Below are 144,179 nucleotides of genomic sequence, written 5' to 3'. Positions count from 1 at the left end.
TTTCCTACTCCAGGGATACAATAAAGTCATATAAATTTGAAACAGATATCCTTGGATCTTGATCAGATTGGGCCACATTACATAAATCATTAGTAAAAAATAAAGAATTCAGGTTCCGGCTATATTCAGCATCCTGTTTCTATCCCTCACCTATGCAGTTGTTGCTTTTCTGTATCTGTAAGTAACTGGGCTGTTATCTTCTCATTCTATTAATACCTCATTTGCCCTGCATCTTTAATCAAGAGTCATCATTCAAACATGAACAGAGGAATCAAAAAGTTTTAACCTCTACAATGAATGGAGACTTTAGAAAGGCCCCTGCTTTCAAGTTCTTGCCAGAAAATTTTTGCTTCTTTCCCTATACAGCCAGTGGGATGGACTTGAGTGTTAAAGTCAAAGATTTGGGGTTAAAATTCCAGACCCAGTCTCTGCTATTTCTTATATTTTTATCTTCTTAAGCATGAATTTCCTACCAGTAAGATAGGGTAAGAAGATCTAACAGGAACTGTTTTCTACCCACTAAACCTTGAAGAGTTGCTTCCTTGAATGATTTAACTTAGTCATTATAACATACTTTTGGTAGATATTATTCTATTTATAAACTTCCATTCTTGTTTTTAAATGATGAAGTAGGAAAAATACCAACTTAATACATACCTACTTGTTATGAATGTTTAGTTTGCAGCAACGTGCTTTCCCAATGAGAATTTTTTTTTATGAAGAATGATTGGATTAATCTTAAAGGCTCCATTGAGTTCAGATTTTTAAAGACATAATTTGGGGATTAGTCCTGATTTTCGAGCACCTCTTTAAGCTTTGTCACATTTCTTCTTCTATCTGTAGACGTGGCAGGCATGACTAATAAACTGCCCTCCTCCTTTCCTCAGAATTTTGATGTGGCTTCAGAATCTTTCTAACAATTGATGCCAGGAAAATATTACTACGGGGTCAGCGTTGGCAGTTGAGATAAAAAAAGGTTTCTTATCTCCACCACAACTGGATCCTTTCCCTTCCCCTATATCGAAGCTGTGACACCTTATTTAATAGTTTACATGTGTCACAACTCTTCCTGACAGCCCATACCACATTCAACAAATTTCTAATTTTGTGTTCTCACTGACATGAAGATCATTAGCATGTAAGATAATTTTTCATATACATGCACCAACTTGTCAACTATCATAATAGTAGTACATACTTGTCTGAGACAAATTTTTCTTTCTCATCATTGTAGATGCTACATATTCACGGTGGTGGCTTTCATCTTTTCCTTGGAAATCTTGCAAAACCACAACTTTGTAACTGAGTTTGTACTCTTGGGGCTCTCACAGAGTCCAAATGTGCAGAAACACTATTTGTTGTATTCTTGTTCATTAACATTGCAACTGCCAGGGGCAACTTTCTAATTGTGGTGACCATCAGTAGCAGCCCAGCACTCTAGGGCTCCCCATATACTTCTTCCTGGCTTTTCTGTCCTTCCCGGATGCATGCTTCTCCTCTGTCATTGCCCAAAGATGACTGTGGACTCTCTCCATGAAAGGAAAACCATTTCCTTCGAAGGCTGCATGACCCAGCTCTTTGCTGAACACTTCTTTGCTGGAGTGGAGGTGATTGTCCTCAGTGCCATGGCTTATGACCACTATGTGACCATCAGCAAGCCCTTGCATTATTCTCCTATCATGAACCGCAGATTCTGTGTCCTTCTGATGGCGGTAGCCTGGACAGGGGGCTTCATTCATTCCATGATACAGATTCTCTTCACTTTCCAGCTGCCTTTCTGTGGCCCCAACGTCACTGATCACTTCATGTGTGACTTGTACCCACTGCTGGAGCTTACTTGCACTGACACTCACATCTTTGGGCTTTTCTAATGAAAAATAAAATGTTAAACTTTTAGAAAATTTTAAAGTGTAAAGGTTGTCAAACTTTCTAAGACAAAAACTGTGTCAAACTTTTTTGGCAGGTGGTAAGTCATCCAATGCTTCCCTGGTAGCTCAGCTGGTAAAGAATCCACCTGTAAGCCTAGAGAACCAGGTTGGATTCCTGAGTTAGGATGATCCACTGAAGAAGGGATAGGCTACCCACTCGAGTATTCTTGGGCTTCCCTGGTAGCTCAGCAGTTAAACAATATGCCAGGAATGTGGGAGACAGGTCATCCAATAAAAGACCATTAACATGGAGCCTGGGACATAATGCTTTCTCTCAAATCACTTATGAACTCTAATATGGCAACTCCGTTTCCTTATATGTAAATTTTAAAATGATTGAATTTTATGCATATTGGAATATATTTTCTTTCTTTCTTTCTTTCTTTGAAAAAGAGAGCCATTACTGATCAGTTCACTTGCTACTCATTTGATGGTTTATAAAATTCTTGTGGAGGAAAGAAATAAAATATCTTACAGATTAGAAACAGGAGCTTACTCAAGCTATCCCAGATGAAAAGAAGTTTATATTTACGATGCTGATTTTAGTGACTGATGAAAATCAGGACACAGGAATAGAAGAGACCAGAAAAATCACAAAACTTTCACTGTAGCAGTTCCTGTAGCACAGGTTTATAAATAGCAAATCCCATCCTGGATTTCAAGGATCCCTTCCCTATCTACTCTTTTACTTTTAGAGAACTCATAAATTTCTGATATATCATATAAATTACTTATTATTGCTTTTTATGTAATCAATATTATTGTTATTTTGTCTGCCTTTTATCATAGACTATAAGCTGTGATGCAGGGATTTTTTTTTTCTTTTGTTCATTGATGTGCTATCAGCATCTACGAAGTGAAGTCGCTCAGTTGTGTCCGACTCTTTGCGACCCCATGGACTATAGCCTACCAGGCTCTTCTTGTCCATGGGATTTTCCAGGCAATAGTCCTGGAGTGGATTGCCATTTCCTTCTCCAGGGGATCTTCCCAAGCCAGGGATCAAACCTGGGTCTCCCGCATTGTAAACAGACGCTTTACCGTCTGAGCCACCAGGGAAGTCCCTCATCTAGGAAAGCCTATGTAAAAAGCTCCACTGAATAAAAGAGATTTCTTTCCTTATTCAAATTTAAATCCATCTATAACATTAACACACTAACATGTGAGTTTTGGCAAAGAAGTACGATTAATTATTGCCGATACTAGCCCTTAGGTATTGATGATAGGGCTTCCCTGGTGGCTCAGATGGTAAAGCATCTGCCTGCAATGCAGGACACTCAGGTTCGATCCCTGGGTTGGGAAGCTCTCCTGGAGAAGGAAATGGCAACCCACTCCAGTACTCTTACCTGGGAAATTTCATGGATGGAGGAGCCTGGTAGGCTGCAGTCCATGGGGTCACAAAGAGTCGGACACGACTGAGCGACTTCACTCACTTACTTAGTTGTATTATGTGATGGGGAAGAGCAACTTAAAAATCTAAGGCTTGGATGCTGTCTCTGCAACTGAATATAGTTAAAACGACTATTGATAAGGTTCTTGTGAGGATCCAATAAGGCAATACTAATAAAAAAACATTTACACAGTTAAAAACACAGAAGAAAATCATAGTAAATTATAAGAACAAGTCCTCAGAACCATTGGCAAAAGTAGAAATAACAAGTTTTACTCCTAATTCCTGCTTTATCGTGATCAAGGATGGGAAGTATTTTTACCCATCCTTTTACTTAATCACAAATATAAAATACTTTATTGGTTATAGTGCAGATATGTTTAAATGCTTAAACTTTTTATAAAGAAAGAAGATTCATTCAATTATCCATTCATTCATCCTTCCAATAAATTTACAGAATATTTACTATGTGTTATGCACTATTTCAGATATTGGAGTACACTTTTAAATATTCATAATACTCTCTGAACAAATTATTGTGACTTTCAGACCCACATGTCTCTATTTCTTTTTCAGGTAGAATCATTGTACAAAAAAAAAAAATCAAATAATGTAAAGGGTGAGGGGAAAGAACAAGGCTCTATATTAATATAATGATTAAATAATTCTTAGGCTGTTAATCTCCCTTATCTGGGGAGTTTTAAGATAAATATCATTTTTAAATTAAAGTGCTCACTAAATATAAACAATTCACCACCATCTTTTTTCCAGATGAAAGGAATTTCCACAAATAGAATTAAAACATAGACAATGGAGAGGAGGGCGGTCCTAAGATGGTGGAGGAATAGGATGGGGAGACCAATTTCTCCCTCACAAATTCATCAAAAGAACATTTCAGTGCTAAGTAAATTCCACAAAACAACTTCTGAATGCTGGCAGAGGACATCAGGCACCCAGAAAAGCAGATTATTGTCTTCAAAAACAGGTAAGAAAAAATATAAAAGACAAAAAAGGAGACAAAGGAGGTAGGGAGGGAGCTCCATCCTGGGAAGGAAATCTTGAGAGGTTTCCAAACACCAGGAAAAACACTCTCGCTGCCGAGTCTGTGGAGAGCCTTGGAAGCACAGAGGGCAACATAACAAGAAGGAAAAATAAATAAATAATTAAAACCAACAGATTACAAGCCCAACAGTAACTCCCCCAGTGGAGAAGCAGTGCAGATGCCTGCATCTGCCACTAGCAAGTGGGGGCTGGGCAGAGAGGTGCGGGAGGCACGGGCTGCAGTGCTTTGTAAGATTCGGGCCAGAACACCCCACGTGTAACAAGAGTGAACTAACTTGGGCTAGCAAACCAGACTGTGGGATAGCTACCACGCGAAAAGCTCAAACATAAGACACCACCAGGAACGCGCATAGAACAAGAGATGGAACAGAAATAGCCGGCTGCAGACCATCCCCCTCTGGTGACAGGCAGCCAGAGCCATAAGGGCTGGAAGGGGGCAATCGCAGCCCAAGAGAGGCATTACCTACCAAAATGCAAGCAGGCTTCTTTGCTAACTAAGACTTCTGGGATTCTGGACAGTAATCATTCGCCTGAGAAGGGACGCCAGTGATACACCCAGAAAACTAAGCAGCAGAGACGGGAAGGGCGATAAGTCACAGGCGCCGTGAGCAGGGGTAGGCCCAGCAGGGCTGAGGCACTGCAAGCACACAAGAGTGTTATTTGTTTGCAGCATCCCTCCCTCCCACAGCGCGACTAAACAAGTGAGCCTAAAAAAGAAAGTGTCCATCACCGCCCCTGCTGTGCCAGGGCAGAAACCAGACACTGAAGAGACCAGCAAACAGAAGAAGTTAAACAGAGGGAACTGCCTTGGAAGTGACCCCACATGGCCCACAACACCAGAGAAAGGGCCAGATATATCTTTACAATTTTTACGACCATTCTTTTGTTGTTATTGTTGTTGTTGATGTTGTGTGATTGTTTTTCTTTTCTTTTTCTTCTTTTTTTAACATTTTTAAATTTTTAAGTCCTCTATTTCTCCTTTAATTTTTATTTTTATAACCTACTATTACTTCCAAAAAAAAAAAGACCCTATTTTTAAAGCAAACACCGTATATAGTCTTTTTGTGGTTGTCGTTTTTTAATAATTCCTGTGGCTTTGTGTTTTTTTCTCTTTCTTTCTTCTCCTTCTTCTTCTTCTTTTCTTTACTATTGTATTTTTGAAAATCCAACCTCTACTCTAGATTTTTAATCTTTGCTTTTTTGGTATTAGTTGTCAATTTCGTACATTTAAAAACCCAATCTTCAGTACCTAATTTTACCTGAGAGCAAGATTACTGGCATGACCACTCTCTCCTCCTTTGGACTCTCCTTTTTCTCCACCAGGTGGCCTATGCCTCTTCCCTCCCCCTTCTCTTCTCTACCCAACTCGGTGAATCTGTGTTCCAGACGGTGGAGAACACTTAGAGAACTGGTTACTGGCTGGATCTGTCTCTCTCCTTTACACTTCCCTCTTTTACCCTCCTGGCCACCTCTGTCTACTTCCTCCCTCTCCTCTTCCCTGTATAACTCCGTGAACACCTCTGAGCAGTCCAGACAGTGGAGTGCACATAAGGAAGTGATTACTGGCTTGCTTGCTCTCTCCTCTTTTGATCCCACCTCATCTCATTCCAGTCACCTCTAACTACCCCCTCCCTCTTCTCTTTTCCATGTAACTCAGTGAACCTCTCTGGGTATCCCTCAATGTGGAGAAACTTTTCATCTTTAACCTAGATGTTTTATCATCAGTGCTGTATAGATGGAGAAGTCTTGAGGCTACTGTAAAAATAAAACTGAAAACCAGAAGCAGGAGGCTTAAGTCCAAATCCTGAGAACATCAGAGAACTCCTGAATCCAGGAAACATTAATCAATAGGAGCTCATCAAACGCCTCCATACCTACACTGAAACCAAGCACCACCCAAGGGCCAACAAGTTCCAGAGCAAGACATACCACGCAAATTCTCCAGAAACACAGGAACACACCCCTGAGCTCCAATATACAGGCAGCTCAAAGTTACTCCAAAACCATTGACGTCTCATAACCCATTACTGGTCACTTCATTGCACTCCAGAGAGAAGAAATCCAGCTCCAACACCAGAACTCCAACACAAGCCTCCCTAACCAAGAAACCTTAACAAGCCACTGATACAACCCCACCCACAGTGAGGAAACTCCACAATAAAGAGACCTCCACAAATCCCCAGAATATAGAAAGGCCACCCCAAACGCAGCAATATAACCAAGATGAAGAGACAGAGGAATACCCATGAGGTAAAGGAACAGGAGAAATGCCCTCCAAACCAAACAAAAAAGGAAGAGATAGGGAATCTACCTGAGAATAATGATAATGAACATCATCCAAAATCTTGAAATCAAAATGGAATTACAGATAAATAGCCTAGAGACAAGGATTGAGAAGATGCAAGAAAGGTTTAACAAGGACCTAGAAGAAATTTTTAAAAGTCAATATATAATGAATAATGCAATAAATGAGATCAGAAACACTCTGGATGCAACAAATAGTGGAATAACGGAGGCAGAAGATAGGATTAGTGAAATAGAAGATAGAATGGTAGAAATAAATCAATCAGAGAGGAAAAAAGAAAAACTAATTAAAAGAAATGAGGACAATCTCAGAGACCTCCAGGACAATATGAAACCCTCCAACATTCTAATTATAGGAGTCCCAGAAGAAGAAGACAAAAAGAAAGACCATGAGAAAATCCTTGAGGAGATAATAGTTGAAAACTTCCCTAAAATGGGGAAGGAAATAATCACCCAAGTCCAAGAAACACAGAGAGTTCCAAATAGGATAAACCCAAGGCGAAACACCCCAGGACACATATTAATCAAATTAACAAAGCTCAAACACAAAGAACAAATATTAAAAGCAGCAAGGGAAAAACAACAAATAACACACGAGGGGATTCCCATAAGGATAACTGCAGATCTTTCTATAGAAACGCTTCAGGCCAGGAGGGAATGGCAAGACATAAAGTGATGAAAGAAAATAACCTACAGCCCAGATTACTGTACCCAGCAAGGATCTCATTCAAATATGAAGGAGAAATAAAAAGCTTTACAGACAAGCAAAAGTTGAGAGAATTCAGCACCACCAAACCAGCTCTCCAACAAATGCTAAAAGATATTCTCTAGACAGGAAACACAAAAAGGGCATATAAACCCAAACCCAAAACAGTAAAGTAAATGGCAACGGGATCATACTTATCAATAATTACCTTAAACATAAATGGGTTGAATGCCCCAACCAAAAGGCAAAGACTGGCTGAATGGATACAAAACCAAGATCCCTATATATGCTGCCTACAAGAGACCCACCTCAAAACAACGGACACATACAGAGTGAAAGTGAAGGGCTGGAAAAAGATACTCCACGCAAATAGAGACCAAAAGAAAGCAGGAGTATCAATACTCATCTCCGATAAAATAGACTTTGAAACAAAGGCTGTGAAAAGAGACAAAGAAGGACACTACATAATGATCAAAGGATCAATCCAAGAAGAAGATATAACAATTATAAATATATATGCACCCAACATAGGAGCACCACAATATGTAAGACAAATGCTTACAAGCATGAAAGGGGACATTAACGATAACACAATAATAGTGGGAAACTTTAATACCCCACTCACACCTATGGACAGATCAACTAAACAGAAAATTAACAAAGAAATGCAAACTTTAAATGATACAATAGACCAGTTAGACCTAATTGATATCGATAGGACATTTCACCCCAAAACAATGAATTTCACCTTTTTCTCAAGTGCTCATGGAACCTTTTCCAGGATAGATCACATCCTGGGCCATAAATCTAACCTTGATAAATTCAAAACAATCAAAATCATTCCGAGCGTCTTTTCTGACCATAATGCACTAGGATTGGATCTCAATTACAGGAGAAAAACTATTAAAAATCCCAACATATGGAGGCTGAACAACACTCTTCTGAATAACCAACAAATCACAGAAGAAATCAAGAAAGAAATCAAATTATGCATAGAAACGAATGAAAATGAAAACACAACAACCCAAAACCTGTGGGACACTATAAAAGCAGTGCTTAGAGGAGAGTTCATAGCAATACAGGCATACCTCAAGAAACAAGAAAAAAATCAAATAAATAACCTAACTCTACACCTAAAGCAACTAGAAAAGGAAGAAATGGAGAACCCCAGACTGAGTAGAAGGAAAGAAATCTTAAAAATTAGGGCAGAAATAAATGCAAAAGAAACAAAAGAGACCATAGCAAAAATCAACAAAGCCAAAAGCTGGTTCTTTGAAAGGATAAATAAAATTGACAAACCATTAGCTAGACTCATCAAGAAACAAAGGGAGAAGAATAAAATCAACAAAATTAGAAATGAAAATGGAGAGATCACAACAGACAACACAGAAATACAAAGGATCATAAGAGACTACTATCAGCAATTATATGCCAATAAAATGGACAGCGTGGAAGAAATGGACAAATTCTTAGAAAAGTACAACTTTCCAAAACAGAACCAGGAAGAAATAGAAAACCTTAACAGACCCATCACAAGCATGGAAATTGAAACTGTAATCAGAAATCTTCCAGCAAACAAAAGCCCAGGTCCAGATGGCTTCACAGCTGAATTCTACCAAAAATTTCTAGAAGAGCTAACATCTATCCTACTGAAACTCTTTCAAAAAATTGCAGAGGAAGGTAAACTTCCAAATCCATTCTATGAGGCCACCATCACCCTAATACCAAAACCTGACAAAGATGCCACAAAAAAAGAACACTACAGGCCAATATCACTGATGAACATAGATGCAAAAATCCTTAACAAAATCCTAGCAATCAGAATCCAACAACACATTAAAAAGATCATACACCATGACCAAGTGGGCTTTATCCCAGGGATGCAAGGATTCTTCAATATCTGCAAATCAATCAATGTAATTCACCACATCAACAAACTGAAAAATAAAAGCCATATGATTATCTCAATAGATGCAGAGAAGGCCTTTGACAAAATCCAACATCCATTTATGATAAAAAAAAAAAAACTCTCCAGAAAGCAGGAATAGAAGGAACATACCTCAACATAATAAAAGCTATACATGACAAACCCACAGCAAACATTATCCTCAACAGTGAAAAACTGAAAGCATTTCCCCTAAAGTCAGGAACAAGGCAAGGGTGCCCACTTTCACCGCTACTATTCAACATAGTTCTGGAAGTTTTGGCCACAGCAATCAGAGCAGAAAAAGAAATAAAAGGTATCCAAATTGGAAAAGAAGAAGTAAAACTCTCACTGCTTGCAGATGACATGATCCTCTACATGGAAAATCCTAAAGACTCCACCAGAAAATTACTAGAGCTAATCAATGAATATAGTAAAGTTGCAGGATATAAAATCAACACTCAGAAATCCCTTGCACTCCTATACACTAATAATGAGAAAGTAGAAAAAGAAATTAAGGAAACAATTCCATTCACCATTGCAACGAAAAGAATAAAATACTTAGGAATATATCTACCTAAAGAAACTAAAGACCTATATATAGAAAACTATAAAACACTGATGAAAGAAATCAAAGAGGACACTAATAGATGGAGAAATATACCATGTTCATGGATCGGAAGAATCAGTGTAGTGAAAATGAGTATACTACCCAAAGCAATCTACAGATTCAATGCAATCCCTATCAAGCTACCAAAGGTATTTTTCACAGAACTAGAACAAATAATTTCAAGATTTGTATGGAAATACAAAAAACCTCGAATAGCCAAAGCAATCTTGAGAAAGAAGAATGGAACGGGAGGAATCAACTTGCCTGACTTCAGGCTCTACTACAAAGCCACAGTCATTAAGACAGTATGGTACTGGCACAAAGACAGACATATAGATCAGTGGAACAAAATAGAAAGCCCAGAGATAAATCCACACACCTATGGACACCTTATCTTCGACAAAGGAGGCAAGAATATACAATGGAGTAAAGACAATCTCTTTAACAAGTGGTGCTGGGGAAACTGGTCAACCACTTGTAAAAGAATGAAAATAGAACACTTTCTAACACCACACACAAGAATAAACTCCAAATGGATTAAAGATCTAAACATAAGACCAGAAACTATAAAACTCCTAGAGGAGAACTTAGGCAAAACACTCTCCAACATAAATCACAGCAGGATCCTCTATGATCCACCTCCCAGAATACTGGAAATAAAAGCAAAAATAAACAAATGGGATCTAATTAAAATTAAAAGCTTCTGCACAACAAAGGAAAATATAAGCAAGGTGAAAAGACAGCCTTCTGAATGGGAGAAAACAATAGCAAATGAAACAACTGACAAACAACTAATCTCAAAAATATACAAGCAACTTATGCAGCTCAATTCCAGAAAAATAAACGACCCAATCAAAAAATGGGCCAAAGAACAAAATAGGCATTTCTCCAAAGAAGACATACGGATGGCTAACAAACACATGAAAAGATGCTCAACATCACTCATTATCAGAGAAATGCAAATCAAGACCACAATGATGTACCATTTCACACCAGTCAGAATGGCTGTGATCCAAAAGTCTACAAGCAATAAATGCTGGAGAGGATGTGGAGAAAAGGGAACCCTCTTACACTGTTGATGGGAATGCAAACTAGTACAGCCACTATGGAAAACAGTGTGGAGATTCCTTTAAAAATTGCAAATAGAGCTGCCTTATAACCAGCAATCCCACTGCTGGGCATACAAACCAAGGAAACCAGAATTGAAAGAGACACATGTACCCCAATGTTCATTGCAGCACTGTTTATAATAGCCAGGACATGGAAACAACCTAGATGTCCATCAGCAGACCAATGGATAAGAAAGCTGTGGTACATATACACAATGGAGTATTACTCAGCCATTAAAAAGAATACATTTGAATCAGTTCTAATGAGGTGGATGAAACTGGAGCCAATTATACAGAGTGAAGTAAGCCAGAAAGAAAAACACCAATACAGTATACTGACACATATATACGGAATTTAGAAAGATGGTAATGATGACCCTGTATGTGAGACAGCAAAAGAGACACAGATGTAAAAACGGACTTTTGGACTCTGAGGGAGAGGGAGAGGGTGGGATGATTTAGGAGAATGGCATTGAAACAGGTATACCACCATGTAAGAAACGAAGTGCCAATCTATGTTCGATACAGGATACCGGATGCTTGGGGCTGGTGCATGGGGATGATCCAGAGAGATGATATGGGGTGGGAGGTGGGAGGGGGATTCAGGATTGGGAGCTTGTATACACCCGTGGTGGATTCATGTCAATGTATGGCAATACCAATACAGTATTGTAAAGTAAAATAAAATGAAAATAAAATTAAAAAAAGAAGAAAATCATACTGAAACTCAGGTTCAAAAAACAGCCCGAAGTCAAAAAAAAAGAACTTGCAATAAAAAATACAGTGTTCTTAATTTACTAAAATATTTTTTGTCCTTAACTTTGCTTTTCTTTGTCAAATGGAGCAAGATTTTATGAATCTTAAGTGGAATTATCAAAGTAAAATCATATTTAAAGTAAGAAATATCAAAACTATTCAAATCCTACCCAAGTTACACTTAGTTTTATAAACTCTATCTCATCAAAATTTTTCTTCTCAGATCTTGCAACGTCACTACTGGTTTCCAAGTTCTGGAAACCTTTAGATAGCACTAATACTACACTCAGAAAGAAGAGACACTAAACTGTTCAGGTTATGTAGCCACTTTTGTTTGTTTGTTTAATTTAATTTTTTTTTTTTACTTTATAATATTGTATTGGTTTTGCCATACATCAACATGATTCCGCCACGGGTGTACATGTGTTCCTAATCCTGAACCCCCCTCCCACCACCCTCCCCATACTACCCCTCGTTTTTATCCGAATAACTTATGTTTGCTTTTCTGGTCTTTTCACTGTGTGAGGATTATAATAAGCATGTACATTATCTATCATTAAAATGTACATGGTGCTATTGAAAGCAAGTTTGTAAAATCAAATTGAAGATAGGAAATAAAAGTCTAAAATTGGTGACTCAAAGAGTCTAATTCCGTGTGCCGCAGTCCATGGGGTCACAAAGAGTCAGTCACAACTGAGCGACTGAACTGAATTGAACTGAATTCCTTATTTGAAGTTTCTAAAGATTAAAATGAAAACATACCAAAATCTCTTTCATATTGTCAGATTCAGTTACCATAAAAGTTATTTTTAACAAACAGGATTTGATGTAAATAGGGTACAAAATCTTTTTAATAAAGTTCATTTACTATCTTATTCCTTCAGTTCAGTTCAGTCACTTAGTCATGTCCAACTCTTTGCGACACCATGAATTGCAGCATGCCAGGCCTCCCTGTCTTTCACCAACTCCCGGAGTTCACTCAAACTCATGTCCATCAAGTCAGTGATGCCATCCAGCCATCTCCTCTATCGTCCCCTTCTCCTGCTCCCAATCCCTCCCAGCACCAGGGTTTTTTCCAATGAGTTAACTCTTCGCATGAGATGGCCAAAGTACTGGAGTTTCAGCTTCAGCATCATTTGAACTTCAGCATCCAAAGAACACCTAGGACTGATCTCCTTTAGGATGGACTGGTTGGATCTCCTTGCAGTCCAAGGCACTCTCAAGAGTCTTCTCCAACACCACACTTCAAAAGCATCAATTCTTCGGTGCTCAGCTTTCTTCACAGTCCAACTCTCACATCTATACATGACCACTGGAAAAACCATAGCCTTGACTAGACGGACCTTTGTTGGCAAAGTAATGTTTCTGCTTGTCAATATGCTATCTAGGTTGATATACAATTAATTTTAATGAGATATCCCCAGATTTAATACATGCAAACTTCTTAAATACAAACTTAGCACATAGCAATCACTTAATAAAGGTTAGCATTTAAATTATTATGATAGTGAGGCAGAGGCTGGTAAACTTTGGTATACTGGCCCACACTATATTATAAAGTACTTTTGTAACTTTTTATTTGATAATATAATGATGTGGGTCAGAAAACTAAAAAGGCTATCTGAATCAGGGTTTTGAAATTAAACAACAATAACAAGAGTTTCCTTGCTAAACTTTCTGAAATGAGTGGTTTTTGCCTGATGTTACATGTAAATAAGTACATTTAAAACTAAATTAGACATTGGACAAAAATGAGGCATGCTTACCTGTTTGGATTGAAGTTAAATATAATGCTTACCTTTATTAATTGAGTTGTTGAGTTAAAAGCTGATAGAAACTGTGAAAGGTGTGTTTTGGGTTTGTTTGGTTGGTTTTTTTTGCTTTTTTTTTTTTTTTTTTTGGCAGTAAGGTAATTCGTGATACCAAGAATTTGATACCAGGTTTAACCACTCTCTAAAATATCTTCTATCTTCATAACAAATAGGGCTCTTTAAATAATAATTATTCTTACCCTTTGGATCAGCTTCTTCCCCAGGTCACTTTCTAATTGAGCTAAACCTTTCTGCTTGCCACTCAAGAAGTTTGGTACAACAAGCAAAACCATACCTGTCTATACCACCTGTTCTCTACATTCTCTATATCTCTTGCTGATTTTTGTAATTACTAAGAAATAAAAGCATTGTAAAACATTAATTTGTGATGATATATTATTTTTATAAAATAAAGATGGTCTGAAAAGATGTAAATATATACTGTTTTACAGGGAATTTTGTTTTTCTCTCATTAAGAGTTCTGCAGTAAGAAATCCAGGACTGTCAGGGCAACTGTGTCATCTTCAATGCAGATCTTCCATTTCCATGTCCATTGTAAAACAATAATTTATGATGGTACATCATTTTTATAAAATAAAGATGGTCTAAACAGATGTAAATGTTCACTGTCTTACAGGGAATTTTGTTTTTCTGATATTAAGTGTTCTGAAGCAAGAAATCCAGGACTGTCGGAGCAGCTGTGGCTTCTTCAACACAGATCTTCCACCTCTCCGTCCACATGAGCCGGGTAGTCCTCACTGCCTCCCAGACTACAGGGGGACACAAAGGAATGCTCACTCACTCCTTTTCAGATGTACAAATCGGAAACAGAATACTGAATTTCCAGGTATGACCCCTCATATCAACATTCATTACCATATCACGCTAAACTGGAAGAGAGGACGGAAATATTTCTAGCTGCGCTGTGTGTGTCCGGCCAAGACTTCCATTTCTATCAACTGCCCTCAGCCGTCACAAAAGGCTTCCCTGGTGGCTCAGACGGTAAAGCGTCTGCCTGCAATGCGGGAGACCCCGGTTCGATTCCTGGGTCGGGAAGATCCCCTGGAGAAGGAAATGGCAATCCACTCCAGCACTCTTGCCTGGAAAACCCTACGGATGGAGGAGCCTCATAGGCTACAGTCCATGGCGTTCCAGAGTCAGACACGACTGAGCGACTTCACTTCTTCACTTCAAAGCTCCAAGAAGTTACTGTATCGTCTCCCCAGCCAAGCATGCCCTTAAGTTAATTGTGGCAACTCTTGGTACAGTGATTATAAAATAATAGAACAGTGTTTTCTGTAGCACACCCTACAAAGACACATAGACTTACAAAATGCAATGGAGAAGAATATCAGATTTAACTATACAAAGTAGGAGTAGACTTATACTCTTATGAAGATTAATAAAGAGATAATTTAGAAATTTGATGCCCTGCATTGAAAGCTATTCAAAACGTATATATATATATACACACACCAATTTTGAATTATATCATTTTGTAATTTGTTTTGTTTAACTCTAACAATTGAAATACATGTGTAGCATAATCTCATTTTTGTTTTCATTTGCATTTTGATAATGACTAGTGACAGTGACTATCCCTTATGTGATCATTTGACTTCTGATTATCTCCTTTAGTAAAATATCTATTTAAGAGTTTTGTACATTTAGTGGACATTTAGATTGCTTCCATGTCCTGGCTATTGTAAATAGTGCTGCAGTGAACATTTGGGTCCATGTGTCTTTTTGAATTATGGTTTTCTCAGGGTATCTGCCCAGTAGTGGAATACTTGAGTCAATGGCAGTTCTACTTTTTTAGTTTCTTAAGGAACCTCCATACTGGTCTGCACAGTGGCTGTATCAGTTTAAGTTCCCGCCAACACTGCATGAGGATTCCCTTTTCTCCATACCTTCTCTAGTGTTTTTTGTTTGTAGATTTTTGATGATGGCCAGAGAGCTAGTGGGAGCCTGCTGTAAAGCACAGGGAGCTCAACTCAGTGCTCTGCGGTGACCTAGATGACTTCAGGGGTCGGAGGGAGGGGAGGTATGCAAACATATAGCTAATTCACTTCATTGTACAGTAAAAACTAGCATAATCCTGAATAGCAATGACATTCCAGTGAAGGAAAAAAGAAAAATCTTGTACATTGATGTTAGATTGCTTCTTTTCTTCCTGTTGGTTTTGAGAGTTCTTTGTGTAATCTTTCTATATATTTCTTATTTGAAATGTGTGACTCAAATATTTTCCCTTTTAGCTTGTATTTTCTGTTTGGGCTTCCCTGATAGCTCATTTGGTAAAGAATCTGCCTGCAATGCAGAAGACCTTGGTTTGATTCCTGGGTCGGGAAGATTCTCTGGAGAAGGGATAGTCTACTGACTCCAATATTCTTGGGCTTCCCTTGTGACTCAGCTAGTAAAGAATCTCCCTGAAATGAGGGAGACCTGGGTTCGAACCCTGAATTGGGAAGATCCCCTGGAGAATGGCAAGGCTACCCACTCCAGTATTCCGGCCTGGAGAATTCCATGGACTGTCCATGGGGTCACAAAGAGTAGGACACAACTGAGCAACTTTCACTTTCACTTTATATTTGTGAAGACGATTAAGACAACTTAGTCCTCCTTTAGAGACCTTTCAAAAACATTTTGCTGACTTTAGCTTAATGATAAAATTTTAGATGTAGGAGCTTATTAAGACTGTATGAATATTCAAAACAAAAATAGATTGAAATGAGTACAGATCAGTGCAGATACAGGTATTATTAACAATGTCTCTTGAAATCATTTTTATCTTTGGGCCACTATTTCAAGTAATAATGAAGGGGTCATACTTGTTATGAACCAAGTTATAAGAAAAGTTCAAGGCCTGCAGGTTTAACAATGCTTTTACATGTCAGAATTATACAACAACAAAATTGATTACAAAATGAAATATTATTTAAAATGTAAGAGATTTGTCAAACAACTACTTTCAAATCATCAAATTCCTAGCTGTGGAATATCATAATTATGAAAGCCACACTTACAGAAGCATGCAATGCTTTTCTTTGAAATATCAAGAGGTCATTCCAGGGCCTTTCTTACTATTCTTCCCATTGACATTGTGGATATATTAAATTTTTGCAAAATGCTTATGAAATGTGTCTATATACACAGCTGTCTACATCCACAGAAGTTCAGAAATTGGATGAAGTTGGGTTGAATGCATGAACAGAAAAGAAAAGCACACTTCCCTTGGAACATCCAAAACATCAGTCATAACACACACATTAAAAGTATTAAAACCTGATATTATTCAGCTGCTAAAAAGAATGAAGTGATGTCATTTGCAACAACACGGATGGACCTAGAGATTGTCATACTGAGTGAAGTCAGACATAGAGAAATATCACATCATATCATTCACATGCAGAATTTTTAAAAAAGAAAGGGGTGATGAACACACTGCTATGTTTAAAATGGATGTTGAATGAAGACCTACATACAGCACAGGGAGTGCTGCTCAGAATTATGTAACAATGCAAACGGGGAGAGAGTTTGAAACAGAAAAGGTACCTGTATATGCATAATTGAATCACTTGCTTTACACATGACATTTTGTGAATTTAGGGAACAGCACTATTTCTGTGACGTTGTGATTCCTGCTTTCCTAAATTTCAGAAACAAAACTGCTATTGTCCTCTTTATCATCACTATTATAATCCTCATCCTAGATTACATTATGGACTATATATAAAAGTATATTAATACACTAAACATTTAATTAGAAGGCATATATGCATATAGACACTATGAATAAAATGCATAAATAACTAAACCTAGTACGTCATATTTACTGCCTAGATATTAAAGGAAGCAAATGGACTGAGACGTGAACTATAACTAGCTTCACGACAGGAGCTAACATTGCCTTATACACATGTGTACAGTTATAACTAAAACAACAAAAAATATACTGTCAAAAGAACTGCCAGCGGACATATTCTCTAAATGAGTTGCTGAGTGTGTGTGTGTGTGTGTGTGTGTGTGTGTGTGTGTGTGTGTGTGTACGCTCTCAGTAGCTCGGTTGTATCTGATTCTATGGGACTGCCTGGACTGCAGCCCACAAGGCTACATGTTCATGAAATTTCACAGGCAAGAAGACGGCAGCGAGTTGCCATTTCCTGTTCCAAGGGATCTTCCTGACCCAGGGATGGAACTCGTGTCTCTTGCATCTCCTGCATTGGCAGGCAGATTCTTTACCACCATGCCATCTGAATGGAATTGGGAGGATACCTGTTAATGATTCTATTGACAGATGCTCATTTTCCTTGTGAATATCAGTTCAAAGGTTTAAAAATCATATCACTTAGAGAAGGATGGAGGACTAGGCAATGCACACTAATGTAAATGCAATTGTGGAAACTTTGTGTAATTCTGAAAAGAACTTCTAACATTTTCCTCACATTAAAAATGCATATATTTTATTTTTTAATATTAATTAGCATTGGGATAGTTTGGAAGGCAGTGATGAAATAATTCAAAGCAGATTATTTTGGGGTCAAAATTGCTACATAGAATATAGAAATATGTACAAAGTAAAAGTGTTGAGACAAACAGGGAGATTCTTCTATAGAATGCAGTTGGGAAAAATACTCAGATTTGCTTTTGTTATGATGATTGAAGTAATTCCTCATGAGGGTACAGTGGGCTAAATAAACATATTCTTAGTGTCTATTGATCCTTTGAAGTTTCTGGATTTTGCCAGGACTCTGCAATAGGGCAAGGTAATATGCATTTGTTCATTTGCTTGTTCAATTCCTCCTTCAAATAGTCATTACTTAACTGCTACTGGTCAGTTTCCATGCAACTGAACCAAAAAAATGCCAACAATAGAAGTGGAAAAATAGAAGCTGTGATTTAGGTAAGGAATCTTGCATATTTTAAGGTATATTTAAGCCAAAAGTCTTAAGAGCTTGAATTCTATTTTGTTTTTTCATAAAGTATGTCATGAACATTGTTCTTTATTCACAATACAAGATTATTTAGGTATGAAATATTGAAGACGCTTTGACTAATTATCCCGCCAGGCACCTCTGTCCGTGAGGATTCTCCAGAATCCTAACACTGGAGTGGGTAGCCATTCCCTCCTCCAGAGGATCTTCCCAACCCAGGGATCGAACCCAGGTCTCCCGCATTACAGGCAGATTCTTTACTATCTGAGCCATCAGGGAAGCCTAATAAATATTTAAGCACAGTCAACTGTGGGTTATTTTAAAGTATCTAAAAGTATCTTATAAGCTAGCAATAGTCAAGTTTTTAAGGAGAAAATATAGATATTTAAAATCTTTATCTGGTAACTGTGTGACAAACAGCTAAAACATTTATAAATATTCTCATCACAGTATATTTATATGTTTTCCGTCACTCAGTGGAGTCCAATCTTTTGTGACCCCATGGGCTGCAGCACACCAGGCTTCCCTATTCATCACCAACTCCTGGAGCTTGCTCACACTCATGTCCATTGAGTTGGTAATGCCATCCAACCATCTCGTCCTCTGTCATCCCATCCATCCCATCTCCTCCTGCCTTCAATCTGTATTTTAAGTAACAGTTTTCTCAATGCTGCAATCACATCCTTGTTCCAAAGGCTGTATATCATGGGATTGCACATTGGAGTCACTATGGTGTAGAACAGAGAGGAGTCTGTCAGTTCCTGCAGAATGTCTGGATTTGGGCCTTAAGTAGGTAATGGAAGCAGATTCAAAGAATAAAAGCACAACCAACAGGTGAGAAGAACACGTGGAGAAGGCTTTGGCTCTTACTCTGGCTGTTGGCAACCTCAGAATAGTGGAACTGATTTTGCTGTAAGAGGCAAGGATCAGCATAAAAGGTACAGCAACAAACAGCAGAGCTACTGCATAGACTGGGAGCTCATGTGCAAAAGTGTCTCCGCAGGCCAGCTTCAGAATGGGGGGATGTCACAGAAGTGGTTAATCTTGTTTGAATGGTAGAAACGCAGAGAGATCCAGCACATATGCCCTATCTGCACTGGGATTCCACTGACCCAGGAGCCCACAGCCAGCTGGAGGCACAGCTTTGCGGTCATGACCAGGGGATAGTGCAGAGGGTCGCAGACGGCTACACAGAGGTCATAGGCCATCACCGCCAGGAGGAAGCACTCAGTGGCTCTGAGGATAAGGAAGAAGCACATTTGGGCAGCACAGTCCAGCACAGAAATGCTTCTGTCCTGAGCCAAATGGTTCACCAGAATCCTAGGAAGAGTGACAGACTTGGAACAGATTTCCAAGGTGGAAAAGTTTGCCAAAAAGAAATACATGGGTTTGTGCAGTGCAAGGTCAAGCCTAGTTAGTATTATTATGAGACTGTTTCCAGTTAAGATAATGATGTGAATGATGGAGAACAGCCCAAATAGCCCTTGGAGGTTTGGAAGGTCAGAAAACCCCAGGAGTACAGAGTCCATCACTTTGGACATGTTGTCTTTTGCTTCCATCTCTTCATATTTCATCTGTGGGAATGATCCAGTCAGAGGTACTATTATTTCACTTTCACTAGCTCTTGTTTTCTTATTTACAAAACAGGAGGCTGCAACTTTCTATTTTTCAATTTCCTATAAAAACCAAACCTATAACACCAGGTGCTCTAAATGTGTGATGAGGTGTGTTTTTCATCATTATTAAATCTATCTGTAAATTAAAGAACACTTTAATCTTTCTTTCTCTGCTATATACAATATTTATATAGTTCTGAAGATACGTGATTGTAATTTTGCTATTCATCTGACCACTCAAAAATACAAATTCTGAATTTAAGTCCCTTTGTGAAATAACTTGATATTTTCACTTGACCTCTCCATTCTGTTTTTCATTATCAATCCAAAAAAAATTTTTTTTTGCTTTTTTAAATGTCTTAAGCAATATAAAATAGTTTTAGGGATATATATGGTTAATTCTTTTTAATGAGTTTTTTTTTCAGTTGTATTTCCAACATCTTTTTAACTTTGACATTCTGCATATTTAGCTATTTTTATAAAACAAAATTCATCAGCTAACCACTCAATATTTTTAAATGGTATTTAATTTTTAAAATTGTGTATAGCAAAATCAATACAATATTGTAAAGTAATTAGCCTCTAATTAAAATAAATTTATATTAAAATAAAAATAAAAATTGTGTATTTCAATATAGTGTGTACAAATTCAGCATTCATAACTTTTATTCAGATTGCTACTATACTTTATAAAGATTAATGATTAGAAAGATGAAAAATGTATTTTAGAAACATTATGTCCATACATGGAATAATATCACTGTTCAAGGTTTATATATTTACTCACAAATGTTGTTATATTATTTTGTGGTTTTTTATTTTATTTTAATTCTAGCCATTAAAGTACATGTGTATCACAACTTTAATTTTAATTTGCATTTCAAAATGCAAATGCTAATGCTGAAGACGGTGAGGAAGTTTCATGTTATTATTTTAATTCTGTGTATCCTTTTAGTAAAGTATCTATCAAAGAGTTTTGTACATTTGTTGATTAGGTTGCTTCTGCTCTTGCTACTGATCTTTGGGAGATTTTGTATTATCTATATACATTTCACTTTTTTGAATATGTGATTCACAAATACTTCCACATCTGTTTTACATTAATGTTTTGTTGAGACAAGAAGACAACTTATTTTCTCTTTATGAGTCCCTCTTTACATATTTAGCAGACAATCTTAATAATACAATTTTAGTTATAGGAACTTATTATGACTCGATTGTTCAAAGGAAAGACATTGAAATAACCACGTATCAGTACTGATGTAGCTACTATTAATCACAAGCTCTTGAACTAGTTTTCCCTACTTTGGGATGCTATTTTAAATCGTGAAAGTGTCATACTTGCTGTGAGCCACGTTTTAAGGAATCTGCAAAGCCTACAGATTTTGCAATGATTTTTTTTTAATTTTTATTTTTACTTTATTTTACTTTACAATACTGTATTGGTTTTGCCATACATTGACATGAATCCACCACGGGTGTACATGCGATCCCAAACATGAACCCCCCTCCCACTTCCCTCCCCACAACATCCCTCTGGGTCATCCCCGTGCACCAGCCCCAAGCATGCTGTATCCTGCATCGGACATAAACTGGCGATTCGGTTCTTACATGATAGTATACATGTTTCAATGCCATTCTCCCAAATCATCCCACCCTCTCCCTCTCCCTCTGAGTCCAAAAGTCCGCTATACACATGCAATGATTTTTAATATCAAAGATCATGTAACAGCAGAACAATGTTGATGACAAAGTAAAATATTATTTTAAAAATAAAGTATTTGCCTAAAAAATAAAATGCTTTTAGAACATCAAATGTCTGTAAAAAGTTATATTTACGAAAAACAAAGTAACAGGAACATGCAACACTTTTCTTTAAAGTATCAATAGATCGATAGATCTTTCTAAAGTTAGACTTTTCTTGCTAATCTCCCATTGACACTGGGAGCATATTAAAATATTACAAAATACTAGTGAAACGTGTCTGTATCCTCAGCAGTCCATATCAGATGAAAGCGTGTTGAGTACACGCACACCAAAGAGAAGCATCCTTGAAACACCTGAAGTATTCAGCCACAACACACACATGATCATCATTAAAGTCTACAAACACTTTCATCTGATATATGAACTTCTTGGGATATGGACTTCTTGAGGATACAGACAGGTTTCACTGTTATTTTGTAATATTTTAATATGCTCCCAGTGTCAATGGGAGATTAGCAAGAAAGGTCTAACTTTAGAAAGATGAATAGGATGTGGAGAAAAGGGAACACTGTTGTACAGTTGGTAGGAATGCACATTGATATACTCACTATGGAGTACAGTATGGAGAATTCTTAAAAAAAAAACTAGTAATAAAACTACAATGTAGTTGTTCAGTCACTCAGTCATGTCCAACTCTTTGAGACCCCATGGACTGCTGCACACCAGGCTACCCTGTCCTTCGCTATCTCATAGAGTTTGCTCAAGCTCATGTCCGTTGAGTCAGTGATGCCATCCAGCCATCTCATCCTCTGTCGTCCCCTTCTACTCCTGCCCACAATCCCTCCCAGCAACAGAGTCTATTCCAATGAGTCAACTCTTCGCATGAGGTGGCCAAAGTACTGGAGCTTCAGCTTCAGCATCATTCCCTCCAAAGAAATCCCAGGGCTGACCTCCTTCAGAATTGACTGGTTGGATCTCCTTGCAGTCCAAGGGACTCTCAAGAGTCTTCTCCAACACCACAGTTCAAAAGCATCAATTCTTCAGTGCTCAGCTTTCTTCACAGTCCAACTCTCACAACCATAGCCTTGACTAGACGGACATTTGTTGGCAAAGTAATGTCTCTGCTTTTGAATATGCTATCTAGGTTGGTCATAACTTTTCTTCCAAGGAGTAAGTGTCTTTTAATTTCATGGCTTCAATCACCATCTGCAATGATTTTGCAGCCCAAAAAAATAAAGTCTGACAATGTTTCCACTGTTTCCCCATCTATTTCCCATGAAGTGATGGGACCAGATGCCATGATCTTCGTTTCTGAATGTTGAGCTTTAAGCCAACTTTTTCACTCTCCTTTTTCACTTTCATCAAGAGGCTTTTTAGTTCCTCTTCACTTTCTGCCATAAGGGTGGTGTCATCTGCATATCTGAGTTTATTGATATTTCTCCCAGGAATCTTGATTCCAGCTTGTACTTCTCCCAGCCCAGCATTTCTCATGTTGTACTCTGCAAACAGGTTAAATAAGAAGGGTGACAATATACAGCCTTGATGTACTCCTTTTCCTATTTGGAACCAGTCTGTTGTTCCATGTCCAGTTCTAACTGTTGCTTCCTGACCTGCATATAGGTTTCTCAAGAGGCAGGTCAGGTGGTCTGGTATTCCCATCTCTTTCAGAATTTTCCACAGTTGATTGTGATCCACACAGTCAAAGGCTTTGGCATAGTCAATAAAGCAGAAATAGATGTTTTTCTGGAACTCTCTTGCTTTTTCCATGATCCAGCGGATGTTGGCAATTTGATCTCTGGTTCCTCTGCCTTTTCTAAAACCAGCTTGAACATCTGGAAGTTCACAGTTCACGTATTGCTGAAGCCTGCCTTGGAGAATTTTGAGCATTACTTTACTAGCATGTGATATGAGTGCAATTGCGCGGTAGTTTGAGTATTCTTTGGCATTGCCTTTCTTTGGGATTGGAATGAAAACTGACCTTTTCCAGTCCTGTGGCCACTGCTGAGTTGTCCAAATTTGCTGGCATATTGAGTGCAGCACTTTCATAGCATCATCTTTCAGGATTTGAAATAGCTCCACTGGAATTCCATCACCTCCACTAGCTTTGTTCGTAGTGATGCTTTCCAAGGCCCACTTGACTTCACATTCCAGGATATCTGGTTCTAGGTGAGTGATCACACCATCATGATTATCTGGGTCACGAAGATCTTTTTTCTATAGTTCTTCTGTGTATTCTTGCCACCTCTTCTTAATATCTTCTGCTTCTGTTAGGTCCATACCATTTCTGCCCTTTATCGAGCCCATCTTTACATGAAATGTTCCCTTGGTATCTCTAATTTTCTTGAAGAGATCTCTAGTCTTTCTCATTCTGTTGTTTTCCTCTATTTCTTTGCATTGATCACTGAGGAAGGCTTTCTTATGTTTTCTTGCTATTCATTGGAACTCTGCATTCAGATGCTTATATCTTTCCTTTTCTCCTTTGCTTTTCGCCTCTCTTCTTTTCACAGCTATTTGTAAGGCCTTCCCAGACAGCCATTTTGCTTTTTTGCATTTCTTTTCCATGGGGATGGTCTAGATCCCTGTCTCCTGTACAATGTCACGAACCTCAGTCCATAGTTCATCAGGCACTATATCCATCAGATCTAGTCCCTTAAATCTATTTCTCACTTCCACTGTATAATCATAAGGGATTTGATTCAGGTCATACCTGAATGGTCTAGTGGTTTTCCCTACTTTCTTCAATTTAAGTCTTAATTTGGCAATAAGGAGTTCATGATTTGAGCCACAGTCAGCTCCTGGTCTTGTTTTGTTGACTGTATAGAGCTTCTCCATCTTTGGCTGCAAAGAATATAATCAATCTGATTTCGGTGTTGACCATCTGGTGATGTGCATGTGTAGAGTCTTCTCTTGTGTTGTTGGAAGAGGGTGTTTGCTATGACCAGTGCATTTTCTTGGCAAAACGCTATTAGTCTTTGCCCTGATTCATTCCATATTCCAAGGCCAAATTTGCCTGTTACTCCAGGTGTTTCTTGACTTCCTACTTTTGCATTCCAGTCCCCTATAATGAAAAGGACATCTTTTTAGGGTGTTAGTCATTACCCCTACCATGGGCCAAACTACAGGGAAGGAACACAGCCCCACTCATCAGTATAAAAGTGGATTAAAGATTTACTGAGTATGGCCCCTCCCATCAGAGCAAGATCCAGATTTCCCCACAGCCAGTACCTCCCAGCAAGAAGATTCCACAAGCTTCTTACCCTTATTCATCAGAGGGAAGACAGAATGAAAACCACAACCACAGAAAACTAACCAAACTTATTACATGGACCACAGCCTTTTCTCACTTAATGAAACTATGAGCCTTGTAGGGCCACCTAAAATGGACAGGTAATGGTGGAGAGTTCTGACAAAGTGTGGTCCACTGGAGAAAGGAATGGAAACCACTTCAGCATTCTTGCCTTGAGAACCCCATGAACAGTATGGAAAGGAAAACAGATATGACACTGAAAGATGAATTTCCCAAGTTGGTAGATGCCCAATATGCTACTGAAGAGTGAAAAAATAGCTCCAGAAGGGATGAAGAGGCTGAGCCAAAGTGGAAACAACACTCAGCTGTGGGTGTGTCTGGTGGTAAAAGTAAAGTCCGATGTTGTAAAGAACAACACTGCATAGGAACCTGGAATGTTAGGTCCATGTATCAAGGTATATTAGAAGTGGTCAAATAGGAGATGGCAAGAGTGAACATTGACATTTTAGGAATCAGTGAACTAAAATGGATGGGAATGGGTAAATTTAATTCAGATGATCATTATATCTATTACTGTGGGGAAGAATCCCTTAGAAGAAATGGAGTAACTCTCATAGTCAACAAAAGAGTCTGAAATGTAGTACTTGGGTGCACTCTCAAAAATGACAGATCTCTGTTTCCAAGGCAAACCATTCAATATCACAGTAATCCAAGGCTGTATGGTCCAAACACTAATGCCAAAGAAGCTGAAATTGAATGGTTCCATTATGACCTCCAAGACTTTCTAGAACTAACACACCCAATATATGTCCTTTTCATCATAGGGGACTGGAATGCAAAAGTAGGAAGTCAAGAAACACCTGGAGTAACAATTTTGGCCTTTGAGTACAAAATGAAGCAGGGCAAAGTCTAACAGAGTTTTGCCAAGTGAATGCATTGGTCATAGCAAATACCCTCTTCAACAATACAAGAGATGACTCTACACATGGACATAACCAAATGGTGAATACCAAAATCAGATTGATTATATTCTTTGCAGCCAAAGTTGGAGAAAGTCTATATAGTCAGCAGAAACAAGATTGGGAGCTGATTGTGGCTCAAATCATGAACTCTTTATTGCAAAATTCAGACTTAAATTGAAGAAAGTAGGGGAAACCACAAGGCCATTCAGGTAAATTGAAGAAAGTAGGGGAAACCACAAGGCCATTCAGGTATAACCTAAATCAAATCCTTTATGATTATACAGTGGAAGTGACAAATCAATTCAAGGGATTAGATCTGATAGACAGAGTGCCTGAAGAACTATAAATGGAGGTCTGTAATGTTGTAAAGGAGGCGGTGATCAAAATCATCCCCATGAAAACTTCCATAAGACCCAGCAATCCTACTTCTGGGTATATTCCCTGAGAAAACCATAATTCAAAGAGATATGCAGCACTATTTACAATAGCCAGGACATTGGAGCAACCTAGATGTACACTGACAGATGAATGGATAAAGAAGTAGTGGTACATATATATATATAATAGAATATTACTCCGTCATAGAAAGTAATGCATTTGTGTCAGTTCTAATTAGGTAGATGAATCTAAACCATGCTATATAGAGTGAAGTAAGTCAGAAAGAGAAAAAACAAATATTGTATATTAATGCAAATAAAATGGACTCTAGAGAATTAGTACTGATGAATCTATTTTCAGGGCAGGATTAGAGAGGCAGACATGGTGAACAGACTTGTGAACACAGCAGGGGAAGGAGAGGGTGGGGAAAATTGAGAGAGTAGCCCTGAATCATTTACATTACCGTGTGCAAAACAGATCTAATGGGAAGTTGCTGGGTAACACAGCTCAGCCCAGTACTCTATGACAACCTAGAGAGGCGGGATGGGGTGGAGAATGGGAGGGAGGTTCAAGAGAGAGGGGACAAATGTATCCTTAGGGTTGATCCACCTTGCTGTGTGGCAGAAAAAATACAACATTGTAAAGCAATTATCCTCCAATTAAAAAAATAAAAATAAAAAAGCACCAAAATCTACATTCCTGAGAAATGTTTCCTGCCACAATACAGCTTTTCGCCAGATGAACAGACACAAGAGAGGTACTATCTACTACCACCTACCATTGTGAAACATTAATATGCATGCAGATATAGTCTCCTTTAGAATTTTATTTAAGCCTGTGAGATTACTTCACAGAGCACTTCTGGTGGGGTGGTCTGACTAGTCTTATACTATAAAAATAAAGACATTGGAGTGTCAGGTTCCTTATGCTCTCCTGCTTTCCCATTCTTAGATATGACTTCTGCACCCTTCCAAGGATGAAAGACAGAGAAGGAAATGGCAACCCACTCCAGGATCCTTGCCTGGAAAATCCCATGGACAGAGGGGCCTGGTGGGCTGCAGTCCATGGGGTCTCAAAGAGTTGGGCACAACTGAGTGACTAACACTAAGGATGAAAGTAGTGGAAACAAGACTGAACACTTGTTGACACCTATCTTCATGTTATTAGCCAAAACTGAGTCATTGCTTCATACTCAGCTGGAATGCAGGCTGAGAAATTGGATATTTCAAATCCTCATAGTACAGCTAAATTGGTTATGAGATTGAAGTTTTGAATTTGTATATCCTGAGCAGGTCTACACCATCTCTTATATTATTTTCTGTGAACATCATTATTTTCTGTGTATTAGTTGTCTCTTGCAGTTTTAGTAAATTACCACCATCTGAGTGCCTTAAAATTTATTATCTTAGAGTTCTGTAGATGATAGGTCAAAAGTGTTGGGAGGGCCACATTCCTTTTTTATGCTCTAGTGAGTATTCCATCTTTCTTGTTCAATTAAATTATTGGCAGAATATGCTTCCTTGAGGTTGTTGGACAGAGGACTGATTCTTTGCTGGCAGACCACTAAATGTCATGCTCGCTTTCTGGAGATCAGGATAGTCCTTACTCTTTGTCCCAACAGACTTTGGAGCCAGCAATGACAAAATGAGCCCTCCTTTGCTCTGCTCCATTTGTGATAACCTATTTTTTGAATATTGCTTTTCTTTCTCTTCTTGTTTTCAAGGCTTATGTGATCAGATTGGTTCTACCTGAATAATCTCCCCATCTCAATGATTTATGATATTAATCATATCTATAAAGTCCATTTTGTCAAGTAATGTAATGTACTTGTTTCGAGGGATTCTAGTTCATCTCACCTGAAGAGATATCTATCACAATCTCCCAATGAAATACCATGACTGGCTTATGTGGTCTTCATTTGGTTTAACTATTAACTTCCATAAATTATTCTCTGATACACCTATGATAGTACATCCCAGGATAAAGACAGTTCAGTTCAGTTCAGTTCAGTCGCTCAGTTGTGTCCGACTCTTTGCGACCCCATAAATTGCAGCACGCCAGGCCTCCCTGTCCATCACCAACTCCCGGAGTTCACTCAAACTCATGTCCATCGAGTCGGTGATGCCATCCAGCCATCTCATCCTGTCGTCCCCTTCTCCTCCTGCCCCCAATCCCTCCCAGCATCAGGGTCTTTTCCAATGAGTCAACTCTTCACATGAGATGGCCAAAGTATTGGAGTTTCAGCTTTAGCATCAGTTCTTCCAATGAACACCCAGGACTGATCTCCTTTAGGAAAGACAGTTAAGTTATAATTAAAACTAAAACTAGAGAATGAAATAATTGTCAAAAGAACTGTAGCAGAAGTTCTCAGGGACAGCTACAACAAATCATGTCTTAATGTTGCTGATTTGAGGATGGAATTGGGAAGATGGGCATTAATAATCCTAGTGAGATATGTTCACTTTCCTTCATTATATCAGTCAATGATTTAAAGGGGATAAAGACATGGGAGGTTAGTCCAGACACACTAATGTAATGCAATTGTATAGACTGTGGGTAATTCTGAAAATAACTTCTAAAACTTTTCTTCACTTTTATATCCATATATATTTTCTTTTAAAAATTCAAATTGATATAGATTTAGCTGTCAGAATGCAGTTATGTAACAGATGAAATAATGCAAAGCAAATTATTTTGGATCAAATTTGCTAAGCAGAACATGCAAATATGTGCAAAGTACACCAGTTAAGATGAGTAGGAAGACATTCTTTTATCATGCACTTAGGAAGAGAAAAAAGATTATGAATGCTATTCTTTTGGTTTTATGATTGGAGTAATTTCACTTGAGTTTATAGTGGATACACAAATATGCTCCCAATATTACTGGTTCTCTGAAAAATCTAGATTTTTTGCTAGCAGTCTGATGTTGACACTAGCAATATTCATTTACCCATTCACTCATTCAATCCCTCCTGCAAACATCCAGTTTTTACCTGCTGTTCCTGCTGCTGCTAAGTCACTTCAGTCGTGTCCGACTCTGTGCGACCCCATAGATGGCAGCCCCCCAGGCTCCCCCATCCCCAGGGTTCTCCAGGCAAGAGTACTGGAGTGGGTTGCCATTTTCTTCTCCAATGCATGAAAGTAAAAAATGAAAGCGAAGTCGCTCAGTCGTGTCCAAATCTTCGAGACCCATGGACTGCAGCCTACCAGGCTCCTCCGTCCATGGGATTTTCCAGGCAAGAGTACTGGAGTGGGGTGCCATTGCCTTCTCCTTTCAACTGCTAGTAGTCATTTTCTGTGCTATAGAATCAAAGAATGCCAGCAAATGCAAGTGTGGAGATAGAGATAATTATTTAGATAAATAAACATACATTTTCCAGCATATTTAAGCCAAGAAACCTGACTGATTCAATTATGTTTTAGCTTTTTTAATATGTAAATTACTATGTAATTCATGAGGCAGGATTATTCCTTAGGCATGGAGGATTGATGACACATTTATCTGGTATATATCCAAGCCCAGTAAATTGTGGATTAGGTTACTAAAGTATTCATAAGTGCATCTGAGAACAGAAGTGCCTAACTCCTTAAAGAGGGAAAATAGAAGCTGAAAACATTTCTCTGTTAACTGTTTAGCAAACAGTTAAAACATTTATAATTAAAATCATCACATTATTTTTTAAGTAATAATTTTCTCAGCGCTGTAATCACATCCTTCTTCTGAAGGCTGTATATCATGGGATTGCACATTGGAGTCACTATGGTGTAGAACAGAGAGAAGAGTTTGTCAGTTCCTGCAGAATGACTGGATTTTGGTCTTGAGTAGGTAATGGTAGCAGATCCGAAGAATAACATGACAACCAACAGGTGAGAAGAGCATGTGGAGAAGGCTTTAGCCTGTCCTCTGGCTTTTGGCAACCTCAAAGTAGTGGAAATGATTTGGCTATAGGAGGCAAGGATCAACCAAAAAGGGATAGCAGCAAATAACAGAGTTACTGCATAGACTGAGAGCTCATGTGCAAAAGTGTCTCCACAGGCCAGCTTCAGAATAGGGGGAATGTCACAGAAGAAGTGGTTAACCTCGTTCAAATGACAGAAAGGCAGAGAGATCCAGCACATTTGCCGTATCTGCACTGGGATTCCACTGACCCAGGAGCCCACAGCCAGCTGGAGGCACAGCTCTGCGGTCATGACCAGGGGATAGTGCAGACAGTCACACAGCGGTCATAGGCCATCACCACCACGAGGAAGCACTCAGTGGCTCTGAAGATAAGGAAGAAGCACATTTGGGCAGCACAGTCCAGCACAGAAATGCTTCTGTCCTGAGTCCAAAGGTTCACCAGAATCCTAGGGAGAGTGATGGACACGTAACAGATTTCCAAAAAGGAAAAATTGGCCAGGAAAAAATACATGGGTTTGTGCAGTGCAGGGTCAAGCCTAGTTAGTATTATTATAAGACTATTTCCCATTAAGATAATGATGTACATGATGGAGAACAGCCCAAATAATATTCCTTGGAGGTTTGGAAGGTCAGAAAACCCCAGGAGTACAAATTCCATCACTGTGGACATGCTGTCTTCCACTTCCATCTCTTCATATTTCATCTGTATGAATGATTCAATCAAAGGTACTGTTATTTCACTTTCTTTGGCTTTTGTTTCCTTATATATATATAAAATGGTACACCATTCATTTTTTCCAATTCCATTAGAAAACAAACCTATAATTGCTAGGTGTCTAACAGGTTGTGAATTACATTTTTCATTATTATTAAATCAATTTGTAAGAAAAGTTATCCATTTAATATTTATTTTCTGCCATGAATTATCACTTTTTCTGAAGATATGTGATTATAATTTTGCTCATCCGAATGCTCAAAAATGCAAAATTTTGAGTTAAATTCATTTACATTAGTGATTTTGCTCTTACAGCTTGTGTTTTTCTCTTCACCTCTAAATTCTGTGTTTAATTATTATCAATTGAAAGTTAATTTGATTGCATGGTGAAATATATTGTAAGTGACCTAAGATAGTTTTAGGGATGAATATATTTAATTTTTAAAGTGTTGGTTTCCCTGTGGTATTTCCAAAGCCTTGTTTGGCACTGACATTCTGCATATTTCATTTTTTCCTTATAAATAAAATTGATGAGCTGACTATATAATATTATGGGATGTTACTAGTTTTCAAACATGTGTATTTCAGTGTAAAGTCCATAAATTAGTAGTGATAAGTTTTATTCAGATTTCTCAGTTGAGAGAAAAGGAATTTTAAGCTGTTCTTTTGGCCCACGAACACTCGAGACATAAGAGGCAAGTACATCCAGGTTTATGTTCACGAAAGTAGTTCTAGCTAGAATGTGCACCTCTCACTCATTTACTGCATGAGACACCACCCACAACTCATCTGTGAGACCTTCCTAAATTACCCACATCCTCAACAATTGCCGTTTTACTGATGATCCCATTCAACTTAATCATTCCTTCTTTTTTGCATGTGTTTGTGTTAGTCATGCATGTGAATGCAATAGGTTGAGATTTTCCATCTTTTTTGCATTTTTCTTATTATTTTAACTATATTACTAGGTTCTTTTTGTTTTTCCTGTAGATCTTTTTGGGGAATACTTAGTACATTTCTTCCACTAAATGTGATTCATTAACTTCTGCTGCTGCTGCTGCTGCTGCTAAGTCGCTTCAGTCATGTCTGACTCTGTGCGACCCCATAGATGGCAGCCTACCAGGCTCCTCCATCCCTGGGATTCTCCAGGCAAGAACACTGGAGTGGGTTGCCATTTCCTTCTCCAATGCATGAAAGTGAAAAGTGAAAGTGAAGTCGCTCAGTCATGTCAGACTCTTCACAACCCCATGGACTGCAGCCTACCAGGCTCCTCCGTCCACAGGATTTTCCAGGCAAGAGCACTGGAGTGGGGTGCCATTGCCTTCTCATTAACTTCTAGAATACACTGTGGGCAGATTCTTTACCAGCTGAGCCACAAGGGAAGCCCAAGAATACTGGAGTGGGTGGCCTATACCTTCTCTAGCAGATCTTCTCAACCCAGGAATCAAACAGGGGTCTCCAGCATTGCAGGCAGATTCGCCTGAAATAACCTCCGCCTGAACAGGGATTTGAACCCTGGACCATCAGACTAAAAGCCTGATGCTCTATTGACTGAGCTATCTGGGCTCTTAAGCAATCCTTTGGAATTTTCCCCAAGGTATAAGGAAGCAATCAAATTGATTGAATCAATTTTATTGCTTCTTATCTGGGCTCTTATTCCTTGGAGCAATTCCAAAGAATTGCTTAAGAGTCCAGATATCTCAGTCAGTAGAGCATCAGGCTTTTAGTCTGAGGGTCCAGGGTACAAATCCCTGTTCAGTTCAGTTCAGTTCAGTCGCTCAGTTGTGTCCAACTCTTTGCTGCGACCCCATGAATCACAGCACACCAGGCCTCCCTGTCCATCACCATCTCCCGGAGTTCACTCAGACTCACATCCATCGAGTCAGTGATGCCATCCAGCCATCTCATCCTTGGTCGTCCCCTTCTCCTCCTGCCCCCAATCCCTCCCAGCATCAGAGTCTTTTCAAATGAGTCAGCTCTTCGCATGAGGTGGCCAACATACTGGAGCTTCAGCTTTAGCATCATTCCTTCCAAAGAAATCCCAGGGCTGATCTCCTTCAGAATGGACTGGCTGGATCTCCTTGCAGTCCAAGGCACTCTCAAGAGTCTTCTCCAACACCACAGTTCAAAAGCATCAATTCTTCGGTGCTCAGCTTTCTTCACAGTCCAACTCTCACATCCATACATGACCACAGGAAAAACCATAGCCTTGACTAGACGGACCTTAGTCCGCAAAGTAATGTCTCTGCTTTTGAATATGCTATCTAGGTTGGTCATAACTTTTCTTCCAAGGAATAAGCGTCTTTTAATTTCATGGCTGCAGTCACCATCTGCAGTGATTTTGGAGCCCAGAAAAATAAAGTCTGACACTGTTTGCACTGTTTCCCCATGAAGTGATGGCACTGGATGCCATGATCTTCATTTTCTGAATGTTGAGCTTTAAGCCACCTTTTCCCTCTCCTCTTTCACTTTCATCAAGAGGCTTTTTAGCCTGTTCAGGTGGAGGTTATTTCAGGCTCCCTGGGCTGGGAAGATCTGCTGGAGAAGGTATAGGCTACCCACTCCAGTATTCTTGGGCTTCCCTTGTGGCTCAGCTGGTAAAGAATCTGCCCATAATTCGAGAGACCTGGGTTTGATCCCTAGGTTGGGAAGATCCCCTGGAGAAGGGAAAGGCTACCCACTCCAGTATTCTGGCCTGGAGCCAGACACAACTGAGAGATTGCGACTTCACTTCCAAAGTATAAACATGGATTCCCACTGAAAATGTAAATCTCTCCTTCCTCTCTTTCCTGTTAGAGATCAAACATACTTTTTGTGGGGCATGCATGTGTGTATATTTAGAAATTATACTCTTTACTCATTCTTGCAGAAGTAGTAAATTGCTTCATTGTTTTCAGCATGTTATACATGTATTTTCATATTATATGTTAACTTATTTGAAAGCCAATAGAAAATAAATCACTGAAAACAAGATACACAGCTAACTGCATATTCTAAAGGTATTAAGTGAGGACAAAAGTCGAGATTTCTGCTGCAAAAATGTAGACAAACATGGGGTAGAACCAATAGTCCATGCAAAAGCAAGAATACTGGAGTGGGTTGCCATTCCCTTCTCCAGGGGATTTTCCCCACCCAGGGGTCAAACTCAGGTCTTCTGCAAGGCAGGCAGATTCTTAATTGTCCGAGCCATCAGGGAAGCCATATACTATTTATATATGTACCATCTACAATATCTTAAACTGCACATTACAGTACTAAAGATATTCAAACTTTTTCCATTATTATATAATTCTCTCAATAAAAATGTGAGTTAGAAATGCAAAAATGCTATGAATGAGCCTTTTAAATGGTCAGAAGCTAGTGGCTGACAGATGCGTCATATATGAGTCTATACAATCATGCCTCCTTTTTTCAATACCTTGTCCCAACACCTTTACCAAATTTTATTCACATACTTAAATCAATGTAGAGTGTAGTACTTGGATACTGATTAAAATTGCTTATTAATGAATCATCAGTCTTTTCAGCAAGTAGCATGCACCTACATTTGATGAGCCACCCATTTCCTGCAGAAACTGCCATCTACTTTATTCTTTTTATTGTATCTGCGGTTTATGTATGTAAGGTTTTCTCTCATTTTTTAATCCCCATTGTAAATTATTCCTTGCTGTTCATGTAGAATAGTACATTTGAAAAGCACACTGAAACTATGATGTCAAAGAAAAGCCCGAAAAAGTAAGAAGGCAAAACTTAGTATCAAGAATGGAGTGTTCCACATTTATTAAAATATTTTTGTCTCAACTTTTTATTTGTCAAATGGAAACTTTTTATGAATAGTAAATGGAATTGTCAGTATAAAATCATTTCTAAAGTAAGAAATACTATAATTATTCACATTCTATACAAACTGTACTTATATTCTAAACTCAATCTCAGGTTCAAAGATTTCCTCAAGTCTTGTGACATATTTATTGGTTTCTCTGACTTCTAAAAACTGTCAATGCTTCTCTTTATACAACTCAAAGAGAAAATCACTATATAATTCATCTAAATAGAGCCACTTTTGTTTTTTCTCAAATAATTCATATTTATTGTTCTGGTATTTAAACTAAAATGACAATTTTCTTTGATGTAGGGATTATGATATCATGTAAATCAGCTATATCACAATGCACTTAATACTGTTTAGAGCAAGTTTATGAAATCAATTTGAAATAGAAAATGGAAACCTAAAATTGGTGAATGCAGTTCAGAGCCTGCTTCCTTTAGGATAAAAAGAAAAACAAGCCAATATTACTTTAATATTTTCTCATTCATTTGACATAGAATTTAAATTTTTTTTCTTCAGAGTCTTTTTTTTTTTAGTTTTTTATTTTTTTAATTTTAAAATCTTTAATTCTTACATGCATTCCCAAACATGAACCCCCCTCCCACCTCCCTCCCCATAACATCTCTCTGGGTCATCCCCATGCACCAGCCCCAAGCATGCTGTATCCTGCGTCAGACATAGACTGGCGATTTGATTCTTACATGAATGTTACAATGCCATTCTCCCAAATCATCCCACCCTCTCCCTCTCCCTCTGAGTCCAAAAGTCCGTTATACACAGCTGTGTCTTTTTTGCTGTCTTGCATACAGGGTCGTCATTGCCATCTTTCTAAATTCCATATATATGTGTTAGTATACTGTATTGGTGTTTTTCTTTCTGGCTTACTTCACTCTGTATAATCGGCTCCAGTTTCATCCATCTCATCAGAACTGATTCAAGTGAATTCTTTTTAACGGCTGAGCAATACTCCATTGTGTATATGTACCACAGCTTGCTTATCCATTCATCTGCTGATGGACATCTAGGTTGTTTCCATGCCCTGGCTATTATAAACAGTGCTGCGATGAACATTGGGGTACATGTGTCTCTTTCAATTCTGGTTTCCCTGGTGTGTATGCCCAGCAGTGGGATTGCTGGGTCATAAGGTAGTTCTACTTGCAATTTTTTAAGGAATCTCCACACTGTTCTCCAAAGTGGCTGTACTAGTTTGCATTCCCATCAACAGTGTAGGAGGGTTCCTTTTCTCCACACCCTCTCCAGCATTTATTGCTTGCAGATTTTTGGATCGCAGCCATTCTGACTGGTGTGAAGTGGTACCTCATTGTGGTTTTGATTTGCATTTCTCTAATAATGAGTGATGTTGAGCATCTTTTCATGTGTTTGTTAGCCATCCGTATGTCTTCTTTGGAGAAGTGTCTGTTTAGTTCTTTGGCCCATTTTTTGATTGGGTCGTTTATTTTTCTGGAGCTGAGCTGCATAAGTTGCTTGTATATTTTTGAGATTAGTTGTTTGTCAGTTGCTTCATTTGCTATTATTTTCTCCCATTCAGAAGGCTGTCTTTTCACCTTGCTTATATTTTCCTTTGTTGTGCAGAAGCTTTTAATTTTAATTAGATCCCATTTGTTTATTTTTGCTTTTATTTCCAGAATTCTGGGAGGTGGATCATAGAGGATCCTGCTGTTAGAATTTAATTTTAACAAACAAATGATTCCCTTGGTATTGGATAAGAATACATTTAATAACATCTTTTACTATCGTACAACTTAGTTAAATAATTTTTAAAAAATTTTTGTGATATATCCTGATTTAATGCTACATGCAAACTACTTAAATATATGCTTACTATGTAGTAATCACTTAATAAATCTTAATACTTAAGATGATTGATGATAATGATAATGAGGTTGTAATCTTTGATATATTGGCCAAATATATTACAAGACATTTCCTGGTGGCTCAGTGGTAAAGAATCTGCTTGGAATGTAAGAGATGAGAGACGTGGGTTTGATCCCTGGGGCAGAAAGATCTCCTGGAGAAGGGCATGGCAGCCCACTCCAGTGCTCTTGCCTGGAGAATGCCATGGACAGAGGAGCCTGGTGGACTACAGTCCATAGGTTCCCAAAGAGTCAGACGACTGAAGTGACTGAGCACACATGTGTATTACACAGTACTCTGTGTAATTTCTCACTTAATAATATAATGATGAGAATCAGAAAAGTAAAAAGATTATCTGAATCAGGGTTTTCTAAATTAATTAACAGTAAGGAGAAAGAATCTATTTTTAATTCTTCTGAAATGAATGCCTTTTTTGCTGATGCTAAATATGCATAGATATTTGTAAAGCTAAATTTGCTATTGGAAAAAAATGATTCATGCTTACCTGTTTGAATTGAAGCTAAATGCAATGCTTACCTTTACAGATAGTTAAAAGACAGAAAAAAGTGAGACCTTTTTTGTTTTGGCAATTAGGTAATTTACATTTATTTGGAACAGAGGCTAAACACAGCCTAGAATATATTCCTTGTCATAAAAAATAGTGCTCTTTAAATAGAAAATATTCTTTACCCTTGGGATCAGCTTATTCCCCATGTCACTTCTTAATTAAACTAAACCTTTCTGTCTGCCACTGGAGGAGTTTGGTATGACAAGCAAAATCATATCTGTCCATTGTATTCCTTAAAATTTTCTACCTCTCTTCCTGTATTTTGTGATTATTAAGAAATGGGAGCATTGTAAAATCAGAAATTTATGATTGCATATTACTGATGCTATAAAATAAAGATGTTCTAAAAAAGATGTAAATGAACAATGTCTTGAAGAGAATTGTCTTTGTCATTAAAAATTCAAAAGTAAGAAATCTAGAAGACTTGGGAGAATTAGGTTATGTTCAACATGAATTTTCCATCTCCGCATTCACACTAACCAGGTGGACCTCACCATCTCCTAGACTACAGAAAGGGGAGTGAGGGGAAGGGGAACACACACTTATTCCTTTTCAGGCCCACAAGCTGAAAGCAGGAGCCCGGGTGGGCTACAGTCCAAAGTGTCGCAGAGACGACTAAGCATGCACACATGTAAGCAGGAATGAATAGACTTGTATAAAGAATAATGGAAAGAGAGTTAGAACAATACATTTTAGAGATATTTTGTCCATGCATTGAAAGCTATCACTACTGAATGGGTTATATGTTACGTAACTTTTCAAGTATCTGGAGGTCTTCCTCTTATTGATCTACATTTTTACTTAATATAAATGTCACATATCAGAGTCTATGAGAAGCAGCCAAAGCAGCACTTAAACAAAATATTATAGCACTGAACACTTAGAACATTAACACAACATCTTCAGTCAATAGATTAAATTTTCACCACAATAAATCCTAAAAGTCGTAGTAAAATAAATCCAAATCAAACAGAAGGAAGAAAAAACAGAGTAGAAGTCACCAAAACTAAAAAAAAAAAAAAAACAGAAAGGCAATCAAGTAAAAAGCTGATACTTTGTAAATTTTATAAAGTAGATATGATTTTTAAAAAATAGACAATGAAGAAAGACATATCACATGTATTAAACACAAAGAATGAGAATTGGCACATTGAAATCTATAGATATTATTAAATGGTTAATAAAGATGCTTTTAATAACTCTGTGTCTATAAAATTGCCAATAAGATGAAATGGACTGATTCCTCAAAGCTCACAAACTATCAGGGGATCTTTCCGACCCAGGGATTGAACCTGCATCTTTTAGGTCTCCTGTATTGGCAGATGGATTTTTTACCACTAGCGCCACCTGGGAAGCTGCAGGATATTTATATCTGTATCTGTATCTAGATATCTAATCTATGTCTGTATCTGTTAATATATATTAATTTTAAAATATTCAACTGTTAAATTTAATGAGAAACTACAGCAAACCAACTGGGGCAGCCTGAGGATCACAAATAATCAGACACGACTGAAGAGACTGAGCACACACATGCACACACAGCTCCCAGAATCACACATCCAGTTTCTGGAAACGCATCTCTGTGTGTTTGTGTGTGTATGTGTGCCTGTTTGCAAAAGACTGAGGGCAAGAGGGAAAGGGAGCAACAAAGGATGAGATGAGTGGGTGGCATCACCATTTCTCTCCCTCATTCAATCAATTTTGAATTAATTTTTAAATAGGTTTTATGGTTTATATAGAAGTTCAGGGGGTTGTTGTTGTTGTTGCTGTTGTTTGTTTCCTTGGATTTGCATGTGCAATACTTTAATAACTTTTTTAAGACAATATATTTTTTCTTAAATATTTTGAATGATTTTGAACCTTTGTCAAAAGTCACTTAGTGTTATTTGTGGTGGGAAATTTTTTAAATGTCTCAGATTCCATCGGTCTAGTACCCACTCCTCCATCAACATTAGATGCCCTAATCCCCTAGGATACTTATGTGCTTGTGTACTCAGTAGCTTCAGTCGTGTCCGACTCTTTGTGACCCAATGGACTGCAGCCCACCAGGCTCCTCTGTCCATGGGATTCTCCAGACAAGAATACTGGAGAGGGTTGCCATCTCCTTCTCCAGGGGTCTTCCTCACACAGAGATCAAACTGACATCTGCATTGGCCGGCAGATTCTTTACCACTGAACCACCTGAGAAGCCCATCAGTTTTATATATAGTATCAATAGTATATATGTCAATCCAAATCTCCGAGTTCCTCCCACTCCTGCTTTCCTCCTTGATATCCATGTTTGTTCTCTATGTCTGTGTCTCTATTTCTACTTTGTGACTAAGAACATGTGTTCCATTTTTCTAGACCCCACATGTATGGATTAATATTCAATATCTGTCTTTCTCTTTCTGGTTTACTTCACTCTGTATGATAGTCTCTAACTCCATCCACATCTCTGCAAATGACCCAACTTAGTTCCTTTTTAGAATCTGCCTGCAATGCAGGAGACTGGGGTTTGATTCCTGGGTCAGGAAGATCCCCTGGAGAAGGAAATGGCAACCCATTTTCTTGCCTGGAAAATCCCATGGACAGAGGAGCCTGGCAGGATACAATCCATGGGGTCCCAAGAGTGGGACACGACTTAAACCACCACCAGTATTCCATTACACACGTAAACCACAGCTTCTCCATCCATTCCTCTGTTGTCACCAACTTCACTGATAACACATTCTGTTTCTCTGAGTGCACCTGACACAGTCACCGTCTCAAAGCCTTCTGACACAAGCATTTCCCAGAACTGACTTCCTAGGTTGGCCAGCGTTCAGACAGTGAGAAGAGCAGGCTCACTCAGCCCGTTACCGCTCCTGTCCATGGAGGGCTGTCCACTCTCCTGTTACTGCTGCTTTCCCCAGGGGAAGAACAAGGCCTCGCACTTCATGGTGCCTGCCACAGGGAAGCACTCTCCTTCACACACACACACACACAAGCTCAGTGCATTGGAGACAGGGGGACAGTGGTCCTATCTGGAGAGCTACCCTTGGTGGGATGGCAACTGGATAAGGGAGAGTCACCATCCATAAATTTCTGCTCCACATGGCCCAGAATATCACTTCAAACAGTGAGCCCCTGAGGCCTTCGAAATGAGCTCGTGCATCTTCTAGACACTTGTCACAACCCGGAAATTATTTTTCTCCTTTTTAATTGATTTGGCTGTGCCAGGCCTTAGTTGCAGCATACAAGATCTTTAATGGTGGTGTGTGGAATCACAGTTCCTTGACCAGGTATCAAACCTGGGCCCCCTGCATTGGAAGTGCAGAGACTTAACCGCTGGACTGCCAGGGAAGTCCCTAACCTAGAAACTCTTTATTCCAGCTGTGGGCTCTCCAACAGAGTCCTAGCCTCCTTCACTACTAAAGAGCCTGGAGACACTTCTTATTTCAGATGCTTACGGTCCTTGAGAGTTGAATATGAGACATGAGTTGAATATTTTGTTTCCTATCCCTTAGCTCAAGGCCCACCAAATTGCATATTTGCCATTTTTGCCCTTGCTTTCAGTCACTGAGGTTGAGTCTTAGTCTCAGTTGCATTCTCTCCTTTCTCTTCATGTCACCTACTCTGGGACCCCATCTGGGCAGCCTGCTGGCCCTCAGTGTATAGGTCCATCTCCAGGAAGGGCTCTGGCTTGCCCCTCCCAGCATTCAGGGGCACCTCAATCTGTCTAAAACAAGGTCAACAGTTTTCAGAGGGTGGGGAATTACTGAAGATGAAACACAAAAAAAGCCAGGTGACTCCCCAGTATGCAATAGCACAGAAAGTCTAAACTCTTAGCCACTCAAGTTCCAGGACATCATCTTACTCATCTTTAGATCCTTCAGGACAAGCACAGGTGCACAGTGAGTGATTTAGATTGCTTTTTAAGATGCTAGAAAAGCCAAGAAGTGCAGACAACATTAAAATTTGGGGCAAAATGGTCATGGGAAGGATGGAGCAAATATGCTAGATATGTCCTGAAAGGAGTGTGGTCTTGAGTTGAGCTTCAAAGAAAGTTGGGGTCTGCATTTTCCAGGAAGGATGGGAAGGACATTCTAGGCAATAATAGCTCCGGTTTGCAAGTGCCTATGAGTCTGGGTGGGGGGTTGCGGGCGGGGGGAGTGGCAGGAGCAGCGGTGTGCATACCTATGCTCATCTTTGCTCCCAATGTAGAAATTAATACTTAGTGGTTGGAGAGGAAAACAGTCTATAGTTAATCCGTCACTATGGATGCCTGGCACCACCTCTAGCCATCCATCCATCCGGCTGGTTGCTGTTCTCAGCCTCTGGACAACTTCTGAGTTGAACCTGAATGATCAGGACACTTCCCCCATGCTTGGCAGCTGTTGCCTCTGCTTGCTCCAGGGCCAAGCTTGGGGACCCATGTCCCAGGCGGGTCACCTAGATCCCAGCCTCCATGGTCTCCTGGCCCCAGACTCACATATGTCCCCTCGTCTGTCATATGGCAAATGCTCACATAAACACCCACCTGAGCTCTACAGCTACAGCCAATGGATGCAATTCACCCAACCCTTCCTTGGGCCATTGGTCTCCTGATTCTGCATTGTTAGCCCAGCGACCTTCCTGCATGCTTGGCAGTGAGAAGAGTATGACAAAGACTGAACAGAGTGGCCAACAAGGTGAGGGTTAAGGGGACATGTGCCTAGAGCAGTTACCCTTTGATTTCCACTCTCCTTCTGGTGAAATATTTGCTACATATAAAGCCTCAGATCAAATGGAATCATGAATGTGTATCTCCCAATTTAAACAGAATTTGCTATCACACTAGCACTTCTCCAACAATTATATTGTGGCTCTTCGCGGTATTAGTGTGCTACAATGGGGTCTTGCGGGAGAAGCTGGGGTACAGGAAGGCCCAGAAGTTTTTTCCACCCCTATTCTCCTTTCTCTCTGCATCCAGGAGCTCAGGATCTGGTGGGTGAGGCTGAGGGATGATCAAAGCCATTGTTGCTTTTGGATTTACCTTATCTGGTGCCTCAGCAGTAAAGAATCCACCTGCCAATGCAGGAGATGTAGGTTCAGTCCCTGGATCGGGAAGATCCTCCGGAGGATGGTATGGCAACCCACTCCAGTATTCTTATCTGGAGAATCCCATGGACAGAGAAGCCTGGTGGGCTAGAGTCCATGGGGTCCCAAAGAGTTGGACACAACTGAGGGACTAACATTTTACCCTGAAGTGCAGAACATCTCATCTCAATTCCAGAGTCTGGAAAAGGCTTAGGGGAGGCCCCACCCAGCATCCAAAAAAGAATAACACAGCCTGTTCCACGATGGCAGAAGTTTTTCTCACTAGAATATAATAAGCAAGTTAATAGGGGAAAATAATTATTCATATCAGAACTGTAAAATCCTATCACATAGAATAATTGATATGAAACTGTCCCAAAGTTGGGACATTCAAGGATTCCTGAATTTCTTCAAGAAGGTAGAGATTCTCCTTTCTCCCAGGTAAGGCCTGAAAATTCACTGAGGGAAAGAAAACATGATGTTTTAACTATACTGGGATTCAGTCTGCTGAGTGGCAGTTTATGCAGATTGCAGATGCATGAAGCACAGAATTAATAGCGATTCACTGTTTCCTCTTCTCAGTATTTTCCAAAGTATTTGGAGGAGACTGTCAAGAGCCACTGGCATGTGGGGATCAGGATTCCCTCTCGATTCCCACTCTTAAAAACGGTGGAGAAGCAGAATTCCCTGGTGGTCCAGTGGTTAAGAATCCACCTACCAATGCAGGGGCCATGAGTTCCATCCCTGGTCTGGGGAGGTCCCACATGTCAAGGGGCAGTTAAGTCAGTACCCCACAACTACTGAGCCTTAGAGCCCTAGAGCCTTGGGCTCTGCAACAAGAGAGACTACCACAATGAGAAGCCCACACACTGACTAGAAAGTAGCCCCTGCTCTTCACAAACAGAGAAAGCCTGAGTACAGCAACAAAGACCCAGCACAGCCAAAAAATAAAATAAAGTTATTTTTTTTAATGATAAAAAGGCCATTAACACCCCCACTGCAGTCGAAAGGTCTGAGCACCTGGAATGTCATCAGTCCCACCCTGTCTTCTTCCTACAGCAGCAGCAGAGTGGCACCCCTGGTAGCCACCCACAGCTACCCAGCCTGGCTGGAGGCAGAAATGGACCCACCTCTCCCAGAGGATGGCTGCAACCAACAGTGGAAACAGAATCACCCAGATTACCCAGGAGATGGTCAAGGAGGTGTTCCTGATGGCTCAGAGTCTGAGGAGGAAAGAATGCATCTTAGTACTTGACCTTAAACAGGTGATGGGAGGATGGGACACTCCTGGGGAAACAGGAGTCCCAGCTGCTGCCCCACAGGAGCCAGGCCAGCCAGGCAGCTCCCAGGAGAAGGGGAGCCATGCTTGGGGCTGTGGGGCACATAACATTGTTAGATGCTGTCTACTCTATCTGGAGGTATCATAGAGCTCACCTCATTTCTCTCTTCCTTCCTCCTGTGGGCTCGTTACTAAGACATTGTCTTGGTCCATCAGGGAAGATGATTTGCCGGAAGTTGCAACTTAGTAAAGTCAAGGACTCTTTCATATCCCAGAGGATGAACTGAAGGGACTGTTTATGTCTATAAAAATTCCCCCAACATAGTGGTAACAGGGCTGCAGGATGGCCTGCATCTGAAGGATGGCCATTCAGCCCAGCACATCCTGGAGGTCAGGGGCTGCTTTCCACTGGCCAACTTCAACCACAAGTCAGCTATTGTCATTCTCTTTAGCCCCCTCCCCCTTTTTAAACTTTTTATCTTGTATTGGGGTATAGCTGTTAACAATGTTGTGATAGTTTCAAGTGGACAGCAAAGGGACTCAGTCATACATATACATGTATTCATTTCCCCAAAAAAGGGCTTCTCGGTGGCATCAGTGGTAAAGAACCCACCTGCCGATGCAGAGACACAAAAGATGCAGGTTTGATCTCTGGGTCAGGAAGATCCTCTGGAGGAGGGCATAGCACCCCACTCTCATGGATAGAAGAGCCTGGTGGGCTACAGTGCATGGGATCACAAAGAGGTAGACATGATTGAAGTGGCTTAGCATGCACACACGTTCTCCCCCAAACTCCCCTCCCATCCAGGCTGCCACATAACGTCGAGCAGAGTTCCCTGTGCTGTACAGTAGGTCCTTGTTGTTTATCCATTTTAAATATAGCAGTGTGTAACTGTCTCTCCCAAACTCCCTAACTATCCCTTCTCTCCATCCTTTCCCACCGCCTGCAACCATAAGTCCATTCTGTAAGTCTATGAGTCTTTCTCTTTTGTAAGTCAGTTCATTTGTATCATTTCTTTTTAAATTCCACTGTAAGGGATGTCATGATATTTCTCCTTCTCAGGCTGACTTACTTCAGTGTAACAGTCTCTAGGTTTGTCCATGTTGCTGCAAATGTCTTTAGCCCTTTTCTTGATTCAGTGTAAGCATCATTTACCATCAACCCACTGACACTGAAAGTAAAAGTCCATTTACTGAATGTGAGCACTAGAATGGACGAGATAGGACACCATCAAGAGCCATTTAGAAAATGCCTTCTAGCACAGGTCTGCCAGGTTAACTAATGGTCCCCAAACCCACGGCTGGCCCCAAGGGGTACAGGAGGGGGCACCTCCAGACTAGGTGAGTGCAAAGGGAAACCCAGCAGCTCCCATCCCAGCCTCAGCACCACAGACACTGCCCTCATCTTTCTCCCAACTCCCGTCCACCTCAGCTAGTTTCTCATGGGACAGTTACTCTGAAGGCATTAGGTCAAAAGCGACAGCTGACAGCTCCCAAGCCCCACCCACTCCTCCTTCTCCTTGAGCTCCAAAAGGGCAAGTCAACAAAAAAGCCCAGGCATGGTCTCCTTTGGTGCCAGCTGGAAGTTCAGACCACACGAGCCCTGACTGATGTGTGAAAACTTGCCGGGAGCCAACATGAGGAATCCCGCCCGTGGCAAAGGTCATGAGGAAGGAAGCCAGACATACGCAAAGGCATGATCTGGCTTCAGGGGTTCCCCCTGGGTTTTTCTGAACATCTACCCCCCAAAACCAGAGTCTGCCTGCCTTACTGTACTATGTTTTCCACTCTTCTGCCTCTAAAAGGAATTAACTTAGGGCTCCAGTTAACAGTCTCCTGCATATAAAAAGAATGTCTAGGCTTAAACCCCTCTGATAGCTTTCTAACTTACCTGACCGGTCTTCCCAGACTTTTACAACTTGTGATTGTTTACAGCCTCCCAACCGTGAGAGGCACAAAGCTTAAAGAATCTTAAAGATACAGAGCCTTTTTTAAAGAGCTAAGAATTATATTGGTAGAGGGTTTTCATTGTTGAGTCAATGACTGCTGCCAAGCCTCCATATTCTTTATCTTTTAGACACCTGAAGGATATTAATCAATGTTATTGGGATATAGAAAAAGGAATATAGTAGTTTTGATGTTAGCAACACTAGACTTTTGAGTTAATTACTTCTCTCTGTTATAAATCTCTGTACTTCTTTCATTGTTATAAATTGTTGTGTCCTTGCTATGTACGAATGTAACTTTATTTAGTGCTTTCTGAGACTGGCACCAGACTTTGGGAAGAACAACACTATTAAGGCAAATAAGTCTTCTGGTTGACAAACCCTTATCAGAAAAGGGCCGTAAAATGTTAACTGGCCCTCTGGCCAGAAGATTATGTAAATCACCTAAGACTTGTGTATACAGCTATGTATGCAGAAAGCAAGCCTGGTCTCGATAAGAGTCAGGGCTGCTGACACTGCATAATTTTGTATTATCCATTGATCTCTATGTACAATCAAAAGTATAAAAAGCCTTTCCAGACAATAGAGGATGGGCCAGTCACTGGAAAGACTGGTCTCCCCCATGTCTTTTCTTACTCTATTTTCAGGCTGAATTCCCATCTGGGGCATGAAGGCTCTCCGAGTCTACTTACTTGCCCTGGCTTTTAAGACCCACGAGAGAGGGAGCCTAAGGTGGGGCACCCTCCGCTATTCAAGTGGGCACCAGTGGCCTAACATAGACAGTGCAAGTTCCTTGTCTTGGAACTTTGTTAGTTCTCCACGTAAACCAAGTTATTCAGCCTCTTTTTGCCACTAAATTTTCCTACTATACTATTTTTCCTAATCTCTCTTATATTTCTAATTAAATAATTCTTTCTAAGACGCCATGCCATCTCCCCTTTGAATTACCCTGGATCCACCAGGGCTGGACCCCAGCAGAGACCCTCACTCTGGCCCCATCCCCTGCCTACAACAAAGCCAGGCCAGTCTCCTTTCCTTGTTCTCTCAAGCCTCTTCAGACTGGTTAGGAGCCTGCCCTCCTCACTCTCTCCTGAAACCTTCATCATATGTGTAACAAGGCTTTTTTATACCTTCATGCTTCATGTTTGGCATCATCCAAACCAAATTCTCAGAGGAAGGGTCCATCCTGTCTTGGCAGAGTGGCTAAAACAGCAGGACCTGTGACATTTCCTGGGTTTTCCTTTTCCAAACTACATCTACTTTCCTATGGCTGCTTATCTGCTCATCCCAGACAAGCAGCTGAAGTTTCAGTTCGAGTTTCACATTTGCTGGAGGACCCCATCTTTATCTGTATTAGTTGCCTCAACATTTACCGTTATGTTTAGGATTTTTGTTAAAATCTTTTTTAAAGTATTTATTTACTCATTTTATTTATGTGGGATCTTTTGTTGCCAGTACAGGGACTCTGTAGTTGTGGGCTGTGGGCTCCGGGGCACAAGGACTCAGTCACTGCTGCAGCACATGGGCTTAGCTGCCCTGAGGCATGTGGGATCTTGGTTCGCCCACCAGGGTTCAGACCTACATCCCCTGCATTACAAAGCAGATTCTTAATCCCTGGACCACCAGGGAAGTCCCTAAGATTTTAATTGAATAAAGTGTTCTGTTGTTTTGTTTTGTTTTTTAAGATGAAGAAAGGAAACTGCTGATATTGCCCAAACTTCTCTTTCAAGTGAAGAAAAATAAGGTCCAAAATGATCAAAATTTTGAATCAGGTAAGAGGTGGCTTCTGTCACCAACATATCATTCATCAATTCCCAGCTCTACATGTCACTGCTATCCTTTGCCCCTCTGGTCAAGCCAAGATCTCCTTCGAGCTGCGTTTTCCCCACACCTGGCCTTTCTCAGGGGCCTCGTTTCTGCCCTGGATCTGCTGAGAACTGTCTCTGAGCTCACGCAGGCCACAGCTCCCATGCAGAAAGTCTAGATCAAGACCAAGGGGCTCAGCCAGGCTCCTTTCAGCACCGCCCCCCCGCCCCCACCCAAGGACAAACGGGCCTGAACAGCCTCGTTCTGTGGTTTTCAGGAGAATAAGCTTCTTATTAATCCAGAGTGGCTGGGCTTAAATTCTGTAGCACAAGTTCAGGATCATGGTTTTAGACCAAATGCAATATTGGATTGGCCAAAAAATTTGTTCAGGTTTTCCCATAACATCCCATGGATCTTCATCAATGAACAACCCAGTATGTTCATTCTGGGGCTGAAACCAGTTGTGCCAAGTGTGTTTTGGATGTTTACAATTTATCACCGATTTCTTAGGGAAGACCTGTGAGAGTGTTGTTTACCTGCATGCATGCTAAGTTGCTTCAGTTGTGTCCGACTCTGCAACCCCATGGACTGTAGCCCACCAGCCTCCTCTCTCCATGGGTTTTTTCAGGCAAGAATACTGGAAATGGGTTGTCATTTCCTTCTCCATTTTTGGAGAATATACCTCAATTTTTTAAAAAATGTATGATAAAGATAGGTGGGAGACTGGCAGTCAGAACTCTCTGCCGATACTGTCCTCTTACACACGTTGAAATTCATGTAGGAAGATAGCATTTGGTGGTCTCTTATCTCTGCATGTGTGTGAGTGCTAAGTCACTTCAATCCTGTCTAACTCTGTGTGATTCCATGGACTGTAGCCCACCAGGCTCTCCTGTCTATGGGATTCTCCAGGTAAGAATACTGGAGTGGGTTACCACACCCTCCTCCAGGGGATCTTCCCCACCCAGGGATCGAATCTGCATCTCTACCTACTTCTAATTCTTTCACTTCTTTTGGTTCAGACCAAAGATCAGCTCATTGCCTCTGCTAGAAAAATTGCAACTTTTGGGCAGAACTTCGCCAAACTTATCCATATCATTGCTAAGACCACAGATGTCCCCAGGAGCCCTTGTGTGTAATAGAGCAGATTGAGACAATGAGCAGCCAGCTCCACATCTTCTCCAGGTAGAAAATGGCTCTGAGGGAAAACTGCCCAGGCTGATTAGGGTAAGGGAATAGTGGCCCTGGGGAGTGTAAGAGCTCCATAAAGAAGATGGTTGAGGGTGTGAGCTTGGGATCAATTGGTTGGCATGTGTAAGTGCACTTGTAGCCAAGTGGTTTACTACTTCTGAAAGTGTTAGCTGCTCAGTCATGTCTGACTCTGCAACGCCATGGACTGTAGCCCGCCAGGCTCCTCTGTCCATGGGATTCTCCAGGCAAGAATACTGGAGTGGGTAGCTATTCCCTTCTCCAGGGGATCTTCCTGACACAGGGATTGAACCTGGGTCTCCCACATTGCAGGCAGATTCTTTACTGTCTGAGCCATCTTGGCTAACCCTGGGAATGAGCAGTCTTTCCAACATCAGATGTCCCTAATGTAGAACACCAGAAATACAGAAAATGAAAAGGTATGATTAACACAGGTATATTTATCAAGCTTTCAGTACTCTAAAAGGATCCAGAAGTCCTGAGATTTTTACTAAAGTTAGTCACTTACGTTTCACGGCATCTTCATTTTCTTTTTAATTTTTTTATTGAAATATAGTTGATTTACAATTTTATGTTAGTTTCAGGTGTACAGAAAAGTGACCCAGTTACATCCATTTAGCTATGTTTGTCATATTCTTTTCCACCATTGGTTATCACAAGATATTGAGCACAGTTCCCTGTTTTATAGTAGGTCCTTGTTGTTTATATATTTTATAGATAGCATCTTCATTTTCATTGCTGAAAAATAACTTGTCTCATTAAATTCAGTTACACTCAGTTTAAAACAAATATCACAGAAATGTGTGATTCAACTAAGAAATAACAGTCTGGGACTTCCCTGATGGTCCAACAGTTAAGAGTCCGAGCTCGCAATGCAGGGGGCCCAGGTTCCAGCCCTGGTTGGCAAGTTAGACCCTGCATGCTAAAACTCAGAGCCCGCCACATCAACTAAGATGTGGCACAGCCAAATAAATTTAAAAAAAAAAAAAAGGGCCACCTGTCTTATCTTTGATTACAACTTTTGCTTTAAGTCCTGAATGCAATTCTAACATTTCTTGTTCCCTTTCATTACATATGGATGTTGGCATTTATTCTTCACGTACTCTTCAGCTATTTTCATTAAAAATACTTCTTAGCAGACACACAGATATAGAAAATAAACTAATGGTTACCAATGGGGAGACGGAAGGGGGTAAGGGCAATATAAGCATTGGGGAGTAAGAGGTACAAACTATTATGTATAAAATAAACTACAAGGATATACTGTACAACAGAGGGACTATAGTCAATGTTTTATAATAACTATAAATGGAGTATAACCTTTAAAAATTATAAATCACTCTATTGTACACCTGTAACATAATATTGTGCATCAAATATACTTGAACAAAAACAAAAAAAATACTTCTTGTTAATTTCAAAATGAGTCATACTTTCTTAGTATCAAAATTAAAATGTGATGTTAAATTATACCTTTAGAACTTTCTCTGAATAGTCTCCACAAAGGCATCCCAGTTTCCTGGAAGAGGCTTACATTGTAAATTCTGGTATTTATTTGAGATTATGCCTTTTACCTGGTGTCATGGTAACTGCTTTCCTGCTGCCAACTCCCAAGTGTAAAAGCCTTTCTGACAAGAAGCAAGTCCTCTGAAGAGCTCCTGGTGGAAAATGCACAGAAGCTCCTCCGTGCTGTCTCTGAGACTGTGAGAGCTACAGAAGCTGCAAGTCTTCAGGTAGGTGGACACTGGCATAGAGTACACACTCACAGGGCCATGACTCAGGTCACAGGCTGAGAGGAACATTGCAGCATTCATGAGGAAACTCTACCAGCTTCCTAGCTACTAAATTCAACTTCATTTCTAACCCAAACCTGTGACCTGATTTCCTGTGTGCTTTAGATTGGCTAATTTCTATCAACCTACCTTCAGTTTCACTTTTTCTTCCTCTTGTGTCCAGTCTACTGATGAGTTATGAAAGCATTGTTCCATTTGTTGCCATCTATTTTTTTATTTTAGCATTTAAATTCAATTATTTCTAGTAGTTTTGTGTCTCTGCTAAAATTCTCCATTTGTTTATGCATTTTGTCTACTTTTTCTAAGTCATTAATACATTAACCATAGTTATTTTTAATTTCCTATCTGATAGTTTCAACATGTGGCTTATATCTGAGTCTGATTTTTTAATCGCTTTGTCTTTTTGTACCAATTAAAATTAAAGAGTACATAAAATAGACAGTGAAAAGCATTTGAAAAATGTGTTTGAACTACAAGTTCCAGAATTTCTCGACTATAAAAAAGGCTGACAGAAAAGCTCAGGACTGGTCCTATGAATCCATGTCTGTCCTGCCAGCATGCTGGCACGGCCACAGCCACAGACTCCCACTGATCCAGCAGAATCACCCAGAGCAGGGCCAGACCCCAAGTTCCAGTGCCCAGACCATCTGAGTGCAGGAGAACCTGAGAGTGAGGCTGAATGCTTGCAGTGTACACCTGCATCCTGACTCTGCTTAGGCTGCTGCCCAAAGACCCACGGATTGTTTGCGTAAAGCAAAATGAATAAGACAAGATCCAGAATGAGGCAGAATTTGGGTCATAGAGAGAATGTTTTTTAATTGATTACTGTCCCAGAACATTCTATTATGATAGACAAGATCCTTTGCTCTGTTGTGCTTCTCCCTTAAGAATGAGTGGGCTCCGATTCAGAGGACCTCTCCAGTTGTGATTCCTTGCTCTCCATTAAATTAGGTCTAGAATATCAGAAAACCAGCCCAAACATCACTCGGAAGAATGGCCTAGGCACTCCAATCGGCTGACACCAGGAAAGAGTACACAGCGTCTCCTAGTACTTAACCATCTTTCTCTCCTCCAGGGTTTCAGACAAACTTCCCCAGACCCAGAGGAACCAGAAGTTGCTGCCTTCTGCATGCAGTGGAGAAGAAAACTGCTAAGGCACAGACTTCAAGAAACCTCAAACCTGGTCTGTGATGAGCTGGGCCTGTGAAAAACCAGCACCAAAGGGCCGGCGACACTCACAGTCCTGCATTAAAAAGCACTGTAAAAGCCAAATGATATTCTCCAGCTTGTGTGCACTGGGCCCAGGACTCTGGGAGCCCCTGGGAAGTGCCTCTTAGGCCAAATCAGCCTGTAGGGACATAGGATGAGTGGGGGTTTGCGTAGGTGCAGGGTGGCCAGGGCCAGGCCTTGAGCAAAGCCGTCCAGACAGCATTCTCAGTTAAGGGGACAGCTCTGGGTCCCTGGTGAGACTGCTGTCTGCCTGGGAAGGATATTTAGCTTTCTGGCTTCAAAGGGAACCTCAAATGTAGATTGTGAAGGGATGCAGGAAAAAACATCCAGGCTCCTTTATCTGAAGCCTTTATTAAGATACTTCAATGTGAGAATAACCCCAGTATGTTCTTTAGGGAGCCAGGAACTAAAAGATGTATGGATTAGCTTGGCAGTCAGTCAGAGCACACCTAGCTTGAGTAACTTGGCAGTGTTCAGAAACTCAAGGTGTGGGAAAACTGAAGATGTGTTGGTTTAGGACAGAGGGCAAGAATCTGCGAATCTGAAGGCCATGAGCTGTGATTTGGTGAATCTGGGTTTAGCATTTGGGACAGAGAGGAAGAGCTGGGAGTTAAGGTTTTGGACAGTCAGTGGGTATTTTCCAATTCTCAGTATCTTTCACAAAACCTATTTGGTAAAGGCATGAGGAAAAGGAGAGTGAGGAGACCAGTGACCTTCACCTCGGGGGTTGAACTCCGTGGGCCAAAAGTGGAGAACTGAGTCTGGAGGAGGGGGCCACAGACAGGGACTGTGGACGTGGAAGCAGGGGTGCCCTGGGGGCTGGGGTCCTGCTTTTGGGGGACACCATGCCAGCCTCTTGGATTCTGGTGCCACCCACAGGGAAGAGGGCTGACAATAGATGAGGCTGAATTTCCCATAATTCAGTGGGATCATGGCTCAGATTTACAGTTTATAAATGGATTTCTTTCCATAAAATAAAATACAATATGTTGAGTTTTGCCTTATATACAGCCATTCAACCATCACCACAGTCAGGATAATGAATATATTTGTTGTTTGCTCAGTCACATCTGACTCTTTTGCAACCCCATAGACTAGAGCCCACCAGGCTCCTCTGTCCATGGGATTCTCCAGGCAAGAATACTGGAGTGGGGTGCCATTTCCTTCTCCAGGGGATCTTCCCAACCCAGGGATCGAACGCATGGCTCCTGCATTGGCAGGCAGATTCTTTACAGCTGAACCACCAGGGAAGCTCTAATGAATATATCCATAACCCCAGAAATGTCCTTATTCTCTCCTACCCCTTGGTTTCTCCCCTCAGTGTCCTATAATGACGGATCTGCCTTGTCACTTAAAGATGAGTTTGATTGTGCTGTGCTGTGCTAAATCACTTCAGTTGTGACTGACTCTGCGACTCCATGGACTGTAGCCCACCAGGCTCCGCTGTCCATGAAATTCTCCAGGCAAGAATACTAGAGTGGGTAGCCATTCCCTTCTCTAGGGGACATTCCTGACCCAGGGATTGAACCTGTGTCTCCTGCACTGCAGGCAGACTCTTTACCACCTGAGCCACCAGAGAAGTCCCAGAAAATCCCAAAGACACCACCAAAAAACTATCAGAACTGACACATGAGTTCAGTAATTTGCAGAATACAAAATTAATATAACAGACATTTGTTGCATTTTCATACACTAACAATATATCTGATAAAGGACTAATATCCAAAATCTACAAAGAACTTAAACAACTCAGCATAAAAAAAAAAATTAAAATGGACAGAGGACCTGAACAGACCTGTCTTTTCCAAAGATATATAGATGGCCAACAAGCACACGAAAAGATGCTCAATATCACTAACTGTCAGGCAAATGCAACTCAAAACCACAAGGATATATATCACCTCACACCTGTCAATTGGCTATTATAAAAACAACAACAACAACAACAACAAATAAGTGTTGGTGAGGATGCAGTGAAAAGGGAACATTCATGCACTGTCGGTGGGAATGAAAGCTGGTACAGCCACTATGGAAAACAATATAGAGGTTCTTCAAAACATTAAAAATAGAACTAGCAAATGTCCAACAATTACACTTCTGGGTATTTTTCCAAAGAAAACAAAAACACTAATTTGAAAAGCTATATGCAGCCCTATGTTCACTGCAGTACTACTTACAATAGGCAAGATATGGAAGCAACCTAAGTATTTATTAACAGATGAATGGATAAGTATACACACACAATGGAGTATTACTCAGTCATAAAAAAGAATGAAATCTTACCATTTGCAACAACATGGATGGACCCAGAGGGTATTATGCTAGGGGATATAAGTCAGACAGAGAAAGACAAACACATACGATTTCATTTATATATGGGGTCTAAAAGACAAAACAGACAAATAAACCAAACAAAACGAGAACAGACTCTCATAGTTACGGAGAACAGATGGGTGAGAACAAGAGGGAAGGGGTGAGGAGATGAGTAAACCAGGTGAGGGGATCAAGAGGTACAAATTTCAATTGTAAAATAAATAAACCACAGAGATTTAATGTGCATGGTAAGGGATATAGTCAGTAATATTGTGGTAACTTTGTATGGTGACAGGTGGACACTAGCCTTACTGTGGTAACCATTTTGTAATGTAGAAAGAAATTGAATCACTACACTGTACATCTGAAACTAATACAATATTGTAAATCAATTATACTGGACTTTCCCGGTGGCTCAGATGGTAAAGCATCTGTCTATACTGCGGGAGACCTGGGTTCCATCCCTGGGTCAGGAAGATCCGCTGGAGAAGGAAATGGCAATCCACTCCAGTACTATTGCCTGGAAAATCCCATGGACAGAGGAGCCTGGTAGGCTACAGTCCATGGGGTCGTAAAGAGTCTGACACGACTGAACGACTTCACTTTCACTTTCAATTAGTTAGAGTAGTTTGATTAGTTTACTAATTAGATTAGCTTGCAGTATATAGGGCTTGTGTAAAAATAGATTCATACAGTAGGTGTTCTTTTCCCCCCTTGAGATTCTTTCATTCAGTGTAACTATTTTGAGATATCCATAATACATGTATATTGTGATTCATTCTTTTTCATTGCCTAGTAGTATTTCATTATATGGATATAGGACAATTTTTTATCCACTCACCTGTTGATGGACATTTGTATTGCTTACAGCTCGGAGCTGTAACAAATAAACCTTCTATGCTTTCATTTCTTCAGGAAAATTTCTAATAGTGGAATGGTTGGATAGTAGTGTAAGTGAATGTTTAACTTTTACAGAAACTGAAGAAGTTTATTTAGGTCACTTCTCTCATTCCTGATACTGGTCATTTGTCTTCACTCTTCTTTCCCTGGTAAGTCTATATAGAGATTTATCAATTTTATTTTTTTACATAACCATTTTTGATTTAGCTTTGTCTAAGATTTATTCTCTATTTCATGAATTTCTTCTTTTTGCTATTTCTTTTCTTCTGTTTCAATTTTCTCTTCTTTTTCAAGTTTATGAATGTCAATGGTAAGGTCATTATTTTGTGGCATTCTTTTCTAATATAGGCTTTTACTTCTGCAGATTTCTATTTTTGCTTCTTCCCACCAATTTTTACTTTTTCCTTTATCATTATACAACCTAATTATCTTTTAAAATTATTTGCTGACTCATGGGTTACTTGGAACTGTACTTAGTTTCAAAATATTTGTGTGTGGGGGGTGGAATTTCCAAAGATTTTGTTTTGATTTCTGATTTAATTCCTTTTCAGTCAAGAAGCATACTTTGTAGTTCATAATCCTTTTAAATTTATTGAGCCATGTGTTGTGGTCTGGATTATAGTTTATCATGACAAATGTTCTATGTACATTAGAAAAGGAAGTACATTATGCTATTGTTAGTTGGAGTGTTCTATAAAAATCAGTTAGGTCAAGTTGACTGACACTGTTGCTCAAGTCTTTGATGTCCTTAGATTTTCCTTCTACTTGTTCTATCAATTTTTAAAGTAGGATATTGAAATTTGCAACTGTAATTGTGAATTTTCTGTGTTATAGTTCTATCAGAGTTGCTTCATTTATTTTTAAAGGTGTATAAACATTTATATCACTTTGATGAATTAAATCTTTCATCATTAATAAAGCAATCTCTTCATTCCTGGCAAAATTATTTGCTCTAAAATTTACTTCAGTTTTTAAAATATTTCCTAAGCCTTTACTTATGAACTTGTGGGATACAATTTTAATCCTTTTTTAATATCTTTGTCTCTACAAATTCTTATATCTGTGTCAGTTCTCAATTGCTTTCAGTAGATTCATTTACCTCCTGACTGTGAGCAATATTTCCTGATTCTTTGCATGCCTGGTAACTTTTTACTGTGTGCCAGACACTTGTCTTATTGGGTTCCTGGCAATTTCTGTGTTCCTACAAATATTCTTGAATTGGTTCTGGGAGACAGTTACTTGGAAACAGTTTCCTATTTTCTGTCTCACTTTTAAGATTTGTTAAGTGGGATGAGAGTAGGGCTCAGTCCAAGGTGAAATAGTTCCTTCTGAGGCAAGACTCTTCTGTGTACTCTCTCCAATACTTTGTGAATCATGAGGTTTTCCATTCTGTCTGGTGAGAACGGGTGCTTTTCTTGGCCCTGTACTAGCCCTGGCACAATTATCTCCAATCTTTTCAGCTCCTAGTAGTTTCCTCACAGATATACACTCATCAGTACTCCCTGAAACCGCTGCAGATCCCCCAAAGTTCTGTGCAGCTTTCTCCTCTCTGGTACTCTGTTCTGCAAAATCCTTTGGTTTCTCAGGTCTTTCAGCTTTGTCTCATTTAAGGAAACTGCCAGACTCTTCCTGGGTACTTCCTGTTTCTTTGCATGTCTGATAATTGTGATTGGATGCCAGGCATTGTGACTTTTAACTTGAATGTGTGCTGGGAGGTTTCATATCTCTGTAAGTATTCTTGAACTCTGGGATGCAGTTAATTTATCTATAAACAGTCTGGTCCTAGAAAGTCTTAATTTTAAGCCTTTTTTTTTTTTTGGATAGGATCAATGCTGTGTTTCTTCTAGAATTTATTTTGCCTCACTACTGAAGCAGTGTTTTTCTGAATGTCTTATCCAATATCACTTTGCTTACATGATTTATCCATTCTGGATGATGGCAAGAAACCTCTGTTGTAAGCTCTGGAGAATGTCTCCTCTAATCCTTTTCATGACCCCAGGAAATTTTTCTCATACACTTGTGTTGATGTGTACATAGCTGAAGACGTGTGGCTTTCTGAGCTTTCTCTCTGTGTATCTCTCATCTTCTCATTCTCTGCCCTACAGACTAGAGCTCCCTTGTGTTCCCTGGACTCCCAACTCAGTCTTCTCATGCTGAGACCCCTGGCTTCTCCCTGGATTCCCCCTCAGCTTACCACAGCTTTGAAACTCTCCAGGAATTAAGCTGACTTAGTCAAGGGCTCATCTTTTTTTTTCTGTTAAGAATCATTGCCCTAGAGTGGGACAAATTGAGAGAGTAGCACTGACATATATACACTTCAGTCAGTTCAGTTCAGTGGCTCAGTCGTGTCCAACTCTTTGAGACTCTATGAATCCCAGCACGCCAGGCCTCCCTGTCCATCACCAACTCCCAGAGTCTACTCAAACTCATGTCCATCGAGTCCGTGATGCCACTCAGCCATCTCATCCCCTGTTGTCCCCTTCTCCTCCTGCCCCCAATCCCTCCAAGCATCAGAGTCTTTTCCAATGAGTCAACTCTTCACATGAGGTGGCCAAAGTACTGGAGTTTCAGCTTTAGCATCAGTCCTTCCAATGAACTCCCAGGACTGATCTCCCTTAGAATGGACTGGCTGGATCTCCTTGCAGTCCAAGGGCCTCTCAAGAGTCTTCTCCAACACCAGAGTTCAAAAGCATCAATTCTTCAGCACTCAGCTTTCTTCACAGTCCAACTCTCACATCCATACCTGACCACTGGAAAAACCAAAGCCTTGACTAGATGGACCTTTGTTGTGTAAAATAGCTAGCTAGTGGGAAGCTGCTGTATAACACAGGTAGCTCAGCCTGGTGTTCTGTGACAACCTAAAGGGATGTGATGGGGTTTGGGGTGGGTGAGAGGCTCAAGAGGGAGGGGATATATGTATATTTATGGCTGATTCATGTTGTTGTTCAGCAGAAATGAACACAATATTGTAAAGTGATTGTGCTATGCTTAGTTGCTCACTCATGTCCGACTCTTTGTGACCCCATGGACTATAGCCTGCCAGGCTCCTCTGTCCGTGGGGATTCTCCAGGCAAGAATACTGGAGTAGGTTGCCATTCTCTTCTCCAGGGGATCTTTTTAAAAGCCAAGGATCGAACCCAGGCCTCCTGCATTGCAGGCAGATTCTTTACCATCTGAGCCCATGAAGTTATTATCCTCCAATTAAAAAAAAGAACCACTGTCTTATGCTGCCTAATGTCTAATATCTAAAGACCAATGTTTTGTATATTTTGTTCAGTCTTGGCCAGCAGAAGTACTTACTCTCTCTTTTTGGACTACCTTCCCTTTGGTTTATGTTCAATTCTCTTTTCTTGGGTAACATTCACTGGACTTTCTCCTTCCAGTTACAACTACGTTTCTATAAGTAAATTTAATCTATCTTTGCAGTTTTATTACCATCCATAAAGTCTTCAAAAATCCGGCCTAGTTTTTCATCTTTTTCTAACTTGTCAGATGAAATCTGACAATCTCAGAATTCAGTCTCTTAAGAGTTCTTGACCCAGGCAAGAACTTCTTGACACTCTGTTCTCCATTGGCCTCCTTTCTGCAGTTTTCATCTTTTGCTGTTTATGACTTTTGACTCCCTTTTGCTTCATTCCACCTGCACTGCTTATCTCTTCCATACTGTTGCCATTTTAACCACTCTGATTGGCAACTTTATTCATGCCTCCTTTTGGCTTCAAATCCTTCAGTGACCTTAACTGCATATGAGATACAGTCCAAAATCCTTTGCAGGACTTACCAGACTTGCCATGAAATATCTATGTTATCTACTCTCCATGCCTCCCAGACAGACAGACACACCATTCCACTTAATTTCCATCTGTGCTCTAGCCTTATGAGACCAGTAAGAAGAAGTCACTTGTAGACATCTGAATAGATATTTCTATTTCATACTTCCATGTTTTTGCTCTCACCCTTTCCTCTTCATAAATCCCTGCTCCAATCTATCTAATAAACATATTTATTTTACAGAAATCAGATTAACTGTATCCTTTTCTATTAGGCTTTTTTTTTTTTTTTTTGAAGATACACAACATTTTAATGGGCTTCCCTGGTGGCTCAGCTGGTAAAGAATCCACACACAATGCAGGAGACCTGGGTTTGATCCCTGGATTGGAAGATCCCCTAGAGAAGGGAAAGGCTACCCACTCCAGTATTCTGGCCTGGAGAATTCCATGGACTGTATAGTCCCTGGGGTCGCAAAGAGTCAGACATGACTGAACGACTTCCACTTCACTTCAACATTTTAATACAGTAGTGCTAAGAATCAAAACGAATGCAAAAATGCATGATGAAATAGACATCAACATTTTTAATAAAGACAGGATCAGACTCCATGGTTGCACAGCCCTGACTGCTTGCATCACTCCAATCCTGGCCCTTGTCCCAAAAAAACTTTATTTACAAGACTAGGTGGCCACTGTAGTTACCAGTTTTGATGATGGCTGCCTTTGCCAAGTGCCAACTGGGCACCCACTAAATGTAGGAGGCATTTCTCTAACCCAGACACTCATTAACAACTCTACTCGAATCAACAAGCCCCTCCTGTATGCTTCCTTGTCCTTCACCAATTCCTCCAAATTCTCAACAAAATCTGTCAGAAGACATGTTTGATCTCATTCTGGCCTCCTTCTCCACCTTCAGCCTTTCACACTCCGACCGGTAAGGAACAAGAGACTTTATTGACCTCTCTGCCCTTCCTTCTCTCTTTCCTCTCCTTAACCCTTCCTATCCTTCCCTGTTTTTCTAGTTCCCCGGTCCTGGACGCAGGAAACTGGTCGAAGGGCCCTCAGCCTGAGCTGAGGATTGGAGACTGATCACCTCCTCTTGGCAGAGAACGCGAATTCTGGTTCTGGTCTGGTCTGATTTCTGGTAGGGACGAGTTCCAGTCCTCCCTTCTCTGGAGGCCCAGGGAAAAGTCCCATAATGCCTGGGTATCTGTAGGTGGCAGGAGATGTCTGTAAGGCCACCCCTTTCGCCCCCATCTCCCGCCTCCTCCCCCTTCTTCTTTCAACTGCTTCCTTTCCTCCCTTGAAATCTTTGATGTTAGTACTTGGATCTGAAGTTCTGTGTCTCTATAGGAGGTTCTCTGAGAGACTGTATTCTTGTATTTAAGAGCTTCCCTGGTGGTGCAGAGGTTAAAGCGTCTGCCTGAAATGTGGGAGACCTGGGTTCGATTCCTGGGTTGGGAAGATCCCCTGGAGAAGGAAATGGCAACCCACTCCAGTATTCTTGCCTGGAGAATCCCATGGACGGAGGAGCTTGGTGGCCTACAGCCCACAGGTCGCAAAGAGTTGGACATGACTGAGCGACTTCACTTTCACTTTCTCTCTTATTCTGATCCAACCACACTAGCCTCACTTCACTTCCTCAGATACAGAAGTCCTGCCTCAGGGTCTTTGCACAAGCTGTTACCATTCCTTAGAATGTATCTCTTTCCGGCCCACTCAGACATCAGATTTCAGTTTTAAAATAACCCTAAATATGTATATATAATTTATTTATTTGGCTGTCTTAGTGTCAGTTGTGGCATGCAGTATCTTCTGTTGATCCTGATGGGCTTTTCTCTAGTTGTACTGCATGACCTCCAGAGTGTATGGGCTCAGCAGTTGTAGTGCATGGGCTTAGCTGCCCCACAGCATGTGGGATCTTAATTACCCAACCAGGGATCAAACCCACGTTCCCTGCATTGGAGGATGGATTCTTAACCAATGGACCACCAGTTCAGTTCAGTTTAGTCACTCAGTCGTGTCTGACTCTTTGGGACCCCATGGACTGCAGCACCCCAGGCTTCCCTGTCCATCACTAATTACTGGAGTTTGCTCAAATTCATATCCATCAAGTCGGTGAAGCCATTCAACCATCTCATCCTCTGTTATCCCCTTCTCCTGCCTTCAGTCTTGCCAGCATCAGGATCTTTTCCAATGAGTCAGTTCTTTGCATCAGGTGGCCAAAGTATTGGAGTTTCAGCTTCAGCATCAGTCCTTCCAATGAATATTCAGGACTACTTTCCTTTAGGATTGACTGGTTTGATCTCCTTGCTGTCCAAGGGACTCTCAAGAGTCTTCTCAACACCACAGTTCAAAAGCATCAGTTCTTTGGCACACAGCTTTCTTTATGGTCCAGCTCTCACATTCACACGACTACTGGAAAAACCAGAACTTTGACTAGACAGACCTTTGTCAGTAATGTCTCTGCTTTTCAATATACTGTCTAGGTTTGTCATAGCTTTCCAAAGAGCAAGCATCTTTTAATTTCATGGCTACAGTCACCATCTGCAGTAATTTTAGAGCCCAAGAAAATAAAGTCTGTCACTATTTCCATTGTTTCCCCATCTATTTGTCATGAAGTGATGGGACCAGATGCCATGATCTTCGTTTTTTGAATGTTGAATTTTAAGCCACATTTTTCACTCTCCTCTTTCATCAAGAGGCTCTTTAGTTCCTCCTCACTTTCAGCAATAAGGATAGTATCATCTGTGTATCTGAAATTATTGATCTTTCTCCTGGGAATCTTGATTCCAGTTTGTCCTTCATCCAGGCCAGCATTTCACATGCTGTACTTGGCATAGAAGTTAAATAAGCATGGTGGCAATATACAGCCTTGATGTACTCCTTTCCCAATTTGGAATGAATCTGTTGTTCCATGTCCAGTTCTAACTGTTGCTTCTTGACCTGCACACAGATTTCTCAGGAGGCAGATCAGGTGGTCTGGTATTCCCATCTCTTGAATTTTCCACAGTTTTTTGTGATCCACACAGTCAAAGGCTTTGGCATAGTCAATAAGGCAGAAGTAGATGTTTTTCTGGAACTCTCTTGCTTTTTCGATGATCCAGTGGATGTTGGCAACTTGATCACTGGTTCCTCTGCCTTTTCTAAAACCAGCTTGAACATCTGGAAATACACAGTTCACGTATTGCTGAAGCCTGGCTTGGACAATTTTGAGCATTACTTTACTAACACGTGAGATGAGTGCAATTGTGCAGTAGTTTGAGCATTCTTTGGCATTGCCTTTCTTTGGGATTGGAATGAAAACTGACCTTTTCCAGTCCTGTGGCCACTGCTGAATTTTCCAAATTTGCTGGCATATTGAGTGCAGCACTTTCACAGCATCATCTTTTAGGATTTGAAATAGCTCAACTGGAATTCCATCACCTCCACTAGCTTTGTTTATAGTGATGCTTCCTAAGGCCCACTAGACTTCTCATTCCAGGATGTCTAGCTCTAGGTGAGTGATCACACCATCGTGATTATCTGGGTCGTAAAGATCTTTTTTGTATAGTTCTGTGTATTCTCGCCACCTCTTCTTAATACCTTCTACTTCTATTGCGTCTATGCCATTTCTGTCCTTTATTGTGCCTATCTTTGCATGAAATGTTCCCTTGGTATCTCTAATTTTATTGAAGAGATCTCTAATCTTTTCCATTCTATTGCTTTCCTCTATTTCTTTGTGTTGATCACTGAGGAAGGCTTTCTTATCTCTCCGTGCTATTCTCTGGAACTCTGTATTCAAATGGGTATATCTTTCCTTTTCTCCTTCGCTTTTTGCTTCTCTTCTTTTCACAGCTATTTTGACCCTAAAGAGTTCTTTTTCTACTCTGTGCATTACACTTGCTAGCAATCTCTCAGCTTCAGATCTTTTTAACAGAAAATTAATATGCTAATGTAAGAGACACTTCCTTACATAGAAGAGGGCCTTAAATGCTGTTTATCTGTGTGATTAAGTAAAGTACAATCTCTGTGCACTAAGAATAAATTGAAGGATGGCTTACTGCTATGTTCTTTCAGGAAGGCCTGGAAGCTTTCCATTTACAAACTCTCATGAGGACATGGATCCCTGACAGTCTACCTTTAACTACCGAATATTTATTAATATTAAAGCAAAGCAATGCACTGTGAGACAGATATTATTAGAAATATTTTTATTTAAAGTCAGACAATAGAAAGATGTCACAGAAGAAAACTACAGAAACTTGAAACAACAGAATGCAACTTGGAAAAGTTACTAGTAAATGAGAAGGGGGGAAAAAATATATTCCTGATGTTACCAAGGAATTTGTTAGTCCTGGTGTAGAATAATTTATCAGTTCAGCAAAGTATACCCTTTGCTGGTATCTTTTGAACAGACAATAGATTAATGATTTAGTTAATTTACTAAATTAATAGCTACTGAAATCCTCCAAAGTGAAACAGTCAAGAAAGCATTTCCCCAACATTTGAGATATGTGGGGAATTGAAATAATAACTGTAGGAAGTTGTTTTTTATTTAAAAAAAAAACACTACTTCATACTGAATAGGTTTAATCTAAATTTCAGCTTACAGATGGTGCTTATAAATCTCATAGAAAAAGGGTGACCAGAAGTCTGGACATGGCACCACCCCTTACCAAACACACACTACATCCTAGGACACAAGTGCCATCAATGCCCTTACCATGGGCAAGCACAGCAGCCTAGAAATGACAAAAAATGAAATGACCTGGGCACTGGAACCCTGGATCGATACTGAGCCCTCTCTGAATCCTTGGTGGGGAGCAGTGGGTTTAAGATAAGAAACATAAAAATTTTTTTTAAACTTTGGCAAGTATAGCAATGACTATTTCTCGATTGTCACTTTTAAAGGAAATATTCTGCTTCAGGAAAAGATATTTTCCTATCTTATTTTACTTCTCTCTCAAATATTTGGAGGGCAAATTCCTATAAAATAGAGGTGGACTAAAACCTCTTATCTGTAATAATTAATTATTTGCCACCTTCTCTATTTAAAAAGCATAAAAAATGTAGAGTCTATCATTAATGACAAATCCCCAAGACCTTGCTTGTAATGGAAGTTTGGAAATGTGATTTATTTTTTAAAAATTGGGCCTCTATGTATTTAATTCCTTTATAATAATCTATATATCAGATTCCTGACAAAATAATATTACCTAATGCAAATTTCATCACTCCTCTCAACCTTAACACCTTCACAGAGGTATTAAAATTAGTAGAGTACTGATCCAAGGAGCAAGGAGCTTGATAATTTACAAGGTTGATTTTTTTTCTAAAATGCTATAACTAGCTCTATAATAACCTTTTTCTCATAAATTCTAAGTTTAAAAAACAAGAGATTCAATGATAAATCAAGCTATAATATATTATTCCAAGAACTCACAGTCATTGGGACAAACAGATTTTCATTATGCCCTCAATGATTTTCCCAACTGTAACACATGACTGTTGTATTCCAAAGGATAATGAAGCATGTTTAAGGACAAAACACAAGACTCAAATTTATTCATAGTGTTAGAATAAAATGCTATTGGAAATTCACTAGGTTAGGCATATCTTCATAATTCTGGCTGAATTTTGAGGAGAATCAGAAGGGGAAAATTAGAGAAACATTTTAAAATGAAAACATGACACTTTAATATGCAGTTCTTTCAAAGTACAGAAAGAATCCTTCATAGATCTACAGGGATCTATGTTTGATCTAGTCAAACTTCTACAATGAAGTAGTAAAATCATCTTGTAAAGCTTGGAGGATTCTTAGAATCATGAATTATTGTAGAAACATGTTAACTCTTAAATAAAAGCTGCCATAACCCTACGTTCATATTGTTTGGGTGGGTGATGGGGAGAAGAGACAAGAAAAGAGAAGGCTGGTGCCCTATGTCTAATGAAAGAGGCATAATTAATGACCATACTCTTTCTAATACAATCCTGAAGTGGCTCTGCCACATCTATTTTGACAGATGGAGGCACCTGCAAAATCTAAACTTGGATGGACGTTGGGAAGCAATCAAGAAGCAGTTAACAAAACACCTACTGCGTGCACAGAACTAGGCTTGTTGCTGTGTGGAAACAGAAGAACAAGCAGACGCGTACAGGTTCAGCCTCCAAAAACACAAATTTTAAGACATACTTTTCATTTCTTATTTTAAAATCATAAATTCTAAATGTTATGTTGGCATTAACTTAAAGTCTTAGGTCTGTATCCTTTCCAAGAAAGCCAGGTTAAATTAGGGGTTTTGTTACAACTGGTAGATCCTGCTGATAAATAACATACTAAGAAACATAACCCCAGCAGTACAGCAATTGGTAACTACTGAAGCTGGTTCTGCAAACCACATGAAGTTACTTGGGGGAGAAGGCATTACCTAAACACAAAGTCATAACACATAAGTGAGGAAAACAACTTCAAACACTCAGACACTCTTCGGTTACATTTTGTCAAGGCTTACACTTCCTAAACTAAGCCTTATTTAAACTAAGCAAATTTACTAATGATTACTAAACTTTGAACATAATATTATCAAGTGCTCCCAAACCATTTCTGAAGAGATGATTATGACTCTTCATCCTAGAAATTCCCAGAAGGCCTGATACTGAAGGAGGCAGGGGCACTATCGGTGGACTGCTTGACTGCAGATCAGCCCTCCAAGACATGCCCTTTGACGCAGACAGCCTCTGTGAGGCGCAGTTCTCAGCCCAGGAGAGTGAACTCAGGGAGAGCGTGTCTATCACGAGACTCTGTGCTGTGCAAATGGAAATATACTGACAAGCCCTAATATCCCAGGTCACTGGGAATTTTCAAACTTCAAGATGCCATTAACCAAAGAAAAATGCACCTTTTTCCAACAAGTGATCACTAAGAAAGATCTCAATGTCGCATGCTTGCAGAAATACATATTAAGAGATGGGAGTAAATATCCTTATTGTTTCTAAAAGCCAACAGCCTCCCATTGACTGAGTTGGCCACTTCACCCATACCACACATGCTATGATTTAAGCAAACACGGTCAGTCACAAAACACGAAGTCATAACACATAGGTGAGGAAAACACAACACAGACCATCACAGGATTTTCACCTTCTGTCAATATCCAACCTGTCTAAAGTGAGCATATATGTCAGACCCTGAATAGACACGACAAGCCCATAGAGCTCTAAAGTAGAAAAAGCCCTGTAACTTAATGATACACAAAATGTTCAAGGAAATTGCTAACCTGATGGGTTAATACTCTCTGAAACAACTTCTACTGTGTCTTACTATTATCTGAAACTTCACAGAATTGATGAACCACACAAACCATATTATATTATTTTGGAATCTGTACAACTTAATGCAAACCCAGTGGGAATGTAATGATTATGTGTGTGAAATAAAATATAAATCAATTTTATATTTACAAATACTTTAAAGTAATAATTCATTCACTCCTTACATCAAATCTGTGAACAGTCAAAATCATACCCATTTCACAGATAACAAACTAGACACTGAGATAAAACACCTATAAATCAGTTCAGAACAAGAATATGAATTCCCTGTCATAAACCTCTAACCCTCATAAGTTCTCTCCTCCCTCTCTCTCTTCTAATTAATTCAGCAAGTAGCTTATATGAACATTCATAAAGGATTTTTTTACTAATCAATTATCCTTCAACTTGCTTCCAAAGGACAGCAAGTCAGAAAATACTTTCTATAATAGCTGTAAATTTCATTTTTTAACCATAAAATGTTATTCAGAATCATTTTAGGCAACAATGTAACCAAAGTAAAAATAGTAGGAACTCACATTCCCTTGAACTTAGAACACAATGAACTTCTGAGGTAGACAGGCAGAGTTCTTGTTCACTTAACTGCAACCTCATTTCAGCATGGAATCAGAGCAAAAAAAGCAAAAGGTGAAGACGGGAATAGGAAAGATATACATTAGTATTAAGCCATGTGCTGAGTTTTAGGTTCCCACACAAATATTTTGCTGTATATTTTAAAAATCACTTCTCAAGTGCTGATTTCCTCTACTTCCATTACCTTTCACAATGAAATGCTCCTTTTAAATTACTTGCTGGAGTTGTTACTAGCAAACACTGTCAGATACCTCTAGTCAAAGATATTAATATATACACTTAGCCTGAGACTTAAGTGTAATACTTAGTTTTAGTTATAAATAATATATGTATAAAGTAAGTAGGGTTGCCATTATTTATATACTGCAATAAATATATAAGAATGAATACAAATTATTTTTCATAAAAGTACAATTTCTAATCCATTGAGGAGGTTTCCAAACTATGAGGACATAATAAAACACCAAGCAGTCTCCTCTGTTATAGAATGCCAGTCAGGTGAGATCTGAAAGAGAGTCTTTATTGATAGCCATATACAGTTGACTACACCATCTCTGTGTTTTCTCGCTATTTAAGAAAAAATATAGAACCTGCACACTTAAAACATTATCAATGCAATAGATCACTACAGACTCACCGGATCATTTAAAATTTTGTTAAAAACTGCCAAAGTCATGATGAATACAATTATTGCAGCTACACAATTTGAAAAAGTAATATAAATTATGCTGCTAAAGACAAAAGACATCAAAATGCATAAACATCATAACGTAACAGCAATAACTCATAACTATTATTATGAAAAATTAAATTTAAAAAGTTATGTTGAGAATTTGGAAATTTTTTACTTTAGCAAAACATTCTATTTATATATCTCCAACTTCTATGATACAGTATACCATAAAATACATTTAAAAGATATGACATTCAAATGCTTCATTTACACAAATAATATTGCCAGTAATAATAAAAGTGATGCCCTTAAACATGAACTGCTCTGCTAATATTAGATTTAAAAAATGTTTTCTTTACTTCACTTTACATTTTAGCTAGCAGTTAGCATTACATATTAGTCAGTTCTGTGTTGACAAATTGAGAGGATCCTAGTCAAAATACTGTTTCTGAAAAGTAATGTACATTATATTGCTTGAAACTAACAACCATATAAAAGTGGTGATCATTTATCTAAACACTGATTATGAAAGACAAGTGGCATATATTCAGGCAAAGTGTTGAGTTCATGATGGTTTATTTACAATAAAAGTACTTTTACTGAAACTAACATGATATATAGGTTTCTATGTCAATGACTACAGTCTCTTAAAATTATAAAAATACTATATAAAATACCACAGGCTTTGGAGGATATAACTTCGTGTGGTTCTGGTACTAGCAGCTGAAAAGTGTTTATAATTTAAAAATAAATAAACTATAGAGGTAAAACAGTTACAAAACAGCAGGGGACTGCCAACAGTCAGGAGAGAGAAAATAACTGCTTGGTTACACAACAGCTAACAAAATGGTGAAGCTGTTGGGTCAAAAGTTTTAAAAACCTCCTTCAGAGATTTGTCATCTGTTTCTTTGCTGGGATCATCACCGGGGGTGGGGCTCACCTGTCCCAGATGTTTTGACTGCCTGGGATCGCTGTACTGGGGTCTGATTAGGCCTGTTAATGCCTGAATTGGAAGGCTGTGCACTGCTGGGACTTGAACGGTACCAGAACTCTGGCGAACATCCGTCTGTGGGTCAGCTGGGCGGTCAACAGGGACGTCCACATTTGGAGCCATTTTCTGTGGTAGGATTGCTTCTCCAGGAAGAGGCTCATTTTTGTCACTACATTTTAAACTCCCGCTTTTTTTCTGGTTCTCTGCATTTTCTGCTGCTAGCTCTGATGTAGAGGGTGAACCTTGCTCCCTGGGGTCATACAAACTAATACCGCTAAGGACTGAACCCGGAGTTCCCAGGGGAAGGCCAGTTGAAGATGAGAGTTTGGGGGCATATGGAGGTAAAGCCCCAGGACCAGAACTGCTAGGTACCGCCCCTGAGGGCTGTGATGACCCCAGGTTTGGCCTGGTCCCTAAAGGAGGGGCAGTCTTAGACATATGGGGGTCCTTCATAACTGCTTGATGAGGCTCTGTGTTGTGCAGTCTGTGAAGTCTAGGATCAAAATTTTTTTGCAGCCTAGGATCTCCTAATTTACTTCCGGAACTATGTGAGTCTCCAAATTGATCTAGGTAGCCTTCTCTGTTTGCTGTGTTAATTTTGGCTTTGGCTGCTAGTTTCGTATCAGTGGACACTGTGTTTTGACGAAGATCACTTTTTGTATTCCATAACCTACTGAGCCTCTGGTCAGCTATAAGAGGGGGCAGAGGTAAATTGATTGAAGAGACTGGATCAGGTTTAGGTAAAGGAACTGGTAGTAAGTCTTCTGGAGCCCACACGATGTGTTTGGCAAAGTTGGGTTTGGTTAGGGTAATATCCATTTTAATGTGACTAAACTGTCTCAGCTGTGACCTTGGGTCCTGCAGCATCACACCAGGGGAAGAATCCAGAGGTATTAAGAAAGCCTTTTCTCTCAGCTCTCTTTCTGTATCTTCATCATCATCTCCTCTTTTGTGTCTGATGCTAGGGCCGGTGTTGCCATGATGTGAATCAAACTTGGCTCCAGCAGCAGCAGAACTGCCATGGCCGCTTCCACTCCCTCTTAATTTCCTGGGATCCCATGCAAGTCTGAGATCCAGCGGGGCAGACTCAGAAGATTTTTTAATGTCTTGCCTTGAGATAGTCCTGAGTCTAGGGTCGACAACTTGGTTTCCTTTATTCTTCTCTCTAGCAAGTCTCGGGTCAGTAGGAAGGCCAGGTTCTGTGGAAGGCTGCTGCTGACTCCTCAAAGTCTCTGTTTGTTTCTGCAACGTTCTCAGTATTGACTTGACACTGCTCCCTTCTTCCTCTTCACTACTGGAGTACCAGTTAACAGTTTCATCTAAATGCAGACAAAAACTATTGTAAAGAGTGAAGCATTCATATTTGGCTTTAATTAAAACACATAGGCTATTTCTGAAATAAGGGTAGTCTAACTTCAAGATAATACATCATAGAAATGACAGAGTTTCAACACTGGAACAAGATAAGAGGTGATATAACAACTAACAATTCAGTCACTGTACTCTATAAAGAAAGAAGTATGGCATCAGACCATGTAAAATGTCCTTCCAGTCAGAGAAGAGTCTGGACCTTTCATTCCAGCTGGCCAAAGGGAACTCAGAAATGTGTCAGAAGACAGGGCTGAGGGAGAAGGGAAAACACTCTAAAAAAGAAATTCCAAAATGTTTTGGCTGTCTTTAATTCAAAGTGAAGGTGAAGTTGCTCAGTCGTGTCCGACTCTTTATGACCCCATGGACTGTAGCCTACCAGGCCCTACATCCATGAGATTTTCCAGGTAAGAATACTGGAGTCGGTTGCCATTTCCTTCTCCAGGGGACTGGAACTGGAATGGGTGAATTTAATGCAGATGACCATTATATCTACTACTGCAGGCAGGAGTCCCTCAGAAGAAATGGAGCAGCCATCATGGTCAACAAGAGTCTGAAATGCAGTACGTGGATGCAATCTCAAAAACGACAGAATGATATCTGTTCATTTCCAAGGCAAACCATTCAAAATCACGGTAATCCAAGTCTATGCCCAAACCAGTAACGCTGAAGACGCTGAACGGTTCTATGAAGACCTACAAGACCTTTTAGAACTAACACCAAAAAAAGATGTCCTTTTCATTATGGGGGACTGGAATGCAAAAGTAGGAAGTCAAGAAACACCAGGAGTAACAGGCAAATTTGGCCTTGAAATATGGAATGAAGCAGGACGAGTTTTGCCAAGAAAATGCACTGGTCATAGCAAACACCCTCTTCCAACAACACAAGAGAAGACTCTACACATGGACATCACCAGATGGTCAGCACCAAAATCAGATGATTATATTCTTTTCAGCCAAAGATAGAGAAGCTCTATACAGTCAACAAAAACAAGACCAGGAGCTGATTGTGGCTCAGATCATGAACTCCTTATTGCCATATTCAGACTTAAAGTGAAGAAAGTAGGGAAAACAACTAGACCATTCAGGTATGACCTAAATCAAATCCCTTATGATTACACAGTGGAAGTGAGAAATAGAGTTAAGGGACTAGATCTGATAGACAGAGTGCCTGATGAACTATGGACGGAGGTTCGTGACATTGTACAGGAGACAGGGATCAAGACCATCCCCGTGGAAAAGAAATGCAAAAAAGCAAAATGGCTGTCTGAAGAGGGCTTACAAATAGCTGTGAAAAGATGAGAAGTGTAAAGCAAACGAGAAAAGGAAAAATACAAACATCTGAAGGCAGAGTTTCAAAGAATAGCAAGAATAGATAAGAAAGCCTTCCTCAGAGATCAATGCAAAGAAATAGAGGAAAACAACAGAATGGGAAAGCCTAGAGATCTCTTCAAGAAAATTAGAGACAAGGGAACATTTCATGCAAAGATGGGCTCAATAAAGGACAGAAATGGTCTGGACCTAACAGAAGCAGAAGATATTAAGAAGAGGTGGCAAGAATACACAAAAGAACTATACAAAAAAGATCTTCATGACCCAAATAATCATGATGGTGTGATCACTCACCTAGAGCCAGACATCCTGGAATGTGAAGTCAAGTGGGCCTTAGAAAGCATCACTACAAACAAAGCTAGTGGAGGTGATGGAATTCCAGTGGAGCTATTTCAAATCCTGAAAGATGATGCTGTGAAAGTGCTGCACTCAATATGCCAGCCAATGTGGAAAATTCAGCAGTGGCCACAGGACTGGAAAAGGTCAGTTTTCATTCCAATTCCAAAGAAAGGCAATGCCAAAGAATGCTCTAACTACCACACAATTACACTCATCTCACGCGCTAGTAAAGTAATGCTCAAAATTCTCCAAGCCAGGCTTCAGCAATATGTGAACTGTGAACTCCCTGATGTTCAAGCTGGTTTTAGAAAAGGCAGAGAAACCAGAGATCAAATTGCCAACATCCGCTGGATCATGGAAAAAGCAAGAGAGTTCCAGAAAAACATCTATTTCTGCTTTACTGACTATGCCAAAGCCTTTGATTATGTGGATCACAACAAACTGTAGGAAATTCTCAAAGAGATGGAAACACCAGACCATCTGACCTGCTTCTTGAGAAACCTATATGCAGGTCAGGAAGCAACAGTTAGAACTGGACATGGAACAACAGACTGGTTCCAAATAGGAAAAGGAGTACGTCAAGGCTGTATATTGTCACCCTGCTTATTTAACATATATGCAGAGTACATCATGAGAAACGCTGGGCTGGAAGAAGCATAAGCTGGAATCAAGACTGCCAGGAGAAATATCAATAACCTCAGATATGCAGATGACACCACCCTTATGGCAGAAAGTGAAGAGGAACTAAAAAGCCTCTTGATGAAAGTGAAAAAGGAAAGTGAAAAAGTTGGCTTAAAGCTCAACATTCAGAAAACGAAGATCATGGCATCTGGTCCCATCACTTCATGGGAAATAGATGGGGAAACAGTGGAAACAGTGTCAGACTTTATTTTGGGGGGCTCCAAAATCACTGCAGATGGTGACTGCAGCCATGAAATTAAAAGATGCTTACTCCTTGGAAGAAAAGTTATGACCAACCTAGATAGCATATTGAAAAGCAGAGACATTACTTTGCCAACAAAGGTCCGTCCAGTCAAGGCTATGGTTTTTCCAGTGGTCATGTATGGATGTGAGAGTTGAACTGTGAAGAAAGCTGAGCGCCAGACAATTGATACTTTTGAACTGTGGTGTTGGAGAAGACTCTTGAGAGTCCCTTGACTGCAAGGAGATCCAACCAGTCCATTCTGAAGGAGATCAGCCCTGGGATTTCTTTGGAGGGAATGATGCTGAAGCTGAAACTCCAGTATTTTGGCCACCTCATGAGAAGAGTTGACTCATTGGAAAAGACTCTGATGCTGGGAGGGATTGGGGGCAGGAGGAGAAGGGGGTGACAGAGGATAAGATGGCTGGATAGCATCACTGACTCGATGGACGTGAGTCTGAGTGAACTCTGGGAGTTGATGATTGACAGGGAGGCCCAGTGTGCTGCAATTCACGGGGTCGCAAAGAGTCGGACAGGACTGAGCGACTGTGAACTGAACTCTCCAGGGGATCTTCCCGACCCAGGGATCAAACCCAGGTGTCCCACATTGCAGGCAGACGCTTTACCATCTGAGCCACCAGGTAAGCCTTCTTTAATTGAAGCAATCCCTTAAATTTCATACCTCTGGATTTATCAGATAACAAGGAAGAGCTATTAAAAAAAAAAAACTGGAACGAAAACAAAACACTAACATTGAATGTTAGGAAAGCAAAAGGAACTGAGCATATATGGGCCCCAGGCTTTTCTCTCATAAATTTTTAAATGTTTGACCTTGTGAATATATTACTCAAACTCTAAATTAAAAGCAACAAATGAAACTAACACCCTAAAATTTACATACTATAACTTTATAAGAACTTTGGGCCTTACTCTTAAAGCCTATGTAACTTTAGCATGAGCCATAATGTTAAGAAGCTTAACAGTCAGAGATCTTCTCTCTAGTAGAGAAGGAAATAAAAACTGACACCTCAGGAGGGTGGGTTTCCTTCTTCTCCATTAAAACATATATAGATCATCTCTGAATTAGCCATGTACATGTATATATGTACACACACACACTTATGTATATCACCGAATATCTTTAGTCAATAGAATAGCACATATATTCTCACTTTTATCTCACTGCTCACCATGCATTTCTGTCACATGGAAATTTAGCATTACACAGTTAGTTTGAACAGAAGAATGCTACAGAACAAGCACTCATATTTAGGGGAGGATGTGGCTTTAAAATAGTATACACTATATCACAATGGCAAAAACTTTAATTCATACCTCAGTGTCTGAAAAAAACTACTTGTAGACACTGGATCTCTCTTTTTTTCTCTGACCTCCAGGAAGTCTAGAGCTAGACCTGTGGTTCACTTTCAACTGTTGTAGTTATTTTAAACATTTCTGTGTAGGAGTTTCACTCCTCATAGAATTTGGTACTTAATCCAAATCCGATCCAAATAGGTAAGATGCTATTTAATTTTCAGTTTCATATAAACATATTTTATAAGCAGTCTTAAAATCTTTTTGGAACAAGAATGAATATGGAGCAGAAAGAAAGTAGAACAGCAGAGAGGTCAGTGGAAAGCAGGTATTAGAAAATGAATAAAAGGTTTCTATCAGCTTTCTATCAAAGGACAAATAAATTCACAAAGGCAATAAAATTTTAAGAATGAACACAAACACACAAAAATCTGTTTAAGATGTTTTCTGATTCCAAGAAAACAAGCCTTATAAAACATTACCAATTTTATAGTATTATATATAAAATTTTATATCTCTTAGAAAAGTTTTATTTTTTTCTTTATGAAAATATAAGACTTTGTTACACTTTAAAGAAAGAACACTATTAAAATGATTATTTCTTAAAATTAGCACCTAAAGAAGTAAATATAAATTATATAGGAAATTAACTTATTAGAAATTCCTCACTTCCCTGTCATGTTAAATAAATGAAGGTTTAATACTATCTTTGCCAATGTAACAATGTTTATATAACTTGTGGCTACTAGCATTATCCAGTTTTACATAGTTATTCATAAATTTCATGTTTCGCTCATTTTTGGCCATGCCTCAGAGCATGTGAACTTCCCTGACTCCTACAGTGGAAGGATGGATTCTTAACCACTGGAATGAGGGAAGCCCTTAATTTCATGTTTAAGGTTGGCCAAACATATCAATTTTTTAACTCATAATAACAACTGGTTGATTTCCAGTTTTCTTCCCTTAACTGAATTAACTAATTGCTGTAGACTTATCAGTATCAAAAATACTAAGGGAAACTTAAAAATCTTTTATATTAAAAATAATATCCTTTAATAGTATAGCAGAACCTGAAGGAAACAGCCTCTGCCCATAAAAATCTAATAACCAAATAATTTTGAACTTGAGTTACAAGTTAAAATTCTTAAACTCAAGGCTATCTTGTTTCTGTTCTATTTCTCTTCAAAAACAAAGCTTAATAACAAGTGTGCTTCCAAGGCCTCACACTCCAGTCTGATTTATTGCTTCAAATCAAACCCATTGCAATTAATTACTAATGCATCAATGGCTCTGGAAATGACAATCAACCCCAAGAAGACAGTAGCTGTAAGTAGCTGGAAATAGAATAGGTAGATCCAAACAGATACGACGCTATCATGACACCTGACACACCTTCTTCCTTGCTTGGTGTCCTCTGAGGCTGGGTGCTGCTTGGTTCTTCATCTTCTTGGTATTTCTGAGTAAGTCTGACAAAAAGAGCTCTCTGGACAGCAGGGAGGAGACCCAGTGCAGGCAGGGGGCCCTGGCCTGCCACATTACTGCTGCTGTCGGACCCACTCCCACGGTTAGGTGAGTCTGGAACAACTGGAGCCTGGTGCTGGGCAAAGTCACCGTGCCACACCCCATCTACATACACAACACAAAAAGGCACAAGACACTGATTGAGCACAAAACTCCAGGAGACAAGGACCGCTGTGCCTTGTAAGAAACTGAGTTACAATAATATCACATTTGATTATCAGATTATTATGTAACAGTAAGCACTGTTTAAAGTTATCGCAAAGTCCATTGTTAGAAATATTTGGTCAAATTGAAAACACACTTTAATATTTCAATTTCATCATATTTTCCTTTATTTAAAACACACATGCCTTTCATGTTACTAAAGAAACATAGGACTCCAGATATTTTAAGTTAGAAATGAGTTATTTAGAAAGGTAAACTTACCACCAGAGTGACTGGGTGGCTGAAAATTATGGACAGCATGCTGTGAATAGTAATGATCATAAAACTCAGCGGGATTTTGTAAGGAATCATAGCTGGTACTGAGCTGCCTTTCACCAGGTGGGTGCGATGAGCCTGGAGAGCAGTGATTCTCTCTAGGTACTTTCATTACATGTTCTGGAAAGCCCGAGCAGTGGTAAGAACCACTCATATTTGGTGGTGTCAAAGGCGTATCTGGTTGACCAAGTACTCCAGCTTGACCGTGAGGGCCCACAATTCCTGGGGGGCCAGGCAGCAAAGGTGGGCTCTGTGGCACTGGTAGGCCAGGACAGTGTCCAGGGGAGCCTGGGTGGATCACAGGACTGTTGTGTCCCTGAGACATGTTAGGGCCAGGACCTGGACTTGACCCCGAACTATAGACATGTTGAGGATGTGGGCTGCTTTCCTGAAATTGTGGTCCTGGTGGTGAGGCACTGTTATAAAATGCTGGTGGCCTGTGGACAAAAGAATAATATTTCTTAGTTCAAAGAAAAGAGACAAATAAGAACATTACATCTCTAAATAGATATTGGACCTTTGCTGACAAAGATCTGTCTAGTCAAGGCTATGGTTTTTCCAGTGGTCATGTATGGATATGAGAGTTGGACCATAAAGCAAGCTGAGTGTTGAAGAACTGATGCTTTTGAACTGTGGTGTTGGAGAAGACTCTTGAGAGTCCCTTGAACAGCAAGGAGATCAAACCAATCAATCCTAACGGCGATCAACCCTGAATATTCACTGGAAGGAATGAAAAATTTAACTTACTTCTTTCCAATTTTATGTGCTAAATCCACAGTAGGTTTTACAACTATTTCAAAAAGAGATGGAATCTTCTTGAAATCATCAGAGAGATCTGTCTGAAAACCATCTTCAGGATCAGAAAAGGGAAAATGCTCCAGTGGGGTTGGCAGAAGTCCAACTCCTGGAGGTGGTTTGGGAAGAGGAGTTATGCCATGCTTTCTAAGTTCTTCTAATTCTCTTTCATCTTCATTTGCAGCTTCTTCAGTATTCAACACCTAAAGATAATTGGCCAAGATTTACTATTTCAAAACAAGCTTTCTTCCTCACATTTAAAACTGTGAAGACTTGAATAAACTAGTTTTGTTAACAGAAAAAATATAATATTAAAGTTGAAATAGATCAGAGATAGTGAACTAATTTTTTATAAAGAATATGAGGTTCAAAGAGGTAAAGGATATTTCTCAAGTAAATTAGCTTTTTTTGAGATCACATTTTGTGGTTACCAAAGGCAGAGGGTAGTAAAAGTAGGAACTGGATGAAGGTACTAAAAGGATACAAACTTCAAGTTATAAGGTAAGTAAGCACTAGTGATGTGAGGCACAACATGGTGAATAATTAACAGCACTGTACCTTTATATATGAAATCTATTAAGGGTGTTCATGGAAAAAAATCTTTTCTGTTTCTTTAATTTCGTATTTATCTGAGATAATGGATGTTTGCTAAGCTTGCAATAATTTCATGATGTATGTAAGTTGAATCATTATGTTGTACACCTTAAATTTATACAGTGTTGTATACCAATTATACCTAAATAAAATTGGAAAGTAAATGACATTTGAACAAGAGCTCAACCAAGAAAAATAAAATTTATGATGGACTGGTTGAAAAAATTTGTGATGGACTGTTTTCTAATGGCAGAACAATGATAAGAACAAAAGATTCTGGTGGTTTTTTTTTTTTAAGGTTAAGGCAATTATATTATTTGCTATCATTAATAAGTAAAGAACTATAATAGGTGCCACTAACTGCTGCTGCTGCTGCTGCCAAGTCGCTTCAGTCGTGTCCGACTCTGTGCGACCCCACAGACGGCAGCCTACCAGGCTCCCCCGTCCCTGGGATTCTCCAGGCAAGAACACTGGAGTGGGCTGCCATTTCCTTCTCCAATGTATGAAAGTGAAAAGTGAAAGTGAAGTCTCTCAGTCGTGTCTGATTCTTAACCACCCCATGGACTGCAGCGCACCAGGCTCCTCCATCCATGGGATTTTTCAGGCAAGAGTACTGGAGTGGGGTGCCATTGCCTTCTCCAGCCACTAACTGAGCTTTTACTATTTACTAGGACTGGTACAAAGTGTTTCATGTACATCACAATTGAATCTTATAAGAACAAAATATTCTTAATTCTTAGTCCAATATTCCTGCTTTTCTAACACACTACATTAACAGAATAAAACATAAAATAAGTCCTTGCTTTCTCAGCAAGAAAGTGAAGTTGCTCAGTCATGTCTGACTCTTTGCGACCCCATGGATTGTACAGACTCCTCTGTCCATGGTATTCTCCAGGCATAAAATATGACTTATAAAACATGATTAAAGTCTAATGAATCTGTAATCAAGGTGCAAAAATATTACTTACTTTGTCCAAAAGTTTCTTTGTTTCTTTAGTCAGATCATCATGTGAAAATTTACAGTTGTCTCCTTGGTAACATTTTGCTCCACTATGATAGAACTTACATGGAAATTCATGTAAATAAAAACATTAAGGAACAGACCAAGTAAAATCAAACTCTCATATTTTTAAAACAAAAAATACAACTGTGAAATCAATATAACTTTATTACCATATACTATACTAAATTTTCAACAGTCACAGATTATTTAATTTTTAATTTTAAGATTAAATATTTTAAATATGCTGTTGCAGAACATTCAAAAATTTTAAGTCTCTTCTACTCTATTAGAACTAGAAAACAGTTTTTTAAGAGCTTAATTTTTTTGTTTTAAAAAACTTGACTGTACAAACTATTATTTTTTCTGTCAGTGAAATTTATGTCTTCTATAATAGTAGAGTTAGTAATGTGGGTAATTAACATAGACTTCCATAATAAGAGCTCTCAATCAAGGTTTACAAATCATCTCCCAAATTACCATTGTAAATAAATTATGTCTAAAATCTAGTGCAAACTCTAGCTGTTTTCACCACTGATCAAGAGAGTCATGTTAAGGTTTCAATAGTTTGTTGAAAGTACCATGCTAGGAAAATGTTACATATAAATAGAGCTTGGATAATTAGCTAATTCCACTAGTACTTCTAAAATTTCACTTATTTACTTTCACTCATGTTTGGCTGCACTGGGCCTTTACTGTCGTGTGCAGGCTCTCTCTAGCTGTGACTGGGGGCTGCTCTCTAGCTGTGGGCACAGTCTTCCCACTGCACTGGCTTCTCCTGTTGCTGAGCACAGGCTCTAGGGTGTGCAGGCTTAAGCGGTAGCAAAGCATGGGGCGCAGTAGTTGTGGCATACTGGCTTAGTTGCCCCACAGCATGTGGAGTCTTCCTGGAACAGAGATTGAAACTGTGTCCCCTGCCTTGGCTGGTGGATTCTTTTTTGTTAGTTACATCGATTTTATTTTTTTAATTGGAGGATAACTGGTTTACAGAGTTGGGTTAGTTTCTGCCATACATGAACATGAATCAGCCACAGGTATACATTACGTCCGCTCCCTCTTCAACCTCTCTCCCACCTCCCTCCCCATCCCACCCTTCTTGATTGTCACAGAGCACCAGGTTTGATCTCCCTGTGTCACACAGAAAATTCCCACTGGCTATCTATTTTACATATCATAGTGCATATATTTCTGTGTTACTCTTTCAATTTGTCCCTCCCTCTCCTTCCCCTGCTGTGTTTACAAGTCTGTTCTCTATGTCTGTGTCTCCATTGCCTTGTAAACAGGTTCATCAGTACCATCTTTCTAGATTCCATATGTATTTGTTTCTCTCTTTCTGAATTACTTTACTCTGTATTCATCCACCTCATTAGAACTGACTCAAATGAGTTCCTTTTTATGGCTGAGTAATATTCCACTGTGTATATGTACAACTTCTTTATCCATTCATCTGTCAATGGACATCTAGGTTGCCTTCATGCCCTAGCTATTGTAAGTAGTGCTGCAGTGGACACTGAGGTTTCTTCAATAACCATTTTTTAAAAATTGAAGTATAGTTAATTTACAATGTCATGTAAGTTTCAGGTATACAGCAAAGTGATTCAGATATATATATATATATATATATATATATATACACACTCTCTTTCAAGAAAACAACTTTTTAAAGTACAAATGGCTATAGCTATTTATAATGGCTATGGTATAATTTAATTATGTAAACTGTTACTTTACACAATAAAACAAAATACAGAGCAAATAAATTTTGAGCAAATGTTTATATCTATGAAGAAAACTAAAGGAGTCTGATATTGTCATGTTAAAGTTAAATATCCCAACAACCAAAACCACAAACTAATCTTAAAATTTTGGAGACAAAGATCTAAAGAAAATATTAAATCTAGAAGTATAGTGAAAAATATACCATTTCAGCTGGTGTATGTTCTGAGAATTTCTGAGGAGTTTTTGGAAATTTATTACTGAAATCATCACACTGATAAGGTCAAGAAAGAAAAATAATGTGATTATCTTAGCAGATACAAAAGACAACTGATAAAATTCAAGTTTTTTTATATTAAAACCTCTTAGTAAAATAAGGATATATATTAGATGTTGTTGTTTAGTCTCTGAGTCATGCTCGACTCTGCAACCCCATGGACTGTAGCCTGCTAGGCTCCTCTGTCCATGGAATTTCCCAGGCAAGAATACTGGAGTGGGTTGCCATTTCCTTCCCCAGGAGATCTTCCTGACCCAGGGATTGAACACGAATCTCCAGGCATATTCTTTACTACTGAGACACCTAGGAAGCTGAAGAATTTATATACTTAACTTGATTTTTTTTAATCAATCTTAAAAATTGTAGCCACAAGCCAAAGCAAAAGGGCATTACCCTTGAAACATGTTTTATGCTTCACAATCCCTATTATTTAACATTTTTCTGGAAGTGCAGCCAATACTATTAAAATTGTCATGCCACAGATGGCATGACTATGGAGAAAACATAAGAATAGATGAGAAGATTTCAGAAACTGTTCAATAAGGTGTCTGGTTTCTAAAGAAATACATCAAATCTTAAAAAAAAATTTGTTTGAATAAGACAAATTTATTATAACATTTTGATACAAAAGGAGTATTTGCCCTTAGTAAGTATCAAACATACTACTACAGAGCAGAATGGTCAGATAGCACAAGGTATAATGATATATTACAGAAACAAAACTATGCTGCTGAAAACTTAGAATATGGGCAGGTGACCTCTTAAATCTGTGAAGAGGAGACAATGAACTAACCATTTGGAAAACAATAAGGTCTTTACCAAAGGAAATGTTATATATATATATATATATATTTATATATATATATTTAAATTATTTTTAACTGAAGGATAATTGCTTTACAAATTGGTTTTCACACATCAACACAAATCATATATATATATGTACCATATACAGTGAAATGCCACATGGGTAGAGGCAGGAATACGATTTAAATGTATCAGAAGTAGGGAAGAATATACAGGGTAGTGCTTCTCATTTGGTGGTAAGATTTGACAGTACTTGAACTTTATAATTCCCAACAATGATAATTTATTATTTATGAACCCAAGTAAATAGTAATTAAGTCACAGAATAAATATGTTGCCAACTCCTTCAGAAAACACAGCCTCTTGAAATACTTATAAATATTATTTAAAATACGTTTATTTCAGATTTTTTTTCCAAAAGGAAGCTATTTCATTTCCCTAAAGAAAAAAACTCAGTTGATCTTCTGAAGTGCAAAGGCTGAAGAGATCTGGTTTACATAATGTGTTATTTTAAACTTAAAACCAAACTAGGCTTTCCAGATTGTACTTAAGATTTTTAAAGCCTCAATGCCACTTGAAAACTGCAATATTTTGGTTAACATTTTTAATAAAGGATATTATGCATATAAATGCAGTTCTCTCCTTTGGTACAATATCCTTGTAAATAAAATTTGCAGATCTCTTTCCTCTTCTCCAACTCTGCATCATGATCAAATTTACATTGATCTCCCTGTTCACAAAAAAAGAGAAAAAAAAGTAACCACTGAGTTGAATTTTCTCTGCGGTGTTTCATGGTAGAACCATGGTCATATCTCCCATCTTTAAATAATGAACTCACAGTAACTGAAACAATCCCTTAGAATTCTTGCCCAGGATAGTGGAGGTGGCTTTGGGCAGAGAGGCAGAACAGTGAACATGACCTCAGAGGACACTGCTTGGCTCCAGCACTCACCATTTCTGGCTGAGCTACTCTGGGGACTCATTTTTTGGTTTGACCATGATTAAAATGAGAATAATAACAGTAACTGAACTTTACTGCATCATTGTAAACATGAAAACATTTAATATTAGTAAGACAATTTGAAGAGCACGTGCCACATAGCATCATGTGTCAGTAAAATAAAAACTGATTTCAACAAGCTATATTATTGTCCCAGAATATAATTATATGAGTTCTGATATACAGTATTCAATGCGAGATCCATTTTGAAGAACTAGTTTTATTCCAACTATATGAGAAAACACTCACCACCCCCTAAAATGACCTTAAATTTTAAAGATTATTTCAGAAGTTAAAATGATTTATGATACCCCTATAAATTTACCTTAATACATCTCCCTTCCAGAAAGTATTTACAGATTTGTTTTCCTTTATGTTCCACTGTATGTTGATTAATAAATTCCTGAGTCATAATCTTCCATTTTTTCCCTGGTTTACTATACTGCAAGAAAAAAATTTACTTAAATAAAACATATGAAGTATTAAAAAAGACATTAAAATTCATACTAAAATGGATCTAGAAAGCAGTACATATTGATTATTAAAAGTGAACATTATTAAGATTATTAAGACTGAACATTATGATGCTATTTATTTATCTAGAGAGAGGCGATGCACGCAAGCATGCTTTTAGAAAACTGCTTACGATACTGGTAGTTGCAAAGAACCCTATCTCTAATTCAATGAGGACATCTAACTACATTTTTCAAAATAAAATTGTGAAAATTTTAAACTTAATAATAACACTCAGTTTTGGCAAAGACACAATAAAAATATGCACTTTCACGTATAGTTGGTAGAAAACTTAAAATATTGATATTGTTTGACACAAAATTTGTACTTTTCAGCACAAAATTCTGAAGGAATTACCAGGAAGGCACATGAAGATTTATCCACAAAAATGACCATTGCAGAATTATTTATAAGTAAAACGAACAAAACCAGGAAATACTCTATGTATCTAAAACTAGAACACAAAAAACACATTATGGTACATTTAGAATATTATAAAGTCATTTAAAAAATCATCAGATGGAAAGACAATCTGGGGACACAGAATGTTCACAATACCTTACCAAGTGAAAAAGTGATCTGAGTTTATAATAATAAAGACAAAGAAAAAAACAACTAAAAGAATATACCCCTACCTTTAAGAGTGTGTATCTCTAGATGAATTTCTAAAATGTTATAGCTTGTTTGTATGTGTGGTTATTTTGTATTTTCTTTAGGGAAAAAAACTGAGGATATATTACCTTTAACTTTTAAACTTAAAAATTAAGAAAACCTAGTATATGATAGGAAATCTCACAGCCCTACTTGCTTTCCTTAGTTTTTCTCAGGCCCCTATTCAACTTTTGCTGCAAGTATAAGAAGGCTGAGTAACAACAAAGTATGAGCTCTATGAAAGAGCACTGCTTTTCAAGCTCCTAGCAGGCACAGTGCCTTGCACACTGTAGGAGGTTCATAACTATTTACATTTCTGAATTGTTATCAGTTTTCTCTTTCCCCTCAATTTGCTAGACAATGGAGAACAAAGCACAATCTACTGAAATCTCTCATAGCAAACACCTGAGGCAATAGAGAGGTAAAGTTAAATCTGATCCTCAGTGCTCACAACTGATGAATGATAGAATTCACCTGATTTCTGGAGAAAAAAAAAAAGTATCAGAATACCAGGAAAACATAATCTTTGAGTTTCTTTTAAAAAAGTATTTACAGATACACACATATATACATACACACACACACACACACGTGTGTGTATCCCATGAAAACTCAAAGAAACTCATTATACTCTACTCTGATAGGATCATTTTAAATGTCTTCAGTTCAGTCATTCAGTCGTGTCAAACTCTTTGTGACCCCGTGAACTGCAGCATGCCAGGCCTCCCTGTCCATCACCAACACCTGGAGTCCACCCAAACCCATGTCTATCGAGTCGGCAATGGCATCCAACCATCTCATCCTCTGTCGTCCCCTTCTCCTCCTGCCTTCAGTCTTTCCCAGCATCAGGGTCTTTTCCAATGAGTCAGCTCTCAGTATCAGGTGGCCAATGAACACCCAGGGCTGATCTCCTTCAGAATGGACTGGTTGGACCTCCTTGCAGTCCAAGGACTCTCAAGAGTCTTCTCCAGCACCACAGTTCTAAAGCACTGATTCTTCAGCACTCAGCTTCTTTATAGTCCAACTCTCACATCCACACATGACTACTGGAAAAACCATAGCCTTGCCTAGACTGACCTTTGTTGACAAGTAATGTCTCTGCTTTTTAATATGCTGTCTAGGTTGGTCATAACTTTCTTTCCAAGGAGTAAATATCTTAATTTTATGGCTACAATCACCATCTGCAGTGATTTTGGAGCCCAAAACATAAAGTCAGCCACTGTTTCAACTGTTTCCCCATCTATTTGCCATGAAGTGAAGGGACCAGATGCCATGATCTTAGGTTTCTGAATGTTGAGCTTTAGGCCAACTTTTTCATTCTCCTCTTTCACTTATATTAAGAGGCTCTTTACTTCTTCTTTGCTTTCTGCCATAATGGTGGTGTCATCTGCATATCTGAGGTTAGTGATATTTCTCCCAGCAATCTTGACTCCAGCTTGTGCTTCTTCTAGCCCAGCATTTCTCAGGATGTACTCTGCATATACATTAAATAGGCAGGGTGACAATATACAGCCTTGACGTACTCTTTCTCCTATTTGGAACCAGTCCATTACTCCATATCCAGTTCTAACTCTTGCTTCCTGACCCGCATATAGGTTTCTCAAGAGGCAGTTCAGGTAGTCTGGTATTCCCATCTCTTTCAGAATTTTCCAGTTTATTGTGATCCACCCACTCAAAGGCTTTGGCATAGTCAATAAAGCAGAAATAAATGTCTTAAACCTACATAAATTTTATTTACAAACATTTTCTATTTCTATGGGAAGCTTCCATAAGCCTCTTATCCTTATCCATCAGGGGGCAGACAGAATGAAAATCACTATCACAGAAAACTAATCAAACTGATCACATGGACCACAGCCTTGTCTAACTCAATGAAACTATAAGCCATGCCGTGTAGGGCCTCCCAAGATGGATGGGTCATGGTGGATAGTTCTGTCAAAACGTGGTCTACTGGAAGAGGGAATAGAAAACTATTTCAGAATTCTTGCTTGAGAATCCCATGAACAGTATGAAAAGACAAAAAGATATGACACTGAAAGATGAACTCACCAGGTCGGTAGGTGCCCAATATGCTCCTGGAGAAGAGTTGAGAAATAACTTCAGAAAAAATGAGGCAACAGAGCCAAAGCAAAACAATGGTCATCTGTGGATGTGACTGGTGATGGAAATAAAGTCTGATTCTGTAAAGAACAATATTGCATAGGAACCTGGAATGTTAGGTCCATGAATCAAGGCAAATTGCAAGTGGTTAAACAGGAGATGGCAAGAGTGAATATTGACATTTTCGGAATCAGTGAAATAAAATGAACTGGAATGGGTGAATTTAATTGAGATGACCATTATAACTACAACTGTGGCCAAAGATGCCTTAGAAGAAATGGAGTAGCCCTTGTAGTCAACGAAAGAGTCTGAAATGCACTACTTGGATGAAATCTCAAAAACGACAGAATGATCTCTGTTCGTTTCCAAGGCAAACGATTCAATATCACAGTAATCCAAGTCTATGCCCCAACCACTAATGCTGAAGAAGCTGAAGTTGAATGGTTCTATGAAGACCTACAAGACCTTTTAGAACTTACACACACACACACACACACACACAAAAAAAAGCCGTCCTTTTCATCATAGGGGACTGGAATGCAAAAGCAGGAAGTCAAGATACACCTGGAGTAAACAGGCAAGTTTGGCCTTAGAGTACAAAATGAAACAGGGCAAAGGCAAACAGAGTTCTGCCAAGACAACGCACTGGTCACAGCAAACACCCTCTTCCAACAAACAAGAGAAGACTCTACACATGGACATCACCAGATGGTCAATACTGAAATCAGACTGATTATACTCTTTGCAGCCAAAGATGGAGAAGCTCTACACAGTCAGCAAAAACAAGACCGGGAGCTGACTGTGGCTCAGATCATAAACTCCTTACTGTCAAATTCAGACTTTAACTGAAGAAAGTAAGGAAAACCACTATACCATTCAGATATGACCTAAATCAAATCCCTTATGATTATACAGTGGAAGTGAAAAATAGATTCAAGGAATTAGATCTGATAGAGTGCCTGCAGAACTATGGATGGAGGTTCGTGACACTGTACAGGAGGCAGGGATCAAGACCATCCCCAAGAAAAAGAAATGCAAAACGGCAAAATGGTTGTCTGAGGAGGTCTTACAAATACCTGAGAAAAGAAGAGAAGCTAAAGGCAAAGGAGAAAAGGAGAGATACACCCATCTGAATGCAGAGTTCCCAAGAATAGCAAGGAGAGGTAAGGAGGCCTTCCTCGGTGATCAATGCAAAGAAATAGAGGAAAATAATGGAATGGGAAAGACTAGAGATCGCTTCAAGAAAATTAGAGATACCAAGGGAACATTTCATGCAAAGATGGGCTCGATAAAAGTGAGAAACGGTATGGACCTAACAGAAGCATAAGACATGAAGAGGTGGCAAGAATACACAGAAGAACTACACAAAAAAGATCTTCATGACCCAGATAACCATGATGGTGTGATCACTCACCTAGAGCCAGACATCCTGGAGTGCGAAATTAAGTGGGCCTTAGGAAGCATCACTATGAACAAAGCTAGTGGAGGTGATGGAATCCCAGTTGAACTATTTCAAATCCTGAAAGATGATGCTGTGGAAGTGCTGCACTCAATATGCCAGCAAATTTGGAAAACTCAGCAGTGGCCACAGGACTGGAAAGGTCAGTTTTCATTCCAATCCCAAAGAAGGGCAATGCCAAAAATGTTCAAACTACCGCACAATTACATTCATCTCATACGCTAGCAAAGTAAAGCTCAAAATTCTACAAGCCATGCTTCAACAGTATGTGAACCATGAATTTCCACATGTTTAACCTGCATTTAGAAAAGACAAAGGAACCAGAGATCAAATTGTCAACATATGTTGTATCATCAAAAAAGCTAGAGAGTTCCAGGAAAACATCTACCTCTGTTTTACTAACTATGCCAAAACCTTTGACTGTGTGGATCACAACAAACTGTGGAAAATTCTTAAAGAGATGGGAATAGCAGACCAACTTACCTGCCTCCTAAGAAATCTGTATACAGATCAAGAAGCAACAGTTAGAACCAGACATGGAACAACAGACTGGTTCCAAATTGGGAAAGGAGTATGTCAAGGCTATATATTGCCACCCTGCTTATTTAACTTCTATGCAGAGTACATCATGAGAAACACTGGGCTGGATGAAGCACAAGCTGGAATCAAGGTTGTCAGGAGGAATATCAATAACCTCAGATATGCAGATGACACCACCCTTATGGCAGAAAGAGAAAAGGAACTAAAGAGTCTCTTGATGAAAGTGAAAGAGGAGAGTGAAAAAGCTGGCTTAAAACTCAACATTCAAAAAACGAAGATCACGGCATCCGGTCACATCACTTCATGGCAAACAGATGGGGAAACAATGGAAATAGTGACAGACTTTATTTTTGGGGGGTGCCCAAAAATCACTGCAGATGGTGACTGCAGCCATGAAATTAAAGGACGCTTGCTCCTTGAGGAAAGCTATGACCAACCTGCTGCTGCTGCTGCTGCTGCTAAGTCACTTCAGTCATGTCCGACTCTGTGTGACCCCATAGACGGCAGCCCACCAGGCTCCCCCGTCCCTGCCATTCTCCAAGCAAGAACACTGGAGTGTGTTGCCATTACCTTCTCCAATGCATGAAAGTGAAAAGTGAAAGTCAAGTCGCTCAGTTGTGTCTGACTCTTAGCAACCCCATGGACTGCAGCCTACAAGGCTCTTCCATCCATGGGATTTGCCAGGCCCAAGAGTACTGGAGTGAGGTGCCACTGCCTTCTCCGATGACCAACCTAGATAGCATATTAAAAAGCAGAGACCTTGCTTTGCCGACAAAGGTCTGTCTAGCCAAAGCTATGGTTTTTCCAGTAGTCATGTATGGATGTGAGATCTGGACCATAAAGAAAGCTGAGTGCCAAAGAATCGATGCTTTTGAACTGTGGTGTTAGAGAAGACTCTTGAGAGTCCCATGAACAGCAAGGAGATCCAACCTGTCAATCCTCAAGGAAAGTAGTCCTGAATAATCATTGGAAGGACTGATGCTGAAGCTTAAACTCCCAATATTTTGGCCACCTGATGTGAAGAACTGACTCATTTGAAAAGACCCTGATGCTGGGAAAGATTGAAGGTAGGAGGAAAAGGGGATGACGGAGGAGGAGATGGTTGGATGGCATCACCAACTGATGGACATGAGTTTGAGTAAACTCCGGGAGTTGATGATGGACAGGGAATCCTGGCGTGCTGCAGTGGGGTTGCAAAGAGTCAGACATGAGTGAACAACTGAACTGAAAATTTTTTTAATAAACGTTTTCTATTTCTAGGCTCACTTAGAACAAGTAGTTATAAATGACCAGTTCACATATGCCTTCTCCACAAGGATTGTGGCTGTAATAAAATAGGCAGCCAAAGAGTGCACCATGAGAAGTCAAAGAGCCAACTTGAGGAATATAACTCTGAAATCAAAAAGTAAAAATATTAGGTAATGACCCCCCCCCAATAAAACCCACTGAAGAATGCACCAAGTTGTACTATGTAGTAGCCCATCAGGCTCCTCTGTCCATGGGGTTCTCCAGGCAAGTATACTGGAGAGGGTTGCTACTTCCTCCTTCAGGGGATCTTCCCAACCCAGGGGTCAAACCCATGCCTCTTACATCTTCCTGCACTGGCAGGTGGGTTCTTTACCAGTAGCAGCAACTGGGAACCCCTTTAGTCGCTCAGTTGTGTTTGACTCTTTGTGACCCATGGACTATAGTCAGCTAGGCTCCCCTGTCCATGGGATATCCCAGGCAAGAATACTGGAATGGGTTGCCATTTCCTTCTCCAGGGATCTTCCCGACCCAGGGACAGTATCCATGTCTCCTGCTTGACAGGCAGATTCTTCAGGAAAGGGAAAATGTCCTAAATCTGATAAATGCACAAGAAAGAATTTATTCTTATTTTCTATCACAAGATTAAGAAATTTTTTAGTTGCAAGCTAGATCTGGAAACATCTAAAATGTTAGTGCTTGAAGGGGCCATTTGAGTTAATTTAATACTGTACTCTAATATTACATGTTAAGCAAACTGAAGCTCAGAGATAGGCAGTAACTCCCTCAAAACTGTATTTTCCTGGAAGCTAATATTTTTTCATGTATAGGGTATAAGTACTGAATCTAGGAGGAGGTTTACTCAGAAAGTATTCACATTAATTTGGTCTAGTGAAAGCAGCACATCCTAGACAACCACACCTGCCTAGAAAGATGGAGAGGCAGGTTATAGTTTCCCAGAAATTTTAAGCTTATTTGCAAAGCTGTTATTCCACAGAACAGTGAGTTAAGAATGAATGTTTGTAGGTGTATGGGGAAAAAAAAGAGTTCATGGTGAAGTAAATTTTAGAAATGATGGGTTGAACAAAGTCAGACTTCTTTCTGCCTAACCTGCTCAGAGCCTTTAAACATTCATGTTGACTGAGAATCACCAGGAATAGAGTAGTATGTGCTGGGTTTCACAAATTTATTTGGTCCTAAACTTTTTTTTAAGGTCATACTTGCTAGCAACTCCCTAAACAGTATACTAAGGAGTATATTAAAAAAATATTTGCCCATTATCTTTAAACCCAGAGATTAGAAAACTGAGCATTTTCCAATTACAATATTAGTATCCCTTTTCTATCAGTCAGGGTTACAGCTATTGATAACCCCTTGCTCTGCATAATTCAATCAAATCTTACTGGAACAATGGCAGAATACAGAAATTGGATTACTCTAATCTAGAAAGTCACTACAAGGTTGAAATGTATTTGTTCAGAGTTCAGTTCAATTCAACATACATTTATTCAGTCTCTACTATACACATGGTTCATAAATTGACCCTTCCAAACATTAATACCTCCTTTCTTCTCTTTCAAGGATTTCAATTCTAATAAGTAAGTAAATTTACCACTGTCTCCCTTCTTGGTCCTGCCACGTATTGAGCTACCAAGCATTTTACTGCCATTTGCATCAAGGGAAGATGACCCCTAGGAAGGAAAAGTACAACAGAGAACCTACAGAACAAAAATTTTTGCTTTCAGACATATCAATTTTATTTTGAAGTGCTTTCGAACTTAGCAATTTCATTTCAATGTCACCTAAATGTGCATCTGTATACTAGTATCATAACTAAGTAAAACAAAACTTGTTTTTGGAATTCATCTATATTCATTTGACCTGAACTGGAAATTTTTCATTTACTAGGAAAATAGTATTAAAATCACAATGCTTCACTTGCAGCCAAGTAAGTTAAAAGGTAGAATCCTCAATATATATAAATTCTCATTACCTCATGATAGTCATCAGTTCCTGAAAACACATTTGGCCCTTTGTTGACCCTTCCGCCACGGTCTTTGCGTTTGATTTTTTTCAGCAAACCTCGTCCACGAGCAACATTAAAACTTTTAACCCTCTGCTCAGTACCTACAAAAGTTAAAATGTACTCTAGATGTTATAAATAAAACAGCACACCAACCTACTAGTTTACAGAGAATAGCATATTTTAAATAGTCTACAATGTACAGTGCATTCTTTTCCCCCTCTAGATTCAATGAAAAAACTAATTCCATCTTTACATTTTACTTTAAGGTACTGCTTCTTATTGTTTTGTTTCTCAAGTGATGTTAGCAACATAAGGAAGGCAAAGAACAAGGATACATGTGGCTGGAGAAGTCAAATCTAGTTTTATCCTTCTCAATTCTCCTTAGAATATACAATTAAGGAGGTTTTCTGTTTTTTAAGAGAATTAAACATTGCATTCCTCTCTAAGGAAGACAATGAAGTATTATTAGTGATTAATTTGTAGCAAATTGTTTCTATTGATAATTCTGGATATCACATATATTGCCAAACAAAATTTATACCTGTCTTTTACTTTTGAAAAACTTGATGTTTAAAAGTATCTAAACAGATACTTAAATTATAAAAATTATATATTAGGGTAGTAAGTTACAATACAAAGTGATTTCTCATTTTACCGAAGTCATATTGAACTACCAAGTTTTACAATGATCTTAAATCTACAAAACAGCCAATAAATGCATGACAAAAATGTTTCACTTCATTAAAAGAAATGAAAAATTAACACACCAATTTTCACCTCAAAGAAATAACGGTGGTAGGGATTTGGAGAAACTGGCATTTTCACACACTGGCAGAAGTGTTATAAACTGCTATTTTAACACCTTTTTGGATATCAGCTTGGTATATGGGTCAAAAATTTTCAAATGTGCCTATGCCTTTTGACTTAATTCTACATTTCAGCATTTATTATCAGGAAAAAATGTTTACCAAGATGAGATATGTATAAATATGCAGGGTTAATCACAGAATTTTCAAAAAATGGGTGCAACTTAAATCTCAAATAATTACTAGCAAACAAATTTAGCAATTTAATAGATAAATTATGGTGCATCTATTAGAATGTAGGCATTAGAATCTACTCATTAACATAAGAATTACAGAAATACAATTCACAGTTAAAGGGGAAAAAAAGGAGTTTTAACAGTGTATAGTTTTTTGTTAAAAATAATTCTCAAAAATTCTAGAGAATGTTTGCCAAAAATATTAATAGTAATTGTCCCTGGGTGTAGAGATTCAAATTGTTTTTATCTTTGATCTTTGCTGCGTTATCATTTTTTACACATAGAAAAAGTTTTCTGCATTTAACTATATATTACTTTCATAATTCTGGGGAAAAAAATGAAATTCAGAATAAAATGCAATACTCAATTCATTAACAGAACAAAAAGAAGGAGTCTGAAAGGAAAAACCCCAGGTAGGAAGGGATGAACAAGAACTTCACAGTCCCTTTATTCCCCAAGTGAAATGATCCCTGACACCACTATGTCTGACTCCAGGAACAAACGTGCCAATTACAACAGCACATGTATAGACAAATTCCTCCTCTTTAGTTCAACAAAGCCTCGGTTCACATTTTTCAAAGGAATTTTGCTAGGAAATCAAGAAAAAATAAAGCCATAAAAATAACCAAATTTACTCATAATGGACTCTTTTTTTCAGTGCTAATTAAAAGATGTGAAACGAATTGCCAGTCCAGGTTTGATGCATGATACAGGATGCTCGGGGCTGGTGCACTAGGATGACCCAGAGGGATGGGATGGGGAGGGAGGTGGGAGGGGGGTTCAGGATGGCGAACACATGTGCACCCATGACGGATTCATGCTGATGTATGGCAAATCCAATACAATACTGTAAAATAATTAGCCTCCAATTAAAATAAATAAATTTATATTTAAAAAATAAAATACAATAAATAAAAATAAATAAATAAATTTTTAAATTTACATTTTAAAATTAAAAAAAGGAAAGATAGTTACGTAGGGTTTGGGTTTCATCGCTTCACCTCAGCCTCATCTTGCTCCAGTTTTCTTGAAGCATACATGCTAACTAGACAGTTTTTAAGGCTAATTTGACCCTTATGTGATCCATAATTTCTATGGAGACTTGTCCTGGTTTTCCCAAGGATGATGTACCTCAATATAACAGATGAATAGGTTACCATTCCAGAAATTTCTTTAGGTTTTGTTGTTATTTCTGATTCAGAAAAATGTGTATAGTCCTTGGTTGGGTGGATGAAAACATGTGCATGTATGCACTTCCGTTTGCCACATCACTCTGCTTGACTCCCCCTCCCAAACTGTAGTTATTTTATATTGTTATGTTAATCCATTATGTACCCACTGTTTCCATTATGGCTTGCGATTGTAATTCTTTTATTTTTTGTGCAGCTATTGATTGTGAAAACTGATAACATCTTTTACTCTTGTGATTATGTAAGTATTACTCACTTAATACCACTGTATCATGATTGGTCAACAGAAAAATAATAGAACTCCATATCACCCAAACTAGGATCTAACAAAAAAGCCTGTAATCACTTTTTAAACTCCAGAGGCACATCAGAGTTATCTCGAAACTTTCTGAAAAATAAAAATGATCAGTTATTGCTTTTTTTCTCCAGAGCTCCAGATAAGTTTCTAATGAGCAGTCATGTTTAAAAATGATGCTTTTGAACTGTGGTATTGGAGAAGACTCTTGAGAGTCCCTTGGACTGCAAGGGGATCCAACCAGTCAATCCTGAAGGAAGTCAGTCCTGAATACTCATTGGAAGGACTGATGGTGAAGCTGAAACTCCAATATTTTGGCCACCTGATGCGAAGAACCAACTCATTGGAAAAGACCCTGATGCTCGGAAAGATTGAAGGAGGGAGGAAAAGGGGACGACAGAAGATCAGCATCACCCATGCAATAGACATGAGTTTGAGTAGGCTCTGGGAGTTGGGTGATGGACAGGGAGGCCTGGCATGCTGCAGTCCTCCTCTTTGGGGTCACAAAGAGTCGGACACAACTGAGTGACTGAACTGACCAAACTGGACTATATGATGATCTTTCATTTTTATCTAGTTTGTTTCACTTTGTCTATTTCATATTCAGTGCCTCATTTCATTTAGTTTATGTTTTCCAATTTCTTGATCTCTCTTTTATTTTTATTGTTTGATGTTCTTTCTCAAGCCTTTATCAAGTATAGTAGAAAAGCTTTTGTATACATATGTATAAACATGTATAATACATATATTTTAGAAAAATTACGAACTTTTACATAACAAAAAAAAATATGACATTTTGATTTCACTTGTTTGGCTTAGTATGAATAGAATGCTAGATTTCTAGCATTTATTTAGGTTTACTGTATAGCATAGGGAACTATAATCAGTATCTTGTAATAACCTATGATGAAAAATAATTTCAAAAATAGTATTTGTGTAACTGTATAACTGAATTATCTTGCTGTGTACCTGCAACATTTTAAATCAACTATACTTCAGTAAAATACATATATTTTTTCAAAAGTATATAGTCTTGAGTATATTTAAACAGCAAAGATGATCACTACATTTTAAACTCTAATAAAAGAATAGCTTTCCAGGATTCTGTCTTTATACGGTCTAAAATATAAAGTAACACAAGGTAACAGTTGAAAAGGATAGGTAATTTTTTTTTTTCAGTATACTGATACCATATAGAAGAGAGGGGAAAACTTGGAAAGTGTTTCTACATTTTATATACTTTAAAAATATTAGGAAATCTATTAAATGCAAATTTTAAGATATCATGCAGATTGAAATATCTATAGATTTTTGTCCTCAAGGTCTACAAAATAAAGAAAAACAAATTTAGGAACAACAGGAATAAACTGATGATAACAAAGGGCTAAGAAATTTAAGTTTTTACTTCATAGCTACCTGTTTATCTTAATAAAGTTTTCATAGTCAAAACCAGACAATTTCAAACTTACCTTGCTGAATTCCTTTCAATCTTTGTTTTTTCCCTGGTTCTTTAGAAAAAGATGATCCTAAAGAAGTAGTCAAGGTTTCTTTAGCTTGCCTGTATTGTTTCAGCTGACTGGCAAAATCTTCCTCTGTTTCCTGACTGTAGCTACCAAAGTTGTCATCACTGTAGGTACTGTACTCATCATATTCTTTACTTTTAAATTTTCTGTTATGTTGACTCTTCTTTGATGCCATGTAGCTTCCTGATATATGTCCATGCTAAGTGAAAATGAATAATCATTGTCAGGATTTTTCAGTTACATATAGAGGAGTTGATAGTAACATAGGACATCTTCCCCCACCCCTCCACCCCTAGAAAGCTGGGAGAAGAAGGGGAAAAGAGTTGTTCTGTCTTGTGGTTAGAATTTATCTATGGAACTATTTAAAACTAAGTTTAAAAAGCTAAATGCTACTCTGATGTTATTAAACACTGTAATGTTCATAAAACCTTGCTGGTGAGTGTGTCTTGTTCACTTTGTTTCCCATGCCCATGTCTTACATTTCTCATGCTCCATACCTCAATATTTGTATCCACAAGAATACTTTAAAATCCGTATCAACATACATGAATTCCTTCTCCAAAAACCCAAAGAGGTCTTTGTGAAAATAGAAAAAAAATAGTAAAATAGCTTGGAGAAAGGGTAGAAAATATACAGTCTCCTTAAGATTGAAAAATTCCCAAATGACATGTTTAAGCATATTATATTTAATAAAAAATATGTAAGGTCAAATTTGTAAAAAGAAAATGTTGCATATGAGATTTAATAGGAAAAAATAGAGATGTCCCTAATAATGAAAAATATCTAATGAATAAATTGCTCATTAGAAACTATTTATTGCATTTACCCATTATGAATTTTATTGCTTTTTACTAAAGCATGTAAAAATAAAAAATACATTGTAGTCCTAGAAGTTTATTTAGTGATAGTATTCAAGTACTTCTCTATTCACTGAAATATTTTCATTACTTCTATCATATCTTGTCAATTTTTTATTAGAAAGCAAGAAAAAGAATTGCACATAATTACAACTTGAGGATCTAGAAAAAGTCAGACCATGACTCATTTTCAGTTTAGTACATTTTAAATGTGATATAAAATACTACCCTGGCAGAATACCAACATGAGACTGTGTTTTTAATAAAATACAGAGAAATATTAAGTCCTTTCTAGAAGAGTCGGGCACGACTGAGCGACTTCACTTTCACTTTTCACTTTCATGCACTGGAGAAGGAAATGGCAACCCACTCCAGTATTCTTGCCTGGAGAATCCCAGGGATGGGGGAGCCTGGTGGGCTGCCGTCTATGGGGTCGCACAGAGTCGGACACGACTGAAGCGACTTAGCAGCAGCAGCAGCAGCAGCAGTAATTATAAAATAGAGAAAAAGTATATAACTGAAGCAGTCAAGAAAATCAATTAACATCGATTTTGAATTTTGAAGACACTGTATTAGACTTCCAACACTCTTCTTTCTATAAATATAAATTTATTTTTTTAATTTATTTATTTTAATTGGAGGCTAATTACTTTACAATATTGTATTGGTTTTGCCATACATCAACATGAATCTGCCACAGGTATACACGTGTTCCCCATCCTGAACCCCCCTCCCACCCTCCCTCCCCATACCATCCCTCTGGGTCATCCCAGTGCACCAGCCCCAAGCATCCTGTATCATGCATCGAACCTGGACTGGCGATTCATTTCATATATGACATTACACATGTTTCAATGCCATTCTCCAAAATCATCCCACCCTCACCCTCTCCCACAGAGTCCATAAGACTGTTCTATACATCTGTGTCTCTTTTGCTGTCTCACATACAGGGTTATCGTTACCATCTTTCTAAATTCCATATATATGCCTTAGTATACTGTATTGGTGTTTTTCTTTCTGGCTTACTTCACTCTGTATAATTGGCTGCAGTTTCATCCACCTCATTAGAATGAATTCAAATGTATTCTTTTTAACGGCTGAGTAATACTCCATTGTGCATATGTACCACAGCTTTTTTATCCATTCCTCTGTTGATGGACATCTAGGTTGCTTCCATGTCCTTGGCTATTATAAACAGTGCTACAATGAACATTGGGCTATGCGTGTCTCTTTCGATTCTGGTTTCCTCGGTGTGTATGCCCACCAGTGGGATTCCTGGGTCATATGGCAGTTCTATTTGCAATTTTTTAAGAAATCTCCACACTGTTCTCCATAGAGGCTGAACTAGTTTGCATTCCCACCAACAGTGTAAGAAGGTTCCCTTTTCTCCACACCCTCTCCAGCATTTATTGCTTGTAGACTTTTGGATAGCAGACATTCTGACTGGTGTGAAGTGGTACCTCATTGTAGTTTTGATTTGCATTTCTCTGATAATGAGTGATGTTGAGCATCTTTTCATGTGTTTGTTAGCCATCTGTATGTCTTCTTTGGAGAAGTATCTGTTTAGTTCTTTGGCCCATTTTTTGATTGGGTTGTTTATTTTTCTGGAATTGAGCTGCAGGAGTTGCTTGTATATTTTTGAGATTGTCAGTTGCTTCATTTGAAATAATTTTCTCCCATTCTGAAGGCTGTCTTTTCACCTTGCTTATAGTTTCCTTTGTTGTGCAGAAGCTTTTAATTTTAATTAGGTCCCATTTGTTTATTTTTGCTTTTATTTCCAATATTCTGGGAGGTGGGTCATAGAAGTTCCTGCTGTGATTTATGTCGGAGAGTGTTTTGCCTATGTTCTACTCTAGGAGTTTTATAGCTTCTGTCTTACATTTAGATCTTTAATCCATTTTGTGTTTATTTTTGTGTATGGTGTTAGAAAGTGTTCTAGTCTCATTCTTTTACAAGTGGTTGACCAGTTTTCCCAGCACCACTTGTTAAAGAGATTGTCCTTTCTCCATTGGGCTTCCCTGGTGGCTCAAAGGGTAAAGCAGCTGCCTGCAGTGCGGGAGACCTGGGTTCAATCCCTGGGTCAGGAAGATCCTTTGGATAAGGAAATGGCAACCCACTCCGGTACTCTTGCCTGGAAAATCCTATGGACAGAGAAGCCTGATAGGGCTTCCATGGGGTCCATGGGGTCACAAAGAGTCAGACACGACTGAGCGACTTCACTTCACTTTCTCCATTGTATATTCTTGCCTCCTTGCAATCTATAGATTGCTTTGGGTAGTATAACTCATTTTCACTATATTGATTCTTCCGATCCATGAACACAGTATATTTCTCCATCTATTAGCATCCTCTTTGATTTCTTTCACCAGTGTTTTATACTTTTGTATATATAGGTCTTTTGTTTCTTTAGGTAGATATATTCCTAAGTATTTTATTCTTTTCATTGCAATGGTGAACGGAATTGTTTCCTTAATTTCTCTGACGTGAAGGAAATGCAGCCCCTCGGTCTCAACAGTGGGCCGCGCGGACAGCTGATCCCCCTCCCACTCCATGGCAATGAAGCCCCAGCCGCCCCGCGCCGCACACTCCCACCAAGTCAGCGCTGAAAGGGCCTTCACCTTCCTGCAGGCCCCTAGCACACATGGTGCCAGGGGCCGGCTTCCCGGCCTCCCATGACTTCCCACATTCTTAAAGCAACGTTTTTAAAGTTTATCAACTGTTCTCAGTCTAGCACTTCAGAAATTCAGAAGTGGATTTAGGATTATAGCCAAAAGGCAGTTCCTTACATTTTTCAAAAAGCCACTATTAAAACAAAAAATAATTGTTTTGATTAAGCTGACGATTAATTCACTGAATGGTACTTACTTTTCCTTTTATTAAAAATGTGATTGTATTAATTTTTCAATGATATATTTCAATGCTTAATTACTAAAGATTACTGTTAATGGGCAACTATGAATTTTCCTCTAGAAATTAGATGCTTTCCACAAAAACTTTTAAGCATTAATATTAATCCAGTTCTCTTGATTTTTCACAGCCTTTACAAAAATAATGTTCATAATTCCTACTTTTTCAAGCAGAATTACCCCTAAACTTTCAATTCATCCCTCCCTTGATTTCCCAACTGCAAATAATCCTATCCCTCTAATGATGCAAATCTCCCATCTCAGGGCTCCTTCTGCAGTGACAGACTCTAATGTGCCTGCTGCAGTGCTTAGTGTTTACATCAGGGCACCACCCAAGCTCTCTTGGAAGTGCTAAATGGACTGAGGGGGTACAGAGAAGCCCCAGTTCTCTAGAAGAAGAGCTCCTCATGCTTCACAAGCTCATCATCTGGAATGAACAAAATGTACTCACCAGCAAGGATCTAGCAAGTATTTTTAAAAGCCCTCCTAAAGATAAAAGAAACAAAAAAGACTATAAATTCTACCAAAAGATTTTCTCCAATCACTTTGCTTATTGATTATTAGGCTATATACCTGCTAGAATGTCTGTGGGGGCAGATTTGGTTTCCGTAATACAGGCTATCATTATGAACATGAAATAATAGTACAGGAGACCCTGAACAAGGATGAGGAAAAAGGAAAACATATTAAGTACTTCAATTTCATAGTTAGATGCTAATACTATATTCTATTATTGCCTTTTAGAGTAAAAGTTTCAAGTAGTACCTACTTATAATCTCATTAAATGAGATTTTTAGGATATACTTTCTAATCTCAGTGAGTCAACCCTAAAGCTTATGTGAAGGAAATGACCCTGAACTTTCTTTTCTAATGCCAGATTAGGTAATTTAATTCAGATCAGCCCTTCTCCTAAAAAAATGCAGAAAAGGTAGACAAAATATTTTTTTTCAAACTGCTATAGACATCAGAGAGCTAATAAATTAGTGAAGGATTTCTGGACCATTATTCATGGAGTAGCTGAAAATCCCCAGAAATGAGCAGTACTTGGAGCTGTTTTTGCTCTGAAAGCATTAGCCCATCATGAAAAAAACATCTGACAGGTTCAACAATACTTTTGACTGTCCTTTTAACCTTTGGGAACAAAAGGAGAAGTCCAGAGTCTGGAAAGAGTGGAAACGTTAGTAATCCCCAGCTGCCAAAACTCAGAAAGTCTGGGGTTTTTAAGGTATACACACACTGACCTGAATACTCCTCAGTACTCCTGAGAGCACCAGGATTTTTCCAGCACAAAGTAATTATTTATATTGAAGTCTTGCTCATACAATCCAATATACTTAAGGAAGATATAAAGTATATCATGTTTTACTTTTTTTTCTGTTTAAAATACACCAAATAACGTTTGCACTTGAAAAGGTAGATGGCACAAAAGTCATATATTGAAGCCCTAACCCTCAATACCTCAACATGTGAGAGTGTTTGGAGAAAGGGACTTTAAAGTGGTGATTAAGCCACAATGAAGATGTTAGGGTGAGTCCTGATCCAATTTGACTGCTCTCTGTCTAAGAGGAAATTTGAACACACAGAGGAACCAAGGGTTCACATGCACAGAGGGATGATCATACAAGGACAAAGCAGCAAGTAGGTCTACAAGCCTACAAGTCTACAAGCCAAGGAGAAAAGCCAAACAGATCCTTCCTTTGCAGCCCTCAGAGAAAACCAATCCTGCCAGCACCTCAATCCTGGACTCAGATCTAGCCTCTGGACTGTGAGAAAAGTAAATTTCTGCTGTTTAAGCCACCAGTCTGTGGTATGTTGTTATGGCAGCCGTAGCAAACAAATACATGATGTATTCTTTATGTTCAAAGATTTGAAATTTGTAGCATGTTTTATAGAATATTTTTTTAAATATCAGAAAGCAAAGAATGAAATTGAAAGCTTAATTCTTCTCTTTAAAAGGCAGTAATTCAAAAGATATCATTTCACACCCATTAGGAAGGCTCTTGGGCTTTCCAGGCAGCTTGGTGGTAAAGAATCCACCTACAATGAAGGAGATGTGGATTCAGTCTCTGGGTCGAGAAGGTCCCCTGGAGGAGAAATGGCAACCTGCTCCAGTATTCCAGCCAGAAAAATCCCATAGACAGAGGAGCCTGGTGGGCTATAGTTCATGGGGTTGTAAAGAGTCAGACACAACTTAGCAACTGCACACATACACATAAGAAGGCTCTTATCCAAAACAAAACAAACAAAAAACAGAAAATAGCAAGTTTGACAAGGATGTGGAGCAGTTAGAAAAGTTGCAAGCACTGTTGGCAGAAATGTAAACCGGTGCAGCCTTTGTGGGCAACAGTTAGTAATTCCTCAGAAAGTTAAATGCAGAAATAACATATAATCAAGCAATTTCACCCCTAGGTCTACACCCCCAAAGAAATGACAGCAGAGTCTTGAAGAGATGTCTATACACTCACATTCATAGAAGCATTAACAATAGGCAAAAGGTGGAAGCAATCCAAATAACTATTAATAAAGGAATAAATAAACAAAATCTAGTATATACCTATAATAGAATATTATCCAGCTTTAAAACGGAAGGAAATTCTGATACATACTATATAACATAGATGGAAAAAATTTTTCAATAAAGATGAAAAAATTATGCTAAGTAAAAAAAGTCAGACACAAAAGGACAGTGTGTGAAGTGCCCAGAGCAGACAAATTCACAGAGATGGAAAGAATAGTAGTTACCAGGAGTGGGGAAGGGAGAAATGAGGTATTACTGTTTGGCAGATACTGCTTCTCTTTAGGATAATGAAAATGTTCTGGAAATGGATAGAAGTGATCATTGCAAAACACGGTAAATACACTTAATGTCACTGAGAAATTGTTATTTTAAAATGGTGAAAATAGTGAGCTTTTCCAAAGAAGATATATGAGTGGTCAACAGGCACATGAAAAGATGCTCAATATCACTATCACTAATCATCAGGGAAATGAAAATCAAAACCACAAGGATGTATTACCTCACACCTGGCAGAATGGCCATCATCAAAAAGATAAGAAATAACACGTATTGGTGAAAATGTGGAGGAACAGGAACACTTGTACACTGTTGGTGGGAATGTAAATTGGTGCAGCCACTACAGAAAACAGTACAAAGGTTTCTCAAAATATTAAAAAATAGAACTATCATATGATCCAGCATTCCACTTCTGGATATTTTCCCAGGGAAAATAAAAACATTAATTTGAAAAGATATATGCACCCCTATGTTCCCTGCTGCATTATTTACAGTGGCCAAGATATGAAAACGACCTAAGTGTTCATTAATGGATGACTGGATAAAGACATGTAGCACATATGCAATGGAATATTACTCGACCATAAAGAAGAATGAAACCTTGCCATGTGCAACAACATGGATGGACCTACAGGGCATCATGCTAAGTGAAATGACTCAAAGAAAGATAAATGCCATGTTATTTCTCTTACATGTGGAATATAAAAACCAAACAAATGAGCAAACAGCAAAACAGAAACAGATTCACAGAGAATCAACAGGTGGTTGCCAGAGGGGAATGTGGATAAAAGAAATAGGTCAGGGAGATTAAGGGGTAGAGCCTTCCAGTTGTAAAATAAGTGAATCACAAGGATGAAATGTACAACATAGGGAAAACACAGTAATGTAGTATCTCTGTAGGTGACAGCAGAGATGAATGGATAAAGATATGTAGCACATATACAATGGAATATTACTTGGCCATAAAAAAGAATGAAACCTTGCCATGTGCGACAACATGAATGGACCTAGAGGGCACCATGTTTTAAGTGAAATAAGTGAAAGTCTGGTAACCAGACTTGTGATGGTATCATTTTGTAATGTACAGAAATAATGAATGCTATTATTATAATACACTGTGTACCTGGAACTAACATAGTGTTGTAGGTCAATTCCACTTCAATTTTTAGAGAAAGAAAAATAGTTAAAACTGTAAATTTTTGCTATGTATATTTTATGACAATAAAAATAAAGAAATACCTGAGAAAATGGAATGTCATAATCTCTGTAGAAACCAGATCTTTTTCTGTGGGAAGTTTCTGTATGTTCGACCTCTGAATCAAGGCTATAGTCTGAGCTATCATCACTGGATGGAGAATTATGCTAAAAGAAGGAAAAACCGAAACTGTTACGTTTACAAAAGGAAGAAAATTTAACTAGTAACTGAATAAGCTTGTTTCAACCAGAGGGGCCAACCAATAGATTATATCATCCTAGTAGGTTCTGAAGTATTAACTGAAAAATTCTTGCTCCAAAGACCACCTCCACCCCAGCTTCTCTAAAATTTTCTGAAGGAAAGTACATATTCCTCTTTTCTCAGAGATTTTATGGCAGCATTTTCTCCATCATCCCTTTGGCCCAAAGATTTCAAACAGAAAATATGCTTTCAAGGTATTTAAATTTAAGTTAATCTTAAAGAAAATAAAATTGGTTCCTCATCACCAAAAAGGTCCTAGAACATGAATTGAGTATGAATTATTATTTGTTTTTACCTAAAATAGCTTTAGAGTTCTTAATCTATTGTATAAGTACCCTAAATCTAAAAGATACCAAAACATTCCAAATTATAAATATAAAACAAATACAATCCATAAAATTGAACAAAGATGAAATGCAAACCATAAGTAATTGATACTGATTGACAAATATCATGAATAAGTTTTTTCAAGTATGAAAGCAATTTCACTCATTCAGATCACCAAATCTCCTCCATCTGGTCAAAATAATTACCTTCCCAGTTTGAGCATCCTTTTTAAAAATATTTTTTAAAGTTCTTATCAACAAAGACACTGGCTCTGTATTTTATCATCCTTACATTTCCAGCATGAAGGTCTAGAACAAACTCAGTAAAAATGTGCCAAACTAAACTGAGCTCTTGATACTTTGACAGAAGGATCTGTTTTCCTCTATTCCATTCTTACATGCTCACTTAAGATGACTGTTTTCCTCTACATTGTTCTTAAATGTTATGGGGTTTAGTTTTGTGGTGCTGCTCTGTTTCTGTTGATTTGATAGGTGATATGAAGATCTTTTTATAATTCTGCTATGAAACACTTCAAGCTTAAGTATCTAATCTTTTTGGTTAGGATTTGAAATAAATATTATCAATTTAAAAGCAAAATTTGCTGTGTTATTAGCAGAAGCCAGCTCTGGTTCTGAGAGAACACTTCTCATTTGAAGAACACTAAGAAGACTTGCCTAAGAAGAAGTTCAAAGAAGGGCCTTGCTTCAGGAAGAGCCATCAGAGAAGAGAAGATTCTGCTAAAAGAAGAAGAGTCTTCAGGCTATCCCCCCAAAATGAGTCTAGAATACAGATTTAAGAAGCCATTAGGTAGGCTATTATTTAAAAAAATATACTATGTGGTTCATATATAGTAATAACTAAGAGTAATTATTAACCTGAAATTAACAACTGGACTACATTAAAAATAGCTAGAAATAGAAGAGAGTAATTAAAATTATTACATTTTTAAGTGAAAAGGATAGTACACTTTTTATTTCAGAATTTTTGTGTTTCTTTTTTGGGGTATTGTTTAGTATCTGTTTAGCGTTTGAAAGTGTTCCTTTAATTTTGTTATTTTACTTATAATACACTGGTAGATTATTTCTTTCAACCCACTTGGTTGCTAAGTACTAAAGTTCAAGTCTAAATGATTGTTTTCTGTGGGACTCTTTAACAGCATGACACCACATCGTGGTGAGTAAAGAGGGCAAAAGACGGATAGTCAAGAGCTAATTAACAGGATGGCCACTTAGTGCACCCTTCAAATATTCAGTGCCAGAAAGAAATTAGAGACTTCAGTGACTTCCGTGAACATGGCAGCCTTTTCATGCCTTTTTGCTTTTGTATTCTTTGTGTCTCTTCGGTCAACCGACTAATTCCTACCTGTCCTTCAAAAATCTACCACAAATAAAGAAAATAGTTTTCTGTTTCACTGTCTATTTTTCCATGTACCAGTATCACACTGCTTTAATGACAGAAGCATTAATGTGCTTTAATATGTTAGGGTCACCTCCTTTGGGGGTTTTCCTATCTATTCTTGGATGGTAGTTTTAAAGGTAAAGTCCACAAATTATTACTCCTGTCCTCAAGAGGTAAAGATTAATTCTTCTCCCCTGAGTGAGGCCTAAACTTAGAAGCTTGTTTCTAGTAAATACATCTTGTCCAAAGTGCTTAGGTTAAGAAGACTGTAGCTGTCATCGTGGGTGCTCTCGCTTGCTCTCTCACTGTTGGCTCGCTTGCTTCGGAGGAAGTGAGCCAAACCATGAGGACGCTGCTGTGACATGTAAAGAGGCTCACATGGTGAGGAGCTGAGGCTGCCAAGAGCCTCATGACTGAACTTGGAAGAGGAAATGACTGCAACCTCACAAGAAGTGCTGAGCCAGAATCACAGTTAAGCCATACCCACATTTCTGACCCACAGAAACAGAGAGGCAAACTTTCGTTGTTTTAAGCTTCTAAGTTTGGAGTAGCAGTCTGTGCAGCAACAGTTAGCTAATACAGATTCTGGAAATGTGGTGCTGCCAGTACAAACACTAAAAGGCAGGACTGGTTTTGGAATCAGGGAAGGAATAGATACTGGAATGACCTTAAAGGAGCATAGTGAAAGCCTAGATCATCCTTAATGATCATTAGTAAAATTTTGAACTTTGGGGTAACTTAAAGGAAAGAGAGAGAGAGATCTTATTAAAAGTGAAGGGGTTTCCCTGATGGCACAGTGGTTTGACCCCTGGTCTGGGAAGATTCCGTATGCTATAGGGTAATGAAACCGGAGTGCTACAAGTACTAAGCCTGTGCTCTAGAGCCCGGGGGCCACGCCTACTGAGACCATGCACTCTGGAGTCTGTGCTCTGCAAGAGAAGGCACTGCAATGAGAAGCCCGTGCACTGCAGCCCCAGCCGCCACTTGCGGGAACTACAGAGAGCCCATGCAGCCACAAACCCAGCACAGTCAAAAGTAAATAAAGGAGTGGCGACAGGGAGATCTCCGTTCTATAGTGCAGAAACCTGGCAACACTGTTACATTCAGTAAAACGGAAAGTAGGAAATAAGCCTAATGAACTAGTTAAGATTTTCAAGCAAAATGTTGAAAGTACCTCTCTATGAGGGAAGATAGATAACTTAAAGGAAGAACTGTTAAAAAGGAACCAGGGCATGATGGTTTTAAAAGTTCTTGGCCTCAAAATATCTAACTTTGTTTTTGTATCTCCTTTTTCTTGACTAGTTTGGCCAATAACTTATATATCTTGCTGATTTTTTATAAAACTGACTTTATATTTTAATTTGTTAAATTCTGCTTATAACTTTAAGTTCTTCCTTTTTGTTTCTCTCTTTTCTGTTTTCTAGATTTTAATACCATAATACTTTTTCTTCTGATAATTTTTTAGTTATCCTCCATATGTCAAAGTTTTATCACTGTATTCCTGAAATTCTGCAGTTTTAATCTGTGTTCAAAGACATTTCTGGTTTCTTTGTTATTAATGTCTTATTTTACTGCACTGTGGTTTGAGATTGCTCTTTATATTATTTCTACTCCACTGAATTAACTGGAGTTTGTTGCCTATGACATGGTCTGTTTTTGTGAGTATTCCAACTATACTTGAGAGGAAGATATATTCTCAGGATTCAGAGCTTACTATATATTTATAATATTTCTTTAATATCCTTATCAACTCTTTATCCGTTTGATTGAGGTCTTTGGGATAAAAGAGGTTGCCAGCGTATCTCCTTTTATTACTATTCCTATTTCTTCTCATAGTTCCTATAGTTCCTACTTTATTAAAATTGATATTTAAGGGAATATAAAATATTAACAACATAGCTTCATTGTGAATTATAATCCTTAACATTATAAAATGCCCTTCTTTGCTTCTTTCAATGCCTTTTCAAAAAAATTTGTTTTTAGTTGGAGAATAACTGCTTTACAATATTGTGTTCTCTTCTGCCATACAATGTGAATCAACCGTAAGTATACATATGTCTCCTCCCTCTTGAATCCTCTCCTCTACCCACCTCAACATGGCACCTTGTTCAATAGCTGTTTGACCTAAATTTGACTCTTCTGCCATACCCCTATGGCAGGCAGGATCTTAGTTTTCAGACCAGGGATGGAACCCATGCTCCCTGTATTGGAAGCATGGAGTCTTAACCACTGGACTGCCAGGGAAGGTCCTTGACTTTTTCATATATCAACATTATGACTTCTGCCTTCTCTTTCTTTGCATTTGCCTTGTATTTCTTTATCCATTTTTTAAAATCTTTCTCTTTTACATAGCTTAGAATTAGATTTTGCATTGTTGGGGAATGTATCTTTTGGTATTAGGAAGGTATTTGGTATTAGGTATTGGTATTTCTGTTTCAATTACTTCTTTCAGACTGCCTTTTTCCAATAACCTGAATCCCTGCCCCTTCTTTGCATATTATTTGTTTCCTAGAAGAACTAATGTTGAAATTAGGTAGTAACCTCTTCTTTTCTTTTCTCTCTTTCATTCTCAGGATAATAATTTGAGGTATATTTTAAAATTCTCAGTTAATAACTATAAAGCTCCCAGTAAAGTTATCTTGCTTACCATATATTCTTCTGCTTTTCCTGATACCTTCTATAGCCATAATGTTTCAATACATAATATTCTGCCCTGCTTATGTTCATTGTTTATCTTTAGTTTTATAGACAAATATGCAGTGTATATAGATCACTCTTGCTTTATCACTCAGTCATTTTGGATATCTGAACTTGTTCTCTAGTAGATTTTATGAGAAGGCTTATGACACTGTTTCCTATACAGTTTTTCTGAGGACATTATATTTGAAATTTGGTATGTACCTGGATATAAAATGCTTGGCTCACATTTTATTCAAATATGTTACGCCATGATCTTCTGGCACAAAATAGTGACATCAAAAATTTTTTTTTTAATCTGATTTCCCTTTCTTAATAAGTGACTTGGTCTTTTTGCCTAAATGATCAAAGGATCCCCCTGCAAAATTCTACTGATGCTGTCTGATCATAGTTTGCATTATTTTCGTAATTTTTAAAAATCATTTTGAAATATTAGGTTAAGTTTTTCGTGCTTTGTGGGCACTCTTTCTTTTCTGGAAGAATGTTATTCTCTCCATTTTCCTTTTTTTTTAATAACAGTAACTTATATGGAAATGTGATCATGGTCCAAACTTGTTGCTCATTATCACAGGAAGAATGGACCAGGAAAACTGCCCCAGCTTCACTCTCATGTTGTTAACACGAAGCATGAAAAAATATGGCTGCATATGTTCTGAGATAAGCCACCCCTGCTCTCTAACCCATTTTTCTTTCCTTAGCCCTATTACTCTTGTCTTCTCCATCTAGATTCTACTCCCAGCAGCTGTCTCTTCAGGGTGGGACTCTGTTCTAGAAGAAATTTAGTTGACCAGCATTACGAGTTCATCAGACCCAGATCATTCCAGCACCATCCAGTTTTAGCTGGTCACCTTATACTCACACAGGAATTGGAAACTAGTACAGTCCCCTCTCGGTCTCCACTGAGGTTCTCAGTTTGGCCAACAGGCTCTCCACATTCACTGGGGACTCTCATTTGAGATGAATACCTGTTGGTATCTATTTTCTGGAAATTTCTTTACCTTTTCTCTGCTTCATTTCACACAGATGCTGATCCTACTTTAGTCCTGAGTCTGTGGTTTAGCCTTATCCTTTTGTATTTTTGAGGTTTGTGGAGGTAACTTGTTACTTCACTTTTCGGTAGATGTTGCCAATGCATTTTTGGTTTTGCCATCCTAACTGCTCTGTTTTTATGGGGGAAATTCGGGGAGTTAAAAAAAATTACCCCACTACTACTGCCAGCTTTAGTTCTCTGTCAATATAAGTTCTCTCTGCACAACCCTAATCCACATCATTCTGTATCTAGCACTCAACTATTCTCTTGATAGCATTTGGCTTTCAGTTGTTTCATGCCTCTCTCCTTCTCGTTTCAGTGTAATCTCTGTAGGAGCAGAGACTGTTTCATTCACTACTGTAACCCCCAGCATATAGCACAGAGATTTCCACAGCAAGCATGTAGTAATACTTATGGATGAATAAATAAATAAATGAGCAAACAAGGCCAGTGCTGACAATCTACGTCTGTGGAGAATGAAATTTTCTTTCCTTAAGCTTTCAGTATGCTTGCACACAATCTTCTATCAATTTAAAAGGTTTATTCTAATTTGTATTAAAATTTACCTTGATCATTTTTAAATCTTTAAGATATCTCCTATAATCTTTAAAGTCTATTAAGCATATAAATCAAAAGATCTAACCCATATATTTTATAAGAAAATAGGCAATGATTTATACTCTCTAATTTTCAGTGTAATGTTTACATTTCATAAAAATTTACCAAAGAAACAAAAAATACATTCTAACTAACCTTATGCTTCTCACGTTTTCTCCTTTTGGACTTCTTCTTCTCTTTTTCTTTCTTGTGTTTTTTCCTTGATTTTCGGTAGGCTTTCTGATTCTTCTGCTTTTCATCCTCTTTTGCTTCTTGTTCCTGTGTTTCTTCAAATCCTGCATCATCTATTTCACCATCTTCTAATTCACCATCTTCTCTGTAAAAGGCAATGAAAATGTCAGTTTTCAAATGTCAACTCTAAAGGGAATATTATAGAAACATTTCCAAAAGAAAAGAAAAATGAGTCAAGATTTTAAGTTATACTCAGTGAGATTAGGGATTGGCCAATTTTCTGTAAAGGGTTGCTACTGCTAAGTCACTTCAGTCGTGTCCGACTCTGTGCGACCCCATAGACAGCAGCCCACCAGGCTCCCCCATCCCTGGGATTCTCCAGGCAAGAACACTGGAGTGGGTTGCCATTTCCTTTTCCAATGCATGAAAGTGAAAAGTGAAAGTGAAGTCACTTAGTCATGTCCGACTCTTAGCGACCCCATGGACTGCAGCCCACCAGGCTCCTCCATTTATGGTATTTTCCTGGCAAGAGTACTGGAGTGGGCTATGAAGGGTTAGACAGTAAATATTTTAAATTTGCAGGCCACATATAGTTTCCATTGCAAATCCTCCTTTTTTAAAAACACCCTTCAAGAATGTAAGCAACAATTTCAGCAGCTATAGTTGGCCAAACTTTGATGTAGACTAAAAGCATTGACTCTCACCAAACAAACGAATGAATGCATCATGCAACACTGTCCAAAAGTGACACTGCAATAATCATCAGGTTGCTGCAAACGCAGCTGTGGTTTTGCATTGTTGCAATTTGCCATTTGATATTGGAATACATTCTTAAGTAAATGTGGCTATGTTATACATAATTTTAATGTGCATTTCTCACTTTATGTTTCTTTGGTAATGACTTATTGCTGCTTATTTTATATTTATTTCAGACTATGGAAATGATGTTGGACAAAAAGCAAATGTGAGTGATTTTCTTATCTTAGTTCAAAATGGGTCATAAAGCAGTAGAGAAAACTCACAACATCAACAATGCACTTGGACCATGAACTACTAATGAACGTACATGAAGTGGTGGTTCAAAAAGTTTTGCAAAGACGAGACCCTCAAAGATGAACAGCATGGCCATTGGAAGTTGACAATGAACAACTGAGAGCAATCATCAAAACTGATTCTCTTACAACTAATCAAGAAGTTGCCGAAGAACTCAACTAGACCATTGTATGGTCATTTGGCATTTGAAGTAAGTTGGAAAAGTGAAAAAGCTTGATAAGTGGGTGACTCAACTAAAAAAAAGTTATCGTTTTGAAGTATCATCTTCTCTTATTGTATGCAACAACAAACCATTTAAGTGTATTTTATATTACAATCGGCAACCAGTTTCATGGCTGGATTGAGAAGAAACTCCAAAGCATTTCCCAAAGCCAAACTTGCATCCAAAAAAAATGTGATGGTCACTGTTTGGTGGTCCACTATGAATCAGGGCGAAACCATTATATCTGAGAAGCATGCTCAGCAAATCAATGAGATGCACTGAAAACTGCCACACCTGCAGACAGCCTTGGTCAACAGAATGGGCCCAGTTCTTCTCAGTGACAGCGCCCAACCTGACTCATGCCACACAACCAGCACTTCTGAAGTTAAATGAACTGGACTATGAAGTTCTGCCTCATCTGCCATATTCAACTCACCTCTCACCAACTGACTACCACTTCTTGAAGCACCTAAACAACTTTTTGCAGGGAAAACACCCCCAAACAGCAGGATGCAGAAAATGCTTCCTCAGAGTTCATCAAATGCTAAAGCATGGATTTCTAAAGGAATAAACAAACTCATTTCTCACTGGCAAAAAAGTGTTGACTGTAATGGTTCCCTTTTTAATAACGATGTATTGAGTCTACTTATAATGATTTAAAATTCACGATCCAAAACTGCAATTACATTTGCACCAACCAAATACCATCTACTAAGCTACCATAAAAAAGAAAAGAAGGAAGGACAGAAGGGAGAAATTAAAATACTTTAGGAAGCAAACATTCTAACTACTGGAAGGAATTTTTTATTTTTTTGGCCCACAGACAGCTATGTATATTAGTTCTCATCGTAAGAGTAAACTTTAATAAGAAAATAAATTTTAATAGTAGATAAGTAATAAAACCTGAACCACAAAAGCAGAATACCTCAACTTGAATCTGTAAAAAATATTCACAGCAAAAACAAAAATCTACAAATTTTTATATTATGACATTTTTATAGTTATAGAAGCCCAAATGTTCAATAACATTTTAAAACACAAATTAATCAACTGATCTACATGGAAGATGCGTGTGTGTAACTCGCTCAGTCATGTCTGACTCTTTGCAACCCCAGGGACCGTAGCCTGCCAGGCTCCTCTGTCCACAGAATTCTCCAGGCAAGAATCCTGGAGATTGCCATTTCCTCCTCCAGGGGATCTTCCTAACCTAGGAATCGAATTCACCTCTCTGTGGCTCCTGCTTGCACGCAGATTCTTTACCGCTGAGACACCGGGAAGTCTTCCATCTTAAGTACTCCCCTAACAATTCTCAGTTGTTTATAGCTGCACTCTGTAGATATTATATATGAATGACTCGCTTATTGTTTGGTGAAAGCAGAGTATGTGACTGTGTCTTTCATAGCTGTATCTCTAGGCTCTGCCACAGTGCCTTGCTGTTTACTGAATGACTAAATGGAAAATATCCATAACCCTTGCCATTTTAGAACAGGCACACAATATCACCCTAAGATGATTGTGAAGTCAGTGTTATTCTTCCCCAATTTCTATCATAAAATCAGAGGTATATGTCTAATTTAGGTTGATGTGAAAATTTCATGTGAGACAGGTTCAGCATACTGGCTATTTTAATTTTAAAAGTTTTCAGCTTTTATAATACTATAATATCTTACAGCCTAAGAAAAATGAGTGCATATATTCACCAAAGGACAACTATAAGAAAGGTTTTAACAGCTTTAGTCATAATGGTAGAAAATTGTAAACCCAAATCTCCATCAACAAGTGAATGGATAAATAGTGCTTTATTTATATAATGGAATCCACAAAGCAAAGAAAAAATTAAATATTGTACCACTAAACACAATATGATGAATCTGCAGACATAAGCAAAAGAAGCAGACATAAGAGACTACTGTGTGATTTCATCTATATGCACTTCAAGAACAGGCAAAACTAATCAATGGTGACCTAAGTTAGAATAGCAATTACCTCTTGGAGTTTATAACTAACAAAAAAAGACTACTAAGGAGCTGTATAGCACATTAAAATATTCCCTATAGATGGCTACAATGATTACTACATACACACGTGTAAAAATTCATCAAGTCTGAAAAATTCAATTAAGAACTGTGTGTTTTACTGTCTGTATGTAAAATTCTAAATGCAAATAATAAAACCTAGAGGTGTGCATCCTTTCTTTTACCACCAGTCTCAACTGGCTTAAGCTCCTTAGTGTAAGACCTTTCATATCTTCATATTCAGAATTCATATTAAGAATTCTGACTAGAGATACTGAAAATATTGAAGAACGCAGGGAAGTAAGTAGGGGAAACCACTAGACCATTCAGGTATGACCTAAATCAAATCCCTTATGATTATACAGTGGAAGTGAAAAATAGTTTCAAGGAATTAGATCTGATAGACAGAGTGCCTGAAGAACTATGGATGGAGATTCGTGACATTGTACAGGAGGCAGTGATCAAGACCATCCCCAAGAAAAAGAAATGCAAAAAAGCAAAATGGCTGTCTGAGGAGATCTTACAAATACCTGAGAAAAGAAGAGAAGCTAAAGGCAAAGGAGAAAAGGAGAGATACACCCATCTGAATGCAGAGTTCCAAAGAATAGCAAGGAGAGGTAGGGAGGCCTTCCTCAGTGACCAATGCCAAGAAATAGAGGAAAATAATAGAATGGGAAAGACTAGAGATCTCTTCAAGAAAATTAGAGATACCAAGGGAACATTTCATGCAAAGATGAGCACAATAAAGGTGAGAAACGGTATGGACCTAACGGAAACATAAGATATGAAGAAGAGGTGACAAGAATACACAGAAGAACTACACAAAAAAGATCTTCGTGACCCAGATAACCATGATGGTGTGATCACTCACCTAGAGCCAGACATCCTGGAGTGCGAAATTAAGTGGGCCTTAGGAAGCATCACTATGAACAAAGCTAGTGGAAGTGATGGAATTCCAGTTGAGCTATTTCAAATCCTAAAAGATGCTGCTGTGAAAGTGCTGCACTCAATATGCCAGCAAATTTGGAAAACTCAGCAGTGGCCACAGGACTGGAAAGGTCAGTTTTCATTTCAATCCCAAAGAAGGGCAATGCCAAAAATGTTCAGACTACCGCACAATTACACTCATCTTATACGTTAGCAAAGAAATGCTCAAAATTCTCCAAGCCAGACTTCAACAGTACATGAACCATGAACTTCCAGATGTTCAAGCTGGATATAGAAAAGGCAAAGGAACCAGAGATCAAATTGCCAACATCCGTTGAATCATTGAAAAAGCTAGAGTTCCAGAAAAACATCTACTTCTGCTTTATTGACTACGCCAAAGCCTTTGACTGTGTGGATCACAATAAACTGTGGAAAATTCTTAAAGAGATGGGAATGCCAGACCACCTGACCCGCCTCCTGAGAAACCTGTATGCAGGTCAGGAAGCAACAGTTAGAACTGGACATGGAACAGACTGGTTCCAAATTGGGAAAGGAGTATGTCAAGGCTATATATTGTCACCTTGTCATATTTAACTTATATGCAGAGTATATCAAGAGAAATGCTGGACTGGATGAAGCACAAGCTGGAATCAAGATTGCTGGGAGAAATATCAGTAACCTTAGATATGCAGATGACACCACCCTTATGGCAGAAAGTGAAGAGGAACTAAAAAGCCTCTTGATGAAAGTGAAAGAGGAGAGTGAAAAAGTTGGCTTAAAGCTCAACATTCAGAAAATGAAGATCATGGCATCTGGTCCCATCACTTCATGGGAAATAGATGGGGAAACAGTGTCAGACTTTATTTTGGGGGGCTCCAAAATCACTGCAGATGGTGATTGCAGCCATGAGATTAAAAGACGCTTACTCCTTGGAAGGAAAGTTATGACCAACCTAGATAGCATATTCAAAAGCAGAGACATTATTTTGCCAACAAAGGTCCGTCTAGTTAAGGCTACCGTTTTTCCAGTGGTCACGTATGGATGTGAGGGTTGGACTGTGAAGAAAGCTGAGCGCTGAAGAATTGATGCTTTTGAACTGTGGTGTTGGAGAAGACTCTTGAGAGTCCCTTGGACTGCAAGGAGATCCAGCCAGTCCATTCTGAAGGAGATCAGCCCTGGGATTTCTTTGGAAGGAATGATGCTAAAGCTGAAACTCCAATATTTTGGCCACCCATGCAAAGAGTTGACTCATTGGAAAAGACCCTGATGCTGGGAGGGATTGGGGACAGGAGGAGAAGGGGACAACAGAGGATGAGATGGCTGGATGGCATCACTGACTCAATGGACATGAGTTTGAATAAGCTCTGGGAGCTGGTGATGGACACGGAGGCCTGGTGTGCTATAGTCCATGAGGTCGCGAAGAGTCAGACACGCCTGAGCAACTGAACTGAACTGAACTGAACTGAAAGGCTCCTGCCACTAAGCAGACAGACACAAAGGATCCTGCTACAAGCTACAGATTAGAAACTGAGTCTTCTGGAAGAAACACAAAAGCCTCAATAAAAGAGTATACAAGTACTCTGGAGGGATGATATTACAAAGATATTACTCATGAACACAGTTTCTTGAGATAAACTGTTCACAACAAAAAAGACATTTTTCAGAGTAGACAACCTGACAGAAGTAGACTGCTTATCCTAGAACCAAGAGAACACAAATTCTAGATGCTTCAAAACTATCGCCTGTAGCACTTTTCCTGCTTTGTTCTAATTCATTCTGTCACTTCCTCCCTCAGCATGGATGATAATGCTGGGAAACTGCTCTGCACCAGCAGCCCCCTGGCCACCATACATGTCTCCACACAGGCCACACAGGCAAGGCTTAATCACAGGCTGATGTAAGCCTGAGCAGGCGCCCTGTGATCCTCCCAATTATGAAAAGGAAAGTGCTGCTGCGAGGCTATTTCTCACCTGCTTCCTTATTTGGAGGGAGGCTGCTGTAAGGCAATTTCTCATCCACCTTCCCTGGTTTCAGTGAGGGCTTAGATTTTCCACCTTGCCCACCTCCTACCATATAGCTGTAGACTAAGAAATTGCAAAGGTGCACTACAGAAACTGCTCCTCAGTGACACAGTGCCGTCACCCACCGTGCCCACGCGTCTCTGTCCCCTTTGGTCTCAGTGTTACCCTGTCAGACAAGGGAGGTGAGGAGCTGACGCCGTGCTGATCAGGCATGTGTCGTCTGCGTATAAATAAGCTGCCTGAATCTTACTTGCTGAAGCTGTAGCAAGGTTCACAAAAAGCTTGCTTGAGTCTGGGATTTGCCTGTGCCTACTCTGTTTCCTTCAACCTGTATAGCTTACGTATGATCCTCTAATGATTAACCTTTAGCCTAAATCCCTACCTTAACCTCCAAAACTAGGTATTTTCCCTTAGAGAAAATACTGGTTGGCTATACTGGTGTCATGGAAGAGCTCCCTGACCTGAGTTTTGGTGATTTGTTTGTTTGTTTATAAACAGTTAAGGTCCCAAGCTGGACCTTGAACATTTAAAAAATGTTTTAAACATTTAAAAAACTAGGTGGTTTATCTTATGTGTTCCAGAAAAAGGTTTCTCCTTATAAATTACCAGTGGTAAAATCTGGATATCTACAAGCCTTCAAATCACTTCTATGTTTATCCTTTACCCAATACATTCCTACACGCTCTAGAATGTATTTGGCTTACAGAAACTAGCTTATTCCTTTAAAAGACTATCTACAGCCATGACAATTTTCACTTGGTTTGTTTTTTTCTCCAAGTCAGTCTTAGCACTTAGTCAGTCTCACCAAAATACAAATTCCTTCAGGAATGGGACTTCATAAAAACATGGGCAAAATTACATATTTTAATTAGCCTAATATCATTCATAGTCATATGATAACCTTTGCAAATTTTAATTCTATATATGTTATCTGTACTCCAGAGATAACTGAGAATTCCTTTCCTACTTTTGTTATAAGTAACTGCTCTTTTGTTTTTAAAACTATATGTGGTCCTTCTAATCTTTATTTCCTGTATCAACAACACACTTTATCACATTTACTTCATCAAAACCTCACTTGCAGGACTTCCCTGGTGGTCCGGTGGTTAGACTGCACTTCCTGCATGGAGCACCAGATAGATCCCTGGTTGGGGAACTAAGATCTTGCATGCCAGAGGGGCCAAAAAAAAAAAAAAAAAAAAACCTAACTGGCATATATAGGTAAATATAGAGAGAGAGAGAGAGCAAGGAAATAATTTGATATTTTCTTCCCATCTCCTTCAGGAGACCATTCTTCTCTGAGACGAATGGGCATTGATCTGAAGGGGTACTAACCACCCTAGAGGAAAAAAAAAAGTTACTCCCTTAAACTTAGAATCACTAGGGCTCTGTCTTCAACTAAGGGGGTCATATAATTAGAAAAATTAATAAAAAGTGTGTTATTAACATTGACTGAGAAGATAATATTGTAAAGTCCTAAAAGAACAACAAACTACAGTCACTGATTCAAGTGGTTGTAGATAACTGCATGGCCCTGGGTTTCTTCCTGGCAAGCCAAGAAAAATATATAATATATAGCTAGCACTTCCTGCTTCTCATGGAATAATTCTATAGGGGAAGTTGATCAATCTATACCCAAACTAAAAGACAACTTGGCTGTCAAAAGTGGACTCAGAGGGGAGTTTTATCATCTGACCCACTGGTCAGGAAAGGCGTCTCTGGCTGTCATTCCAAAGTGCCTTCCAGTTTCTCCTTATGGCACTCATGGCTACTCTTACTTTTCCTTCAGCGCCTTGTCTCCAGAGACAGATGTGCCACTGCACAGCTGTTATTTCATCAGATGGTACAAAAATCAATTTTTATAACAGAAGGAAAACAAAGGAATTCAGTTAAACCAAGGCAGAGTTCCCACAAAGACCATAACCTACACAGCAGTAAACATGTAACTTGCTCTTTATCTGAGTAGGAGTAAGGGGAGATTTTTGTTAAAACTCTGCCAAGCTCCCAGCATGTATATACAGAAGAGCTAAACTGTATGTCCCTGAGCCTAACAGATACTTTCATAACCCTGCTAAGACATCTTCATAAAGTAATGCCTGTGCTTTTGTGGCATAAGCAGAAAAAAAATCAAAAGAACTTCCATTTCCTAAATTAACCAATTAGAACTTAATACCCAGAATTCCTCCCGACATGTAATAAACATTTTATATCCCTCTTTATCCCTTCCACTTTCAGCATGGAGAGACATACTGAACTTGTTTCCTACCCAGCAAGCAGATTAACAGATGAATTTCTCTTTTTCAATAAAGTTCTAATTAAAACATAAATTTAAAAAAAATAAAGAATTTTAAACACTTGGGGAAAAAGAGAAATTCTCCTCTGAGCCCTTATAAAGACAATATCATTGGATACAATAGGCAGTACTTGATGTAATAAACAGTATCCTCAATAGTGTCCATACAACCAATACAACAGTTTATCATTTACAGTATACCCCAATTTGAACCAAGGTCATACTGCCAAAGTTCAACTGAGGAAAAGCAATTATATGAGGAAATAAAGTAATAGTGTCCAAGTGTTCAAGCACACAAGCATCTGACGTTCTGATTTAAGCCAGGGATGACAACCACAACATCTAGAGCAACAATTCTCAAAAACTATATAAGAATCTTTTGTCCTCCTAGCAAAAAAAAAAAAAAAGCACCATTCATTCATTCAACATATTTATTCACTGCTAATTGGGGATACAATGGTAAACAAAAAAGATACGGTTTTCTTCTCTCATGAAGTTTTCAATCCAGTGATGGAGGAGTCCAGACATCAATCAAAGACTCATACAAATAAATATAATAATCATATATTAACATTAACATGAAGGAGACAAAGGTGCTACCAGTAGACACAATAGGAGGAAATCATCTCTCAGGGAAGTCTGGAAGGCTTTCCCTGAGGGAGCCATGAATGAATTGAGAGGAAGAGTCAGCCTAGGAGGTAAGGGGTAGGGAAGGGTCTCTGGCAGACAAAGAAAACAGGATAAACAACATTTCCCTGTAGAACTGAGATAGGAAAGGAGACAAGGCCAGTGTCCCTGGGTCAGAGGAAGGGCAGAAGCTGGCTCATCACACTGGAGTGATAGGGTAGCACGAGGTCATGCAGCACTCCGACCATGTTTGGAGTTTATCCTAGAGAAATGAAAACTCACTTGCAAGTATTTCTAGGAAAGGAGGTGATGTAACTAGATTTCTGGAGAAGGAAATGGCAACCCACTCCAGTACACTTGCCGGGAAAAATCCCATGGACAGAGAAGCCTACAGCCTATGGGGTCGCAAAGAGTCGGACACGACTGAGCAACTTCACAACTAGATTTCTATTCTGAAATATACATTTCAGAGTGAAAAACAGGACTAGAGGAGAGACAAAACAGGGGCAGGAAAAGCAGGATGCCACTGTGACAATCCAGCATGAGTCCAAAAGAAGAATGGAACGTATATGAGAATTCTGACACTAGACGCACTCCACTCGAGTATACTGTTACTAATGGGAATGTTTTTCCTCCAACAGTCTTGAGGCAAAAAAAAAAAAAAAAAAATTGCTGAAAACTACTCATATAGAGAAATGAACAGATTATCCTTCGGGCAATGCTCTGTGAATATTACAAACATTCCCATGAATTATACCTTTAAAATGTCACCTCATTATTGCTGAGCCCATTCCTTTGAACAGGATCAAGATTTCCCTTAAATATAAATAAATAATATGCTAATCTTCTCTATCACAGCAGCACATAATCCCAATCAGTTAAGCCTTAAAGTATTCAAAGAAGACATAATTATCCAATGCAGTAATTAATATATCAGTAACATAATAAAGAAACATCTAAATTCAAGCAATGTAACTTACCAGTGAACTTCCCAGTATAAATTTATACTGTGCATACTGCCATTTTACAGAGCATACTACCAAGTCATTAAATTCAAAAACCTGAACAAAGAAAAGGAGTCCTTAGAGGGAGACTTCGGAGAAGACAATGGCAACCCACTCCAGCATTCTTGCCTGGAGGATCCCAGGGGCGGCGGAGCCTGGTGGGCTGCTGTCTATGGAGTCGCACAGAGTCAGACACGACTGAAGCGACTTAGCAGCAACACCAGGAGCAGAGGGAGACTTATGCTTTTATTTAAATACATTTTTGGGAAATAATAAAGATTAAAAACAAATGGATGACCCGGAGGGATGGATGACCCAGAGGTGGGAGCGGGGTTCAGGATTGGGAACACGTGTACACCCATGGCGGATTCATGTTGATGTGTGGCAAAACCAATACAACATTGTAAAGTAAAATAATAATAATAAATTAAAAATATATATATATATATAAAAACAAATGGACTCTACATTTAACTAAAGAACTAAAAAGGGGGAAAACTGAAAATAAGAAGAGTGAAAATAGTAAATATGAGGACAGAAATCAAAAAAGAACAAAAACAACAGAAAACACAAATAAAGCCTTCTTTAAAAGGCTACCTTTTAAAGAAGCATTACTACAGTACCAGTTTGTCTTAGTCCTGCAATCATTCAAATCTAGATATGAACAAACAGAAAATGTAAACGATTCCATTTTAGCTGTAATAAGTTAACTTTGTTTCCCCCTAAAGGCCAAAATATTGCTTGGAACGAGAACCTTTAAAAAGCTTGGGGCTATCAGAGTATTATGGATACATGACTTTAACAAATAAAAATATCTCTCAGCAATTTTTAGTCTACACTTTCTAGCATCTAATTATTTCACTATTTGCCTATCTTCAATTACAGCTGTGTTCATAACAAACTAGTATTAGTTCTGAAGTAAAGTAACATCTCAATCCAAATTTGTAGGAAAAAATAAAAATTTTATATCATCATATATAATATGATAGTTAACAATTACTGAGCATTTACTAGGCTGCCAGGCATGCTGGATCAGTTCACTCCACCTTCATGTTAACTCTATGAAATAAAGTTGACCCTTAACAATGTGTGATGTGACCCTCTGCACATAATTTAGAGTTGGCCCTGTATACCAGAGGTTCCTTGAAACCTCAAGGTTCATAACTGCAGATTCAACCAACCTAGGTTTGCATAGTATGTAGTCTTTATTATTGAAAAAAAAAAAGTAAAAATGTACCCACACAGTTCAAACCAGGTTTGTCCAAGGTTCAAATATAACTATTATTATCCCCATATAACTGGTGAAGAAGGGAGACAAAGAACTTAACTAACTCTGTTAGTATTAAGTTGGCCAAAAGTTTTGCTTGGTTTTTTTGGTATGACGGCTCTAGTAATGCTGAGTTGTCATTAACTTCATTAGAAACAATTCCCTTAGACTGCATTGGGACAGGTGACATATCAGCAGGCATAAAAAAAAAATATCAACACCGGTGAATTTTTGTGTAGCCATTTTAATATGGAAGAAAAAAAGCAGCATTTTTGGCATACTATGCTTTATTATTTTAAGAAAAGTAAAAATGCAAGTGAAACACACAAAAAAAGATTCGTGCAGTGGATGGAGAAGGTGCTATGATTGAGCGAACATGTCCAAAAGTGGTTTACTAAGTTTCGTGCTAGAGATTTCTTGCTGGACAATGTTTCATGGTCAAGTAGACCAGTTGAAGCTGATGGTGATCAAATCAAGATATTAACTGAGAACAATCAACGTTATACCACGCAGAAGATAAATTTACATACTGAAAATATCCAAATCAAGTGTTGAAAATCATTTGTATGTGCTAAGTTATGCTAATCACTTTGATATTTGAGTTTCACATAAGCAAAAAACACCTTTTTGACTGTACTTCTATTTGTGATTCTCTACTTAAACATAATGAAAACATTCCATTTTTAAAACAAATTGTGATGGGCAATGACAAGCGGATACTGTACAACAATATGGAACAGAAGAGATCATGGGGCAAGCAAAATAAACTACTACCCATCACATCAAAGGCCAGCCTTCATTTAAAGATGATGATGGTGTATATATGGTAGGACTGGGAGCCCTCTATTATGAGCTCCTTCCAGAAAACGAAATGTTTCATTCCAAAAAGTACTGCTTCCAATTTGACTAACTGAAAGCAGCATTCGGCATGTATCCAGAATTAGTCAACAGAAAATGCATAATCTTCCATCAGGATACCGCAAGACCACGTTTCCTTGATGACCAGGCAAAAACTGTTACAGCTTGGCTGGGAAGTTCTGATTCATAAGCCACATTTACCAGATATTGCACCTTCGAATTTCCATTTATTTTTGTCTTTACAAAATTCTCTTAATGGAAAAAATTTCAATACCCTGACTATAAAAGGCACTTGGAACAGTTCTTTGCTCAAGAAATTAAAAACTTTGGGGAAGATGGAATTATGAAGTCGCCAGGAAAATGACAAGGACTCCCAAGTGGCACAGTGGTAAAGAATATGCCTGCCAACCCACTAGATGCAAGAGACGTAGGTCTGATCCCTGGGTTGGGAAGATTCTCTGGAGGTGCAAGTGACAACCCACTTCAGTATTACCTGGAAAATTCCATGGACAGAAGAACCTGGTGGGCTATGGTCCACAGGGTTGCAAAGAGTTGGACATGACTGAGTGACTAAGAACTGCACAGCACAGTGGAACAAAACGGTGAATACACTGTACAATAAAGTTATTGGTGAAAATGAAAAATGTGTCTTTTATCTTACTTAAAAACCAAAGGAGTTTTTTGGCCAGCCCAACAGATGACACAGCTAAAATCCAGTCTAAGCCATCTGATTCCCAGATAATATCTCAGTTAATATCTTTCTTAACTTTGTTGCTCTAATAGCTACAAATGGTGCATAGCATATGAAGGTGTTTACTGTAAAATTCTTTCAACATATTTGTATGTTTGAAATTTTTCGTACTAAATTTTAGGAAAAAGAAACTTCTTGATTTAGGTGGTGTTTTAAGATATGATACAGAGAAACTATTGAGAAGTTGCATTTCTGAGATGTAAAAGTAAATGTGCTATATTCCAATAAAAATTAACTTAAAAAACAGTAAACATGAGTTACTTCAATTCCATAGGCGTTATTTGAACGGTTGTCAGGAAACAGAGCCACCATGCTATACCAGTTGGAGTGACAGAACAGAGCTTGGAGTTATGAGATGCTATAGGGTTTTCTTTTCATTGAATACTATGTTTTTAAGTGCTCTAAAGGTAACAGTAAAAGAGCAAATTTATTGAAAAGCCTTTTTTAAAGAGGTAAAAAGACTTGATCAAATCATGAGCACTGAAAAATGGTCTCCCTATTTCATTTCAGGGTCCTCAGCAAGTTGTTAAAAGTGGTGCAGTTCAGGTAACAGCCTACTAAGTGAAATCCTCTACATCAAACTCAGAAGAGGGGAAGAAAAGAGAGGAATGCTGGAAAAAAATGAAAATTGCTATGTTATTACCAAGGTTTCACATTCAGTTAAAAGAAGGGGCCCAGCACCAACATCCAGAAATGAACATGAAATACTTAAGATAGTTGGCTTTGATCCAAAACAAAATCAAAAAAAAAAAAACCTTTCTTATTTAACGAGGACCCAGTACTCTGGCAAAGTGAGATCACCTGAACCTGGAAATTAAATTAGGAGTGTTAAATAAGAAAAATAACCAACAACAGACTTCTTAAAAGGACAATTTAATGCTTTAAATTTGTGGCATTTTACAACCAAATACTTAAACAAACAAACAAACAAATCATAGTAGTGTAGAAGAAAAGCGCTAGAGCCAGAAGGATGTGGGTTCCAGTTCTGCTTCTCAGTTATACACTAGGCATACGAATTTGAACAAATTATCTCAACCCCTAATGTTCGTTTCCTCATCATTGACTCAAAGGACCCTGAAATGAAATAGGGAGACCATTTTTCAGTGCTCATGATTTGATCAAGTCTTTTTACCTCTTTAAAAAAGGCTTTTCAATAAATTTGCTCTTTTACTGTTACCTGAGTTTGAGCAAACTTCGAGAGATAGTGAAGGACAAGGAAGCCCAGCATGCTGCAATCCACGGGGTCACAAAGAATCAGACACCACTGAGTGACTGAACATCATCTATGAAAAGAGATTAATCAATTTACCACCAGAGTTAAGGATTAAGTGACAAAAAGTTAGCTAGTGGAGGTGATGGAATTCCAGCTGAGCTATTTCAAATCCTGAAAGATGATGCTGTGGAAGTGCTGCACTCAATATGCCAGCAAATTTGGAAAACTCAGCAGTGGCCACAGGACTGGAAAAGGCCAGTTTTCATTCCAATCCCAAAGAAAGGCAATCTCAAACAATGCTCAAACTACTGCATAATTGCACTCATCTCACATGCTAGTAAAGTAATGCTCAAAATTCTCCAAACCAGACTTCAGCAGTACGTGAACCGTGAATTTCCTGATGTTCAAGCTGGTTTTAGAAAAGGCAGAAGAACCAGAGATCAAATTGCCAACATCCGTTGGATCATCAAAAAAGCAAGAGAGTTCCAGAAAAACATTTATTTCTGCTTTACTGACTATGCCAAAGCCTTTGACTGTGTGGATCACAATAAACTGTGGAAAATTCTGAAAGAGACTGGAATACCAGACCACCTGACCTGCCTGCAGGTCAGGAAGCAACAGTTACAACTGGACATGGAACAACAGACTGGTTCCAAATGGGAAAAGGAGTACGTCAAGCCTGCATATTGTCACCCTGCTTATTTAACTTATATGCAGAGTACATCATGAGAAACATTGGGCTGGAAGAAGCACAAGCTGGAATGAAGATTGCTGGGAGAAATATCAATAAACTCAGATACGCAGATGACACAACCCTTATGGCAAAAGAGTGAAGAAGAACTAAAAAGCCTCTTGATGAAAGTGAAAGAGGAGAGTGAAAAAGTTGACTTAAAGCTCAACGTTCAGAAAACGAAGATCATGGGATCTGGTCCCATCACTTCATGGGAAATAGATAGGGAAACAATGGAAACAGTGTCAGACTTTATTTTGGGGGGCTCCAAAATCACTGCAGATGGTGATTGCAGCTATGAAATTAAAAGACGCTTACTCCTTGGAAGGAAAGTTATGACCAACCTAGATAGCATATTCAAAAGCAGAGACATTACTTTGCCAACAAAGGTCTGTCTAGTCAAGGCTATGGTTCTTCCAGTGGCTATGTATGGATGTGAGAGCTGGACTGTGAAGAAAGCTGAGGGCCAAAGAATTGATGCTTTTAAACTATGGTTTTGGAGAAGACTCTTGAGAGTCCCTTGGACTGCCAGGAGGTCCAACCAGTCCATCCTAAAGGAGATCAGTCCTGGGTGTTCATTGGAAGGACTGATGCTGAAGCTGAAACTCCAATACTTGGGCCACCTCATGCGAAGAGCTGACTCATTGGAAAAGACCCTGATGTTGGGAGCCATTGGGGGCAGGAGGAGAAGAGGATGACAGAGGATGAGATGGCTGGATGGCATCACCAACTCAATGGACATGAGTTTGAGTAGACTCCGGGAGTTGGTGATGGACAGGGAGGCCTGGCGTGCTGCAATTCATGGGGTTGCAAACAGTCAGACACGACTGAGCAACTGAACTGAACTGAATGACTTAGCATTGTACCTACTAGAGAGCCCTCAAAAAAGTTCCATTTCTTCTGTGATCTACTTGAAATACAGGCATGTGAATAAAACGGGTATGCTAGACTGAAGGAGGAAACAGAATAAGTTCTATGTTGAAAGCAGGACTCCATCTTGGGCCGATCTGCGGACTTTGCACTATATGCCCAGTATCTATGGAAACGACAAATCAACTGGAAAACTAGGCCCCTGCAAGGAAGAGCCCCAAGGCTCTCCATTACCTAAAAGAATACCCTAATTATCTGTGTGACCAAGTAGAATCATACATTCTATTATGTTTATTGGGGAAGGACCACAAACCTATTGATAATTGTCCACTGTTAACTACCCAGGTTTAAGGCATATGAATCACGGGTTGACTTTGATTGTATCTTTCTCCTCCTTTGTTCAGACTAATTTCAGGGAATTTGGGGAGGTGGGTTTGGGTATGTACACTTAGGGTATATAAGGTTTTCACAAAAACTGGTCGGGGTCCTTGGCTAAGAGGAGACTCTGCCTTGGGCGCGCTGGCCTAACAGACTGCACTTCACATCTGCATTGTCCTTCTGAGTGAGTTTGTCTCCCGGAACGCGTGGCTACAACAAGACTACAGGTACTTCCACACAAATTGGGAAGGGTTATAAATCCCTGGAGCATGGATTCTAAAGGGAAATTTCTTTCATTTTCCTTCAGAGAATAACAATGAAACACTATCCAAAACAAGTAAAAGGGAAAAGGAATCTAAGATAGACCAAGTTTGAAGTCTGTTCCTGAGGGTATTTCTATAATACTTATCCTATCATTAAGCAACAGGTAGCAACAACAGTCTGTGTGAAAGCTTCCGTATTTCCAAAGTCTCCTGAATTCAACAAGATACAAGATGGAGTAGAATACCTAGTATTCAAAGAGATAATGAACAATACGTGTTCATGCTAAGCAGTCAAAAAAAGGTTAAATCAGTAACAGTCTATTGAGTAAGATAGAAAGGCATGTCATGTATTTTTTAAGGGTTTCATAAAAAAAAAAAAAGTTTCCGTCAAAAAAATTCACAAATTTGGTTTCTATAAAATCTTTGTTAATCCTTAATTCCCTGCTCACATCCAATGGCTGCTAGAAGAGGTACTGCAGTGTATTAACTTATGAAATTAAAATTTTTAACCCATTCTTAAACTTGTACATCTAACATCCTGAGAGAAAAACACACCATTCCTCAAACATCCTTTATGCCATGAGCAGAGACTATTACATCATTAAAACTGAATTAGCTTGCCATATTTCTTTTTGACACTGCACTTTTTAAATTCCCCTTTTTTTTGTTTAGCCCTGTCTCACAACTTCCAGTAACTCAGTTCCCCTAGTGACCTAGAAAGTCGAGAATCCTAACCACTAGGCCTCTCCCTAAAATTTCTTTTTATATTTCATTTCCTATCTTGGCTACTTCACTAAGCTAAAATTCACTTATTTTCATTCCCTTTCAGTTTATCCTTTTTCTGGTGTAGATCAGAGAAGCTAGAGATTCAACAGAAACAAATCTCAGCAAATAAAATACCCTTAGAATCTGAAAGCCAGAAAACAATTTTCTTAGCATCATGTCAAAACAAAAAAAATGAAGAAATCTTTTTGGATGAATCTGTAAGACAAGCTAGGTAAAATTGCCTATGACCCAACAATATCCAAAAAAGGTAACTTGTATGTAATTGTCCAATATCCCAAATTGATTGATAACCAGATTTACTACAGTATGAGGTACCAAGGCTCTGGGATTTGGTGAGTGTGGTGGGATCAGACTTTACTTAGATCTAAAATTAGGCTTTGCCTGAAGTATTGTTTCTTATCTCTCCTTGCTATTCTTTGGGACTCTGCATTCAGATGGGTATATCTTTCTTTTTCTCCTTTGCTTTTAGCTTCTCTTCTTTTCATAGCTGTTTGTAAGGCCTCCTCAGACAACCATTTTGCCTTTTTGCATTTCTTTTTCTTGGGTATGGTCTTGATCACTGCCTCCTGTACAGTGTCACGAACCTCAATCCATAGTTCTTCAGGCACTCTGTCTATGAGATCTAATCCCTTGAATCTATTTGTCACTTCTACTGCATAGTCATAAGGGATTTGATTTAGGTCATACCTGAATGGTGTAGTGGTTTTCCCTACTTTCTTCAATTTAAGTCTGAATTTGGCAATAAGGAGTTCATAATCTGAGGCACAGTCCACTCCCAGTCTTGTTTTTGCTGACTGTATAGACCTTTTCCAGTGCTCAATGAGGAAAGCCTTCCTCAGTGATCAATGCAAAGAAATAGAAGAAAACACTAGAATGGGAAAGACTAGAGATCTCTCCAAGAAAATCAAATACCAAGGAAAATTTTCATGGAAAGATGGGCACAACAAAGGACACAAATTGTACAGACCTAACAGAAGAAGATATTAAGAAGAGGTGGCAAGAATACACACAAGAATTATAAAAAAAAAAAGATCTTCATGACCCAGATAATCACGATGCTGTGATCACTCACCTAGAGCCAGACATCCTGGAGTGTGAAGTCAAGTGGGCCTTAGGAAGCATCACAACGAACAAAGCGAGTGGAGGTGATGGAATTCCAGCTGAGCTTTTTCAAATCCAAAAGATAATGCTGTGAAAGTGCTGCACTCAATATGCCAGCAAATTTGGAAAACTCAGCAGTGGCCACCGGACTGAAAAAGGTCAGTTTTCATTCCAATCCCAAAGAAAGGCAATGCCAAAGAAGGCTCAAACTACCGCACAATTGCTCTCATCTCATACGCTAGCAAAGTAATGCTCAAAATTCTCCAAGCCAGGCTTCAACAGTACGTGAACCGTGAACTTCCAAATGTTCAAGCTGGATTTAGAAAAGGCAAAGAAACCAGAGATCAAACTGCCAACGTCCGTTAGATCATCAAAAAAGCTAGAGTTCCAGAAAAACATCTAGTTCTGCTTTATTGACTACACCAAAGCCTTTGACTGTGTGGATCACAACAAACTGTGGAAAATACTTAAAGAGATGGGAATACCAGACCACGTGACCCGCCTTCTGAGAAATCTGCATGCAGGTCAAGAAGCAACAGTTAGAACTGGACATGGAACAGACTGGTTCCAAATTGGGAAAGGAGTACGTCAAGGCTGTATATTGTCACCCTGCTTATTTAACTTATATGCAGAGTACATCATGAGAAACATTGGGCTGGATGAAGCACAAGCTGGAATCAAGATGGCTGGGAGAAATATCAATAACCTCAAATATGCAGATGACACCACCCTGATGGCAGAAAGCAAAGAAGAACTACAAGAGCCTCTTGATGAAAGTGAAAGAGGAGAGTAAAAAAAAAAAAAAAAAGCTGGCTTAAAACTCAATATTCAGAAAACTAAGATCATGGCATCTGGTCCCATCACTTTGTGGCAAACAGATGGGAAAACAATGGTAACAGTGACAGACTTTACCTTTTGGGGCTCCAAAATCACTGCAGATGCTGACTGCAGCCATGAAATTAAAAGACGCTTGCTCCTTGGAAGAAAAGTTATGACCAACCTAGACAGCTTATTAAAAAGCAAAGGCATTACTTTGCCAACAAAGGTCCATCTAGTCAAAGCTATGGTTTTTCCAGTAGTCATGTATGGATGCGAGAGTTGGAAAAAGAAAGCTGAATGCCAAAGAATTGATGTTTTTAAACTGTGATGTTGGAGAAGACTCAAGAGTCCCTTGGACTGCAAGGAGATCCAAGCAGTCCATTCTAAAGGAAATCAGTCCTGAATATTCTTTGGAAGGACTGATGCTGAATCTGAAACTCCAATATTTTGGCCACCTGATGTGAAGAAGTGACTCATTTGAAAAGACCCTGATGCTGGGAAAAATTGAAGGCGGGAGGAGAAGGGGATGACAGAGGATGAGATGGCTGGATGGCATCACCGACTCGATGGACATGAATTTGAGTGAACTCCGGGAGCTGGTGATGGACACGGAGGCCCGGCATGCTATGATTTGCGGGGTCACAGAGAGTCGGACATGACTGAGCAACTGAACTGAACTGAATTTCATGAGGAGAAAAAACTCGTTATATTCAGCATAATCAATCATGTTTGCCTCAGATGGTTAAATATATATGAAAATGTTAGAGAAAAAAAAAGTTCCCTCAACTCTATTGTATTCCACTAATCTCAGTTGAAAATGATCCTCTATTCACTATCGTGTGCATTACAATACCAGTCACAGGAGCAACCTAACAATAGGCAGTGCTGAAAATGATTGTTATTGTACTCTCATGTCCTATTTTAAGAGAGATCATCAAAATTTCTAATAACAAATTATAATAATTTGAGGGACAATATTTCAGATTTATCCACATATTCCAAAAGTTTAATCTACGGCTTCAGCCCTAGCTTTAGTCAAATACTGGTTTTCACACTTGGACATTTAGCAACAGAAAAAGAAAAATGTGTGTATGTGCATTTATACTGTCAAATAAGTAGGTGTTTCTAATTTACATGCATTATTTTACTTCTTTTTCATTTGCTTGCACAAAACAATTTTAAAACAGACTCCCAAGTACTCCCAGAGTACAGAAATCAACACACAACCTCCTTTATAGGCCACAGAGGTTATAAAGAACTTAACCCCAGACACAAGCACCAGCAATCTAACATTTTACTGTCAGCTGCCAGTATCCATGCAAAGAGGTATTGGTTCTTCTGACCTCTTACAAATCTTCAATTAATTCCTGAATCTTCAATGAATTCCCGTAACAGTTTGAAACTTATGTTTTCTATAGTTAAAAATGTGTAGATTTAAGTTAGTTCATTTAACTCATTTCATAATCTCTTTCAAAATAATGTGAAAAAACAGTATTCTTTATTTCATTTTTAAAACATAGAAAAACCCTTAGTTATGTAAGGTGAATTTATAATGAACCCAGATGAAAATTATCCATGATCAAGTAATACTTCAAAACAAAAACCCTTTTAGTTGTCCCAAACCCAACCCAGCATCTGATATCAGATTTCCTATCTTTACAAGAAAATGGAGGCAACACAAAGAGTCGTGAACTGAAAGCTATGAGACACAGGTTGTGCTTCTCATGCAGCTGCTCAGTCACCATGGCCAAGTTCTGTATCCTTTAAATCTGTTTCCTAAATCATAAAATGAAGACATTAGTATCTGTTCTGTCTATATGGTCCAAATGAATGTTCATTATGAACAGCAATATATGTATAATATTGAGTATCATCAGTCCTAAATCTCGCTTTTTATTTTTGTAACAATTTCATAAACAGATTGTTATTTTTAAGTAGTTTTATAATTTTAATAATTAACTTGGGACTCCTTTTATCTAATAGCTAACTGGTGTTCTTTTATATATATTCATATTTTCTTGTGATGAAGATGTCTACTCAACCACAAAAAGTGCAGGCTCTGGAATCAGATTATTTGAGCTCCCAGTGATTTACTCTGCTTATTTTGGATATTTACCAATCTCTTGTTATCTGTTTCCTCATTTGTAAAAAGAGGAAACACTACTCCCCAAGGTTGTTGTGAAGATTAAATTCATGAAAAGCACACAGAACAGAATCTGTCACACAGTAAGCACCAAATAAATGCTAGCCACTGTTAATACTTTTGAGCATGAATTAACATCCCCATGTCTAATCTGCTCTGAGACTGATCAATTTCTGAATCTGAAAACCTAAAGCTGGGCCACAGTGTTATACACCTCCAGGGCCACCTGTGCACAAAAGAATACTCTGGCAGCCCCAGACTGAAGGACTGACCTGGCAAATTCAAAGGCACCCACCTCTTAAGTTTTGTGGTAGTTAGATTGCCAGTCTTTTCTGGTGAACATTTCACTGCATAACAAGAGGTTGCAAACTCAAACCTCTTAAGTGGCCAGGCAGCTTCCCAAATGAGGAAAGCACACCTTGTGTGCCGAATATGAGTGATAGGACTATGCAGGGTGGAGAACAAGAGTCAAGCCTAATGGAATTTATTTCCAGTTCTGTCAATTCTAAGAAATAATCTCATGAATGTTGCCTTTTGTCTGCTTTCTCACTGCCAATTATTTTGATCAGATCTTCATTGCCCAATTTCTGAATTTCCACATTTTCACAGTAGCTTTGCCTTCTATCTTCTTTCCTGCTACACATCCATCCATCAGCATATCCTGTTGGTTCTACCTCCAACCCATACCAAAATCGAACCATTTTCACCTCCCTGGCGTCACTGCAGCACCTTTTTTTTTTTTTCAACCACTTTTTTACCACACTATTACCCTGCTCCTCTCTGCTCAAATCCTCTGCTGCTGCTGCTGCTGCTGCTAAGTCGCTTCAGTCGTGTCCGACTCTGTGTGACCCCATAGACGGCAGCCCACCAGGCTCCCCTGTCCCTGGGATTCTCCAGGCAAGAACACTGGAGTAGGTTGCCATTTCCTTCTCCAACGTATGAAAGTGAAAAGTGAAAGTGAAGTCTCTCAGTCATGTCCGACTCTTCGCAACCCCATGGACTGCAGCCTACCAGGCTCCTCAAATCCTCTAGTGGTCCCCAAACTATTTAGAGGGATGTCTAAGTTTCTTACAATGGCTTACAAGGCCCCACACAACTGCCCTTTTGGCGCATCTGGCTTTCTCTCTTATTGCCCATGCTCAAGGGCTTCCCTGGTGGCTCAGTGGTAAAGAATCTGCCTGTAAGGCAGGGGACCCAGGTTCGATCCTTGGGTCAGGAAGATCCCCTGGAGGAGGGCATGGCAACTCACTCCAATATTCTTGCCTAGAGAATCCCATGGACAGAGGAGCCTGGTGGGCTACAGTCCAAGGGGTTGCAAAGAGCTGGACACGACCAATTCAGCACGCATGCACAACCCTTGTTCAAAATTTCTCTAGCCACACTGCTCCCTTGATTTTTCCCTAATTACATGAAGCTCATTTCTGGCTCCAATCTCTGTCCTCTTTATCTGGGTGTTCTTCCCCCAGATGTACTACACTTGGATTGCTTTCATTTGAGGGCTTTGCTCAAACGCTTCTTTTTCATTAAGTGCTTCCCTAAATACTCTATTTAAAATAGAAATATCCTTCCTAAATGCAAAGGATGCACCACCTCCCTTTCTGCTTATCTAACACATTTGTTTTTAATGTTGTGTCTTTCTCTGTCCCCAAAGAAAATGTAAGCTCCACTAGGTAAAGAATTTTTTCTTTACTGCTGCTGTCCAGCATAATACATATTAAATACAGGGTACCTAGTATTTAATGAGTGAAAGCTACCTAACTTCTACTGCTCTCCCCTTCCATACTTTCTTCTATCTCCCAGGTATCGTTTAGCATCTGATCATTTTCCTGCTTACAAAGCTTTGATGACATCTTTACATCCTTGATCTGACTCCTAATTAGCTGCATCCTTTTCCTCATTCCCCAAAGTATATTGTACACATTTCACATACTAACCCTTTTATCACACCCGACCCTATCTTGCCATTTCATTTCTTCAAGCTTCTCTTATATTTCTGCCTCCACTTAGCCAAACTTTTACTCATCCTCCAGACCCAGCTATTTCATACCTCCCTGAAGCCCCATTTATGCCACCACCGCACGCAGTCTCTACCTCCATTCTGGTGTTAAAAATAACTACATATTTATCAATCTGTTTCTCCTACTAGATCATAAGATCCTAGAGAGCAGGATCAGTGATATTATATTCAGATTTTCTTCCCACCAATGCTTAACACTGTATTTGGCATAGAAGTCTTTTCAATGAAAATTTAATGAACAAAATTTAAAAGTGAATTAAACAATTCATGAGGGGCTAGAAGAAAAACGTCTTCATAAAAGTCAAAGTGCTTTCTAACATCAAACCTGAACATGATGTATACCTTGAGTGCTTTACCTTTGCTAAAGAAAAACTCACTTTGACAGTTTTGATAGTAAATTAGTAGATTCAGGAATCCAAAATAATAATAGTGTTTCAGTTTTGCAAGATGAAGAGTTCTGGAGATTGGCTGCACCACAATGTGAATACACTTAACACTACTGAACAGTACACTTAAAAATGGTTAAGACGGTAAGTTTTACGTTGTATTTTTACCACAATTAAAAATACACAGAAGAGGGAGGAGGAATTGGATGAAGGCAGGTATAAGATAAATAAGTACTAAGGCTGTTATGTAGGAAATGGCAACTCACTACAGTATTTCTGCCTGGGAAACCCCAGAGGGGCCTGACAGGCCACAGTCCACGGGGTCATAGAGTCAGATAGGACTGGATGACTGAGCATCCACGAACATGCACAGGGATGTAATGTACAATAAGACAAATGTAATTAACACTGCTGTATGTTATATATGAAAGTTAAGAGTAAACTCCAACAGTTCTCATCAGAAGGAAAAGAATATTGTTTTCTATTTCTTTAATTTTGTACTTATATGATAGATAGTCACTGAACTTACCGCCATAATAATTTCATCATGTATATACAATCAAATCATTATGCTGTACTGCTTAACCTTACAGTGTTGTATGTCAATCACACTCAATAAAACTGGAGGAATATATAAATTAATTAATTGCCTAGTGAGGGGAGACACTTACTCCAGTAAACACATTTGCAAACCAGATGATGTGTAGGGCATCAAAGTGAATTCCAATGTAAGAAAAGGCATCTGCAATTTTTTTTAATTAAAATTACTGACTTCTTAAAGTAGAAGAGAGTTTGGAAGTAATTCAGTTCAACCACCTTATTTCACAAACAAGAAAAAATAATCATGGAAAAAGAAAAGAGCATCAACCAAGCTAGAGGAAAAACTAGGATCAGAACCAAGGTTTTATTCAGAATACAGGGTTGTCTTAAATATACCACATTACAATCCCAAACAATTCAAGAACTAGAGGCTAGAATTTATTGGATTAATTCCCCATGCTTAACTTAATAAAGAGTTTAACACTGTTGGTAGGAGTCTGTAGTCCTGAATTCTCACCAGGGCTCTATCTGTGGTACCTCAGACAAATCACTGAGCATTGCAGTACTGTATTACCTCATGGGAGTAATGTGAGAATCAAAGGAAAACCCAGTTACAAAAGAAAAGTGTAACCATCTCCATCCTCATCCCTTCACACTCTCTGGTGTCAGGTTTCAATCACTATGTGAGGGAGGGATAGGAACAGGTAATATAAACTAGTACAGTTCTGACCAGCTGGAGTTTTGCTATTCTGGGTTTACATGAGGAAGGAAGGAAAGCAGGGAGAGAATGGGAAGGTGGGAAGGTGGTTCCTAATGGGCAAAGAATACCCTCCTTCCAAAGAAAGGTACTGGGAATCCCTGGTGGCTCAGCAGAGAAGAAATCTGCCTGCAATGCAGGAGACGCAAGTTGGATCCCTGAGTCAGGAAGATCCCCTGGAGTAGGAAATGGCAACCCACTCCAGTCTTCTTGCCTGGAGAACCCATGGACAGAGGAGCCTGGCAGCCTACAGTTCATGGGGTTGCAGAGACAGACACAACCCAGCAGGAGCACAAAGGGAAGTATTACTCGTACCTCCTATCAACTAAAGACTCTGAGACTCACAAGTTTTCATACAATTCATGTTAAAATTATCTTTTTTTCCTCAGTGTAGGGCCTGTAAAACTTTTTACCTTTAGCATATTTCCAAAAATTCTGTACCAGTTCCTTGGGTGTATATTTTATCCTTCCTTCTCTGCTACAGGTGTGCCCAGCAGGGACTCACAGTATCAAGCCTTTCAGAGCTATTTCTGAGTTGTTTTTATTAGGTCAACATTCAGCTGAAATATAAAGATAGGCACCTGGAGTTGTGCTTAAAAGAACTGGATGAAAGGGAAGACCTGAATGCAAAGAGAGACAAGAACTTTATCTCCCTTTGTCTTGCCCAACTCCTTCCCCACCTCTATGATTTAATTCTAAGCGGAAGTCCTCTACTAACAGTCTACAGAGCCACAAGTTTATTTATAGGTATTTTTATATTCATAACACTTTATAAAAATACAATGTTTTCACTCCAAGAATGAAACTATTTAAAGGAAAGTACAAATGGGTATTCTTTAATAAGTTAACTCACTGGGCAAACAAATTTTATGCAAAATGTTCACCATATAAAACAATTTTTTAAAAGAAAATAATTGTGCATTCTGTGAATTTCCACTTACATGTAGAATCTCATGTAAACTATCATAGTAATATTTTAATTTGCATAATTATAGCAACTGAAAATAAAAATCACAGATTTCACTTTTTTCCTGCACTCACACAATATACCTTAATTTTCAAAATATCAGAAAAAGAACATCCGTGAGACAAATGCCAAGCTCCAAATTCCAGAAGTCATATATCTTTTCCACCTAATTCACGGAAATTTTTACTACAGTATAAAGTAACTATAACATGGAAACAGAGAATATTTGGGAATTCCATAGATTGGTCCATTTTTTCCCACAAATTTCTTAAGTACTAGCAAGGGAGCTTATAAAAACTACAGATTACCACAATCCTTCCCTAGAGAATCTGATTCAGTTGCTCCGGGCAGGACAAAAATCTTTATTCCTCAATGTGATTCTGATGGGTAGCGAAGCTTAATATTGATCTCCTAGACTGGTTTTCAACTTGGTACATACTAGACCTACTGAGCGACTTCACTTTCACTTTTCACTTTCTTGCACTGGAGAAGGAAATGGCAAACCACTCCAGTGTTCTAGCCTGGAGAATCCCAGGGATGGGGGAGTCTGGTGGGCTGCCGTCTATGGGGTCGCACAGAATCAGACACGACTGAAGCAACTTCGCAGCAGCAGCAGACCTACCTAAGGGCTTCCCCGGTGGCTCAGATGGTAAAGAGTCTGGCTGCAACGTGGGAGACCAGGGTTCCATCCCTGGGTCGGGAAGATCCTCTGGAGAAGGAAATGGTAACCCACTCCAGCACTCTTGCCTGGAAAATTCCATGGACGGAGGAGCCTGGTAGGCTACATCCATGGGGTCGCAAAGACCTGGACACGACTGAGCGACTTCACTTTTCCCTTTCAGACCTACGTGAGGAGCTTTAAGAAATCTTCAAGCTCAGACCAATGGAAATGACTTCAATACTTTTTAAAAAGCTCCCCAGAGAAGGCTGAGAACCTCTAACCCCTCTGCATATTAAGAAACTAAGCTTGCTCAAGTTTATAAAGCTAAAGATAGCAAAGTTGGGAGTTAAAACCATTTCTCCCAATTCCTAGTTCACTTTGTTTTTAGATAGTTATTTTTCACACAGGTTGACCAAAACAGGTGAGAAAAAGAAAAATCTATATTCTTGCCTCAGAAAAATAGTCATTTAACAAATGGATAAATTAAAACTGAGCTCATCTTACTGCTTCAGAAATCACCAGAAAATAATTTTCTTAATCCTAATATAAAACAATTAAAAAAAAAAGACATTACTGCTTAATCTTTAGTTCCTACTACTAATCTGGTTATATATATCTTACAAAGAACTGTTTAAAATTTGATTTTTAACTTCTGATTCAGTCATTTTTTTAAATTCGTATTTTAAAATTGGTCCTTTCTAGCAAATTCAATCAAGATCTGTAAATTTGGCGACATGGCTTCTTCCTTATGTACAACACATAATTCTACATACTGAAGTTGCTCTGTGAACTAGAGTTCCTTCTTCCACACAAAAGAATGAATTTTAGGCTGCATTAGCAAAACTCCCATCATTGGTTTGTCCACAGATCCTCAGAGTGCGAAACTTCTCAAAGTATTAATTAACCCCTTTCAAGAATTTTCTCATTTTAGTAACAGGATAATGGAAAATAATTACGAAAATTGTGTCAAGTGCAAGCTTACCTGCCCATAATTTTTCTAAGAGTATTCTGACTTTATAAAAATTACATGTTTACTTGCTCTCTGGTGACCTACATTGGTTATTACAGTAACAAAACTGTTAAAATAACATTTTTATTTCTCTCAAGGTTGTCAGATGTTTTGATATTTCAAATTTCAGGAATGTTTGTGATTTCTGCTTTTAGATTTAAAAGTGTTTGGTATACTTTACCAAAAGCAGGTCACATTACTCCACAGATAAAATTTCAGCCATCTATATACAGCCTAGAGTACAATGTATGCTTTTAATTCATTCACAAAGGAGTAATTTGCCAGGTTCTGGATCTTTTAAATATTCTAAACAAGAATCAGATGCAATGGATTTTGTTCCAGCAGTTTTAATGAATGAAAGCACACCCTTTCTTTTTTATTAAGTTGGATAGCAACAGAAATTAAAAACCTAACCAAAAGTTAAGTGCACTATTTAAAATATGTAAACACCCCGAAACCGTTCCTTGGAACCAAGAATGGGCCTCTTAAGTCATAGTAAAAACTAAAAAAAAAAAAAAAAAAAAAAAAAAACCAGATAAATGTTTAAATGAAACATAGTATTTAGAAAATCGGGCTAGACTGGACGATCCATGGAGTTCGCACAGTAGGAGAAAATTGTGCTACATTGAGCAGGTTTGCAAAATCTTAACTATTTTGTATTCAACATCTGAAACTTGCCATTTCCAATTGGGAGAGGTAAGCCTGTAACAGATGCACGGCTTTTGGGATTGCTTAAAATTTTTCCTAAAAAGAGACCCCCCCCCAAAAAAACACACGTTTATTTTCAGAAGCTAGGGTCGAAGTCAAAAGAAATCATCAGTTACTGACAATTCTTGGCGGGTCCCCGTTGCGCAGGGAGGCCGGACCCCGCACCGGGTGCCGCCTCCTCCGAGCGCGGGCTGGACCGCAGCCCCGAGCCGCGCGCAGCAGCCGCCCGGCGCCGCCGCCGAGCCCGCCCGAGGGCGGGGGGCTCGCACGTGCGACCGGGGGGCGGGGCCGGCCGGGAAGGCCCCCGCGCGGGAAGGCGGGCGCGGCCGGGCCGGCCTCCCCGCGGCCGCGGGCCCGGGCTTTCCGTCCGGGCGCACGTCACGGGAACGGATGGAGCCACACAGAGACGTCTAAGTCATGCAGGAGGCGCGCGGCCCCGGCCCGCTCCCGCCTCCCCAGACCCCTCCTCTCCGCCGACAGAAAGACAGACAAGAAGGGTTCCCGACCTGTCATGCCCTGCATGTTCAGAGTCTGTCATGTTTGGTCAAGAACGGGGCGGGGCTGGAGGGCAGGTCTGCGAGGCCGGCGGCGGCGGGGCGCGGGGAGAATCCCTGCGCCGCCTGCGGGTACCTGTTCCCGGCCGCCGCCGGGAGGTGACGAAGTGGTAAAAACTCACGGTTACTAGTGAGCGACACAGACACAGACTTTCCAGTCTATTAACAACCACGCCAGAGAGGTGGGGCTCTAACTGCAAACACTGGGCCACGGCCCCGCGCTGCCGGCGCTGCCGCTTTAGTCTCTATTCGCCGCCGGTGGCTGAGGCTTGGGAGCGGGCGGGCGGCGCGCAGCGACGCGGGGATTTGGACAGTGGCCGTAACGGTGATTTCTCCTCACCAACATGGCGGCACCAGAGACAGGCGGCTCGATAAAATGGCGCCTGCCGCAACACCTAGCCCGGGACTAAAGGGCAGGAGAGATTCCTCCGCGTGCCGCGGCCCTTGCCCAGCCCGCCGGGGCCGAGCGCGCCGGCCATTGGAGGACGCCGTCCGTCAATCACCTTCGAGAGCGAACTCTCCCGCTTCCCCTGCGAAGTGGCGGAGGAGGCAGTCTCTCATGGCGGGGCCGGGCGGCGCCTGGAGTAGTCAGCATAGGGGAGGCGTCCCGCGGGATCCGCTGTCCTTCCGCGCCTCCCGGGCCGGTCCGCGGCGATTCGCGGTTTTCTCTGCGAGACTTCGCCGCCTGGAGATGGGGAGTTATAGACGTGCCCTACCGAACGGGCCCCATAAAGCCATTATCCGCACGCGGCTGCCGAGTCGTCATTAGAAAAAGAAAAACGAAAACCTTCGTTGCTTAAGTAATGGGAAAATGTACTTTCTCCTTCAAGGTTGTAATGAATATCTCTTCATGTACAGCAACAACGATTCCTGGGTCGGGAAGATCCCCTAGAGAAGGGCATGGCAGCCACTCCAGTGTTCTTGCCTAGAGAACCCCATGGGCAGAGGAGGCTGGCGGGAAAAGAGTCTGACATGACTGCGCGACTGACCGCAACTCAAACACGGCGACGTTTAATATGCAGACTCAAAAGGAAAGACGGAATTTAAAAAAACATAAAATAATCATTTTTTGAGAAAAATAGTTTGGCATGTAGCTTTTTCTGATACTTAATCCTAAATTTACCTCTCCGGTTATTAGTTAATAATGACAGAACACGTGCTAAAAGAATCAAAACCATTACTATTTTATATGCAAAACACAAATAGTTTATAAATAAAACAGCTATTCTGAACGGACAGTTCATGAAATTCTCTAGACCAGAATACTGGAGTGCGCAGCCTTTCCCTTCTCCAGGGAATCTTCGCGACCCATAAATCCAACTGGGGTCTTCTAATTGTAGGCAGATTCTTTACCAACTAAGCTATCAGGGGAGACCCCGTCTTTAGAAAAGGAATTTTTAAATGACCACATTTTGGCCTAGTTAGTGTGCTACTTGGTTTTGAAAGGGTAGCCTTGTTTTTTTACTAACATGATGGATTGATTGGTCCTCTCAGATATCTGACTTCCTTTGGGTTAAATGTGCTTTGTAGTGCTGTTGGAGGAAACAGACAGAACAGGCTCCATCTTGAGCCGGACTGTGGACTTTGACCTATATGCCCAATATGTATGGAAATGACATACATACCTAGACTCTCCATTGCCTAAAAGAATACCCTAATTATCTGTGTAACCAAATAGAATCATAAATTCTATTATGCTTATTGGGGTATGACCACAGGCCTATTGATAATTATCCACTGTTAACTACCTAGGCTTAAGGCATATGAATCACAGGTTAACTTTGATTGTATCTTTCTCTTACTTTGTTCAGACTAGTTTCAGGGAATTTGGGGAGGTGGGTATGGACACATACACTTGGGTATATAACGTTTTCACAAAAAATGGTTGAGGGGTCCTTGGCTAAGAGGAGACTCTGCCTTTTGGGCCCGCTGATGTAATAAACTGCACTCCACTATCTGCATTGTCCTTCTGAGTGAGTTTGTTTCCTGGAACACGTGGCTACAACAGTGCATTTAGAAGCAATTGCAATTAGATTTTAAAATTTGAAATGTGTATGTACATATTGAAAAATAAATCACATTTCTTTTTTTCTAAGTTAAATGAAGCCATGGACAGGAGTTGTACACTGGTGGATTTTTCTGCCCACCTTTGGATGTGATACATTTCTAGGAATCTTTCAAAAGCAGATACATTTTGTCTGGAGTAACGATAATTAGCATTTTGGAGTTACATTAGAATTTGAGTGTTCAGTCCCTCAGTCGTGTCTGACTCTTTTGTGACCCCATGGACTGTAGCCTACCAGGCTCCTCTGTCCGTGGAATCCTCCAGGCAAGAATACTGGAGTGGGTTGCCATGCTTTCTCCAGAGGATCTTCATCTTTTCCAGGGATTAACCCCTTGTCTCTTGGATCTCCTGCGTTGGCAGGCAAATTCTTTACCACTGGCCAGGCTGGGAATCCCTCAGAATCTCTGCTTTGCCTCTATTGTAGCGTTGTTAGTGAGATCTTGTGCTGTGCAGCGCTCTGCTTAGTCGCTCAGTTGTGTCCCATTCTGTGTGGCCCCAGGAGCTGCAGCCCGCCAGGCTGCGCTGTCCGTGGGGTCCTCCAGGAAGAAGACTGGAGGGGGCTCTTCATGACCCAGGGATAGGACCCGGGTCTCCTGCACTGCAGGCAGCTTCTTTACCACCTTAGATCTTACTGTAGCTAAAGGGAGTGACCATGTGGGTGTTAGGGCAGGAGGCATGCTCCTTTAAGCTATGTGTTTGGAATCTAGACGTGCTCAGAGATGTCAGATAAAATATTTAAGGTGAAGGCTAAACCAAACCCAGCTTTCTTTCTTTTCTTTCTTTCTTTTTTTTTTTTTTAATTATTTATGGCTGTGCTGGTTCTTCGTTGCTGCACAGGCTTTTCTCTAGTTGCAGTGAGTGGGAGCTTCTTTCTGACCCCTGTTCTTTAGTTCTACCACAGTACAAGAGTGTCTTTCTCAGGGACCTAAAGCCATTCATTTGAAATGTATTATCAGGAAAATAAGCTTCTGCTGCCAAGTCTCTGTAGGAAGAGGGGTCTAACTTCCATCATGGCCAACAGGCAGATACAGCTGGATTAAAAGAATTGACAATTAAAAGAATTAATCAAAAGAATTGCCCAACCCAATCACTGCAGATGGTGACTGCAGCCATGAAATTAAAAGACGCTTACTCCTTGGAAGGAAAGTTATGACCAACCTAGACAGCAAATTAAAAAGCAGAGACATTACTTTGTCAACAACGGTCTGTCTAGTCAAGGCTATGGTTTTTCCAGTGGTCATGTATGGATGTGAGAGCCGGACTGTGAAGAAAGCTGAGCGCTGAAGAATTGATGCTTTTGAACTATGGTGTTGGAGAAGACTCTTGAGAGTCCCTTGGACTGCAAGGAGGTCCAACCAGTCCATCCTAAAGGAGATCAGTCCTGGGTGTTCATTGGAAGGACTGATGCTGACGCTGAAACTCCAATACTTTGGTCACCTGATGTGAAGAGCTGACTTATTTGAAAAGACCCTGATGCTGGGAAAGATTGAGGGCAGGAGGAGAAGGGGACGATAGAGGATGAGATGGTCAGATGGCATCATCAATTCAATGGACACGGGTTTGGGTGGATTCTGGGAGTTGGTGATGGCAGGGAGGCCTGGCATGCTGCAGTCCATGGGGTCGTAAAAAGTCGGACACGACTGAGCTACTGAACTGAACTGAACCATTTGTAATTTTACACGTTTGCCTGCCCCTGCCGCTGCACTTAGTTTTGTTTTTTGTTTTTTTTTAAAGCTTTATGGGTAAAGTATATGCTATAAAATCCACCCATTCTTAAGTGTACAATTAAGTGATTTTCAGTAAATTTACCAAGTTGTGCAGCCATTTCGAGCATTCAGTTTTAGAACATTCCATCAACCCAAGTGCCTATGTCCTGCCTTGCCACCCCTGCCCCCAGGCAAACACTACTCTACTTTCTGCCTATAGATTTGCTTTTTCTAAACATTCGATCTACATTGAATTATACAATATATGTTTCTTCATCCTACATTCTTCCTTTAACATGCCCAGTCACTTCTGCACAAGTCGAAATGGAGCTCAGTTCTTTCCTCTCTGGTCAGTAGTTACCGAATAAAATATGTTTTCACTGCTTTAACTAGTATCTGGCTCTGTTTATTTTTTTACAGTAATGCTCATCACCAATGCACACGCACACACACACATGAAAATGTGCCGGGGGCCAGCGTCAGGAACTCTGCCCATGGCAAAGATCACGAGGAAGGAGGCTTGGCATACGCAAAGCCATGATCAAGCCTCAGGAAACCCCCTGTTCCCGAGCATCCAACCCCAAAACCAGAGTCTGTTTCATGCTCTCACCTACACCTCTGAGTTTACGGGGGGCTCTCCCCCATAACCATTTCTCTCAGAGAAGGAGTTAACTTGCAGCTCCAGTTAATAAAAATTCCTGGGAGTGACAAGAGTGTTTCAACTTAGAAATTCCTCTGGAGGTACTCTAGCCTCCCTGATCAGGTTCATCAGGCCGCATGTGATTGTTTACAGCCTCCCAACCTTGAGAGGCACGAGATGCTTTAAAACTTTCTAAATACAGACTCTTTTGAGAAGTTAGAAAATTATTAGTATAGTATAGTGGGTTGATTAGAAATTATATTGGTGAAGGGTTTTTTCATTTGTCCTGCCAATAATTACTGCTAATTCCCCGCCCTGGATGTGACAAGGGTGTCTCAGGTCAAACCTCTCTGCTGACAGACTAGCTTGTGTGACAACCTCTCAACCATAAACAGCACAGAGAGTTTGGAGTATTAGCATAGGGCTTTTCTCTTTGTTGAGTCAGTGATTGCTGCCAGGCCTCCATATCCTTAGGCACCTGGGAATATATTAATCAATGTATTTGGAATATAGAAAAGGAAATATAGTAGTTTTTGATGTTGGCAATACTAGACTTTTTGAGTTAATGAATTTTCTCTTTTGTTATAGATCACTGTACTTTGTTATAAATCACTGTGTCCTTGCTATGTAAAAATGTAACTTTATCACTATCTTAAGACTAAATAGACCTTAAGGGGAGCATTGGTCAAGGGTTTACATTTGTTGAGCCAGTATTTGCTGCTAAATCCCCATATTCCTTGCCCTTATAATGAATATAACTAGCATATAGGAAAAATAAGTAATAACCTTTAAGATTAATCATGTTAAACCTTAGGCTAAGTAAATTCCTTTCCTAGTTGTAACTCACTACACCCTCACCCTATAGGAATGCAACTTTATTTGGAGGGTGGCGCCTGATTTAAGAAAAAATCACCCCTGGAAATATAAGTTTTCTGGTTAACTGACCGGTATCAGAAAGGGCCATAAAATGTCAGCAGGTCTGATGGCCAGAAGATGTCAAACCCATAAGACCTTTGTATAATTTTATATGAAGCACCTGGTTGTGACAAGGGTCAGGTCTGCTGACTGCCGCGTGACTCTGTATTCATCCCTATGTATAACAAAAAGGTATAGAAACAAACCTGAAAAATAAAGAAATCGGATCCGTTTCTGGAAAGACTGATTCCCCCATGTCATTTCTTTCTTGCTCCCCGTTTTTCTGGCTGAATTCCCATCTGGAGCACGGATGCTATTCCACGTAAACCAAGTTATTCAGCCTCTTTTTCTCCGCTAATTTTCCTACTACACTATCCATTTCTAATCTCTCTCTGTATCTGTAATTAAGATTTTTCCTAGGACGCCGATTCCGTCCCCACCTTCGAATCACCCTGGATCCACCGGGGCTGGACCCCGGCAAAAATGGTAACTGATGTAAAGGGGTCAGTATTTTGCCAAATAAAGACTTTAACAAACCTTATTATGGGTATTTTGTAAAAGAAAGGACATTTTAACAACAAGAATATGTTTAACTTTAAGAAAAATTCACTTCTTTGTCTTTGTTTTGCCCCCGGGCAGTAAGAACAAGCTCTGTAAACCATATTCCCAATTATGACAAAAATTTCAGTGGTCTAATGTGACCTGGGCTTCCCAGGTGCTCAGTGGTAAAGAATCTGCCTGCCAATACAAGAGACCTGGGTTTGATCCCTATGTTTGGAAGAGTCCCTGGAGGAGGAAATGGCAACCCACTCCAGTATTCTTGCCTTGAGAATCCCATGGATAGAGGAACCTGGCAGGCTACAGTACATGGGGTTGCGAAAGATTCAGACATGACTTAGATTCCATAACAAAAATGATGTGACTGAGAGAGACTGGTCAACCTTGGACAAAAACGATCTCCAAGGTGATCATTCTAAGTGGAGGATTAGGGGGCCTTTTCCTCAATCTTCCTGTGAGCTTGTAAAGTTCCTAACTGCTTGTGGGGCTCAAAGTAATGGTGGGGGGGACCCAATTACAACTATGATTTTTACGTATCTTGCAGGATGGGGGCATCAGGTTGGAGTTAATTTGGGGGTGGGGCGATTCCCTATACAGTACACTTTAAGGTTACAAACAAATACCTGTTTTATTCACATTCTTTGGAAATTTTCCCCAAACCCCCTCAAGCACCTGGATATCAGCCCTGGTTTTGCGAAAGTGCTTTCAAAATGTTGCTTCCAAATGAGATGAAGATACTGACACATATGGCAGGCTCCATCATCTCTAGTTCATGCTCTCTGACAGCCTCAGATGGTAAAGGTTGGGATCAGTCCATAGTACACTTCAGGTGTATGTCTCAAAGGTAGAATACAGAAGTCACTGAGTCATATTAGAGGAGTTCCCTGGTGGCCCAGCGACTAGGACTCTG

General features: G+C 39.1%; 1 protein-coding gene, 1 long non-coding RNA gene and 2 pseudogenes across 2 annotated transcripts; all 4 read right to left on the bottom strand.

The window, feature by feature from the left end:
* Positions 1-14,254: 14,254 nt before the first annotated feature.
* On the bottom strand, positions 14,255-20,105 carry LOC138436293 (olfactory receptor 10AG1-like; annotated as a pseudogene).
* A 10,005-nt stretch (positions 20,106-30,110) lies between these two features.
* Positions 30,111-31,006, bottom strand: LOC138438158 (olfactory receptor 10AG1-like; annotated as a pseudogene).
* A 35,992-nt stretch (positions 31,007-66,998) lies between these two features.
* ZC3H6 (zinc finger CCCH-type containing 6) lies at positions 66,999-138,375 on the bottom strand. The gene is made up of 12 exons (XM_069580638.1): positions 137,338-138,375; positions 108,430-108,610; positions 102,008-102,130; positions 94,158-94,410; positions 90,129-90,262; positions 81,953-82,069; positions 81,246-81,357; positions 77,796-77,905; positions 76,186-76,436; positions 75,385-75,875; positions 74,830-75,063; positions 66,999-69,482 (listed from the first exon to the last, which is right to left on the bottom strand). The coding sequence occupies exons 1-12, from the start codon at positions 137,367-137,369 to the stop codon at positions 68,011-68,013; spliced, it is 3,510 nt and encodes a 1,169-aa protein (XP_069436739.1). The 5' UTR covers positions 137,370-138,375; the 3' UTR covers positions 66,999-68,010.
* LOC138435691 (uncharacterized) lies at positions 122,341-122,766 on the bottom strand. The gene is made up of 2 exons (XR_011255182.1): positions 122,661-122,766; positions 122,341-122,557 (listed from the first exon to the last, which is right to left on the bottom strand). It is a non-coding gene; the product is annotated as an uncharacterized lncRNA (long non-coding RNA).
* Positions 138,376-144,179: the final 5,804 nt, after the last annotated feature.

Source organism: Ovis canadensis, chromosome 3, assembly GCF_042477335.2.
Source record: "Ovis canadensis isolate MfBH-ARS-UI-01 breed Bighorn chromosome 3, ARS-UI_OviCan_v2, whole genome shotgun sequence".
In the NCBI taxonomy this organism is placed as follows: Eukaryota; Metazoa; Chordata; class Mammalia; order Artiodactyla; family Bovidae; genus Ovis; species Ovis canadensis.
This window is presented reverse-complemented; position numbering and strand designations above follow the sequence as displayed.

Bases quoted from the DNA above. Each gene is read 5' to 3' on its own strand.
- ZC3H6 (XM_069580638.1), bottom strand. From the start codon at position 137,369: ATGACAGACTCTGAACATGCAGGGCATGACAG. The intron at 90,263-94,157 runs GTAAGTTTGAAA...TAACTTTTGTAG, and splicing joins ATTGAAAGGAATTCAGCAAG to GTACTGAGCAGAGGGTTAAA. The intron at 75,876-76,185 runs GTAAGTTAAATT...TTTTGTCCACAG, and splicing joins GCACATAAAATTGGAAAGAA to GCCACCAGCATTTTATAACA.